The 144179-nt window shown below is 42.8% G+C and overlaps 1 protein-coding gene and 1 long non-coding RNA gene across 4 annotated transcripts; one reads left to right on the top strand and one right to left on the bottom strand.

Annotated features, from left to right (window-relative positions):
* Positions 1-37958: 37958 nt before the first annotated feature.
* LOC117357383 lies at positions 37959-90035 on the bottom strand. Its single transcript, XR_004538793.1, has 3 exons — positions 89937-90035; positions 40049-40141; positions 37959-38336 (listed from the first exon to the last, which is right to left on the bottom strand). It is a non-coding gene; the product is annotated as an uncharacterized LOC117357383 (long non-coding RNA).
* A 7614-nt stretch (positions 90036-97649) lies between these two features.
* On the top strand, positions 97650-108640 carry SGK1 (serum/glucocorticoid regulated kinase 1). Of its 3 annotated transcripts, none has more exons than XM_033937863.1 (12): positions 97650-97800; positions 101665-101740; positions 102202-102277; positions 103783-103887; positions 104115-104198; positions 104317-104448; positions 104667-104779; positions 105121-105244; positions 106844-106939; positions 107214-107369; positions 107465-107554; positions 107860-108640. In XM_033937863.1, exons 1-12 carry the CDS (start codon positions 97767-97769, stop codon positions 108025-108027), a joined length of 1254 nt encoding a protein of 417 aa, XP_033793754.1. In that variant the 5' UTR covers positions 97650-97766; the 3' UTR covers positions 108028-108640. The 3 variants fall into 3 exon arrangements, with proteins under 3 accessions (XP_033793754.1, XP_033793755.1, XP_033793753.1); XM_033937864.1 differs by lacking the exon at positions 97650-97800 and adding an exon at positions 100225-100357; XM_033937862.1 differs by lacking the exon at positions 97650-97800 and adding an exon at positions 101321-101477.
* The last annotated feature ends 35539 nt before the right edge of the window (positions 108641-144179 follow it).

The following is a 144179-nucleotide window of genomic DNA, read 5'->3' as shown; positions in this document are numbered from 1 at the left end:
CCCTAAGCAGTAGTTTAGCGCGGTTTCATGAGGCAGCCTCGGGGCCTTTGCTAGGCCGGCCCGCTTCGATGATGCGATGTGGGCCGGCCTAGCAAAGGCCCCGAGGCTGCCTCATGAAACCGCGCTAAACTACTGCTTAGGGGCAGCTCTGTGCCGAAGTTAAAAGTACACAGAGCTGCCGCTGTTGGTCTGGACTCTTGGTCCGCTGAAGGAGGGCAAAGAGCAGCTGTCCTGGAGGTTTCCCTTCCTCTCGCCTTTGCAGGTCACTTTTTTTTTTCCTTCAAACGGCAACGGGCCCCAGCATCGACATCAATCAAGTAAGTTCCACTGTTCCTTGCAAGCGATTCTACTCAGCCAAAGCTTCCCCTCTGACATGAGTCACCCTCAGGGGAAAGAAAGTGACCTGCAAAGGTGAGGGGAAGGGGGGAAGATGATGGAAGTTGGGGGGGGGAGAGAGAGAGAAGAGGCAGATGATGGAATGGAGGAGATGAGAGAGAGAAGGGGGACAGATGATGGAAGTGAGAAGAAGGGAGAGAGGGCAGAAGGTCCGTCAGGTCCGTGTTTTACCCCTTCCCCTCACCAGGTGCTGCTGCTGACTGGATGACTGAGATTTCCCTCAACTATTTCAAGGAAAAGATCATCCGTGCTTTGACAGTGAATGCTGAATTAAATGAAGGACACTGCAAGTTCTACACTCTCTGGTTTTTTTTTATGTTTCTGCAGGTGAGAAGATGGATTAGGAAACCAGTTCTAAGTGTGGAAAAACATCAGAACAGCAGCACCCTTAAATACACACCTGGGCACGCAGTAATGTACATGTGTCCATGGATGACAGACTTCAAATCAGTACTCTGCCAAGCATGCTTGGAAGACCACCATCATCAAAGGGGGTTTAGTCCACAAACTCACGGAGCATGCTCATGGGAAACCCACCAGATTTGCCAAGTAAGGTGGCTTCTTTTACTAGGGCATGTGATTGTTTAATGACCAGCGTGTGGCAATTTTTTTGCATTTACAGTGTAAAGTGATGAAGCAATGTTTAGCCTGCTGAGCCTTGAGGTAAATACACTGAAACAATTGCATTAATCTGTAGTTTAACATGTTAAATCGATTTAACAGCTCTGGCATTAAACTAATCTAATCTAATCTTCTATTTGTGTGTCGCACATACCTATTCAGGCTCTAGGCCAGGGGTAGGCAATTCTGGTCCTCAAGAGCCGGAGCCAGGTCAGGTTGTCAGGATATCCACAATAAATATTCATGAGATAGATTTGCATCTCAAGGAGGCAGTGCATGCAAATCCATCTCATACATATTCGTTGTGGATATCCTGAAAACCTGACTCGGCTCCGGCTCTCGAGGACCGGAACTGCCTAACCCTGCTCTAGGCGACATTCAGAGAGGGATTGAAAGGGATCAGGAGTAGGGACTAGAAGGGGCTTTGAAATGGGGGAGGGTAAGAGGGGGCAAGAAAATCATAGTTGCCTAGGAGCTCATCTAGCGAAAGAGGTGGAAAGATTCATTTCTGAGAAGTCAAGTAGGTTCAGCTGTCAAAGAGGAAGGTTTTCAGTTTTTTTCCGGAATGTTGTATGTTTAGTTTCTTTTCTGATCATTTCTGGAAGGTTATTCCATGTTTTTACTCCTATGAAGTAAGCATGGAGTGAAACAAACGTCTGTAATGGAGATTTTTCATGGAAGGTAGATTCAACTGTATTCTATTTATAAGTCTCCTGGAGGTAGACCAGGCCGTTGAGAATAGTTGGGCGAGAGGAGTGGCTGAGTTTCCGTGGATTATGTGGTGCAGGATGCATGATGTTTTGAAGAATATTTACGATGAAATTGGTAGCCAGTGTAATTGTTTGAGGTAGGCTGAGATCAAATCATATTTCTTTAGGTTGAAGATAAGTCTGACAGCTGTGTTCTGAATGAGCTGTAGTTTGTGAACTAGAGAGGAGTTGATCCCCAAGTATGCTGAGTTGCAGTAGTCTAGCAGGGGTAGTACCATCAGCTGGACAATCAGAGCAAAATGATGTTGGTGGAAATATGACTTAATAAGTCTTAGTTGGTGCATAGTGAAGATGACTGCGGCTGCCGGTCCACACCCCCCCCCCCCCCCGACGTCACTTACCTCTTCCGAAACAGAAGAGGGAAACGGCGCAGTCATCGCGGGACCTTCTTCACTTCAGCGGGGCTGCCAACTCTGCTCTAAGTACGGTAGCCGCGCTGAAGTGCCGGTTGAAGCAGAGCGGGAGGTTCCGGATCTGGCCGGCTGTGCACCCCCTTGGAGCGCGCACCCGGGGCGAACCTCCCCCCCCCTTAGTACGCCACTGATTGGTGGTTATCAGAGTCTAAATAACTAATAATAACTTTCTCATGTATGTATCTAAGGAGAGGGACATTAATTTCCAATGATGACATAAATGATTTGAAGTTGATAACATCTGTATTTCTGTCATCATCTAAATGAAAATTAATATCACCTATTACTACCAGTCTTGGGAATTTTAGTGTAAGACTCGTTATAAGCTCGTAAGAAGAGTACTACTGCACTATGTTGGCCTTAACTCAATCTGGTTTGTTATTGTGGGACAATAATTTAGGGCTCCTTTTACTAAGGTGCGCTAGGGTTTTAATGCGTGGAATAGCTCACGCTACATTGCCGTGTGTGCTAGACCTTAATGAGCTGGCGTTAGTTCTAGAAGCGTAGCATGTGGTGTAGCACGCAGTAATTTTCTGCGTGCGCTAAAAATGCTAGCGCACCTTAGTAAAAGGAGCCCTTAGTGTTCCACCTTCAGTTCTCATTCAACCAATTTCTTATGCAAAAGTTGATTTAAATGACTCTCAGAAACACCACCTGAGACTCCTATAATTCATTGTCTTAGGCTTTAAGTGTTACTTCCTCACCGGATCATATTTATGTAAACAATACTGTTTCAATGTTATAAATAAATGGTTTAGCTTTAATTTTTACTAACAGTGACTTATCTTATGTGTGGTCTTCCTTTCAGGGATAACTACCTTTAACAAATAATTTTACCATCATCTTCCTCCAATTTAATTTTGGCAGGGGACTTTAATGCAGTAATGGACCCTATTTTAGATAAAAAGCCTAGTAAAATTTTAAAATCTTTAGGATTAGATAATTTGATAAATTCTTGTGGTTTAAAAGATATTTGGAGGATTTTTCATTTCAATGATCAGGAATTTTCATTTTATTCCCATGTTCACAAATCATTTTCTAGAATTGATTATTTTTTCGTTTCAGATAATTTAGTACAGAAGGTTAAGAAGGCGAATATAGATTCAATTATACTTTCAGATCATGGGGGTATTTGGATTGATTTTGAGATAGATGAACAAGAAAATAATAGACCTGTTTGGAGGTTTAAAAATACATTGCTAGCAGATTCCAATTTTATAGAAAAATTTAAGTTAAAAATAAGTGAATTTTTTCAGTTTAATGAATCTGAAGAAATGTCTCAGGAAATTTTATGGGATGCCTTTAAAGCTACCATGAGAGGCCACATAATTTCGTACTCATCATATGTTAGGAAACAACTAAATAAAGATTTTTTTAATTTTAGAACAAAATATTAGAGAATTGGAAATTAAATTAAAGGAAAAATGGGAACAAAGTATTTATCAGACTTTGCTAAAAGTAAAATTTAGATACAATGAGATTTCTTCACAATTGGCTAGAAAGGAATTGGTGTCCTATAAGGCATTGTATTATGGAACCTCAAATAAGGCGGGAAGATTACTAGCTAATTATTTAAAAGCAAAAAAAAGAAAAGCTAATATAATGGCTATTTCAGAAGATAATGGAATAATTCATTCTCAAATTAAAAATATTTTACAACAATTTTTGAAATTTTATGAAAGCTTGTATTCTTCTGAGCATTATTTTAATAAAGAGAAAGATGGTTTTGAATTTTTAAAGTTGATTAATGGGCCTAAAGTTCCTGATCATATGAAAGAAAATCTCGAAGCACCTATAACACAAAAAGAAAATCAGAAGGCTTTAAAGTCCCTTAGAGTTGGATCCGCTCCAGGAAGTGATGGATATACGGTAGAATTTTTTAATTCTTTTCAAACTATCTTGTTACCCCATCTTTTCAAATTATATCAGTTTCAACTAAATAAAGGTTGTATTTCAGGTACTATGGCAGAAGCTTTAACAATAGTTTTGCCTAAGCCAAACAGAGATCCCATGTTGGTTTAAACTATAGGCCTATTTCTTTGATTAATGTTGATGGGAAATTGTTAGCTAAAATATTGGCTTTGCGTTTGAATAAGGCTCTCCCTTATATTATTGGTATGCATCAAACAGGATTTGTTGCTCAAAGACATTCTTCAAATAATACCAGATTAGCTTTTCATATTTTACATTTAACAAAGGATATGAAGGATCCGGCTTTCTCTGTTTCTTTAGATGCAGAGAAAGCATTTGATCGGGTAGAATAGACTTTATGTATCAAGCAATGGATTGGTTTGGTATTGGTTCTCGATTTATACAAATGATTCAATCCCTGTATAGCTCCCCATCTGCTAGATTATATATAAATAATACTTTTTCAGAAAGGTTCTTTTTAGAAAGGGGAGTTAGACAGGGTTGTCCATTATCTCCTTTGTTATTTGATATTGTTTTGGAACCTCTACTTTTAGCTATTCAACAATCAAAGGAGATAGAAGGTATTCCTTATGCAGGTTGGGAATATAAAATCTCTGCTTATGCAGATGATATTTTGATTCATTTCAGAAATCCGGAGTCAACCATTCCACATTTACTGGATTTGATTGATAAATTTGGAAAATTCTCAGGTTATAAAATAAATTGGAATAAATCAGAAATTCTTCCACTAAATGTACATTGTATAAAAGGTTTATTTGATTCATTTCAGTTTAGTTGGAAGAAAGATGGAATAAAATATTTAGGAATTTGGATAAAAAGTACATTGGAAGAAACAATGAAGGTAAATGAAAAATCCTTATTACTAAAAGTTACAGAATTGTGTGAGCAATGGAATCCTTTGCATATTTCTTGGTGGGGGAGAGTTCAAACAGTAAAGATGATGATTTTGCCTATAGTTTGTTACCAAATGAGTATGATACCAGTTTATTTTCAAGAGTCCTTCTATAAAAAATTAAATAATATTTTGACAAAATTTGTTTGGCTTGGGAAAAAACCAAGAATTGCTTTAGTATCGTTGCAAAAACCAATTGTGGAGGGTGGGGTAAATTTTCCAAACTTTTATAGGTACCATCAAGCCTATATATTGCGTCAAGGTATGTATTGGATCCTCCCTGAGCTTATTGATCATCAACCAGATTGGTTATATCTGGAACGGAATTTGGTGTCCCCTATGAGACTTCCACATGTATTAAGTATCAGATTTCATAAATATGCTAAGGACAATATAATTTTATTGGATACTTGGAAAACTATTAAATTTATTGATAAATTAACAGAGGTACCAATAGTGAACTCTACTTTACAGTCCTTATGGTTAAACTCCAAGATTCAAATAGGCGGTGCTGGGATCGCTTGGAAGAATTGGATGCAGGCAAATATTAGGACATTAGATGATCTTATTTCTAATGGTAATCTGCTTGAGTTTTCACAACTGCAGCATTCATTTGGTATTTCGAACACTCAACAATATAGGTGCTTGCAGTTGAAGCAGGCTATTCAGATGGGGTTCCCTGAATGGAAAAATTTGAAAACTTATTTTAGCTTGCAAATCCTTTGCTACCAAACAGATTTAATAGGACATCAGGCTGCCCAGTGGTATAAATTGATTTCTGGATTTTTAAATAAAAAACCAAAAAATAGTCTTAGAGACATTTGGAGTATCGAGTTAAAACAGCATATTTCTGTTTCTCGTTGGCCACGAATCTGGACTTGGAGATTAAGATGTACAATGTCAGCATCTATGAGACAAACATGGTTGTTTTTAATACATAGAATTTTTTGGACTCCAGTTCGGTTGAATAAAGTAGATAGTTCTAAATCTAATAGATGTTGGCACTGTCATATTGATATTGGGACTTTGGATCATCTTTTGTTTTTTTGTCCATTGATACTTGGCTTTTGGAAGTCGATTTGGGGCCAAATTAACAATATTCTTCAATCCTCTATTCCTTTGACATATGAAGCAATAATTTCTGGAACGATTCTTCATGATAAACCCACTTTGGATAGAAATAATAGTCGCCTTTTCATGATTTTATCAGGAATAGGGGTTCAAATGATCACGTCTAATTGGAAAAATCATGATAGGATTAATTTTAGTTTTTGGTGGGCAACTGTATGTGCAACATATAAATATGAAAAGATTATGGCAGAACGTTTAGGGTTTGTCAAATCCTTTAAGGGGATTTGGGGTCCATTAACTAATTTTGTCACATTATAATCAAAGTGATTCCTTTTTCTTTATGTTAGATTCCTTTGCACATCCAGGGTGGGTGGGGGGTGGGGGGGTGTATTATTTATTTAGAGGTATAAATTTCATAATATTTTATAATATTGAGAGTATAATATAATATCATTACTGTTATAGGTTAAGAAGGGATTTAAAATCTTTATTGTAATAATTCTGATGTAAATAGTGTATTTTCATATAGTTTTCTTTTGATTTTTCAAATGTATACATTGTCAAGTTCAAAATATCAATAAAGAAATTTAAAAGAAAAGGGATAACTTAGCCGACATGTTTCACCAAGAAGTTTTTTCAAGGCCGTTCATCCCTACAATCATACAGAAATAACCATTCAACATTTTACAGCCAAATCAAACAACTTCAGGCAACATCACTCTACGGAACACTCGTTGATTGGCATGTCTACCTTCATACTTTAATATCTGGATCATCATAAATCTATTCTCCTAATTTCTATTGATCTTTCATCTGCTTTTGACACAATTGACCGCAACCTTCTTTTAGATAGACTGCAGTCTATTGGCATCACAGATCAGGTCCTCTCTTGGTTTAGATCCTATTTCGCTAATCGATCCTCGATTGTGTCATTTAACAATACAACCTCCAAAAGTTTCTAAGCAACACATGGTATTCCCCAAAGGTCTATTCTTTCACCACTTTTGTTCAATATTTTTCTTGCACCCTTGATGACTCTTTGTCAAGCTATTGGTTTTATTTTTTTTTTTTTTATTATGAGTTTAATACATTTACAATATCATAAAGATATCAAGGAAAAAAAGGGTTTCCATACAAATTTTCAATACAACAAACAATACAAAAAAACAATCCTTTACAAGCCCACAAGAGAGGGGAGCATATTGCTTATTTATCAACTAAATTTAAGGAAAACAAAGAAATGGGTAAGCTATTGGTTTTAATGTATTTGCTTACGCAGATGATATTCAGCTTTTACATCTGCTAGACTCCAATAACCCTCTGGAAACAATAGCAATCAATAACAAACTCGAACAGATTCGCCAATGGCTCAATGCTAACAGATTAGCTCTCAGTGTTAATAAATCAAATGTTATGCTCTTTCCCTGGAAAGATGGTCCTAAGTTTAATTTTCCAATCACTATCAAGGGTTCCACTTTACATTCGATCAGTAGCATTAAGATTCTAGGGGTTATTTTTGATTATAAACTAACCTATCACGACCACATTAGTAGTATTGTTAAATCAACTTTTTTCAGACTACGTCAAATTTGTTCAGTTTCAAAATTCTTATGTCCAAAGTCACTTAACACATTAATTCATTCTTTGGTAATTTCAAAAATCGACTATTTGTAATGCTCTATTTAAGGGAATAGCCCAAAATGAAATCAGACGTTTACAAATTATACAAAATGCCTCAATTAAACTTATAATGAAAGCTAAGAAATTTGATCATGTGACACCTCTCCTTAAGAAAGCGCATTGGCTCCCAGTTGCTCACCGCATAACATATAAATTAAGTCTGTTAACTCTCAAATCTCTTCTTTACAAAACTCCCACTATTATTTATAAATTATTGATTCCTTACACTTCAACAAGAGTATTGAGGGCAAACGACCAATATCTATTAACAGTTCCCTCACTCAAAATCATTAATACACGGTGGCAATTCATCTTCTCTATTACAGCCCCCCACCCCCTCCCTATTTATTTAAGGGAAGAACGTAATCTAGACAGATTTAAGAACAAGTTAAAAAGCTTTCTGTTTAAAGACGCATTTGATAGCTAGAAAGCCTGACTAGGAGCCTCAATTGAATCTTATTTCATAACTTTTTTGAAGCACGTTGTTTTCTCCCTTCCTATTGTTTTTTTTCCCATACATGTCTTACTTATTATCAACAACTTGTATTTCTTTTCCCATCCTCGCTTTTTGTTTCAATATATTTTTGTTAGGTTAGTTCTAAGTGTTTGTTCTGTTTCCCCCTAAAATTTTGTAATTTTATTGATTTGTACATTGCTTAGAATTTTTGAATAAGCGATTAATCAAATTTATAATAAACTTGAAACTTGATTCATATCTTATATTCATACTATTATATTATCCCCACTAAAACCCTCCTCTGATAGTCAAGGGTACACTCTCTCCCTGTTATTAAAGTGAGATTTTACTTTACCTTAAGAAAGCTCCACGCTACTCTATCCAACCACAGCATGTAGTAACATGGCCGCCGTGTTCTTGTGCTCGATTTAAAGAGCCCTCCGACGGTCTAAAAAACATTTCCATAATGGTATATGGGTTTTATATTCCTCCGCTGGGAAAATTTCTTGTTTCTCAAATTGTCCCACATATAAAGTGGCAACTGAGGGGGCCAAAGTGGCAACTGAGGGGGCCAAAGTGGCCCCCATCGCTAATCCCTGTATTTGCTGGAAAAATGTTCCTTCATATTCAAAATAGTTTCGGGTAATCACCCATTCTGCCAGCTGTAATAAGAATTCAGTGGAAATTCTTTGTTGACCCTCTCTGGCTTTCAAAGTGTCCTCAATTATTTGTAAGGCCTCACTCTGGGGGTTGCGGGTGTGACAAACCAAGTATTATCTTGGAGCTGAATGCCATCCAATAACTGCCGAAGCAAATGAGAGGATTCCTTTAGATAAGAAGATACTTTTGCAGCTTCCTTCTTCAGAAAGATGTCTAGAAAGTTTGATAGTGGCTCCAATAGACTATCTCTGGTGTTCACAATGGATCTCCCTGGAGGGAGGCCTTGTGGGTCTGCCCCCCCCCCCCACACACACACACACACACATATACACACACATTTTGGGCTTGGGCCTCCTCCAGAACTTCAGCATCCCCTTTTACCTTGCCAGCCGCATGTCAAGCCCCACCAGCCAAATAACTACAGTGCTGTTGTTTCCTTCCTGCTTCCAGCATGCCGGGACTTCTCGTGCATGCAAACATTTTAGTTCGTGCTGCAAAATATCCTTAGACTAGAACAGGGGTAGGCAATTCCGGTCCTCAAGAGCCGTAGCCAGGTCAGGTTTTCAGGATATCCACCATGAATATATATGAGATGGATTTGCATGCACTGCTTCCTTGAGATGCAAATCTATCTCATGCATATTTATTGTGGATATCCTGCAAACCTGACCTGGCTCTGGCTCTCGAGGACCGGAATTGCCTAACTCTGGACTAGAAAAAGGGTTGTTCTAAACTGCTGAGGTAGAACCAATACTTTTTCTAGGAAAGTTGCAATGATACTCTTTCATAAGGTTAATATGTCTAATACCTAATCTCTGGTTGAGCAGATCTCCACACCATTACTGTTTACTGTTTAAAGGAAAATGAAATGAACTGAGCTGTAAGTCTGAACTTTAGTCTGATTTATTTAGAACGTGGTTCTTGAAGCTCACATTTCGCTGAACAACTGGGCCTTTTTATTGTATGCTTCTTGAAAAATACAAAGAGCTTTGCAAATTACCTGATTTCAACAGCACACGATGGCAGTCTGATGCGGGACCATGTGATAGCTAATGAGAGACTTGACCTCACAGTAAGTGGATAGGGCAGAGTGCTGATTAAGGTAACAGGTTGCAGAGTAGCAGTCCCATATGTAACTGTTTACATGCCACTGCCTGGAATGTAGGTTGACCCTTAGTCCCTGGTGTTATGAAAAATCATTAATATGGAAATATCAAGTGAGCTCACACAACAGAATGCAGTCAAAGACATATAGTAATGGTTATCAAACTACTCACACAGCTCAGCCAGACATTTCTTCTGATTATCGTATTCAAATAGCTTTAGCCAGAAGGTCTATGTTTTAAATTTACCCCTTGAGGGGCACTCAAAAATTCATGTTCAGAAGGCAGCCACTGGACTGAACACTAATAAAAAGGTGGATAGAAACACAGAGATGATTGGGGGTATAATATTTTACCCTGTAACACTTCTCTTTGATTATGTAGATTCATATTTCTGGTTAAGGTTTTATGAGATGTTACAGAAATGTAGAATTTCCAGCCGTAAGATTTTCTGGTTAATAGTCAAGCATCATGGGCAACATTTTTTAAAACTCTGGCTGTGGTATTTATGAGCACTGCTGTCTATAGTATGTCTTTGGCATACAGGAGGTACATTCTGGGTCCTTGCTCCAGAACAGAGCCACTCAAATGTAATGACGTCACCAAGTAAATGGTATTTATGTAATTTACTCATGTACTCCAGTTTTATCTGCCTGCACTGGAGACCTGGTTAGGCCTGAAGGCAAACTAGAGTGAGGTCTTTTTTCCCCACTGATGACCCTTATTTATTGAATATGGAACAAAACAGTGGAACCAGGCCCTGGACACCAGGAGTTAAAATATTAAAGTTTATTGGTGTTCAAAACAAATTGATATCGCAATAAAATAAAAATCCGACAAATGCCAACAGGATAAAAATATAAAACATCAAAATTGTACTGTGTTTGAGGTGAACAGACCCTACACGCTCCGTGTGTCGGCAAAGGATTGCCTTCCTCAGAGGTCCTAAAAAATAATAAATAAGAATGACAAACATACAAAGAAAACAGAAAAAGAAAACCAATCAGAATTTGAATATGAACAATCCAGTATAACAAAAACAAAGCGTGTTGGAAATGCAGTGAGCCAAAATATGTGACATCCAGAATCTTACATTGTATTTTAGTTATTCAAAACAACTAACTCCAGAACCTTTCATGCTTTAACTATATGTTCTAAATCATGGTGGCTATATCAATTGCTGATCAAGAAGACATCATAAAATACTTTACCATAATACTGCAACAAATACACAGAAGAACATGAGAAGAGCCACCGCTACATATAACATGGTCACTAACAGACAACCATAAAATCAAAATTTACATACAATGCTGCAATGAAGCCACAAGAAATTTGAAGAGACATAAAAATAGTAAAGACCCTCCCTCCCCCCCCCCCACTGACCTTAAAACAATGAACAGATAGACAGTGAGTAACGTATCAGAACAAACTTTAACACAGTGGGCTAGCGTTCAGACAGATGGTAGTATGCCGGAACAGGCCTACAGGCATCAGATTGTACAACCTTGTAATAAAATAAACAATGAAAATAAGAATATAAATATATGCTCACTGTATGCCAAAACAGATGACCTAAAAAACCTTGCGTGTGTAATGAGATTGAAAACAACCAAAAGAAGCTCGTACGCAACAGGTTGTGAGGAAATAGATTGTGTTCTTTTTTTCTTTAAATTATCTTTATTAGCAACTGCAAAGGAACATACAACCAAGATCAGAGTAATCATAAAACAGAGCAGGCAGAAAAACAGCACTGGAAACTATGACAGCAAATGTTGCTCAGTACAAAAACTCAATGGGTGAATTCCCATCGGGGAGGGGGGGGGGATCACTAATACATTCTTCCGGTGCCCCTTTCTTTATGTTATGATGATGGCGGATTTGCCTGCGGCCGACCCCCATAGAACACAATCTAACGAGTGCTTGGGGTTTGCGTGTGTTAGATTGTGTTCTATGGGGGTCAGCCGCAGGCAAACCTGCCATCATCACAACGTAAAGAAAGGGGCACCGAAAGAGTGTATTAGTGACCCCCCCCCCCGTATTCTTGTATAGAATGGTACAGCAGGGAGGAGTGTGTAAACTTCAGACTATGTAACATAACTCCTCATTACAGAAAAAAGTCCCGTTATCCAACTTAAAAAATGTAATAAATAAACTAAAGGACTAAAACATTGCTGTGTAACTTAAAAACGTTTGCCAACTCGATCAGCTCCAAAAATACAAAAAAAACATATATAAAAATAAAGACTAGATGAATAACTAAAAGCCAACTAAACCACAACCCCACAATGTGGCCATTAAAAATACTGCATTTAACACTAAAACCTTAGAGAATGTTACAGCATAATGAATTAGCTAGCAGATTTAAATGGTGTAACTGTAAAAGCTTACTGTTAATTGGATCCTCTCATAGCTGGGTTTGTGCAGGAATGAATACTAAGGGCTAGATTCACTAAGCAAACCGATCTTGTACTGATCGGTTTGCGACCCCTTTGCGACCCGATTTCCCTCTGACACGATTCACTAACCTATGTACCGATCCGATCGCGATCCGTGCGTGCAAATGAGGGGGAACGGCATTCAAATATAGGCAGGCAGCAATTCACTAAACAAAACGAGGGACACCAACTGGGCTGACCGATCCAAAAATAAGCGACTGCTGAGGACCAGTAGCTCAGGTCCTTTCCGACTTTCCTGCCGCCTACCACCCTGCTCTCTGACCTGCTTCTCTGCTCTATGCCCCGATCACCTGCTCTCAGCCCCTTACTTTCCAGCTCTGGTTCGCCGCTCTGCTCAACCCCGATCTCCTGCCCTGTTCAGCCCCGACTCGCCTGCCCTTCCCTGCAGTACGAGCCTGTGGTTTTCACTCACAGATTTAGGTTTAAACAATTTTTCTGATGTAAACAACATCAAATACAGTTGAAGACACAAATGTTTACAATAATGATGCATCAAATACAATAATATAACAAACACATATAAATACTTTCTACATCCCCTCCCCCAACCCCCCCTTCCCCTCATCACCCAATGGTACTCTCTACCCCATCTCATCAAAACACCAATCCTACTAAATAAATAAAAACCCAATTAGGATACCCAACTTAAAATCGCCCTTCAACTTTAGGATATAATGTTTGCAAATATGGATCCCAGATCTGCAAAAACAGCATTTTTCGCTTCCTAGCCCTTCCAGTATCTCTAGCTTCCCAGATGGCCAACTGATGTAACTGGTTTCTCCAATGCCAAAACTTTGGCGGATCAGGGATCGTCCAATATTGAAGAATACTCACAGATTTAAAGCGGGTTAAAAGCACAGCCTCGCAAAGTAGAAAAAACTGTCAGCTAAATAAGTAAAAATAAAAAGTAAAAAAGCTCTGCTGGGCATGAAGGGCCAGCGCATGCGCAGACCATCTACAGTCAAGGAAGATGGTCTGTACATGCTCAAGGATCACTCTCCAGAGATCCGTGCAGTTGGTGGGGGGCGTGCCAACGATCGTCCCCATTTGCATGCAGGCCTTTAGTGAATTCGTCAGCCTGCATGCAATCGCCCACGGATCAGGCACGGAGAGGCAGGTTAGTGAATCTAGCCCTATGAAACCTTTATGCTGCGTTAGATAGATTGTGAGCCCACTGGGACAGATAGGGAAAATGCTTGAGTACCTGATTGTAAAAAAAAACCGCTTAGAAAACCTTGATAGACGGTATATAAAATCCTAATAAACTTAAACTTAAACTAAGGGAAGGTAAATTTAAATGTGAACGTAATGAACATGAAAAAACCATAAGGCTTCACGTCGTCGGCTGCATGTGGTGATGGGAACGTAAGCATGTGACGTCATTCGTCTGTAAATGGTATGAATGAATGGAAAAGCCATGACCGCGGTGCTAGGGATTGTAAATGTAAGAACCAAATGGAAACTGGTGATGTCAATCAGTGGACATGAAAAATCTAAGAGGTGCAACATAATATATTGCTAAGATCTTTATTTATTTTATGTAAACGGGACATTGGAGATACTGGATAAGTCTCACTAATATGCAAAATTAATCTGTGCAATTAATAATAAAACTGATAAAAACAAAAATTATGGATGCCGGTAAAATAATTAAAAAGGAAATGAAGAGCTATATAAATGGCAATAAAATCAAAATAAATGAAAATATATGAAATATATATATGAAATATATATGAAAAATATATGAAATATATATATGAGAACATTAGAACCCATAGTGGAAACATGCGAAGAACCATAGAAATAAAAACATGTGTATGAGTTGAACAGAAGAAGGAAGTGCATATGATGTAACTACAGAGGCTTTAAAATTACTTATTTAGTCTCAGGTGCCACTCTCAGCCCGACTGAACAGACGACCCACAACATATGTAAACAGCAGAGAGCTCCACTGCTACATTGATAGCCAGCAATATAAAGCTACTATAAGTGGTTCTATATGACAGAGCCCCCTACAATTCAAAAGGACCTGGGATAGGCACGTGGTATCTCAGAGAGAGCGAATGAGATAATGGCTACTGGAGATGGGCAGACTAGATGGGCCATTTGGCCTTTATCTGCCTTTATTTGGCTTGCTACTGAAAATCATGTTTTTCGTATGGGGGGGGGGGTTTGCCAAAATATGATGGGCCCCGGGTGTCACATACGCTAGGTACGCCACTGAATCAGCATCCATTTTGCCCAGTGACATACTTGTTCCCACTTCATTAACTACTGGGAAGAATCCGCTCTCTGGGATATTTCTGCTTATATTTCTTCCATATGTCACAATATACCTTCCTCTCCAACTTGTCACTCCTTTCAGATTGCAGTTCCTATTCCATAGAAGCATGATGGCAGATAAAGGCTAAATGGCCCACCCAACCCAATCATTTTACCTACCTTTGTTTGGTGATATTATTTTTTAAATCATCTTTTCCCAAGCTCTGGCTGCACTTCCTTCTGTCAGTGATCTTAACTTTTTCCAGGATCTTCTTATCCGTTTGCTGTTTTTCTCTCCTTTGCTTTCTGCCCTACATCCTCACCAAACACTCTGTTTCTTTTCAAAATGCCCTCTGAAATCCTAATCGAGCAGCATTTGTAATTTCAGGACCTTTCTTCTAATACGTCTGAATCTCTAAACCAGGGGTGCCCACACTTTTTGGGCTTGCGAGCTACTTTTAAAATGACTAAGTCAAAATGATCTACCAACAATAAAATAAAATAAAAAAACACAAAACACACTGTACGCATAGAAAATGTTAATCATCATTCCTATTCCAGGGGTTTTCAAAGAGGTCAAAGCAGATGACTCTATGCACTATCACCTCAGTAACAACCATACAAAAATAGACAAATATACCCCCCTCCCTTTTTACTAAACCACGATAGCAGTTTTTAGAGCGCAGGGAGCTGCGCTGAATGCCCAGCGCTGCTCTCGACGCTCATAGGCTCCCTGCGCTAAAAAAACTCTATTGTGGTTTAGTAAAAGGGGACCTTAGTGTAAAATATAGACAGCAGATATAAATTCAGACACATTTTGATCACTAAATTTAAAATAAAATCATTTTTCCTACCTTGTCTGGTGATTTCATGAGTCTCTGGTTGCACTTTCTTCTTCTGACTGTGCATCCAATCTTTCTTCCCTTCTTTTAGCCTGTATGCTTCCTCTCCTCCAGACCTCGTTCTCTCCCCCAACTTTTCCTTCCTCTCTCCCTGCCCTTTCTTTCTCTCTGCCTCCCTTTCTTTTTTTTCTGTTTCTCTTCTTTCCTTCTGTCTCCCTGCCTGCCCTTTTTCTTTCTTTCTCCCTGCCCTCCCCCAAGCCACTGCCATCGGGGACCAGGACCCAAACCGCCACCAATAACAGGTCCCAAACCGCCAACAATAACAGACCCGAAAGCCGATGCCGCCCCAAGCTCTCCCTGCTTCGGTCGACCAGCATTCCTCTCCCCGACGTCAATTCTGTCGTCGGGGAGAGGAAGGCTGATTGGCCCAAGATCGCGATCGACCTATTGGGGGAAATGCTGCCGGGTCCTGCCTTCGCGGAAACAGAAAGTAGGCAGGACCCAGCAGCAAGAAGAGCAAATGCTTCACTAACTTGTCTCCCGCCTTAGCCCATAGCGAACGCTTGCTTCAGGGCTCTCAACATGTGCGTGCCGGCTTCCCTTCTCCCCCCCCCCCCCTGGACATAACTTCTGGTTTCGGAGGGAAGAGAAGGGAAACCGGCACGCACACGTTAGAGCCACAGAGCATAAGTTCGCTACGGGCTGAAATCTCCAAGCCGGTTTTTTTTTTAAATGTTCAGCAGCGGCGGCAGCAGCAGATGACAGCTGGGCGGACCGCCCAGCTAAAAGACCCTAGAGAGAACACTGGAGAGGAAGGCTGATCGGCCCGGTAGATCAGGACGGCAACACGAGTCTATCACGGAGCCCGGGATGGGCTCCGCGATCGACTCGCGTTGCCTTCCTGAGCAACTGGTCGATCGCGATCGACGTGTTGGGCACCCCTGCTCTAAACAAACTATATATTGTAATTTTCGCTGTTTTTTTGAATCTCTAAACAAACTGTATATTGTAATTTTCTCTTTTTTATTCTTAGCAAACAGTATATTTTGTCATTTCGATTTCTTAAAGTCTCTGTACTCTGTACTCCTTCTACATATTGTAAATCACTGAATGTCCAGCTCTCTTGAATGTAAATCACCTAGAAGTCACAAGATTGTGGCGGTATAGAAGAATAAAGTTATTATTATTATTATTATCATTATCATGTTTCTAACTTCCCAAAGGGTGCCTGGTAGGAGCCTGATTTCCTATGATCCAAATAATAACATAGTAGCATAGTAAAGATGGCAGACGGTCCATCCAGTCTGCCCATAAGTTATACCCATTAAAAAATACATGATTAAATTAACTTGTCTCTTCTTTGATATTTCTGGACCATAGACTGTAAAGTCCAGAATTGTCCTAAGTTCTTTTTTTTTTTATTTTTTTTTTTTAGTTCAATAAATTTTTATTCAGTATTTAAAAAAAAATACAAGGAGCAATTCAAATACATAAAAGTAGTATAACATTTTGCATTAATATACAGTTATTTATAAAGGCCCATATTATTAAGAAAAGCTCAGAGTATTGGATTTGTTTGTGGTGATGTATGACAATAGAAAGTGAAATAGGACAAAGTAAAAATTGAAAGAGAGAGGAAAAAAGAAGAGAAAGAAAAAAAAAAAAATTTAAAGAGAGGAGAAGACAGGAGTGTCTACATAGTAGAGTGTACATATGAATCTAAAAATGACCAGGGTGATTTTTTGTTTTTCCAATTCATGGATTTACGGAGTGAAACTTTATTTTCATATGCATATGATTCAAATCTGTGGTACATACATAGAGAGTTCCACCAAAAAGTATAATCTAATAACGAAGATGATTTCCAATTTTTCAGAATATGCATGAGAGCATGAGAGCAGAGTCCTAAGTTCTAAATGCTGAAGTTGTCGTCCAAACTCACTTCAGCCTATCCAACCATCCTGTTGTTTGCATGATATCTACCGTAAAAGTCTGGCCAGTATCATCCTCATGTTCCAAATTAGTGAAGTTCCCATTGATGCCCACTCCAGCCCATCCTACATGAATCACCATATATGGAACATAGACCATGCAGATCTAATTAGAGATCCTCTATTTTTATCCCAAGCATCTACCACTCTCTCCGTGAAGAAGAATTTCCTAACATTGCTCCTAAGTCTTCCTCCCTGTAACCTCAAATTAGGCCCTCTAGTTTTAGAATAGAAGTGGTAAGACCTATTCATAAGAGTTCTGTGGAATGATTTGGTCCGAAACCTGTTTGATGTGGGTGAGGTGCATTAGTTTGTTCAATAAAATTGGATAAATGAGAAAATACTATTTTTTCTGTGAGTTTCACTAAAAATGAGAGATTTGCTATTGGCCTATGGCCCTCTTTTACAAAGGTGTGCTAAGCGTTTTAGTGCATGATTAGCATGTGCTAAATCAATGCACATTCTAAACTCTAAGGTGTCCATAGGATAACATGCACATGTTAGCGTTTAGTGTGTGTTTAGCACGTGCTAATATTTAGCGCATGCTAAAAAGTATAGCACACCTTTGTAAAAGAGGGGGTATAACTTGAATATTCACCAGTTTGACTGCTTACGTTTAGGGCGAATTGAAGCAGATTTCCATAATGGCATAGTATTCCAGAAGACAAACTCTTAGTAATCATACTATGAATATATGGACCAAATATTGTAAAATGTTGCTTTAGAACTGTTGAAGGAATTGCATCAGAAGGTGCATTAGTAAATCTGATGGACTGCATCGTAGAGAAAATATCAGATAGAGTAGGAATCGGAAAAGAAGAGAGACTGCTAGTAGGTAGATGAGTACATTTTATTGAAGAGCTCAATATTTGGGGATTGTTTGTTATAGTAAATGTCTCATACTTGTTGAATTTTATCTTCAAAGAAAGTTGCCAATTCATGTGCTGATGCTATAGAAACTGAATCAGAACAAGATTTTGTTTGCATCTAACAATAGAGTAAAGACGAGAAGTATTAGTTGCTTTAGCTATACATTTCGAATAGTAAAGATTTTTTGCTTTTAGAATATTGGATTTGTAGAAGTAGCCATTTTGTTATTATGTTTTAGAGAGGATGATGAACAAAGGCGTCTTCAACGTCTTTCTGCTGAATGTAATTGGCGTCTAATTAACAGAAGTTCTAGGGTATACCAGGGATATATATATATATATTTTTTTTTTTTTTAAGAAATCACAATATGATCTTCCAAAGGTGCTATTTTGTCCATGAATGTTCTCAATGATTTGTCCCAAGAACTTGTTTATTCTTCTAAAGAAAGTGGAGCACGAGTGTCTATAGTTAAAGAGCATTAGTAATATTAGAGGCATTAATCTTGCTACGATCACAAAAATGTTGCTTAGTAAAAGAGGGAGTAAAGTTGACCAAAGAATTTAAGTAAGAAATTATTATTGTCCTTTGATACTTAATTTCTGGAAATCAATTTGGAGACAAATTAATCTTATTCTTGATTCAGCAATTCCCCTAACATATGAAGCCATAATCTGTGGTACGCTTTTACATGTCAAGCCTTCTTTGGATAAATATAAAAGTCAACTTTTTATGATAATGACGGGAATGGCTATCCAATTGATTACACATAATTGGAAGAGGTATGACAGACTAAATTATACGTTTTGGTGGACAAATGTTTGTACCATGTATAAATGTGAAAAAATGAATGCAGAGTGTTTGGGGTTTAGCAGTACATTTAATAGAGTGTGGAGACCATTGACTATATTTGTAACATCATAATAATTGTAATGTATTTATTTTTTTTTTTTAAGGTTGGTAGAATTCCTTACACATCCAGGGGAGGGAGGGAAAGATATTTTGTTTATTAAAATACTTAATTATAATATTATAATTACATAATTTATCTTTTTGTAGTAATTTGGTAAGGGGGAGAAAATGATTGTTCTAAGTATAAATTGTATGCTTAATAACGCGTTTTATGAAATATTTATGTTCAGATAATTGTATTGCATTGTCAAAGTTTAAAAATCAATAAAGATTTATAAAAAAAAGAAAAAGAAATTATAATCAAAAAATGATCAGCCCAAGGAAGAGAATTGTTGAATTTGACATTAATGAATGTCCTTAATCTCTTAGGAATAAAGATCGTGTCTATTGTATATCCTGCAGAATGTGTAGGGCTAGTGATTAATGGCATTAAATTAAGATCCGATGTAAAAGTAAGAAAATCTGATGTGAATGAATTATTATTATCGTCAAAATGTATATTAAAGTCTCCTAAGAGAACTCGGTTGTCAGGAGCAATACAGTGATCAAGTATAATGGTCTGGAGAGACATCGAAGAGTCTAGAAATTGGGGGAGGAAGTCTAATAATGGTGGTGATGTAGTTATCTTGAATTGAAGATATTCATGTTGAGATTGAGAAACTGTGTATTCAAAATCAAGTTTAATGGAGGTATGATAGATAACAGCAGTTCCACCACCCTTCCGACCTAGATGATTAGTGAAATAAAAAGAATAGCCGGAGGGACAGACCTGATTACTGTATTTTTAGCTTTATAAGACGCACTTTTTTCCACCTAAAATTGGGTGAAAATTTCAGTGCGTCTTATGAAGCGAAGGTAACTTTTTTAAAACATCCCCCACCTACTCCGGTGTACCTTTTTAAAATGACCCACTCGTTGGGGGTACGCAGGCTGACTGATCCCCGCCACCACTGCTCCTGCTCTCTGCTCACTGCCGCTGCTCCCTGCTAGCTGCCACTGCGCCGCAACTCAAAGAAGGGAAGGGCCAGCGTGCAGCAATTGCACGTTGCGGGACCACAAGCCTTTTCCCGATGTCAGAACTGACGTCAGTTCCTACATTGGGCGAAGGCTTGTGGGCCGGCAATGTGCAATCACTGCACGCTGGCCCTTCCCTTCCCTTCTTTGAGTTGCGGTGCAGCAGCGGCAAACCGGGGCCAGAGGAGGAGGAATCAGCAGAGGATAGGCAGGTTTCAGTGTGCAGGGGGGGAGGAAGGCAGTTTCCAGCGCAGCAGGGAGGATGAAGGACAAAGGCTGGAAGGCAGTAAGGGCAAGGAGGCACGAACTCGGGACATGGGAGGGAGGGAGAACAAAGGACAAAGGCTAGAAGGCAGTGAGGGGGCACAAACTCGGGACATGGGAGGGTGGTATGTCAAAGAACAAAGGCTAGAAAGCAGTGAGTGGGAGGGGGCACGAATTTGGGACATGGGAGGGAGGGAATAGAAAGGGACAATTCTTGGGCGTGAGTGAAGAAAGGAAGGAAGAAAGAAAGGAAGGAAGGAGACTCATGAAATCACCAGACAACAAAAGTAGAAAAAATTATTTTATTTTCAATTTAGTGATAAAAATGTGTCAATTTTAATAATTTATATCAGCTGTGTGTATATGAAAAATGAAATGAACAGCCTGACAGGGAAGGGGAGACAGGGTGCAGAGCCTGGTATATATTAGTACACAATTTGGTTCAGAATGGGGTTTTTTTCTGGTTTTCCTACTCTTAATCTAGAGTGCATCTTATGGTGCGAAAAATATGGTAATATAGGCTTCTTCTCCTTCAGATAGCCAAGTTTCTGTAAGGCAGAGTATATGAAGATTGTGCTGGATAATAAGATCTCTTACCAAATGATGTTTGTTTCTGAGTGAACGTACATTAATCAGGCTGAGTGATAGATTATTAATCCAGAACAACTTAACTAGACCCATCGTACTGTACCCTATTGCCTTAGTCTTCTGTTCCTTGTTGTTAATTGTTATGTGTCTTGTTTGCTAACTGTTATGTATGTTACCATGTAACCTGCTCTAGGCTCCTTGGGGAGGACAGGATAAAAATTGAACTAAACAAATAAGATAGAGTTATTCTGAGGGAACAAGGTAATAAAGGGATAGTATGAAGAAATTTTGGCCTAAAAGAATGAGTTGTGTGGTGTGTGTATGGGTGAGAATGATGTTTCCAAAGAATAGGGATTGGAGCTGAAGAATGCATTGGACCTGTTGTAGCAATACCAATATAGAGGGAAGTAAGCAAAGTTAAAACTAAATCTCTTATTAGCATTTTAAAAAAATATTCTTTATTAAATTTTCCAACTACAATTGTGCATAAAAATAATTCATGTACATATAATATTACAAGAAAAGCACAATAACCTTACATATAGTAATAAGCAATTATTTTTCCCCACCCTCCCACCTATTAATCAAGAAAATTAATACCCACAAGAAATTATCTAAAAATTCCCTAAAACAATTCCAGTACAAACCCCTCCCTCCTCCCTCCCACCATGGATGTGTATATTTAAGGTCAGTAAAATAAAGTCAGTTATCATTCCTTACAAAATTTAGGGCTCCTTTTACAAAGGTGCGTTAGGGCCTTAACGTGCGGAATAGCGCACGCTATAATGCCGCGTGCACTAGCCACTACTGCCTCCTCTTGAGCAGGCAGTAGTTTTTCAGGTAGCGCGCGCTATAGCGTGCACTAATCCGGTGCGTGCGCTAAAAATGCTAGTGCACCTTTGTAAAAGGAGCCCTTAGTCAACGGCTCCCAAACATCCATACATTTCCTGTACTTTTCCTGCTGTATAGCCATCAGACATTCCATTTTAAAAATATAACAAAGGGATTCCCACCAGAAAGTGTAATTAAACCTATCCCAATTCTTCCAATTCTTCCAAATAAGTTGTATGGCAACACCTGTTATTACAAAGAGAAGTTTGTTATTCCTAGAAGATACTTGACTTTTAGCTCTCATTAACGTACCAAATAGGATGGTATCGTACGTCAATGCCACTGGATTTTCCAATATATTGTTCACTTGATCCCAGATAGATCTCCAAAATTTAAGTATCAAGGGACAATAGTATAATAAATGATCCATAGCCCCAGCTTTGAGATGTGAGTGCAAGCATCTATTAGACTTTGAACTATCTAATTTCTGTAATCGAACTGCTCTATGTAATAAGAAAAACCATGTTTGTTTCATAGATGCAGACACCGTACATTTCATCCTCCAAGTCCAAATTCGTGGCCATTGAGAGCAGAAATTTGATTCTTTATCTCAATGCTCCAAATGTCACGAAGACCAGTTTTTGGTTTCTTATTCAAAAATCCAGATATTAATTTATGCCACTGAGCAGCCTGGTGCCCCAGGAAGTCCACTTGAAAACACAAAACCGGCAAGCTGTATTGATTTTTAAGATTTTTCCACTCAGGGAACCCTTCCTGAATGGCCTGCTTCAACTGCAACCATCTATAACTTTGAGAATTAGCAAGACCAAATGTATGTTGCAATCGTGAAAAGTCAAGCAGTTTATCATCTGATGTTACATCATTCAAAGTGCGTATGCCTGCCTTTATTCTATGACCTTAAACCCGCCTATTGGAATCTTGGAGTTCAGCCAAAGGGACTGACAGGTGGATTTATGAATTGGAATAGGTGTCAAATTATTAATACATTTTAATGTCTGCCATGTATCCAGCAAAATTCTATTGTCCTTATATAACCTCGAAACTTGATACTCAAAATGTGACTTAATCTCAGTGGAGACAGGAACTGCCATTCCAACCATAACCAATCAGGAAGATTTTCCATGAGCTCGGGGAAGATCCAATACATACCTTGATGTATTATATAGGCTTGATGGTACCTATAAAAGTTTGGGAAATTTACCCCTCCCTCCACAATTGGTTTTTGTAAAGATACTAAAGCAATTCTCACAGCTTTCCCCAGCCAAATAAATTTAGTAAGAATACTATTTAATTTTTTTGTAAAAAGACCCCTGAAAAAACACTGGTAACATGCCCATTTGGTAGCAAACCACAGGCAAAATTATCATCTTAACCATTTGAACTCTCCCCCCCCAAGGGTTCCATTGCTCACACATTTCTGTAACCTTCAGCAATAATGATTTTTCATTTACTTTCATCGTTTCTTCCAGTGTACTGTTTATCCAAATACCTAAATATTTTATACCTTCTTCCTTCCAAAGAAAGGGGAATGAATCAAATAATCCTTTTGGACAATGTACATTCAGTGGAAGAACCTCTGTTTTACTCCAATTTATTTTATATCCAGAAAATTTACCAAATCTATCAATCAAATCTAGTAAATGTGGAATGGTAGTTTCAGGATTCCTCAAATGAAGCGAAATATCATCTGCATAAGCAGAAACTTTATATTCCCGACCTGCATAAGGAATACCCTGTATCTCCTCTGCTTGCTGAATAGCCAATAACAAGGGTTCCAATACAATGTCAAAAAGCAAAGGAAATAACGGACACCCTTGTCTAACTCCAGACGAAAACATTCTGAAAAAGTATTATTTATATATATTCTGGCAGAAGGGGAACTATACAAGGTTTGAATCATTTGTACAAATCTGGAACCAATACCAAACCAATCCAAGGATACAGAGAAGGCCGGATCATCCATGGCTTTTGTTAAATTTAATATATGAAAAGCCAATCTGGTGTTATTTGAAGAATGACTTTGAGCAACAAAGCCCATTTGGTGCATACCAATGATATAAGGGAGAGCCTTGGCCAAGCGTAAAGCCAATAACTTAGCCAAAAGTTTGCCATCTACATTAATCAAAGAAATAGGCCTGTAATTTGAAACCAACGTAGGATCTTTATTTGGCTTCAGCAAAACTATAGTTAAAGATTCTGCCATAGTACCTGTAATGCAACCTTTAGTCAGTTGAGCCTGATATAAATTTAATAGATAAGGTAAGAGGGTAATTTCAAATGATTTATAAAACTCATCACCTCCTGGAGCGGATCCAACTCTAAGGGACTTCATGCTGTTTGTAGTTCTTTCAGTGAAATAGGCAATTCAAGAGATCCCTTTATATGCTCGGGAATTTTAGGTCCTTTAATTACTTTAAAAAATTCTAATCCATCAGGTTCTTTATTTGAATAGAGCTCAGAAGAATATAAAGCTTTATAATACTTCAAAAATTGTTTTAAAATACTTCCAATTTGAGAGTGGGTTTCCCCATTCTCATCTTTGATAGCCACAATTTTTATTTTCCTTTTTTTAGCTTTAAGATAGTTAGCTAATACTCTTCCCGCTTTATTTGAGTTTCCATAATACAGAGGCTGCTGTTCTAAGAGATAGAAAATGACACTGGGAAAAATTTTTCCCTGTCCCTGCAGGAACTCAATTTCCTCGTCCCGTCCCCGTGAGTTTTGTCACTGTCCTTGTCCCATTCCTGTAAGCTCTGCCTTAACTGCAGAAGCCTCGAACACTTATGGTTTTAGTATAAATCATGTTTTATTGGCACATCAGCAGTAAATACATAATACAGCACAACAATACAACAAGGTCGCGAACACCAAACGTACCATCAAACACATTTTCACCCCAACCAAAGAATCCCCCCAATCCCCACCTACTCCAAAGCCCAAACCCCCACCCCATCCCAAACCCACACCATGAGACCCAATCCATACCCAAAAACCCCCAGCAAGAAAGGAGTATGCTGAGCAAGCTGTTTGCTTATGCCGCTCAGCACATATCAAACAAAACAAGAGAACCAAATCCCATCCTCCCACCCACAATATGTAATCCCACCCTACCCACCGAACTCCACATACTTCCAACCACTCATACCCACCATTCACACTCACCCAAACATCCACCCACCAACCCGGGGAAAACAGCTGAGAGCATAAGGTATCAGCAACAGAGTGAATTTAAGACCAGACTTCTGGCCCTAGGGGAAAGCGAGGAAATGTAGGGGTCACTTATGGTTTTAAAGTGTTTGAGGCTTGTTCAGATGAGGACAGAACTTGCAGGAATGGGGCAGGGACAGGAAAAGAGCTCTCCGGGATGGGATGGGAAAATGAGTTCCCGCGGGGCGGGAAAAAATTTGTCCCTGTGTCATTCTCTACTAAGGGACTGTGTGGTTGGGCCAGCCCTGCTGATGCCATAGCAAGCCTTCTTATCTTGTACCATGGATTTAGGGTTTTCATGGCATACTCTTGATATCTTCACCCCACTGTGACAGGCCTCCCTTTCTTATGTCAGGGTTTGGGGTCCTCCCATACTGCTGACACTGCTATTTTGGGGTAGCACAGCCTGCTCCCCCCCACTTCCTCCTCTGCCCACGCCTTCCTGCTTTATGCGTAGATTTATTTGTGTATTTGCAAAAAGCCATATACATAAGGATGAACTGAATCAGATACACAGATGGACTCTCCCCAGTATGAAGGGGTGCTGAAAAGTTTTCAGCCCAACCCACCAGCTTCCTAAATTCCAAGCATCATTTTGCCACTGTAGCTGAAAAGAGTGTTATCTTATTTCGTTAAGTGTCAATTTACAGATACGAAATTCTATGTTTTGACATTGTTTCAGATCATTGAATGAACCATATCCACGTCATTTCTCTTCTTAGTTTGGTTAAGAACTTTTCAGCACCCCCTCATACATACCCTTGATAGAGTGACGTATGCCTAAAAACAGTAAAGGAATTAACAGCAAATAGAGAAAAAAAAAGAGACGATTTAACTTAGTGTAGGAACATATCAGCAAAGAAGACAGATCTTTGACACGTTTGGTATTAGATTGCAAACTAGAAAAAAAAAGAAGACAATGAAGGAAAGAAAACTCCAGTTCATTCAGAAACAGAGCATAATTCTCTATACCATTACCCAACATACCAGCATTACTCTGACAGTACTCCCGAAATCAGGATCTAGTACCCTGGAAATACATCAGGAGTCATAATGGCTCCTCTGTATCCATCTGCCCTAAAAGAGAAAACTTCAGGAAACTCAGAGCAAGCCTGCTATCCCCCTTCCATAAAAAACAATAGCCTTATCCTGCCTGAGGCTCCATCCATGCATCCAAATGCTTTATATCCAAACTAGATTTAAACTTGCTACCTCTCCTCCCATAAAACAAACAAATACCCCCCTCCGCCCCCAAAAAACAATCAAAGCTTGTCTACAGCAAACACTGGCTTTTGCATTGCCCGGGGCCCATATGTCTACTGTTTAGTCATTTAACTAGGAAATACAAAGGGCTAGATTCACCAATCGTGTCCCAACCGCTTTGCAGCCCGATTGTTCCCCGACCCGATTCACTAACCTTGGTGCCGATCAACCTCCGATCCGATCTGCACATGCAAATGAGGGGGAACGGCATGCAAATATAGGCAAGCAGCGATTCACAAAAAAAAAATGAAGGACACCAATCAAAAAATAAGCGACTGCTGAGGACCAGCGGCTCAGGTTCTTTCCGACTGCCCTGCCTTCTGTCATCCTGCTCTCTGCTCTTGCCGTCCTGCTCTCTGCCCCGATTCGCCGCCCTGCTCTCTGACCCGACTTTCCTGCCCTTCCCCGCAGAGCAAGCTCATGGTTTCATCCCGCAGGTTTAAAGCGGATTAAAACCACGGACCTGCAAAGTAAAATAACTCTCTATTCCTAGACCACTGAGTATTCGGCAAGTCTAAAATACAAAAGTATTTAGGGAAATGCCTTTCTTAGAAACATCTGTCAGCAGCCCTTTGGAATCCATTTGCCTAACTACTTTGCTCTTGGACTACAAATAATTTCTGTACGTTCCACCGAAGGGCTAGATTAGCACTAGTCTGAATATATTTTGCTGGCTTAATACAACATATATTGCATGAATATCTTTCCAAATATTAATGCTCTTATCTATGATGAGACCTATCAGATTATATCTCCGGCCAGATGTGTAAATTATAGATAAAGCTCAAGTAAAGTAAAAAAGTTTCCAGCTCTGCCAGGCACGGAGGGCCAGTGCATGTGCGGACCATCTACAGGCAAAGAAAATGGTCTTCAAATGTGTCGGGATCGCTGGAGAGCGATCTATGTGGTCAGTTGGGGGGTCTTGATTCCGATCGTCCTCATTTGCATGAGGGTGCTTCATGAATCAGCCCCCCCCGGCCACGGATTAGATCAGATCGCTCACGGATAGGATCGGATCCGTGGCCTTAGTGAATCTAGCCCAAAGTGTTACTCCAGGAACCATTCATTGATCAAAAGCAGACACATGAATAGTTAAGAAAGGATGAATTGAGACCTAAGGCTAAGTGACTAATAGTTGTAGCCCAGGACAGCACATTACAAATAAGAAGGTTCACAACAAACATCTTTAGGTTCTGGCTTTTAAATTTAATGGCTAAACATTTCTGTACAGAAAGGCTCAATAAAGTGGCACATCTCTTAAGAACATAAGAACATAAGCAATGCCTCCGCTGGGTCAGACCTGAGGTCCATCGTGTCCAGCAGTCTGCTCACGCGGCAGCCCAACAGGTCCAGGACCTGTGCAGTAATCCTCTATTTATACCCTTCTATCCCCTTTTCCAGCAGGAAATTGTCCAATCCTTTCTTAAACCCCAGTACCGTACTCTGCCCTATTACGTCCTCTGGAAGCGCATTCCAGGTGTCCACCACACGTTGGGTAAAGAAGAACTTCCTAGCATTTGTTTTGAATCTATCCCCTTTCAACTTTTCCAAATGTCCTCTTGTTCTTTTATTTTTTGAAAGTTTGAAGAATCTGTCTCTTTATGATCTTGTAAGTCTCTATCATATCCCCTCTAAGTCTCCTCTTCTCCAGGGAAAAGAGACCCAGTTTCTCCAATCTCTCAGCGTATGAAAGGTTTTCCATCCCTTTTATCAGAAGTGTCGCTCACCTCTGAACCCTCTCGAGTAATGCCATATCCTTCTTAAGGTATGGCGACCAATATTGGACGCAGTATTCCAGATGCAGGTGCACCATCACCCGATACAACGGCAGGATAACTTCTTTCGTTCTGGTTGTAATACCCTTCTTGATTATACCTAGCATTCTATTCGCTCTTTTAGCGGCCGCTGCGCACTGTGCCGTCGGCTTCATTGTTATGTCCACCATTACCCCCAAGTCCCTTTCTTGGGTACTCTCATTCAATAATATCCCTCCCATCGTATAGTTGTACCTCGGGTTTCTGCTTCCCACATGCAATACTTTACATTTCTCAACGTTTAACTTCATCTGCTATCTTGTCGCCCATTCCCCTAGTTTGTTGAAGTCCCTTTGCAATTCTTCGCAGTCCTCTTTAGTCCGAGCTCCACTAAATAGTTTGGTGTCATCTGCAAATTTTATTATCTCACACTTCATCCTTGTTTCTAGATCATTTATGAATATATTAAATAGCAGCGGCCCGAGCACCGAGTCCTGCGGAACACTACTCGTGACCCTCCTCCAGTCCGAGTAGTGGTCCTTCACCCCTACCCTCTGTTTCCTACCCACCAACCAGTTTCTGATCCATCTATGTACGTCTCAATCCACCCCATGATTCTTCAGTTTCCGGAGTAGACATTCATGAGGCACCTTGTCAAAGGCTTTTTGGAAATCTAGGTATATAATGTCTATGGGGTCTCCTCTGTCCATCCGTTTGTTAATTCCTTCAAAGAAGTGCAATAAGTTAGTTAGGCACGATCTCCCCCTGCAGAAACCATGTTGGCTGGTTATCAGAAATTCGTTTCTTTCAAAATGTTCATTGATGTTTTCTTTTATCAGTTCTTCCGCCATTTTCCCTGGAACCGAGGTCAGATTCACCGTAGAGAATGACACGGTGGTGGGTTACCCGCGGCTAGCCGCATTTAGCCGTGGGTAACCCGCCGAAACGGGGAAGAAAAAATAGTGGCATCTGCGGGACGGGGACAAGGCCATTCACCATCCCATGGAGTGGTGAATGGACTTGTCCCCGCAGTGAGGCAATCAAGGATCGCGCGGTCCCCACCATCTCCCTTCCTCCCTCATTACCACCGGTTGAATTTCTGCCGGTCGGCGCAAAAAAAAAAAAAAAGCCTCCTTCCTTCTTCCCTGCTCTTACCGCCATGCTCATGCTGCAGCTACTAAAGCCGACAGGAAGTCTTTCCGACGTCAATTCTGACGTTGGAGAGGACGTTCTGGGCCAGCCAATCGCTGCCTGGCTGGCCCAGAACGTCCTCTCTGACTTCAGAATTGAGTCGGAAAGACTTCCTGTTTTTAGTAGCTGCAGCATGAGCATGACGGTAAGAGCAGGGGAAAAGGAAGGAGGCTTTTTTTTTTTTTTTTTGAGCAGCAGGGAGGCAGCAGGCTGGCTTTGGCTAGGGAGGGAGAAAGGTAGGAAGGCAGGATTCGGGGGTGGGGGTGGGACAAAGTGTGGAAGGCAGTGAGAAAGACATAGGAAGGAGGCACTAGGGGCACTAAAGACATGGGAAGGAGGCACTGGGGGCACTAAAGACAGAAAGAGGCACTAAAGACATGGGAAGGAGGCACTGGGGGCACTAAAGACAGGAAAGGGCACTAAGGACATGGGAAGGAGGCACTGGGGCACTAAAGACAGGAAGGGGCACTAAGGACCTGCGAAGGAGGCACTGGGGCACTAAAGACATGGAAAGGAGGCACTGGGGGCACTAAAGACAGAAAGGGGCACTAAGGACACGGGAAGGAGGCACTGGGGCACTAAAGAAATGGGAAGGAGGCACTGAGGGCACTAAAGACAGGAAGGGGCACTAAGGACATGGGAAGGAGGCACTGGGGCACTAAAGACAGAAAGGGGCACTAAAGACATGGGAAGGAGGCACTGGGGGCACTAAAGACAGGAAGGGGCACTAAGGACATGGGAAGGAGGCACTGGGGCACTAAAGACATGGAAAGGAGGCACTGGGGGCACTAAAGACAGAAAGGGGCACTAAGGACACGGGAAGGAGGCACTGGGGCACTAAAGACATGGGAAGGAGGCACTGAGGGCACTAAAGACAGGAAGGGGCACTAAGAACATGGGAAGGAGGCACTGGGGGCACTAAAGACATGGGGAGGAGGCACTGGGGGTACTAAAGACAGGAAGGAGGCACTAAGGACATGGGAAGGAGGCACTGGGGCACTAAAGACATGGAAAGGAGGCCTGGGGGCACTAAAGACAGGAAGGGGCACTAAGGACATGGGAAGGAGGCACTGGGGGCACTAAAGACAGGAAGGGGCACTAAGGACATGGGAAGGAGGCACTGGGGACACTAAAGACAGGAAGGGGCACTAAGGACATGGGAAGGAGGCACCAGGGGCACTAAGGACATAGGAAGGAAAGAGGGAGGGAATAGAAAGGGACAATTTTTGGGCCTGAGTGCAGAAAGAAAGAAATAAAAGAAAGGATACACAGACAGAAGGAAACGCAACCAGAGACTCATGAAATCAATCACCAGACAGCAAAGGTATGAAAAATGATTTTATTTTCAATTTAGTGATCAAAATGTATCAGTTTTGAGAAGTTATATCTGCTGTCTATATTTTGCACTATATTTGTCTATTTTTCTATAGTTACTGAGGTGACCGAGCTTGCGGAGATGGGGCGGAAACAGGGTTTTAAAATTTTAGTCCTAGTAGTTTGCCGGTACACAAAATAATTCTTTTATTTCTGCCGGTTCACGGGTGTAAAAAGGTTGAAAAACACTGATGTAGAGTATGCCGGCTTTCTTTTTCGCCAAGCCGCACACGTTCAAAAAGCCGCGCTTGCGCGGCTGCTCGAGTTGATCAATCTTCTCCTCTCTTACAACTTCCTGTTTCCGGTTGCGTCAGAGGAGAATATTGAACAAATGAGCACTCACACGTGCGGCTGGGCGAAAAAGAAAGCCGGCATACTCTACATCTAAGGTGAGATGGAGGGAGAGAGATGGCGGAACACTGCAATCGGTCGGGTGTCTGCTGTTTTTGTATCAATGCCTGCCTGCGCTCACGTTCCAGATCCTCCTGCATTTTTAGTGTGCACAAATGACCTGATTCGAGCTATAGGTGAACATGGGGGACACATCATTGCAAGGGAGGACAAGTCAATTGATTTATTTTATGTTCTGTTTTTACTACAGAGCAGAGGCACTGAAACAGATTCTCAGTGCAGTAGTAGTAGTGGCAGGACTCTCTTCTGTCTTCATGGTGTTTCGCAGTACTGAGGCTTATATGGATGCTGCGAGGACGGTGACAGGGCGGTGAATGGGATGGCAGTGGCGGTGACGGGGCGGTGAAGGGAACAGTGGTGACGGGGCGGTGCAGAGGATGGTGGGCCGGGTACGGTGCAGTGACGGGGACAGATTTTTTCCCCCGTGTCATTCTCTAATTCACCGATCTGTAGTTTCCCGGGTCACATCTTCATCCCTTTTTAAAGATGGGCGTGACGTTGGCTATCTTCCAATCCTCCGGGATCACGCCTGTTTTTAGGGATAGGTTGCAAATTTGCTGCAGTAGTTCCACTATCTCCTCCTTTAATTCCTTCAGAACCCTTGGATGGATTCCATCCGGACCCGAGGATTTGTCAATTTTTAGTTTTTCTATCTGCCTTCGCACATCTTCAAGGCTCACTTCAAGTTAGTTTTCCTGCTTGATTTCCATTGAAGAATTGCTCAGGCTCTGGTATGTTGGTTGTGTCTTCGTTTGTAAATACAGACGAAAAGAACATGTTAAGTCTTTCCACGACTTCTTTTACCTCCTTCACCACTCCCTTCCTGTCTCCGTCGTCCAGCAGTCCCACCTCCTCCCTAGCCGGCTGCTTCCCTTTAACATATCTAAAGAACGGTTTGAAATTTCGTGCTTCCCTGGCTAGTCTCTCTTCATACTCTCTTTTGGCTTTTCGAACCACACGGTGACATTCTTTTTGATACTTCCTGTGCTCTTTCCAGTTCCCCTCAGTTTTGTCCTTTTTCCATTTCCTGAATGAATTTTTCTTATTGCCTATCGCTTCCTTCACTATTTTAGTTATCCACGCCGGGTCTTTTGTTCGACTCCTTTTGCACCCCTTTCTGAATCTGGGGATATACAGATTTTGCGCCTTGCTCACCATGTCCTTGAAAAAAGACCAGGTATGTTCTACCGTTTGCCAATTTTTGGAGGTGTTCCTAAGTTTCTTCCTTACCATTTCCCTCATTGCTTCGTAGGTGCCTTTCCTGAAGTTAAAAGTTGTCGCTACGGTTCTCTTTCCTTTCGGTTTTCCTACCTCAACCTTGAACTTGATCATATTATGATCGCTGTTTCCCAACAGTCCCACTACTTCCATTTCCTTTGCAGGTCTCCTTAACCCATTTAGGATTAGATCTCATCCATTGGAAACTTAGCAGAACAGCCAGAGGAGCAGAGTAACCGGATCCGTATTTAATTTAAGGTGAATAAGAATGTTTGCGTATCTGTTTACCTGAACTGAAGTAGCTGCAGTAAAAGTATTTTGGAATTCTATCTGAAAGATGGTTCTTGTAGGTGAATTTGTCAGTTCCACCTCATTCATTTACCGTATTTTCACGCATATAACGCGCGCGTTATACGTGTTTTTACAAACCGTGCATAACCTTGTGCGGTATACGTGTGAGCGCGTTGTACAAAATTTTTTTTACATAGTCCCCCCCCCCCGACGTCCGATTCACCTTCCCCCCGCAGGACCGCTCGCACCCCCACCCCGAAGGACTGCTCGCACGCACCCACCCCCCCCACCCCGAAGGACCGCTCGCACGCGCTCCCACCCGTACCCGCATCCCCACCCTGAAGGACCGCTCGCACGCACTCCCACCCGCACCCGTACCCCCACCCTGAAGGACCGCTCGCACGCACTCCCGCCCTCTTGCCCCAGCCAACCACGGCACCCCCGACACGATCGGGGCAAGAGGGAGCTCAAGCCCTCTTGCCCTCCCCCGACACGATCGGGGCAAAAGGGAGCCCAAGCCCTCTTGCCCCACTGACTCCCCAACTCCCCGACAATATCGGGCCAGGAGGGAGCCCAAACCCTCCTGGCCACGGCGACCCCCTACCCCCACCCCATACTACATTACGGGCAGGAGGGATCCCAGGCCCTCCTGCCCTCGATGCAAACCCCCTCCCCCCAACGACCGCCCCCCCAGCCGACCCGTGACCCCCCCTGGCCGACCCCCACGACACCCCCACCCCCCTTCCCCTTCCCTTTGTGTAGTTGGCCGGACAGACGGGAGCCAAACCCACTTGTCCGGCAGGCAGCCAACGACGGAATGAGGCCGGATTGGCCCATCCGTCCCAAAGCTCCGCCTACTGGTGGGGCCTAAGGCGCCTGGGCCAATCAGAATAGGCCCGGGAGCCTTAGGTCCCTCCTGGGAGCGGAACCTTGGGCACATGGTTGGGTTGGGCCCATGTGCCTCAGGCCCCGCCCCCAGGAGGGACCTAAGGCTCCCGGGCCTATTCTGATTGGCCCAGGTGCCTTAGGCCCCACCAGTAGGCGGAGCTTTGGGACGGATGGGCCAATCCGGCCTCATTCCGTCGTTGGCTGCCTGCCGGACAGGCGGGTTTGGCTCCCGTCTGTCCGGCCAACTACACAAAGGTACGGGGAAGGGGGGTGGGGGTGTCGTGGGGGTCGGCCAGGGGGATCACGGGTCGGCTGGGGGGCGGTCGGAGGTTCTTGAGGGGGGCGGTCGTTGGGGGGGAGGGGGGTTTGCGTCGAGGGCAGGAGGGCCTGGGATCCCTCCTGCCCGTAATGTAGTGCGGGGTGGGGGTCGCCGTGGCCAGGAGGGTTTGGGCTCCCTCCTGGCCCGTTATTGTCGGGGAGTTGGGGAGTCGGTGGGGTAAGAGGGCTTGGGCTCCCTTTTGCCCGATCGTGTCGGGGGGGGGGCAAGAGGGCTTGAGCTCCCTCTTGCCCCGATCGTGTCGGGTGTGCCGCGGTTGGCTGGGGCAAGAGGGCTTGAGCTCCCTCTTGCCCCGATCGTGTCGGGGAGTCGGGGAGTCGGCGGGGCAAGAGTGCTTGACGTTAGAAAAAGGGCGACCGCTAGAAGAGGAAGCAGCGCAGGCGCAGGGCTCACGGAAGGGCCGGGACCGCCAAGAGAAAGCAGCAGGACACCGGTAGGAGCTTCTACATGATGGGGGGGGGGTCGGGAGGCTGTGGGGGTGCGAGCGGTCCTTCAGGGTGGGGGTGCGGGTGCGGGTGGAAGTGCGTGCGAGCGGTCCTTCGGGGTGGGGGTGCGAGCGGTCCTGCGTTGGGGTGAATCGGACATCGGGGGGGGCATCAGGTTTTCAGGGTGGGGACAGGACTTCAAGGGGGAGAGGAGAGTCGGGGCGGGCGAAAGGAGAGTCGGGGTGGCCAGAGGAGAGTCGGGGCGGGCGAAAGGAGAGTCGGGCAGCGACGGGAGAGTCGGGCAGCATGCGCGATATACGGGTGTGCGCGGTATATAAAAATTTCTGTACATAAATTTGTGTTTTCCGCGCGCTATACCCGTGTGCGCGTTTTACACGGGTGCGCGTTATCTACGTGAAAATACGGTAGTTAAGCCCTTAGGAACAAAGAACAAACAGACTCCTGCTAGAACTGAATAAAGATTCCTAAAGCTCCTAACAGTGACATGTGGACTTGCCAATTTACTTCCTCTGAGAGCATTCAAAACCTGCCCTGAAAAGTAGAGCTATATACACTTACATCAGGCTCTGAGAGAATCACCCCTGCTGCAGAATACAGTTCAAACCAGTATGTCAGGATATTGAGAACCTTGCTGGACAGTGACCCCGGTGATCACCATAAGCTGGCCAACCACTGCTAAGTCCAAGGAGGTGTAAACCAGCCAGAACCAATTGCAGTTCTCCTTCTCATGAATCCAGACACTGCCCCTAGTCTGGCAGTTCATGCTAGCGGATACAGTAAAGCAGGAATGTCTTTGCTGGGAGGGGGAAGGGGTTGCTGATTGAAGTTCTGTAGGATGCATTAGACTCAGCATTATAGCTGAAATGCTAGATACCCTGACAAAGATTTATCACTCTAAGAAAAGCCTAATGTCTGGTCTCTGTTCTGCAGCCTGCCCATGACATGATACTGTAAGGTGCACACGCTAAAGACTGGTAATTGGAGCTGTTCTCCATAACAGGCAGAAGTGCTTTGCGTGCTGCCTTCAGCTTTCTGATCCACTGAGGAGTTCCTGTAATGAATTTACATCTTCTGGGTGTATTTATTTTTAAATATCTGTTGATTGTTTTAATAAAGACTTTCTGGCTGCAAATATCATAAGATCACTTTATTGTAGAAGGTATAGGAAAAGCGGCAGAAACTTCTGGTTTCTGCATTCTCTCCTGGTTTTATTTCTGCCAAGAGCTAGGCATCTTGTCAGCAACAGATAGGCAGTATTGGAGGCGGAGGATCACGTATGATGTGACAACGGCGACAACTTCGCATTTATACTGCACAGAAAAAAAGGCCCAGCAATCTACTTCTGTATTCTGCCACAAAAACTTGATTTTCATCGTGTCACTAGGACTCAAAGATGAGTCAACAACACCACCTAACAAACAAGAGCTAGCCCTGTACTGCTTCAAAGAAACAGCATTGTTAGGGTTACCAAATATCTCCCCAAACATGTCTTCTTTTTGACTGTGGTGGGAGTCCGGGCAACTTTTTAATTTTATAACTTTTGAACATTTGTCCGGGGAAATCAGACATCTAGTACCCCCTAAGCAGCTCATGCACCTATCCGGAGTCCTCCTTTACCCCCCCCCCCCTCTGCACCAATTCAGAGTCCTCTCTCCCCTCGCAGGATTCGGTGCTTGCTCACCTGCTGCTAGTATAAGCCTTTGGGCCTTCAGCAGCATGACTGAAATAAACACGATGCCAGGCAGCATGTTTACTTCAGTCATGCTGCCGATGGCCTGAAGACTTACAGCAGCGAAAGGTGAACGAGTGGCAGATCTCGAAGCGGAGATAGCATAGGGAGGGTAAGAGAGATGCTGGACTGTGGGGATGGGGAGAAAAGGGAAGGAAAGATGTCAGACCTCCAGAAGAGGGAATGGAAGGGGTAGATAAAGATGCCAGGCCATGGGGAAAGGGAAGGAGAGAGATGTCAGACTAGTGGATGGGGAAAAAGATGGCCAGGGAGGAAGGGGGGCAAGAAGAGAGAGATGTCAGACCAGGGAAAGGAAGGAGGAGGGAGGGATTCCAGACGAAGGCAGGGGGAGGGAAAGGGAAAGACAGAAAGATGCCAGAACACAAAGGGGGAAAGAGGGGAGAAAGATGCCAGACTGTGAGAAGGAGAGGATAAAGATCTCAGACCATAGGAGGGGAAAAGGGGAAAGACAGATGTCAGACCATAGGAGAGGGAAAGAGAGGGATGAGATGGTACACAGGGATAGAAGAGGAAGGGGAGAGAGAGGGAAGATGGTGCACTGGGATGGGAGGGATGGGGAAGGGAAGAGAGATGGAAGAAATGCTGTTTATGGATAGATGGGAGTAGGGGAGAAGAAAGAGGGAGGAGATGGCACACATGGATGGTGGGGAAGGGCAGAAAGGAAGGATATAGTGTGCATCATTAAATGGGAAAGGAAGACATGGAAAAGTAGATAGATCTGAGGAGAAAGCAGAAAAATGGAAGAAAGTTGAACATTAAAAGTTAATGCCAAAGATGGATGTAGGGCAGAAAGTGAAGGAGAGAAAACAGCAAATGTATAAGAAGACCTTGGAAACAGAGTTAAGAGCACAGACAGAAGGAAGTTCAACCAGACTGGGAAGAGATGAGTAGAAAAATAAAATCACCTGACAACAAAGATAGGAAAAGTGATTTTATTTTCAATTTAGTGATTGAAATGTGTCCGTTTTCAGAATTTACATCTGCTATCTATATTTTGCTTTGCTCAGGAAAAAATGTATTTCTGTTTCTCTGTTGTACTGCAAGCAGAGTCTAGCATCTTAGGGCTTCATTTGTGTATATTAGGACTTTTAGTTTGTGGTCCTGTATTTGCATAGGGTTTATCTGTGTTCTGCATGTGTGACCAAGGTCAGGTGTTCTGGCAGGAATGAATGTAGTGATGTGTTATTGGTGTCATAGCCCCAAGTAGGAAGATATTTGTTGGCAGTTTGTCCAGGTTTTGGAAGGCCCCGAGCTCAGGTCCGCATCTGGAAGGCCTCTGCACATGTGCGGATGTCAACATGATGACATCACACACATGCGTAGAGGCCTGCTAGACACGGGCTGGAGCTGGGGAAGAATGGGGTGGTGTGGGCTGGGGGTAGAACGAGGCAGGGGGCCACATGTCCTCTTTTTTTAAAGAGGAAATCTGGTAACCCTAAGTATTGTAGCTATTCATACAATAAATGTCATTTTCCTAAAAAGAAAGAAAGAAATTATCAATGACTGTAGCAATCTGGTAGCTTCATTAGTCGAGAATGAACTGTTTTCACTGAGGAAAATGCAAAGAATAATGGCTGCTCTTTATAACAACATCCAGTGAGGTACTAGTGGGAGCTGTCAGTGGATACCAAAAAAGCACTGTAGAGTGACGATGTTCCTTAATTAGACTTTATTAGGAATATCAAAGTTCCAAAGGTACAATAGAATCATCCACATAAAAATAAGATAATCCACATAAAAAACATAAAGGACCTAGTCCGCTAAGGGCACAGGACCCAATACGGTCCATGTTTCGACAAAAAGTCTTCTTCAGAGGTCCTATAAATAATGAGGGGGTACATTAAAATTGATAATATTATTATATTTAAAATTCTGAGTGATTTCATGCATACAAATATTGTGGGATAAAGACAACAGTGATATGGAGATGAAACTAATAATAATAAATTGGTGAGAGACCGTGATAAAAAAACAGTAAAAAGATAATGATAGTGAGAAACTACAAACAAGTATGAAAAAGGTTTTCTCAAAATAAAATGCAGAGTATAATAAATTAGTGAAAGACCGTGATAAATTTCAGCAAAAAGATGGTGTCAGTGGATCCCAGAAGTCTACTGTTATTTTCTGGAAGCAGAGAATATCTGAACAAGGGCAGCAGACCTGGTAAAATGGAAAACACTTAAATAACTACCTGGGCAATACAAACTGTGTTCAAGACCCCCAAATAAATCATATTCTGTGATCATTCTATCATTCCTCGATGCTCACTGGCTAGTTCTCCCATCTTCTAAACTGACATATTTTGAGTCAATTCACAACTCAGCTTTTTTCTTCTTATCTCCGTTCCTCTGGAACAATTTGCAATCTCACATCTGTTCAGAATTTTTTGCTTCCTAAGTTTAAAGTTCTTTTAAAATTCCACTGTACACGTTATTTAACAATTTAAGTGCAAGCATTTACAGCTGCTCTACGGCTGGGTACTTGCTCATAGAGAACGACACGGGGACATATTTTTCCCCGTCCCCACGGGAACTCATTTTCTCATCCCGTCCCCATGAGTTCTTTTCCTGTCCCTGCCCCATTCCTGCATGTTCTGTCTTCATCTCCAAAAGCCCCAAACACTATAAAATCATAAGTGTTCGAGGCTTGTGCGGTTAAGGCAGAGCTTACAGGAATGGGACAGGGACAATGACAAAACTCATGGAGACGGGACAGAGAAATTGAGTTCCTGCAGGGATGGGGACAAATTTTTCCCCTTATCATTCTCTACTTGTTCGTGCCTAAAATATAGGTGTGCCCTTAGTCTGTTACACTAGGATCCTATAAAGAAAAGTAGGTCCTTATTTTTCATTACAAAATTAGCATCAAATAGGTGTGCTTTTGATACCCTGTATAGAATTATCCTCCTTGTGTGTACTTCCCATTTGTACTTTTCAAAAATGTAATCCATTCACTGCCCTTCCTTCCCTGTAAGACATTTTTAGATCATCATTCTAGCTGAGAGAGAGAACTGCTTTTTGGCAGTGACCACCTCATTGTGGAGATATTCACAGTAAAGCTTTATACTACGCTGCTTAGTTCCATTCAAGAAAGAAAAGAGTATCTATAATGAGGTAACAAGGGCGCTTATGAGGCCATAGAATGAAGCTGGCCAGATTCAATTGGTGTCAGTCCCATGCGATTGGTTTTTGCTCTTTCCATTTGTCTGTTAATTCAATCACTTCGGACTCAATGGGCCTTATTCATTAAAGAATTTTGGGGCAGTGAATAGGATAAAGTTCTTTCTGAATTAGACCCAATGTGTACTCTAAGGGGAGACTTTGCAGGTTCCTTCTCCCCGCGCGTTCTAGCTTCCTTTACTCTGTCTCTCCTAATCTTCCACGATTCACACCCATTCACCACTCCCAATCCCTCTACAGTAGAGAGCTGCACAAGAACGGGGATGATGGGAATCCCGTGGGACCGCGGGGATCCTGCGGGTTGCTCCTTCGGGTCACGGGGAATCACGTGGGGACGCCCCCTCGGGTCACGGGGATCCTGTGAGGATGTCCCTTGTGGTCTTGGGATCCCATGGGGTTCGATGCAACTTGTGCCGCGAGGCTCATCTTCTATTTCCTGCCTGCCCTGCAGCAGCACATATAGCCGACCGGAAGTCTTCCCTGATGTCAGCGCTGACGTTGAAGGGAGGGGATTCTTCACGGGGACGGAGGGGGACGGAGGGGATTCCTCGTGGGGATGGATGGGGACAGAGGGATTTCTCACGGGACGGGTGGGATTTCTGTCCCCGTGCAACTCTCTACTCTAGTCTCTTCTCCACCTGCTCAAACATCTTCTCACCCACTTTGATTGTTTCTTATCATCATGCTTCTCACCTCAGAAATAGATTTATGGGTCATTCCACCAGTCAATTACTCCATAGACACCTGAGAAAATATTTCCAGTTGTGTAGTTGTTCATCCTTAAAACTGTGGACAAGAAAACACCATAGTGTATCATCAACACAGAAACACAGTCAAAATACCTTCACCCCATTATTTCACCTCACACAGAAGGAAAATCACCATTCTCCATACAGTTTCTCCAACACTACTTTATTCAAAGAAAGGTGTATTTATTAAAGTGCACAACAAGAATACAACTTTGACCCAGGAAAAATGATTATGAAATTCCAAGGTAATTACTAATCTGCAGTACCTGAATATCAAAGATTATTAGAACCTGTGGAAGGTTATTATTTGACCTGTGGTCATCTTTCCTTCATTCATGCATCTGGGAGCATCACACATTCCTGACCTAGAACAAGTTAATCTCAACTAAATCCTCAAGGCATGCCCAGCCAGTCAGGATTGCAGGATGTCAATGAATATGCATGGGACAGATTTGCATACCATGGAGACAGTGCAAGCAAATCTCATACATATTCATTGTGGATATCCTAAAAACCTGACTGGCTGGGTGTGCCTGAGTACTGGGTTGAGAAGCATTACAGTAAAATACATGGTGGCGGACCTGATCCCAGCCTGCCGTCTCTTAGAAAAGTTGTCCAAATAACAAACCAGCCCCTCCTGTGCCTCCTGGTGATTGGAAATTGAAATTCCAATCCCCTAACAGTGTGTACATAAGCCTCACAATTCACTCTTGAGACCCCCCAACTTCTCATTTCTAAGGAAATTTTAGAATAGAAGCAATGCCTGGTCATACCTGCTCCAACAGTACCAGCTCTCAAAATACAGTAGCCTCACCTGGCTTCTAGCAGTATTTCAGGATATACCACTAACACAGTCTGCCAAAACTAATGAGCTACCCTTTATCTGGCAGTCTTAGTAGTACGTCCCAACATAGCATTAGAGGTTAAATGGTACCATTTTGGGTACAAGGATACTAGACGTACTAGACAAACCTGCAGCCATGTGCCCCATCCTAATTACCTTTCATGCCCATAGCCCCCCCCCCATATGGTTTTCATAGTTAAACTCAACAATTGTGATTAACCCTTTACCCATCCCAGAAGATTCCTGTAAAACCTTATAGATAAACATCACACTTTTAAAATATTAAACTATATTTTGCTCGTACATACAAAATGAGGGCAATTGCTAAAAGCTATTTACTCCAGCTAAAGCCCACTTATTCAAGTAAGTGGGCTATTTGAAATTTACCCTCCCTCCCTGCAGTAAAAGTACATGTTCTGTCTGGTTGTCAAGATCTACTGCTTTACTTTGACTGCAACTGCTCTTTGACACCCCCTAGAAGCTGCTGACCTATGCCTCTGCCAAGTTTGTTTATGGGTTAAGCCAGCCGTGACTGGCACTGTTGAAGTAGAAGGACTGAGCCTTACTCCTGCTCCCTAAAGATTTCCTTAAGTAGGGGTAAGCTGGAGTCCTGGGAGCATTGGTTCACATTAGGCAGCCCATACTATGGTGGTGAAGTTAATTATACCAAAATTACAGAAAGATCCCACTGTTCAAAGCATAAGGTGCAAAAAAAAGGGAGGAAAAGGATCTCAGAAACCTGCTTGGTGACAGGGAATAAACCTCAGCCAAGTCTGACAAGGTTCCACGTTTCATTCATTGATCCTAAAAAACCTCCCCTTCCTTTTTTATTCTATTTCTTTTATATCTATCATGATTCTTTCTTCCTTTTAATATAAATTAAATAATATAAATATAAATTAATTCTACTCCTAAAGGGATAGTAAAATTTTGGCCAGAATGTGCAGCACAAGGGTAAATGTGATTCATGTTAACCCATTCACGCACTAATATTGTATGTATTTGTGACATAGGCCCTCTTTTACTAAGGTGTGCTAACCGATTTAGTGCGTGCTAAACGCTAACGTGTGCATGTTAGTCTATGGACGCATTAGCATTTAGCACATGCTAATTCGATTAGAGCACCTTAGTAAAAGAGGGGGATAGTTCATTTTTTTTGCTGTGCATTGGGCCTGATATTCTTTGATATTAAAAGCCACATCAGCTTTAACATATATTATAAATCTGATAACACACAATAATGCCTTGACCCAGCTTATCAAATAGAGCAGTGATTCTCAAATCTATCCTGGGGGAACCGCCAGCCAGTTGGGTTCTAGGATATCCCTAATGAATATGAATAAGAAAGATTTGCATAGAATGGAGATAACAGGCATATTCATTAGGGATATCCTGAAAACCGAACTGACTGGTGGTCCCCCAGGACTGGTTTGATAACCACTGTCTGAGAGCATGTCAGAATTATTATGAGAACCATCCATCTTCATTCCATGCAATATGCAGATTTCCTTACCACTGTTCCATATGAGTATGGAATTACTCCTTCTACATAGAACTGTAGGATTCACCACCAGGTTAGTGACCTCAAGATTTCTCCAGCAGACAAGAGAATGGAATAGTATAGCCATAACAAAGAAAAACAAATTCATATGCCCCATATCTCTTATAGACAAATATAAATCAGGAAGCCTTTAATTTGGAGAAATGATTATGATGTAACTATTGCAGGATTAATATACTGGGTAAGGACGTGGTCAGAGATATGCTGATGATATGAGTTATGATGTGAGTTTTATTTGTTCTTGTAATTTTATTGTGGATGTTCTAATTGTTCACTGCCTAGAATGCAAGATAGTGTGGTATACCAACTGTATGAATAAATGAGTTATTGTAACCTCTTTTCTGAGTATCCATTATAAATAAGGGGCTCGCTTAGTTTCAGGGTGCTCCACTGAAAGGGTAAAGGAAACACTTCAGACAAAATGCTGGTGTTTCAAAATAAATTTCTTTACTCCGTAATAAAATGTATTCTCAAAGGTTCACAGTCCTCTTCACTGCAGCGTGAATGCATTGACTTGACATTTTGGGTTCCTCTGGGCAGCTGGTTTAAACTTTCTCATACTCAGAACAGCTAGTAAATGCTTACTGCTGAGTGTACCTCCTCCAGCAAAATAAATCATGGCAGCATGTCCTATTAATACATACACTGTTAGCAAAGGTTGAGCCTGGAGTCCCTATATAAGTTCTGATCTCATGACAGTAAGACAGCTTTCTTCTTTTCCCAACTCAAAGGTCAGCTTTTCTCCCTGCCTCCAGACCTGGAGTACTGTAATTTACTGTACACAGATCTAAAGAGGTAAGGGGTCCTTTTACTAAGGCGCACTAATCGATTTAGCGCATGTTAAATGCTAAGGCGCTTATTATATTCTATGGGCGCCTTAGCATTTAGCGTGCGCTAATCTTTACTGTGTGCTAAATCGACTAGCGCGTACTAAATCGATTAGCACGCCTTAGTAAAAGGACCCCTAAATCACTATTAGCCTCCTTGAATAAAAAACAAAAAAAACACAAAACTTCTTGGTCTCTCTCCCTATGTGTCTGCCACTGCATCTTTGTCTCATGTTCTCTTTCATTGCCTTCCACTTCTGTTATGGTACCTTCCCCCCCTCCCCCTGCACACACACACACACACACACACACTAGGGTTGCCAGATTTCCTCTTTTCATTGATTCATAGTTCTATGTTCATACTGAGTCAATATCCGATGGTGAATTTCCACAGGTTTCACTCCTCTGCCCAAAGAAAGCCCACTACTGCACGTTGCTCTTCGATGGTGCAATCTTGCAATGGAACGTCCATGTTTACAAAATCCTGAGAGGAGTAGAATGGGTACAAGTAGATCAATATTTCACTCCATCAAAAATTACAAAGACTAGGGGACAGTCAATGAAATTACAGGGAAATACTTTTAAAACCAATAAGAGGAAATTTTTTTTAATTCAGAGAATAGTTAAGCACTGGAACGCGTTGCCAGAGGATGTGGTAAGAACGGATAGCGTAGCTGGTTTTAGGAAAGGTTTGGACAAGTTCCTGGAGGAAAAATCCATAGTCTGTTATTGAGAAAGACATGGGGGAGGCCATTGCTTGCCCTGTATTGGTAGCATGGAATATTGCTACACCTTGGGTTTTGGCCAGGACTAGTGACCTGGATTAGCCACCGTGAGAACAGGTTACTTGGCTTGATGGACCATTGGTCTGACCCAGTAAGGCTATTCTTATGTTCTTATGTTTTCCTGGACGTCTGGTAACCCTAGCCACAGAGCCTTTCAAGATTAGGGAAGTCACTCGTCAATAAGCATCTAAAAAGGGTAATTGTGCAGGCTGAAAAAAGATACATTCAATAGATCTCTACTTAACTATACATGTAGATAGAAATTTAAGAAAGAAGAGAGCTTCTGTCTGGAATGTACCAGGCCATAATAGCAGAAATTTTTTCCTATGCTAATGTTGTGTGTTCATTTATCCAAGCTGGAGAAGATCCAAAAGGAAGGTATTTGAAAATAAATATAGGCATGAAACTACAAGGTACTGTGGCTGGCTACAGCAGAAAGAATGATTGAGCAGCCTGAATGGATCAATTGTTTTAAATATGTCATCCTTTGCTTTGTTGTAATCAGTGATCTAGATGAGTAATGCAGATGGAGAAGAATAAGAAGAATGACTTGGCAGCAGTACAATGATCTCAGCCAAGTCCTACTTATAAAAGTGACTACAAATATTTTTTTTGACCACAACCATTTGGACAGAGACACTAGTGAGATAATGGTGGTATTTGGTATAATGTGAACACAGATAATTAATTGATGGGAGAAGTATTTAATGTCAGTGAGTGTCTCAGGCAGATGGGTAAAGAGGATGGGCAACTAGAATAAGAAGGACAAAGTAATGGGGCCAGATGGTACATCCAAGGGTACTGAAGGAACTTAGGGACGTTCTGGCAGCTCCACTGGCTGACCTTTCAATGATTCTCTAGAGTCAAGAATGGTATCGGAGGACTGGAGAAGAACAGATGTGATCCCTCTCCACAAAGTGTGAGTACGAAAAAAGTAGGGAACTACAGTCCAATAATTCTGACTTCTGTGGTAAGTAAATTAATGGAAACACTTTTAAAACAGAGAATAACATTGTTTCTGGAATCCGTTGGATTACAGGACCCAAGGTTACATGGATTCACTAGAGTCAGGTCTTGTCAGACAAATCTGTTCAATTTATTTGACTGGGTGACCAGAGAATTGGATAGAGAAAGAGTGCTAGATGTGGTGAATTTAGATTTTAGCAAAGCCTTTGACAGTGTTGCACACAGGCATCTAATAAATAAACTGAATGCCCTCAGTATGGGTCCCAAAGAGGAGGACTGGGTCAGGAACTGGTTGAGTGGAAGGTGACAGAGGCTAGAGGAAAGGGATATTAACAGTGGTGTGCCTCGAGGTTTGGTTCCTGGGCCTTTTCTTTTTAACATTTCTGTAAGTGATATTGCTGAAGGGCTGTCAGGTAAGATCTTTGCAGATGATACCAAAATATGTAATAGAGTAGACAAAGACTAGGCGACACTAGGGAAATACGTTTAAAACCAATAGGAGGGAATATTTTTTTCACCCAGAGAATAGTTAAGCTCTGGAACACATTGCCAGAGGTTGTGGTAAGAGTGGATAGTGTAGCTAGTTTTTAGAAGTGTTTGGACAATTTCCTGGAGGTAAAGTCCATAGTCTGTTATTGAGAAAGACATGGGGAAGCTACTGCTTGCCCTGGATCGGTAGCATGGAATATTGCTTCTCCTTGGGTTTTGGCCAGGTATTAGGGACCTGGTTTGGCCACTGTGAGATTGGGCGAGTAGGCTTTATGGACCATTGGTCTGACCCAGTAAGGCTAGTTTTATGTTCTTATGTTAATCTGGTGAGACCTCATTTAGAATATTATAAACAATTCTGGGGACCAAACCTTCAAAAAAATATACACAGGATGGAGTTGGTCCAGAGGAAGGCTACTAAAATGGTTGGTAATCTTCATCATAAGGTGTGACTTAAAGATCTCAATATGTATACTATGCAGGAAAGGTGGGAGAGGGGAAATATGATAGAGAAGTTTAAATACCTACATGGCATAAATGTACATGAAGCGAGTCTCTTTCATTTGAAAGGAAGCTCTTGAATGAGAAGGCATAGGATGAAGTTAAGAGGTGATAGGCTCAGGAGTAATTTAATGAAATACTTTTTTACAGAAAGGGTAGTAGATGCATGGAATAGTCTCCCGGTAGAGGTGGTGTGGACCAAAACTGTGTCCAAATTCAAGAAAGCATGGGATAGGAACACGGGATCTCTTAGGGAGACATGGAGATAGTGGATGCTGCGGATGAGCAGACTGGATGGGCCATTTGGCCTTTATCTGCTATCATGTTTCTATGGATATAGAACCAATGAGAGCTGAATAGATGTTTTCCAACTTCTTTTGGAAATGAGGATCAACAGTCAAGTTGTCGATGAAACCGTCTAATTGGACTAATTTAGGGCTAGATTCACTAAGCCCACCAATCAAGTCCCGACCACTTAGCGACCCCTTTGCGATCCCGACCCGATTCACTAACCTTCCTACCTCACCTGATCCAATCCATGCATGCAAATGAGGGGGAATGGCAGGCAATGATTCACAAAAAAAAAGAGGAATACCGACTAGGCTGGCCGATTCCAAAACAAGCGACTACTGAGGACCAGTCACACACATCCCTGCCGACTCTCCTGCTCCATTGCTGCCCTGAAATCCCAGCCAACTTCTACCAGCCCTGCTCTCTGCCCTGCTCCATTTAGCTCTCTGCTCCCTCCGTACTCTCTGCCTGGATCCTGCTCTGCCAACAGCTCTGCTCCCTGCTCAAAAAAACTCTCCTCCCTCCCTGCTTTCTGCCACAATTCTCCACAAAGCACCATCATAGGTAGCCCTGGCATCTGCTTGTGCGTTGTGCTCTCTGCCGTGATTCTCTCTCTCCTGCTCTCTGCTCCTAAAGCCCTATCATAGGTAGCCCTGGCATCTGCTTGTGCGCTGCGCTCTCTGCCACAATTCTCCCTCTCCTATTCTCTGCTCTTGCTTGCCGCCCTTCCCTGCAGCGTGAGCCCGTGGTTTTATCCCACTTTAAAGCCGCCGGTTAAAACTAAGCAGACCATCTACAGGCAAAGTAGATGGTCTGCGCATGTATCGGGATCGCTCTCCAGCAATCCGTCTCGTCGGTGAGGGGCATATCTCTGATCTCCCTCATTTACACGCAGAGGGTTGGAGAAGCAGTTGGCCTGCCTCGGATTGCCAACAGATCGAGCAAGATCGGTGGGCTTAGTGAATCTAGGCCTTAAACTGGGCTCCTTCCAATTATTCCGAAAACATCTGAAAACTTGGCTATTCTCAAAAATTTAAATCTCACTGCTCTCTTTATAATCACTAATCCTAGTTATTATTGTTTTTTCTTTTTCCTTATTTTAAAGTTCCTGTAAACCATGATGAGTTCTATCTTTATAGAGAGGATGCAGTATATAAACTTAAAGTTTAGTTTAGTTTAGTTTAATGTACCTCTGGCAAGCTTTTGAAAGCTACCTTTTTATCAGGTCAGTGGAGTACACCTCACAAAAGCTTTCCAAGTTTATGTTAATTTAGTCCAATAAAAAATTATCACCTACAGTTTGGTGGCTCACCCTTTTTCCCACATATCCAAGCAGACTAATGGCCATAACAATTTTCAGTTGTAATGTCTTATATGTAGGTTGCTTTGCTAAAGAGAGAAAATATTACAGATATTAAAAAATATAGTGGCTAGTATGATTTGTAGAGGAAATAAATATGATGGTGTCTCCACTTTAAAATCAAGTTGTATTGTATGCCTATAGAGGCCAATATCATATTTAAATTATGTACCGTGTTTCCCTGAAAATAAGACAGTGTCTTATATTAATTTTGGGCCCAAAAAACGCACTAGATCTTATTTTCAGAGTAGAGCTTATTTTTTTCATGTACATGATCATCTCTCCCTTCCTCTCCTTAACCCCAATTCTTCCTCTTCCATTTCTCTCCCATCATATGCAACATCTTTCCTCTCCTCTCACCCATCCACTTGTGCCTTCCCTCTGCAGCATCTTTCTATCCCTCCCTCTCTCCATCCCATCCCTTGTGCAACAGAGCCCTTGAGCACCCTCCCCCCCCCCCGTGCCACCAAACCCCTGCGGACCCTCCCATTCGAACCCCGCCAACTGCGAGCCATACCTCCCTCCAGAGCAGCATCTGGTCGGCATCACTCTATACAGGCTGCTTCGCAGCCTCTTCCGTTGGGGAATTAATCAGTAACGCAGCACATGGAAGGCCCCAATGAGAGAAGGCCGCGAAGCAGCCTGTTTAGAGTGATGCTGGCCCGACGCTGCTCTGGAGGGAGGTATGGCTCGTAGTCGGTGGGGTTCGGAAGGGAGGGTCAGTGGGGGTTCGGCTGTGCAGCAGAGGACAGCGGAGGGAAGGGCTGCTGCCGGTGACTAGGGCTTATTTTCAGGGTAGATCTTATTTTCAGGGAAACACGGTATGTATGTTTTTAGGGCTTATTATAATTTGGATCCATTATATCTTGTCGAGTTACTAAAATCTACACCTTTGAGTAATCTTACTTGTCAATGTAGATCCTCCTTCCTATACTACCAAAGAAAGGAATATTATCTTCTTCAATGACTTATCTTGTCGCCTATTGGTGGAACTCACTTCCATTAGCAAACTATGGAAAAGTCACCAAATAATTCCACAGTGGGAAGGAGACAACCAAAAACAAAAGAGAACTGTGGAAACGCTGATCTCAATAACCAGGTCCAAAATTAAAAGTCTTCACAAATAAAAATGATGCATATACCTGATATATCCAATCAGTACACAGTAAAATGTCTGTGGCACATAGACATAGAATGAGGCACTGATTTACAGATGAGGGTGGAAGATGGAAGTTCAAGGAGTAGGGGTTAAGGATGCTGGCTATTAAATATTTAATTGCCTTATGTTTGTTCAAAATATATGAGATACTGGGGCAGGAGAACATAGATTTTTAGCTCTGCATTGGATACAGGAATGTCTAGTTGCAATTCTGTACACTACAATTTTTTATACTGCGTAAACTTTATATAACACAGAAGCAACTCAGTTTTCTGACAAAATATTTTACCGTGTGATAAATCATGATATCTAAAACCAGTGAAAAGCAGAAAGTGATTTCATTGTTTATGGGACAGGGGAGATCATCAATGAATAGTGTGATATGCATTCTTAACACTCAAATCATCAATGTGATTAAAAAATTTAGGGCCCCTTTTACAAAGCCGCGCTAGGGCCTTGACGCGCGCTAAATTGCCACGCGTGCTAGCCGCTACTGCCTCCTTTTGAGCAGGTGGTAGATTTTCGGCTACTGCGCGCTAATCCAGTGCATGCGCTAAAACGACTAGCGCGGCTTTGTAAAAGGAGCCCTCAATGCATGCAAAATCAATCTACTGTATGTTAACCTATGAACTAACATGTATACAATTGATTTGCACATATTAGAAATATTCTACCCTGGGTAAGTCACTTACCGCCCCCTCCCCCCTTTACTAAGCTGCAGTAGAGGTTTCTACTAGAGAATGACACGGGGAGCGATCCCCGCAGCGAACCGCTGCGTGGCTGCGGTTTGGCTGCGGGTTATGGTGACCTCATTAGCAAATCGCCGCAGACGCGGGGACAAATCCTTTCACCGACCGCAAAAACGGTGAATAGATTTGTCCCCGCAGGCCAATGTCCCCCCTTCTAGGAACCGCTATTTACCTGTGTTTTCACCGTGCTCCTCATTTGTCAGATCAACCCTTCCTGCCAATAGAACCCGCCCCCCCCCCCGACGATCGCCCTCACTAGTAGGAGGGTGCCCAACCCCTCCTGCCGGCACCCCCAACGGCCCCCTATATCGCCAATAGGAGGGTGCCCAACCCCTCCTGCCGGTCCCTCCCCCAACAAACCCCGCCATCCCGAAACACCACCCTTAGTCTTACTTTCCAAGTTGGACCGGACAGCTCCTCGCTCGTCTGGCCAGCAGGCCTGCCTCCGTCCAAATGAGGCGGGCCCGCCCCTCCCCTCCCCTGCCTAACCCACAGGATCCTAGGGCCTGATTCGCCCAAGCACCTAAGGCCCCTCCTATAGCGGGAGTGGCTTTAGGTGCCTAGACCAATCAGGCCCTAGGATCCTGTGGGTTGGGCAGGGTAGGGGCGGGCCCGCCTCATTTGGACGGAGGCAAGCCTGCTGGCCATACGTGTGAGGAGCCGTCCGGTCCAACTTGGAAAGTAAGACTAAGGGGGTTCCGGGGTGGGAGGGTTCGTTGGGGGGGGTCCAGCAGGAGGGGTTGGGTACCCTCCTGCCGGCGATCTTAGGGGAGGCCATTGGGAGGACCGGCAGGAGGGGTTGGGTACCCTTCTGCTGCGATTGTCGGGAGGGCCGTTGGGGGGGTCTACAGGAGGGGTTGGGTGCCCTCCTGCCGTGATCGCTGGGGGGAGGGGAGACTTGCAGCCGTAGCCGCGGTCACTATGCTAATCACGGCAGGGAGATCTTTGCCGCGATTAGGTACAGCGGCCGCGTCTACTTACCATGTAGGCTAACATTGTAAGCATTTAAAGTACATGTCGTGTTTGTTTTTGCATTGCTAGCCCCAGGGATGGTGGAAGATTAGTGATTGAAAAACTGTATGAAAAATAACTATTTTAAATTTAGTGATCAAAATGTGTCAGTTTTGAGAATTTATATTAATTCATTTTTTCTCTGCGTGTTTTGTTTTTGTATAGTTATTAACTAATATTTAACTAAGTTTTAAAGTTTTAAAGTTTTAAAGAATGTTTCCTTTATACGTAAATAAAGAAAAGTGAATGGGATTGCAGTGGCGGTGACGGGGCGGTGAATGGGGTGGCAGTGGCGGTGGCGGGGCGGTGAAGAGGATGGTGAGACGGGGACGGGGCGGTGACGGGGATGGTGAGACGGGGACGGGGCGGTGACGGGGATGGTGAGACGGGGACGGGGCGGTGACGGGGACCAATTTTTTCACCGTGTCATTCTCTAGTTTCTACCATGACCCAGAGCACATCAGGCTCTGATGCTGCATCGATGCTCATAGGAATTCTATGTTTCTCAAGATTTTCCACTCTAAGTGCAATCCTTTTATAATACACTTCCCCCTCCCCATTCGCGGTTTCTGCACTCGCGATTTCACATAATCGCAATTTTTTTCTGAGGAGGGGGAAAATAAAAAACCCATATTTTTAACGTCCCTGCCGCTTTCCCGGCCTTACCTGATGGTCTAGAGGGCTTTCGGGGCAGGAGCAATCTTCCTACGCTCCTGCCCCGTGCATATCGCCATGAGGAAATGGCTGTAGGGAGTTCCCGTCGTAGTCTCGAGAGACTACGGGAACTCACAGCAGCCATTTCCTCAAGGCGATCTGCATGGGGGCAGGAGCATAGGAAGATCGCTCCTGCCCCGAAAGCCCTCTAGACCACCAGGTAAGGCCGGGAAGGCGGCAGGGAGGTGGAGGTGGGTCAGAGCCGGATAATCGTGGTTTTTTGCCATTCGCGGTCCGGCTCTGCCCATATCCCCCGCGAATAACGAGGGAGAAGTGTAACTCTTCAGTTCTTCTGTTTTTATTTTGTTCTTAATCATCCCATCTATAACCAAAGACCTCAGAAACACCACTCCTCTGCCCCATTCATCAATCTTTCTGCAGGGAGATTTATGTGCTGAATCCTCATAGGTCTAGGTTGAGATTTATATTTCAGCTATTCCCAATATATAAATTTTTATCCATATTTCTTTTCTTACTCATTTCATATTAATATTACTTATCTGTGTAGTAGTAGTTAGTCTTTAAGGCGTGTTAATGGACCCGACATGTTTCGCTATGGCTTCGTCATGGAACCGCCCATAACCGCTGTCATACGACTCTCATAAATGAGCATCAGAGCAGCGTTGACGCATTTAATGCTCCGTGCCGTGGTAGAAACCTCTACCATGGCTTAGTAAAAGAGGATTAATCCTCTGTTGCCCAGGTACTTTGCATAGATTGTGAGCCCGCCAGGACAGATAGGGGAAAATGCTTGAGTACCTGAATGTAAAACCACTTAGACAACCTCCATTGATAGGCAGTATATAAATGAATAATAATAATAGATTATGATCAAAAACAATTTTTAAAGTGACTGTGTGATTGGAACCTGAAAAAAAAAAACACCTGAAGAATAAAAAAGACACAAAAATTGTTGGCCTCTGCATGTCCCTAGTGCATATTCTATCAGTACAAATATTAAGGCAGATTGGGAATATTACATTTTTCAAAGTAGTTTTCACAACAAGGTTAATATCTGTAGAATTAAAAAAAAAGATACAGAACTCTCACAGCTGTGTGTATTGTGTATTGCAGCTAAGGGAATCCTACCGACCAGATGTGTTAACTATCCCTGATCCAAGAAACTTCTGGAAAAACAATGATTCAGGTAACCAGCAAAATACCCACGATATATATATGTAAAGATTCAGCATGTGTTCCCTTATCATCTGTTTCTTTCATTTTCATGTGAAGACCAATCCTAGAAATGGTGCACACATTAATGCATGCATTACATGTGTAGATGAATAGAATATTGCATATATACGTGATCTGCACACAGATAGGCACATATTTGCCAGTATGCCACCTATGCTATTTGTAAATACTAGGGATGGGAAATGGTTAAAAATTATAATTGTGTTTAATCGTGCAATTCAAATTTTTAATTGCACAATTAATTGTGCTTAATCACAGAATGCAAATGCAAAATAGGAAGTTGTGTTGGGGAGGGGCAAGACACAGCAGGGGGAAGGGTTCCTAGTCAGCCACAGACAGTATGAGGGAGTTGCTGCCTCTGCCAGGGACCCTATGAAGAGCCAGGCCTGTTAAGGTAAATGCAGGGAGATGGGAGAAGAGATACCGGACCATGGGATAAGCAGAATTCAATCCGAGGTACATTTTTTCAGAATAGCTTATTAGAATGGTAGATATGAGGGAAAAGGCCATCCCTGTAGGAAAATAAATCATGATAGACTGCTGAAAAGATTACTTCCTTCACTGTTTTTTTCAGTCAAATGTCCAAAATGACAGGACAACAAAGTTTTATTTTGGGGTTTTCTCATCCTATCCTCATCCCCACCCTGTCACCGTAAAAATACGACATCTCATTCAAGCAAAAATTGAGCAATGGTCTTTTATTGAAAATGATAGAACTATTTTGGTGGAGTCTGAGTTTGCATGGATGGGGGTTCAAAGTTTATAGGGCCAGGGGTGGGGTTGAGGATGGGGACAAGTTTTGCCCCCATGTCATTCTCTCAAATAACAATGAATACATTGAAAACAAAATTAATGTAAAATTTGCTGTATTAAGCAAAAAAACAGCAACCAGATCTATAGAGCAAGATAGTATAGAGCAAATCATACCATTAGATATCAATACAAATCGAAATACATAGTACTGACCAAAAAAATTAACAGAATCTACTTCTATCTGTCTCTTATCCAGAAGAAATCATTAACTGTATGAATTTCTTCTGTTTATGCTTTTCCAACCTGATAGAAACTCATCCAAATAATATTCTTTTCCATGGGAATCCTTATATTTATTATTATTATTATTTGTTCTTTATTTAAACACTGCGCACAAACAAGTAACAAAAATGCAACACTTTACAGGTATTCTGAAGTATTTTCCCTATCTGTCCCAGTAGGCTCTCAATATAACTGTGGTACCTGGGGCAAAGGAGGGTTAGTTGATTTTCCCAGAGTTACAAGTGGGGTTACCAGATTTTCATAAACAAAAATCCGGATCCATGGCCCCGCCCCCCAGACTCGCTCCATTCTGCCCAGCCAAACCCCATTCCACCTGAGTCACGCCCCGTTCTGTCCCAGCCCCGCCCCTCAACCTGTTTGCATATCTGAATGGCATCTGCACATGCACTAGTGTGACACAATGATGTCACGTCACCACACTGCATCCGCGCATGAGTAGATGCTGTCCCACCATCACTCTTCGCTAGTGCCGGATTTTGAAAAGCCGTCTGGAGAAATCCGGACATCTGGCAACCTAGTCACAAGGAACAGGCTGAGATTAAAAACTCACACCTCAGGGTTCTAAAACAGTAGCTCTAACCACGAGGCCACTCCTAGTCACCAATTAGCTTTTGAATGCAGTTTGGGGATTCAAGTTTTCTTTCTTTTTGATATACCGTTTATCAAACAGGTATCTAAACGGTTAACAATAAAATGAAATGTAAAAATAAAAATGTCTTAAAAGAAAAAGTAATATCATATCTATGGCTAAAAATAGGGGAGCATTTACGCACTGACGTACATGAGACGAAAGGAAAACTATCCTATTGGATTGGGTGGGTAACTCGGGTCACCAAGAATGGCTGTCACATGTAAATGAGCTAGGTTCTTGTGAACTCCAAGAAATAGGAGGCAAAAAACATGCCTGATTTGACGCATTAGAAACATCGATGGAGAAAATTCCAACAAATCTACAAAGAAGGATATGGAAAGTAGATGAATAGAGAGAAGGCAGTAAAATCACAGGCCACACAGATTAAAAGAACATAAGAATTGCCGCTGCTGGGTCAGACCAGTGGTCCATCGTGCCCAGCAGTCCACTCATGCGGCGGCTCTCTGGTCAAAGACCAGCGCCCTAACTGAGACTAGCCCTACCTGTGTACGTTCTGGTTCAGCAGGAACTTGTCTAACTTTGACTTGAATCCCTGGAGGGTGTTTTCCCCTATAACAGCCTCGGAAGAGCGTTCCAGTTTTCTACCACTCTCTCGGTGAAAAACGTCCTTACATTTGTACGGAATCTATCTACTCTCGTTCTCCCTAACTTGGAGAGGGTGAACAACCTGTCTTTATCTGCTAAGTCTATTCCCTTCATTATCTTGAATGTTTCGATCATGTCCCCTCTCAGTCTCCTCTTTTCAAGGAAGAAGAGGCCCAGTTTCTCCAATCTCTCACTGTACGGCAACTCCTCCAGCCCCTGAACCATTTTAATCGCTCTTCTCCGGACCCTTTCGAGTAGTAACACCAACTGCAGTTATAAGAAGTGAAAACATAGGACCTGTAGGCCTTTAATACTTTTCTGCCACAAGATTTCACTTTCTACAAGCACACACACACACACAAAAATCCAGTGATAAAACAGTGAGCAGCTCATGCGAGGCTGATGACAGATTCTTCCATATTAACCAGCATAAGCAGAAGTCTCCTTCCACCTCTGGCCCAAGTTCTTGCTTGCACAATTATTTCCTGTGGAATTTTTCTTCCCTAGCAGAAGTTTCAGGAAATTAAGTGATTGGGCAAAAACATCCTCTGTTTCAAATCTGTGCCAGGAAAATGACTGGTGGGTTTTCTGCACTTTCTTCTAAATCTACTCTTATCTAATCTTCATAGTAATATTGTGGATAAAAGAGAGAGAAAAAGGAAGCAAAATGCAGCATTTCCTCTTAAGAACATAATGATGTAAAAATAGCCATGCTGGATCAGACTAAAGGTCTCATCTAGCCCAATATCCTGTTTCCACAAGTACCTGGTATAATCCCAAATAGTAACAACATTCTATGCTACCGATCCCATGTCTGTCTCAAAAGCAGATTATGGACTTTTCCTCCAGGAACTTATCCAAACCTTTTTAAAACCCATCCTCTGGCAACACATTCTAGAGCTTAACTATTCTCTGGAAATATATTTCCTCCTATTGGTTTTAAAAGTATTTCCCTGTAACTTCATTTTTGATGGAGTGAAAAATCAATCCACTTGTACCCGTTTAATACCACTCAGGATTTTGTAGACTTCAGTTATATCTCCCCTCATCTCTTTTCCATACTAAAGAGCCCTAACCTCTTTAGTTCTTCCTCATAAAATAGGAGTTTTATTACCTTTATCATCTTGGTTTATTTATTTATGTTGACATTTCCTTCCCCGCTTAACACCTAAGCGGGTAACAGTAGAAAACATACATATTCAGGACATACTCAAACATATTATAATATATGCATCATATCCTAATCTTCCACATATAATTGCTAAAACTAGCATAATGCTCGTAAAAATGTTCATCCTCTATAAACCATAAAATGCTGTATTACACAGAGCTAACAAAAAGCTTTGGCATATAAAAAGGTTTTCAATTGCTTCTTAAATAACATTTTCTCTTCGCATAATCTAAAGCACCCTAAGTGCTCCATAAATGTGGACCAACTACCGAAATAGCTGTTACTTGTGTTCTATAATGTATTTTGCCTAATGCATCAGTTGATAATTTCATTGCTCTTTATTGAACTTTTACTAATTCCACTATATCTTTTTTGAGAGATGGTGACTAAGATGGTTAAGGGGCTGGAGGAGTTGCTGTACAGCTAAAGATTAGAGAAACTGGGCCTCTTCTTCCTCGAACAGAGGAGATTGAGAGGGAACATGATCGAAACATTCAAGGTACTGAAGGGAATAGACTTAGTAGATAAGGGCAGTTTGTTCACCCTCTCCAAGGTAGGGAGAACGAGAGGCACTCTCTAAAGTTGAAAGGGGATAGATTCCGTACGAACATAAGGAAGTTCTTCTTCACCCAGAGAGTGGTAGAAAACTAGAACGCTCTGCCGGAGTCTGTCATAGGGGAAAACACCCTCCAGGGATTCAAGACAAAGTTAGACAAGTTCCTGCTGGACCGGAACATACGCAAGTACGGCTAGTCTCAATTAGGGAGCTGGTCTTTGACCAGAGGGCCGCCGCGTGAGCACGATGAACCACTGGTCTGACCCATCAGTGGCAATTCTTATGTTCAGTATTCAAGGTGAGGTCATACCATGGAACTATACAGAGGCATTATAATATTCTTAGCCTTATTTACCATCCCTTTTCTAATAATTCATAGCAACTTGTTTGCTTTTTTTTGGTCACTTTTGCACATTGGGCATAACATATTGTCTACGATGATGCCTAGATCTTTTTCTTGGGTGCTGACCCCAAAGTGGACCCTAGCATCTGGTAACTATGATTTAGATTATTCTTCCCAATGTGCATTGCTTTGCAGTTTTCCACATTACATTTCATCTGCTACAGAGGCTGACGGCAGCCTGCTACATTCACTCTTCAGACTGCCGTAATTACTTTAAAGGTAAGACAGTGACCATGGGGGAATACACTAGGGAGAACACTGGCTCTGCGATCTACCAGCGTTGTCTTTGCGATTGACCGGTAGATCGTGATTGACATTTTGGGCACCCCTGATCTAGGTATACTACGTTAATCGTCACTCCTTTATCCACATATTTATTTGCACCTTCATAGAAATGCAGCAAATTGGTCAGGCAACACCTCCCTTGGCTGAACCCATGCTGATTCTGGCCTAGATGCACTAAATTCACAGTAACATCTAATGATCGTTGCTAAACTAGTTGAACTGGTTTAGTGTTGACCTTATTTTACCGACCGATGTACACAATGACTCACCACAGGCTTTTTTTTTTTTTTTATAAATTTAAATAATTACAATATCAGATGATACAAAAGAAAAAAAGGATCTTCCATAAACAATACATAATCAGTCATACAAAATTTCTTTTTAAGCCCACATAAATGGGGAGACATGATACAATTCACAAACAAATTACAGTGGAACCTTGGTTTACGAGCATAAATCGTTCCAGAAGCATGCTCGTAATCCAAAATACTCATATATCAAAGCGAGTTTCCCCATAGTAAATAATGGAAATTCACTTGAAACGTTCCCATCCCCCGAGGCCAGCGGCGCTGTTCCCCACCCCCCGTGCGAACCGGCACCCCCCACGTGATCCGGCACCCCCCGCCCGAACAACTTGAAACTTACCCCCGTCTGGCACCGGCACGCAGCCCACAGGATGTGCCAGTGCCGCTTGAAGAACTTCCTGCCTCTGCCGGGCCTTGGGAGGGGCCTGGAGCACCTGAGCCAATTAGGGATTTCCTTAGGGCTGAGCCTATGGACCACTGATTGGTCAACCTGTGTTGGTTCTGTGGCAATTTATATGGTGATTCACTTGTGTAGTTGGTGTTTATTCCCCCAGGCAAGTTCTGCCGTTTTTAAGGAAAATTGGAACTAGCAGCCCAAGCATGCGCACACCCTGACAGTAGTGACAGGAGAAGCAGTATTTGTAGTCCTTGGTTCTGCTGATAAAAATCAGTGCTACAAGTCTCATAATGCACAAAGATGAGGTGGTTGGATATCCAAGATTATCCCACAATCGCCATCCTGGAATTCGGTAAGTTGGCATCTCTGAAGTGCCTTTTACTGACTCCTTTGCATGTGCTACAAGTTTGGTCTGGGTGGGGTGGGGTTAAAAAAGCATAATTTTGCATACCATACTGCTACTATTACATTGCCAATAAATCCACGTTAGCTAAAATCCAGATATAGGCTTTGCGTCAAGAGACAGCAAAAGCTGATATTTCTGGCAGCTTGTATGGGCCTCGTAGAGCTTGGCTCCTATTATCTCCTGATTAGGATAATGGCACCAGCTGTCATTACTGACTTTTTTTCTCTCTCTCTTTTAAACAGGAGGTTTAAGCTTCATGCTTTTGTTAAGGTCATAATAACATTTGTCTCTTATAAAGGGATTGACTGATTTGACATTAGTATCTCCCTCCATATACACACTTAGGGGTAAATTCTCTATTAGTACGTCTAACATAGGCGTGCTTTAGACGTCCGGGAACCGCAAGTGTCAATCAAACGGTACTTAGGCGTGCGGTAGACGTCCCTACAACCTCTTCGCGCAAAATAGACGCAGGTTTCTGAAACGTCATTAAGACATCTCCAATGGACCCGTGATAGACGTGGTTACGTTTTTTTTTTTTTTTTTCTTAAGATTATACTTTTTTTATACTCTTTATTATCATTCATTCAGCATTGTAAGTATAGGATGATGAAAAAGATAACCAAAACACAGTATACCATTTTGTAAACTATATATTAGTTGATCTAGCAATATCAGTGAGGTAGGGAATGGCAGACAGAGAACACTGCTGTGTTGTATCTTTTTCCTCTAGGATATCAGAATTGTACAGTTTACCATTAATACAAGGAAAAAAAATATGTTATGTTTCAAAGGAGAACTAGAAGATGAAACGTACCAAGTGGGTGTTGAACTTACATTATCAGTATGGAAGGTGGGAACCGGTAGATGTATGCTACACAGAAAGCTGTACAGAAATGGCATACTCACCTCCTATTAGAAGTGGAAAGGATAGGACTTTGAACACCATATAAACTTCATTTAAGTTCCAGAAAGACTGGCAGGAAAGGCACCCTAAGTCATCCAATAAGCTTTCTCTTGATTTCCCAGAGACATTATTTCAGAGAGGATAGTTTAGAAGTGATATCTTGCTCGAAAGAATACTCTCCTGGTCTTAAAACATTGCAACAATCAGCTCATTCTTCAGAACAAAGGTAAATCCCATAACTTACACTGGCCCAACTTAGAAACAGAATCAAAACACAGATTAGACTTGAATGTGGCTTCTAGTTCACAGGAAGAGGAAGTAGCAAGCAGCACAATGCTGATCTCATTGTGACATCATCAAGGTGCACCTGGAAGGTAGATATGCCACAAGTAAAAGAAAAGCCGGGAGTTGAACTCACAACCTACAGATGATCGATATAGTGCTTTTACTCACTGACCTACACCTGTGTCTCTGGTTCCCCTGTCATAGCATACCTTAGTGATGTGCTAAAGTATACTCTACTTAGCTATCATATCACAGTCAGTTGAGGCAAAAGACTGGTAGCTCAATGGTGTAAAGCACCGTTGTCACGGATGCAACACCCATATTCTTAAGTATGGTTCAATAAATGTAATACAGAGTCAAAATTATGCTGTTTATTTTATCAAACCCAAGCTCAACTTTGTAATGTATTGTGTATAATCTCGCTAATGTGTTTGTGATGAAAATGAGATGCGATAGGTGTATATCCTATATAATAAAACCCTAACCGCGCATGCGCACATACCTGCGTGCTTCTGTGATCTCTGCTCTGTGATCAGTAGGTCTGTGGCCAGCAGGAGTGCAGATGCAGCAGCCAGGCGACTCCCCCCTCCCGCCCTCACTCACCACCAAAACCACCACCGCCAAAGCCTCCTCCTTCTGCCCAGCCGGGAGGAGGGCTCCGAGTCGCTGAAGACTGTCCCAGATCAGCTTACACGGTCCCTAAAAAATGAACCTTTTCATCTGAGGCGCGAGGCTGCGGTGACCTCCCTCCCCTGGCTCACTAAGGTTTCGTCTTAAGAAATTCAAATGCGTTGTTGAAAATGCAAGTGACTGTTCTCTGTCATCCTAGACACCCCTGCAACACCCCAACAACACACTCCTGCAGCATAAACCCCTCATGTTATAATCAAATAAAAGACAAGCCGGAAGTTGAACTCACAACCTATGGATGATTGGTACAGCGCGTTTTACTCACTGAGCTACTGAGCTACTTAACTCTAACCCTAACCCTAACCCTAACCATAAAGTAGCGTCTGACGTCATAGAAGCCGTTAGAATTTTGAAATCGTTTTGGATGTTCATTGGGTGTTCTCAGATCAAATACACCTGTAGATACTTGCAATGATTACCCCTTGTCAAAGCTTGTACGTAAAGCCATTTCTGGAGACTCCTATTCCCAAATCCCCAACATAGCTCAGTGCTTAAAAGCACTGCATGCATCTTCCAAAGGTCAGGGGTTCAAGTCCTGACTAAGGTTACCAAAGACATAATATTCTTTTTTTTTCCACCCACCCAAACATGCATAGCTAAGCTAAAATATGTGAACCTCACTTCCCAATCTTCATTTATTTAATTTATAACTTGTCATTGTGTTTGGGGGAGGTGAAATTTCATTAGGTTTACATGGTAAGCTTCTAAGCGTTCTGCTATACTTTTTTGTATAACAGCGATATCGGCGTGGTTTAGGGTGTAATCAACAGTGTTGATGTAGTGCGGATCGGCCGCTGTAAGCACGCCCAAGCGGCACAAAAACGTCATCGCGTTGTTTTGCGTTGTGACGTCATAGAATCGCCTATTCTTCATACGCAGTTATTTCTCATAAAATGGCTGCCAGGAGACAGCCCAACTTCAGCACTGCTGACAGTAAACTCCTGGCAAGGCTGTTTTTGGTGCGCGAGCACCATTATTTTGTGATGCCGGGACATCGCAGGACATACCTGCAATATAGAGAGTCCTGGACCCGCCTGACCCGGCGGTACAATCGAAGAGCCTCATGTCCCAGGGAAGTAAGTATTCCAAGTCAGGCCCTCACAAATAATCATGTCAAATGTAATGATGATGGAAACCTGTCTCAATCAAATTGTCATGTTTTTGTGGGTAAATCTTGATTCCTTTTAAAAACTACAATTGTGCATAATAAATCTTTTACATTGAATACTGAAATTAAAGCACATCCCAAAGGAGCAGTAGTAGGATTTCAAATGACAAATTCAGCTCCTAGAAGGCATCTATTCCATTCACAACATGCACACAACTAATTTTTGGGTCACGAGCTTCGCATTTGTAATAGAAACATCTTGAAATCAACTTTGCCAAAGGAAAACAAATATATTAAAGTGCTGCTATGTCATTTCAAATACCTTCACCTTTCCTGTATCAATCTGCTGGTCTAGGGAGATAGTAGCATGACGTTTAAAGTGACAGCGTCAGTACCCTGACGTCAGGGGTTTCAAGCCACGCTGCTCCTTCTGACCAAACTATTTTATTGCCCCTGCTGCATGATTGTAAGCTCACCAGGACATGCTGTAATGTGGGGCAGTGCTGATAGGCTACAGCCTCAGCACCCTGGGGTTGTGAGTTCAATCTCACACTCCTCCTTGTGATGCTGTCCATGTCACCTCACACCCCCCCCCCCCACTGTCCCAGGTACAGTAGAGAGATAGCGATGCCTCCAGCACAGAAAGGGGAAAATGCTTGAGTACGTGAATACATTCATGTAAAACATGTGGCAGAAGGGGGTGGAGGCAGGCAGCAAAGCAGATAGGGGCTCTTGGAGGGCAGCATACTCCATTTTTATGTGCTTATAGAGGTCAATACTTAAGTAAACATGTTATGCCACAGTGCTAGATGGCACTCATCATATCCCTCCCTCTCCGTTCTTTCTCTCTCTCTCTCTATTATCCAGGTTGAGGATCTCAGGAAACGGGGTCGGCTGCTGAGGCGCCAGGAGCGGGCCTTCCTTGAGGGGGTGAGGGAGGAATTGCGCGCTGAAGCCGGTGAGTAATGAGTCCAGCGTGTTTCTTTGTGATCAGCCTACCAGAATAAATAGATGAAAATGCTTGAGTAGCTGTAAACCATTCTTAATCATAAAATCTGCAGTAAAGCTGCTATTGTGATATCATGTCACAATGGCTTTATGGTGTTCTACTTGCCTCACTTACTTATGCTACATTTTGATGTTTACAGTGGAGTAGGTGCTTTGCATCCTGTTATTAGCATTTGAAGAAAATAACGTAGTAAAGAATGTAATGTTCAAAAGTGTTGTGGACATATCTGACTGGATCCTGTTTCCCTCTTGTCAAGCAGCAGCGCAGGCACCCCCTCAGGAGGCACCGCAGGTGATGGAGGGAGCCCCACCCTGGTCCTCGGCGGAGGAGGAGGAAGAGGAGGAGAGGGAAGAAGGGGAGGAAGAAGAGGAGGAGGGGGATTATTCTCCCTGGGAGCCCTCACGACCACCCACACCGCCTGCCCCACCACTGCCCCCTGGACCTCCACCGCCTGCCCCACTACTGCCCCCTGGACCCCCACCGCCTGCCCCACCATTACCTCCAGGACCCCCCACCACCATCCCCTGTTGGAACTTCCCCTTCCCCCACCCATAGCCCTTCCCATCACTCTCCTGCCCTTCCTGTTCCTGATCCCATCCCACCCCCTTTCCTTTCTGTTCCCCCCCAGGAGCAGCCCGACCAGCCTCAGGAGGGGGCGGGCAGGGAGATGGAGGCCTACTCTGCCATCTTGGAGGAGGTGCAGGTATTGAGAGGGTGTGTGGAGAGGATGGAACATGCCCTCTTGCGGCTGGTAGCCGAAAGAGGGCATGGTGCCAGCAGCCATACACCCTCTCAATGATTGCACCTCTTCCACCCCCCTCGCCTGAGGTAGCTCAAGCTGCTCTTGGGGGGCACCCACCCTCTTTCCCTGCGTTATATGTTATATATGTAAATAGTTTTTTAAAAAGAAGTTTATGTTTTTAAAAGTTTTATATTTTAATAAAAAAATTGTTTATAGTTTAAACATGCCTGTGTGGTTTTAACCTTGTAGCATCATCAGTTTAGTGGACAGAGTCCAAGGTAGATAGGGGTTCAGGAGGGACTGCTGAATGGGCCCTTTTCAATATAACAACAAGGTGACATATAGAAAGTTTGACAATCTTTATTGGGGTCTGTCATTCATTCTAGTACCTGCTAGCCACTCTGATGTCAAATCATTGCAGAATCTAGGAAAAAAGCAAGTGAATGCAAGGGTATATGCAACTGTAGGTAGATGACGACATCTCAGCTATGATGTGCAAAGTAAGCCAGTCCCTGTTCTAAAGTAAATGGCTACATAAGGAAGAGAATATAAGTCACTGTGGTAGATTTGTTGTTAAGGAATAGGGTTACTGCTAGTAAGAGTTGGCTCCACACCAAGAGAATCCAAATGAGACATGTGGGTTTTTCTTCCTTTCACGGAAGGTGATGGAAGTAAAGGCCAGATACCTCAATCTATCCTCCTGGTTCTTGAGCTGCACTATTTTGGTTAAGCAGGTGTGGAAACCACAAAGATGCTCACAGCTGCACTGCTCTCAGTAATACAAAACTCCATCTGACAATACTGCAGTTGCCTGTCTAAGACACCTGAAAACAGAAAAGAGGAGAAGCTGGTTTACACAAGGTTCACAAACAGGGGGTTCAACCCCCAAGGTCCATATCTGTCCTCCCTTCCCTGAAGCAATGTGTTAACCTCATTTATGTTGAGCTGCTTAGATGTCACCGTGGTATAGTTGTTAAAGCAATAGCCTTAACTCGCTGATAGTGTGGGTTAATATCACCCATAATCCTCCACTGCTACTGTTTAGAACTCATGTGAGGGAATAGACTAACTGAAAACAAAAAGTTTGTGTGCATATAACAGAAGGAATGCGTGCCATGGTGTTCTATGAGGCCAACATTATCAATTTACTATTGTTCCTGAAAGTCATCAAGGATACCTGTGTGAAGAGAACAATAGAAGTGTGAAACATTTATTTCACTCATCAGAAGAGTGACTCAAGTGTAGAATAGTAGAGTAAGCAAATAAAGGTTACCATATATCATTCTCACCTACAACTGTTTGGCTAGGTGCAAGCTGGTGTGCTGAGCTGCTTGTCTGGTCTCTCTCTGGCAAACACATAGGTGATGAGCAGAGTTAACCTGAAATGAAGAATAGAGAGAAACTGTTAACAAAGACCTATGTCTCCAAAATTAAACACTGAAGTTGTACCTAGAAGTAACAGAGGTGCTAACATACCTTTAGACTCCTTATTAAAAATGGCAGCCATTAGGCACTCATTAGGAGTTTTCCACCTGAACCATGTACACTGATTGGATGTCCACTGAATGGCAGTGTTTCCCCCCCCCCCAACACACCCAACCTATTCTTATCAATGAGTTAGTACACAGAACCATTCCTCACCTGATTTTAACTTGCCTGTAATTTGATTCTACAAAGAATTAACTTTAGCTCTATGAGTAAACCCTCTCAGATGTATGAACACATCCATTTTACTTACATATCCATATTTCTACCAGCAAAATTTCTACCAGCATGGTCTTTATCAGTCTTCTCAGTCGAGTAAGAGATATCAGAAATAAAATAACTATTATAAACAATAGCACACAATGAAAGCCCATAAAGAGAAGTCAGTTTTTGCTGGTTGGTTTCTTTAGTTCTATCATAAGGACACCTAAGTAGCTTACAAAATATCATTCTCACCTGGACTTACTATCTGAGCTGCTTCTAGAAAAGATAAAACAACATATTAGAATGACATGTAGCTTGTTAATGGCTCTGTGGAATAGAGAGAAATGGGAGGCAGAGATAGGAAAAAAAATGTAAAAGACTAAGACAGAGTAAAGTCTCAAACATCTGCATAAGCAATAGGACAGAATAGAAAGGAAACACTGCTCACCTGGACCTTCTTATACCCATGCACACCTATGTAGCGTCTGACGTCAGTAGGGCGGGAAAACTTTCTCAATGCCTATTGGGCGCCATTCGGGTGCGGTTCCTTGGCCCGCTTCCTAACCACGCCCATCACACCTCATTGGCTGTCCTATGGGGGTGTGTTTGAACGTGTTGTACAAGTAGCCTGAAAAGATGTCTTCACTTTACAACATGGCTCCAAAACGGAAATCGAATTTCTTGCATGGAGAGTTGCAGATATGGAAAATGGAGGTGGGGCAGACCATGACATTATGAAAGCAGGGAGAGTGGTGGGTGTGGGCATCTATGTGTAACCTGACCTGGCCCCTTCTTTTCCCTAACAATTGATTCCCCTCCACACTTAACACAAAACCTAAGTCCTCAACAATCCCTCACACCAACACCCAGAAAAATCCATAAACTAAAGAAATACAGATAATAGGGGTGGGGAGGAGTGTCAAAGGCAGAAGGGAGTATAAAGGAGAACAGGCAAGTCATAGCACAAAGTTTCATCATTGAGGAAACGGAACACCACAAACACCAACTCACATGAGGGGGTCTTACATAGGAAAAATGGCTGTGCCAAAGCTTTCTATATACTAAAGCACGCCTAATTAGCGTCTGACATCATAGGAACCGTTAGGATTCAAATCTAATTGGATGTGCATTGGATGTCGTTTTGCAATATACAGCTGTAGTGACGTTGTAGTCATTTCCTTCACATCTCTAAGCTTTGATACGAAGCTCTATGTTCTAAACAAAGTTACCTCTATAGCTCTATGCCTTAAGGCATTGATTTTCATCTTCCATACATCAGGGGGTTCAAGTCTTGAGTAAGGTTAGCAAATAGGTTATATTCATTTCTCAGCCAGGACACCTGGTAACTCTTTAGCCTTGCCTTTACATATCAATATTTTGCTTCAGCTTTTATTATGTGCAGCCCATTGTCTAATATTTAATGCAACCTGTTCTCTCTCATGCTGAACACCCTCCCCCACCAAAAACACCCCCCCCTAACTGGATCATTCTTCAACACCTGTCCAAGCCCTCTGAAGTTTGATTTAACTCATAGCTGTTGGCCAATGCCTATATTGCATCAAAAGAAACACATTCCTACTAGAATGGCTTGTAGTTAGGAGTAAATGAAAGTATCTCATGCACCTGTGGCTGCAGAATGCTGAGGAGAAACAGCAAATTCCACCACTTCTGAGAACTGTTAGGATGCAAGGAAACAAAAGTGAACAACAAACAGCACTGCAATCGGCTCTCTTTTGAAAGCAAAGAAAAAACAGCACACATTCTCAGCACTGAAAAAGAGAATAAACAGATACACACCTTAACATTCAAGCTTCCCTCATTGCAAAATGGAGGTCTTCAGTTGCACAAAACTGACCTCATTGTGACCTCATCAATCTGCACCTTCAAAGTAGTATGCCACAATTAAAAGATGTGCTGGGTGTAGAACTCACAACCTCTGGCTGTTAGGAGCACAGGCTGGTGCCTAACACATAGAGCTACAGCTGTTTCTACTAAGGTCTATCTCACCACCCGTTCATATCATACTTGACTGAGCTGTCTATGCTCATTAGCTATCATATCAGGATGAACTCAAATAAGTTTAAGCAAAGGAATGCCTAAAGATTTGGAAGGTTTTCAAGTAGAAAACAAATATCAACTATGTATTAAAGAATTGCAGCACAAATGACGCTGATCGGTAAGGGCAAAAAAAACACCACTTTTCCGGTATGACGCCTAAACGGAACAGATTACTTACAGTCATATATGCATTAGTACAGTGCTTAGAATGAAGATTAGCGTGTGAGAAAAATGGAGCTTCACCTCACATGCATTCAAGCACACTTGGGAATATGGGTTTGGGGCTCAATGAAAGCAGCGCTTTTAACCATTGAGCTACCACTGTTTTGTCTCAGCCTACTATGACATTATAGCTAAACTCCTTTCCCCTTAGCACTTCACTAAGATATGATATGACAAGGGAGCCAGAGACATTGGAACAAAAGTTGCTGTAGCTCAGTGAGGAAAGGCACTCTCTACCAATCTTCCAGGTTTTGAGGGTTCAAATCCCAGCCTGTATTTTACTTGTGGCATATTTACCTTCCAGGTGCACTTTGATGATGCTTTCCACTTCTTATAGGAGTTGAATATAACATTACTGTACAACTTTGCTGTGTAGCAGAAAAATAAACTTTTCCCCCTTCCATGCTAAGAATTTGAGTTCAACTCATCTTATATTTCTCCTTTTAAACATGGCATACTTTGTTAGTTTTTATCATGGTAAAGTATACATTTCTGAAATGGTGAGCACATTAACCAGGCGATCCACAAATGTCATCTTGCTGTCAGAGGAAAGGTTTCCTCTCATCACTGCTTAGGATGTCCGAGCCATGGTAAGTTGAAAATAGGTTTGCCTGGAAAGGGAAATGTGCACCTTACAAATGGCAAAGTCCACCATGTAGACCCTGTTATAAGAGCTAATAGGAAAAAACTAGGACCTTATTAAAATGAGCAAAGGTGGGAGTCGAACCGGGGAGTTTCAGAGGTCAGAGCTCGGAACAGGAGCATTACCGTGTTGAGCTACAAATGCTTTCTTGTACTTATAGCAGTTTGGTGAGACAAAACACTGCAGTTGTATATTATTGTTTCTTCACCATTTCAGAAATGTATACTTTACCGTGATAAAAACTAACAAAGTATGCCATGTTTAAAAGGAGAAATATAAGATGAGTTGAACTCAAATTCTTAGCATGGAAGGGGGAAAAGTTTATTTTTCTGCTACACCGCAAAGTTGTACAGTAATGTTATATTCAACTCCTATAAGAAGTGGAAAGCATCATCAAAGTGCACCTGGAAAGTAGATATGCCACAAGTAAAATACAGGCTGGGATTTGAACCCTCAAAGATTGGTAGAGAGTGCCTTTCCTCACTGAGCTACAGCTCCAATGCCTCTGGCTCCCTTGTCATATCATATCTTAGTGAAGTGCTAAGGAAAAAGGAGTTTAGCTATAATGTCATAGTAGGCTGAGATAAAAGAGTGGTAGCTCAATGGTTAAAAGCGCTGCTTTCACTGAGCCCCAAACCCATATTCCCAAGTGTGCTTGAATGCATGTGAGGTGGAGCTCCATTTTTCTCACACGCTAATCTTCATTCTAAGCACTGTACTAATGCATATATGACTGTAAGTAATCTGTTCCGTTTAGGCGTCATACCGGAAAAGTGGTGTTTTCTTTGCCCTTACCGATCAGCGTCATTTGTGCTGCAATTCTTTAATACATAGTTGATATTTGTTTTCTACTTAAAAACCTTCCAAATCTTTAGGCATTCCTTTGCTTAAACTTATTTGAGTTCATCCTGATATGATCGTTAATGAGCATAGACAGCTCAGTCAAGTATGATATGGAAGGGTGGTGAGATGGACCTAAGTAGAAGCAGCTGTAGCTCTATGTGTTAGGAGCCTATGTGTTAGGAGCCTGTGCTCCTAACATCCAGAGGTTGTGAGTTCTACACCCAGCACATCTTTTAATTGTGGCATACTACTTTGAAGGTGCAGATTGATGAGGTCACAATGAGGTCAGTTTTGTGCAACTGAAGACCTCCATTTTGCAATGAGGGAAGCTGAATGTTAAGGTGTGTATCTGTTTATTCTCTTTTTAAGTGCTGATAATGTGTGCTGTTTTTTCTTTGCTTTCAAAAGAGAGCCGATTGCAGTGCTGTTTGTTGAGAAAAAAAAGGGGGTTGTAAAAGCCATGTGTAAATTATATTATTGTTTGGGCAGAAATGTGGTTTGTTATCCATGCAATATAATGTGTTCCATTGTTATAGTGTCATTATATTTATTAGGACAGAGAAAAGATGAAAATTACCTATTCAAACTCACTATTGGAATTATTGATGAAAAAACACAGCGGACGTCTGCCTCGCGTCTAACAAAGAGCCGCAATTACGATAGTTGAAACGGCATTGAAATCCAAGTTAGGCCAGGGTTTCTTACGTCTACATAATACATGATATTTAGACGCAGTTGCTCGCTCAGGTAGCGCTCATCTAGCGTCCCCATTTGGCACGCCCATGGAACGCCCACGTCCAGAGCTGAAGACGGGACTATGCTTTCTATAGACGTCAGTCCGTCAATTACCTCATAGGGACGTCTATGTGTCGTTAATTTCCCAATTAACATTAATTAAGACCCTTAACTCCGTAATTATTCACTTACATCTGACATCCAAAGCACGCCTAAGTTAAACGCAGTAATAGAGAATTTACCCCTTATTATACAGTTTCTGAAATTTTAGTTTTGTGTTTAGGGAAGTCAAGATTTATATGACATCCATACCAAATCAATACACAGCATCTTACTCTAAAACCACATCCATCTCATCCCAGAAATTATTCTGTATGTCTAGGCCTGAGAGCTCTAGAGGATCCCAAAACCTGTGTGGGTGCATCAATATTTTTCACAGTTTTATTTGGCTGTAATCATGAAGTCACAGCCACAAAACAAAAGGTTCCCTTAGGGCAGGGTTATGGAACTCCGGTCCTCAAGAGCCGTATTCCAGTCAGGTTTTCAGGATTTCTCCAATGAATATGCATTGAAAGCAGTGCATACAAATAGATCTCATGCATATTCATTGGGGAAATCCCGAAAACCCGACTGGAATTTGGCTCTCGAGGACTGGAGTTCCCTATCCCTGCCTTAGAGAGTGGTTGAATCTTGTTGGGAGGAGATTCACATAGCATTCAGTGAAAGAAAGGACTTAATTTGTAGTAATGATGAGCTAATTACTGGCCAGCAACAATTCTGATCTTTGCACAAAGGGCTAGATTCACTAACCCTCCAATCCGCGTGCGATCCGTTTCCATTTGCATGCAGGCCGACGAATTCACTAAAGGCCTGCATGCAAATGGGGACGATCGTTAACACGCCCCTTACCCACGGCCAAGATTACTAGAGATCGATCCCCGCTCATGCGCACACCCTGACAGTAGTAACAAGAGAAGCAGCCGCCTGTCACTGCTGTCAGGGCTCAGCCCCGATCTCTCCTGCCTGCCCTGCTCTGTCCCGATCTCTCTTGCCTACTTGCCGGACTCTCCTGCTCTCTGCCACCATTCCCTGCAGTGCAAGCCCGTGGTTTTAAAGTGGGCCTGCACTGCGGGGAATGGCGACAGAGAGCAGGAGAGAGATCGATGAGCAGGCAAGAGAGATCAGGGCAGAGCAGAGCAGGCAGGAGAGCATACATAACGTGACCATTTATTTTTTTCATCAAAAGGGGACATCTATTAATTGTCAGTCCCGCCCCCAATCCTGCTCTAGTCCCGCCCCAATCCCGCCCTAGCCCAGCCTCAACCCTGCCCTAGCCACGCCCCCAATCCCCAAATTTCTTCCATTCATTTTTCATGTACACATAATATCTTCATATTAATTCATAATGGTAACCTCAAAATTAAAAAAAACTACAAAGCACACTATACGCAGAGAAAATGTTAATTATCATTTGGGGTTTTCAAAGATGTCAAGGCAAATGACTTTCAAATATGCAATGTCACCTCAGTAACTATAGAAAAATAGACAAATATAGTGCAAAATATAGACAGCAGATATAAATTCTCAAAACTGACAGGTTTTTATCACTAAATTGAAAATAAAATCATTTTTCCTACCTTTGCTGTCTGGTGATTTCATGAGTCTCTGGTTGTGTTTCCTTCTTACTGAGTATCCTTTCTTTCATTTCTTTCTTTCTTTCTGCACTCAGGCCCAACAATTGTCCCTTTCTATTCTCTCCCTCCTTCCTATGTCCTTAGTGCACCCAGTGCCTCCTTCCCATGTCCATAGTGCCCCCCCAGTGCCTCTGTCCTGTGTCCTTAGAGCCCCATTGCCTCTGTCCTGTGCCCTCCAGTGCCTCCTTCCCATGTCCATAGTACCCCCAGTGCCTCTGTCCTGTGTCCTTAGTGCACAGTGCCTCCTTCCAATGTGCATATTGCCCTCAGTGCCTGTCCTGTGTCCTTAATGCCCCCAGTGCCTCCTTCCCATGACTAGTGCCCTCAATGTCTCCTTCCCATGTCCATAGTGTCCCCAGTGCCTGTCCTGTGTCCTTAGTGCCCCCAGTGCCTCCTTCCCATGTCCATAGTGCCCCCAGTGCCTACTTCCCATGTCCATAGTGCCCCCAGTGCCTGTCCTGTGTCCCTAGTGTCCCCAGTGCCTCCTTCCTATGTCTTCTCTTGCCTTTGTCCCTCCCCTTGAAGCCAGCCTGGCTGCCTACTTCCTTCCCTCTCTCCAGTGCCTGATTCAATACCCCCCCTGCAGATTCAACCCCCCCGCGGATTCAAACCCCCTGCCTGCCCGCCCATGTACCGCAGCTGCCTTCCAGACTGCCTCCCTGCCGTTCCGATTGAAATGCTGGACCGCCGCCGCTGCTTCTTGACTTCTTCCCGACGTCAAGTTTGACGTCGGAGAGGAAGTTCGGGGCCAGCCAATCGCTGCCTGACTGGCCCGAACTTCCTCTCCAACGTCAAAATTGACGTCGGGAAGAAGCCAAGAAGCAGCGGCTGCCCAGCGTTTCAATTGGCGCGGCAGGGAGGGAAAGTGATCTGCTGTCCTGGTACCCCGCGCACAGCTTCGGGACGCTGTCCCTGAAAACGGGACATTTTTGGTGTCCCGAAGCGGTGGGTCGGGACAACGGGACGGTCAGCTCGAAAACGGGACTGTCCCATTGAAAACGGGACGTATGGTCACCTTAAGCATACACTAGCTCCACCCTCTAGCCCGACACACCGGCCCTGCCCGACACCCCCCCTCCCCACCGTCTCACCCACGAACAGCCCACCGGCCCCACCGCCTCATCCATGACCGGCCCACCCCAGGTCAGCCCAGGCGATCGGGCCCAGCCCACCCACCCCACGTACCTCTTGAACGGTTGGGAGCAGGAGAGGTGCCTGGTCCCTCCTGCTCCTTGGGAAAAGGCTCCCTCCATCTTCGAGAGCAGGAGGGGTGCCCGGACCCTCCTGCTCCTAGGCCAATCTTCGGGAGCAGGAGGAAAGTCCTCCTGCTCCTCCGGCCGCCACCCAATAGCGGCCTTAGGCCCTACCCTGGCGTAACACCTGATGCACGGGGAGGGGCATAAGGTACTTATTGGCTGAGGTGCCTCAGGCTCCTCCCAGGCTCCTCCCAGGGAGGAGCCTAAGGCGTCTCAGCCAATCATTGACTTAGGTCCCTTCTCGTGCATCAGATGATGCGCTGGGGCAGGGCCTAAGGCCGCTATTGGGCGGCGGCTGGAGGAGAAGGAGCGGGAGGACTTTCCTCCTGCTCCCGAATATTGGCCTAGGAGCAGGAGCGTCCGGGCACCCCTCCTGTTCCCGATGATGGAGGGAGGGAGCCTTGTCCCAAAAAGCAGGAGGGACCGGGCACCCCTCCTGTTCCCAACTATTTTAAAGGTATAGGGAGGGTGGTGGGTGCAGGCAGACCGTCCGGCCCGATCAGGGGTGGGCCGGTCGGGGTGGGCTGGGAGGTGGGAGGTCTAGGAGCAGGAGGGACTGAGCACCCCTCCTGCTCCCAACTTTTTAGTGCCGGGGTGGGTGGGCCGTGCCAGGAGTTGGGCGAGGGCCATGCCAGTCTCGGGGAGGGAGAGCCGTGCCGGTCGGGGTGGGCAGCCATGCTGTAGCATCGGCAATGTGGCTTTTTTTTTTGTAGTTTTTTAAGTGCTTATGGCAGGAGGGAGTTGGCATCCCTCCTGCTTGGGGGGTGCATTTTCTTCAGGGAGGAGTGCGTTTGTGTGGGGGGATACATATTTTTGACAGTCCTGCCTGTCTTTTATTAATTTTTTTTTTTAATGGGACAGATATTTTGCGTGTGTACTGACAGGTCTGCAGCATTCGGGTTTGCTAATAGTAAAACCTGATTCAAAATAGCCAAGCAATTGTTAGTGAATCAATTGCTTGGCTATTTTGCATGGGGTTTTGCTAATTTGCATGGGAGGGTCGGGATCGGATCACTACAGGTGTTAGTGAATGGGGTTGGAGGGAAATTTGGTCGCAAAAGGCTCACAAACCGATCGGTACATGATCGGTTTGCTTAGTGAATCTAACCCAAAGTAGTGAAAAGTCACAGGTGTGATTGTAGTATATGATAAATTGAATATGGTAAAGAGGGCAGCCGCAGAACTGAATAGAAGGGAGAATTAATGAAGTGAAAAGAGTGAGTGGATAAGATGTGGAAGCCAGACAGTAATCAAGAAACAAGAGAAGCATTTAGGAAACAGTAGGGTGGGACCTACAATTAGAAGGTGGGTTGCTCTTTCCCCCCACTGTACCAATGTTCTCCTGTTTTGCGAGTAGTCATGGAACTGTGTGCAAGGAGTAAAATTGTGGGAACTTTTGCCTGCTTTTCAAAATAATGCATGCACAAAACTCCACTTTGGAAATTACACCAGCCAGGAAAACTCTGTGCCAAGAGCATACAGTAAGTATTTCAATATAAAATTGCCCTTGGAAACATCAGGCTATACACTAGTAAGTCAGAGATTCCAAGTTATCTAATTCCAGTAGAGAGATTTAAGGCCATTCCTAGATTTCTGACAACCCCATCTTTTTACTGGGGAGAACAACGGGGAGAACCCCATTAATAGGTTTGCCAACTGGTTCCAGATGTGCCTGACTGGATTGAGCCAATCCTGGGTTTACCCTATTCCATGCAGGGATTTGCAGACTTGTTTTTCTTAAGGCATTCAGTTCTGAAAAAAACAGCATACAAAGGGATAATGCCTGGACTGGATCAAATCTGTCAGGTGAATCTAGAGCCAGCTAGCAACCCTATCCATTAATAATCTGTCAAGAAGCCACCAAGCAAGGCGCAGACCTCATATGTTCTTTTTAATTTAGTACTCACATTACATTTATCTACCATCCTGTTGCATTATGGGACTTACAGCACTAATTTCAATGGATAGCAATCAAGGACTACAAATCCCACACTGCTTTTGGAATGTAAATTCAAAACCATGTCTAGCCAAAAAGTCTTCTAATTTGGCAGTTCTATCCAGTTTAGCCACATACTGGGTAGGTAACTATTTCTACACGCAAAAGCACCACTTTATGGGTATTAAAAAAAAAAAAAAAGTCACTTGAAAATGATTCTTCCTTTCTGTGTGGAAAAAGCTTAGTATGTCTCACTCTTTGTCTTTTGAAAGAGTTCGTGATGAGTAAAGTCCTAAGCGGTGAAAATTACAGAGCAGATGACAAAGAACAATGATGATTGCAGGCTTTGAATGATATTCAGTATCTGCCCAAATTATATTTCAGGCCTGCTGGCTGCCGTTTCTCCTCAGGACTAAATGGCATTTTTTTGTGTTCATTTTTTGTGGGCATTCTATGATTTTTCTCTGTTAGTTTTGGGAAGTGTACATCTCTTGATAACTTTATGTTTTGCATAGTACAGGAGGCAATGCATTTCTGTTTCTATTTCTCAAGAGGTTTGGCTTCTCGTGGTTAACATTAGCTGTAGCTGTTTCTAATTTGTGGTTGCTTATTTTAAATTGGATGAGGACCTGTCTAGGTTTTGTACAGGGGATCAAAGGCCTAGATTCACTAAGGGCACGGATTGGATTCGATCTGTGAGGGATCCATTCCAATCTGTGTCCAGGGGGCTGATTCACGAATCGCCTTCATGCAAATGAAGGCGATCGGAATCACGCCCCCAACCGACTACCTGGATCGCTCTGTAGCGATCCCGATGCATGTGCAGACCGTCTGTAGATGGTCTGCACATGCTTAAAGAGCAGCAACCTTTTTTTTTTTTTTTTACTTTTTTAAACTTTTTAGCCAGCCCAGCGGTTTTAACCCGCTTTAAACCCGCGGGTTAAAACCACTGGCTTGCACTGCGAGGGAAGGCCGGGGCAGAGAGCAGGAGAGTCTGGGGCACAGAGCTGCAAAGTTGGGGCAGAGAGAGCAGGAGAGTCTGGGGCACAGAGCTGCAAAGTTGGGGCAGAGAGAGCAGGAGAGTCTGGGGCACAGAGCTGCAAAGTCGGGGCAGAGAGCAGGAGATGCAGTCGGAAAGCAGTGAACTACTAGTCCCCAGCAGTCTCTTATTTGATGATCGGCCAGCCCAGATGGTGTTCCAGTTTTTGGTTAGTGAATCACTGCCTGCCTACATTTGAATGCCGTTCACCCTCATTTGCATGCACAGATCGGAGGATGATCAGGACAGAAATTAGTGAATCAGGTTGGAGGGAAATCGGGTCGCAAAGGATTTGCATACCGATCAGTACACGATTGGTTTGCTTAGTGAATCTAGCCTAAAGTGAAATATTCCACTAGGGCAAGGGCAGCAACGACTTTTGGCCATAATCACATACAATCTCCTATAGAAATGGTAGCTTGCTGACCCTAGTCTCCAAAAGAGGAAGAGCTGCAGAGAATCCCTTAGTATTGATGTCTGTTTTATCATTCCCTCTTGTGAGAAATTCCCTAACCCCTATTTGTCTGCTTTGATTAGATTGTAAGCTCTATCGAGCAGGGATTGTCTTTTATATGTTTTATATACAGTGCTGCATATATCTGACAACACTACAGAAATAAGCAGTGGTGAAGCGAGGGTAGGAGGCACCAGGGCAGTGATGCCCCCTCCCATGTTCCTTCCACGCCAAGCCCCATTCCTCTCCACCCCACAAACACACTCGTGCCCTCCCTTCCCACCCCATACCTTATTAAATCTTCGCCTGCAAGAACAGCTTCTCTGGCCTGCTGCTTGTGCTGGTGTTCCCTCTGATGTCACTTCCTGGCCCCGCGACCTGTAAGTAATTTCAGAGGGAGCCAGGCCTGTAGTTATCGACAGGTACCAGTCGGTTTTTTTCTGATAGCTAAAACCCCTGTTATTTTTGTTGGGTTGTTTTTTGTTGCATGACCAAGTGATGTCACTGCATCAATCGCTTGACTACTTTGCATGGGGTTTTAGCTCATTTGCATGGCCAGATTGGAAAATGGGCAATCGAGGGGAAAATGCACGGTGAGCCATTTTGTGCATCGGGTCGGTAAAAGCGATCATTGCTATAGCTGTGAAAACAGGTTTAGCAACGATCGCTGACTTTAGTGCATCTAGCCCAATGTTCAGGGTCTTTGAAGGCTACAACCCACAGGAAACGCAGATCTACATGTTCTCCAAGAACAACAATTTGTCACAGATTCCACAGATGATAAAGTCAGTCTAGCATCAGACCTGGATCCAAAATATGAGACAAAAACAGTCATAATGAGCCAGAGGACAAGAGACCAAAAATATTCTCCACTGTTCACATCCAAACTCTAAACTAAAAATAATCCATCCAATTAGGACCTGAACCAAGAAATCTTATCACTATGAGAAGGCAAAACAAGGAGATGTATGAACATCTCGTCAGTTTAGTATGGGAACATGCGTAGGCTGTGACTGCTGACAGCTTTCAAAATCCTCAATGACACTGGTGTCTTCTGACGTTCCTGAAATTTCAGTTTAACATTTCTCTCCAGAGAGTTGATTTGCATGACATTCTACCACAGAATATTTCAAACTGTAGAATAAATGAAGTAAAAGGCTTTTCCCATGTGTCTGTAGGAAAAATACTTAATTCATCTGTTCCCATTTGATCAGGGAGCTGTAGACATCGATCAAAGGCAAAATACCTCAGATTAAATTAGAACTTTAATTTGTAGCCAAATAACTTTACTGTAAATGCAGCCATGAATATCATTGCACAGTGCTGGGATTGATGAACCTTCGATCCATCGCAATTCTTATGTTCATATGTCCCCTCTCCTGCATTTCTTCCAAAGTATAAATATTGAGATCTTTAAGTTGGTCCCCATATTTTTTTTATGACACAGCACTGACCATTTTCGTAGCTACCATCTGTACTGATTCCATTCTGTATATGACTTTTTGAAGGATCAGTCTCCAGAATTGTACACAACACACTCTAAATGAGGTTTCACCAGAGTCTTATCCAGAGGCATCATCACCTATTTTTTTTCCTGCTGGCCATTCCTCTTCCTATGCGCCCAAATATCCTTTTGACTTATGTTTTTGCCTCCTCTTCCTGTTTGGCCACTTTAAGATCATCACATACAATTCCTCCAGTCCCTCTCCTTTTTTTGTGCACTGTACTGTAATTCTTTACCCCCCTACACTGTATCATTCCCTTGAGGTTTTATAGCCCAAATGCATGATCTTGAATTTTTAGCATTAAATCTTAGCTGCCAAATTATGGACCCTTCTTCAAGCTGTGCTGTCCTTCCTCGTATTATCCACATCTTCAGGAATGCATGCTCTATTGTAGATTTTGGTATTATCCACAAAGAAGCAAACCTTATCGGACAACACTTCCTCAAAATCACTTACAAAAATGTTAGAATCAGACCACGAGTTGACCCTTTCAACATACCACTTGTAACCACTTTTTCCTCAAAGTGAGTTCGATTTACCACTGCCCTCTGTCACCTTCCAATCAACCAGTTCCTAACCCAGTCAATCATTTTAGAGCCCATAGTGAGGTCACTCAGTTTATTTATATGTTACCTATTTGAAACTGTGTGGGAGTTGGTGAGAATTTTCCTAGTAAAGATGGGTAGGATGTGATGGATTTTAGCTATTTGATGGAAGCAGAGGTGATGGAATTTAGTGCCTGAAAAGAGCCAAGAGTTCTATAGCGCCTTTTCCAGAATTTACTGACTATTCACCCAATTAAGGAGCTCTTCTATACTCGCAATACCATATTTTCCGCTACAGCCCCTGCACTCTGAAATGCTCTCCCATCTGACATTCGACTTGAAGAATCCATTGATAAATTTAAGAGCAAACTGAAACATTTTTATTCTGAGGTGCATATCAAATATGAACTAAGATCATATCTCCTGCTAACTCTACCTAAGATGAATGATGAAAGAGAACTGCTTTTAAGAAGTGACTCCCCCCCCCTTTACCTTCCTCTTAAACTTTATTTTTACTTTGCTATTTTTTCATTGCCCCAACCCCAGTACGTACCAAATTTGTCTATGTCTCATCAGTCACTTATGTTATATTTATAAAATGACCCCTTTTCTTTTAAAATTGTACCTTAATTATAGTATTGTAAACCAACCAGATATTTGTTGATGGTCGGTATATCTAATATAGAATAAACTTTGAAATTAGATTTATATTAAGTGGGAGAGAATAAGAAATCAAAAGACAGAGAGGGCAGCTAAGAAAAGAATGAGCTGAATAGAGGACAGAAAGATATCAAGCTAGACAAAGAAAAGTGGAAAGAAGAAAGGGAGGAATGGAACTGGAATAATAGGAGTTGTAGGTCATTCCTTTTTATTGGATTTAATACATCTGTGATGATAGTCCAGGATCCTATCCATTTGTTGACCCCCTACTTCCACATAAGTAACAAAGCAACCACAATACTCCAAATATCTTAAGAGATGCACAGGCTTAATTTCTAGGGGGAAAGCCTGGATCCCAATTCTACCCCTTCGTTTAAGGCTGCAAGGTAGCAGGAGTGTTTGCGTTCCAGTTAGAGAATGACATGGGGAGCGATCCCCGCAGGGAGCTGCGGCGTGGCTGCGGTTTGGCTGCGGGTTATGGAGACTCCAAAGCCAAATCGCCGCAGACACGGGGACAAAAGTTTTCACCGCCCGCAAAAACGGTGAAAAGATTTGTCCCCGCAGGCCAATGTACCCCCTTCTAGGAACCGCTATTTACCTGTGTTTCACCGTGTTCGTAACCGGGTGTTTGATGTCTCCGCCATGTTGTCTGTCTCCTCCAACTCTCGATCCAACTTGCACGTTGCCGCATTGACTCCGCCCCCCAATATACTGGCTCCTCATTTGTCAGATCAACCCTTCCTGCCAATAGAACCCGCCCCCCCCGACGATCGCCGGCAGGAAGGTGCTCAGCCCTTCATGCCGACAGAACCAGCCCTCCCCAACGATCGCGGCAGGAGGGTACCCATCCCCTCCTGCCTACCCCAACAGCCCCCCCGACGATCGCAGCAGGAGGATATCCAACCCCTCCTGCCAGCTCCCCAACAGCCCCCCTATGATCACTGGTAGGAGGGTGCCCAACCCCTCCTGCCGGCCCCCCCAACGGCCCCCTATATCGCCAATAGGAGGGTGCCCAACCCCTCCTGCCGGACCCTCCCCCAACAAACCCCGCCATCCCGAAACACCACCCTTAGTCTTACTTTCCAAGTTGGACCGGACAGCTCCTCGCTCGTCTGGCCAGCAGGCCTGCCTCCGTCCAAATGAGGCGGGCCTGCCCCTCCCCTCCCCTGCCTAACCCACAGGATCCTAGGGCCTGATTGGCCCAAGCACCTAAGGCCCCTCCTATAGCGGGAGTGGCTTTAGGTGCCTAGACCAATCAGGCCCTAGGATCCTGTGGGTTGGGCAGGGTAGGGGCGGGCCCGCCTCATTTGGACGGAGGCAAGCCTGCTGGCCATACGTGTGAGGAGCCGTCCGGTCCAACTTGGAAAGTAAGACTAAGGGGGTTCCGGGGTGGGAGGGTTCGTTGGGGGGGGGTCCAGCAGGAGGGGTTGGGTACCCTCCTGCCGGCGATCTTAGGGGAGGCCATTGGGAGGACCGGCAGGAGGGGTTGGGTACCCTTCTGCTGCGATTGTCGGGAGGGCCGTTGGGGGGGGTCTACAGGAGGGGTTGGGTGCCCTCCTGCCGTGATCGCTGGGGGGAGGGGAGACTTGCAGCCGTAGCCGCGGTCACTATGCTAATCACGGCAGGGAGATCTTTGCCGCGATTAGGTACAGCGGCCGCGTCTACTTACCATGTAGGCTAACATTGTAAGCATTAAAAGTACATGTCGTGTTTGTTTTTGTATAGTTATTAACTAATATTTAACTAAGTTTTAAAGTTTTAAAGAATGTTTCCTTTATACGTAAATAAAGAAAAGTATTTAAAATCGTACCCGTTTGAGGCTTTTATGTATGCAGCGGTGACGGTGACGGGGCGGTGAATGGGGTTGCAGTGGCGGTGACGGGGCGGTGAATGGGGTGGCAGTGGCGGTGACGGGGCGGTGAAGGGAATGGCGGTGACGGGGCGGTGCAGAGGATGGTGAGACGGGGACGGGGCGGTGACGGGGACCAATTTTTTCACCGTGTCATTCTCTAGTTCCAGTCCCTTTCTAGCAGGTATGCTACAGGGAAGAGGAAGGGAAGGGGGCAAGCTTGGAGTGGAGCAAAGAAGAGTCACTCCAATCCCTGATCTAGCCCCTCTTCTGGCGTTGCTCACCATCTCTTATAAGCTCCATAGTTCTTGGTCCACTTCTCCTTTGTCTACAAATTGAGACTTGGAGCTGCACCTATTTATGTGGACAATAAGAACTGTGTTCCAGAGATGCTTTTATTATGGTAAACCAGGGCTGCCCAACTCCAGTCCTTGAGATCTACTGGCAGGCCAGGTTTTCTGGATATCCACAATGAATATGCATGAGAGAGATTTGCCTGTGCTGCCTTCTTGGTATGCAAATCTCTCTCATGCATGTTCATTATGGATATCCACAAAACCTGGCCTGACAGTAGATCTCGATTGACCAGACTTTGGCAGCCCTGCCGAGTAAACTGTAGCCTTTCAGTGAGGATGCAGCCTTGTGCCAGACGGGGGTAAGTTTCAAGATGTTTGGACTGGGGGGGTGCCGGTTCACGTGGGGGGGGGTGCCGGTTCACGCGGGGGGGGGGGGGAGCAGCGCTGCTGGCCTCGGGGGGGGGGGGGTGGGAACGTATCAAGCGAATTTCCATTATTTCCTATGGGGAAACTCGCTTTGATATACGAGTATTTTGGATTATGAGCATGCTTCTGGAACGATTTATGCTCGTAAACCAAGGTTCCACTATAATGCAATTGATTAAAAGTAAACGAGAAAGGGCTAGCCAGATGATGTAAGACAAACCATTAAAGTGCCAATTCTATAATTTTGATGTTATAATGACACTGTAGATTATTATTTGTTTTTAATTTAAAAAATTCATATGTTTATTGATTTTGTTTTTGGTTTTTATTCTCCCTGAGTGATTTTAACCTGTGGTGGGCATATCATCTCATACAGACATCAATCTTCAGAACCTCTTATGATGTATATATCATTTCAAGTTTTTTGTTGGGTTTTTTTTTTACCTATTTGATTTAAAAGTAGTAAAAAGGGCTTATCTACTGTAGATAGCAGCACCTGCTACCTGGATAAATGTATCCATGACAGATATGCAGCAACAGTCTCTGGACCAATGTTCCCTCTAAGGATTGATGAGGTGTGTGCAAAAAAAAATATGCATGAGCGACAAGTTACATACTCCACAAATTTATGAGCAGGTGCGGAGGATGCATTTTTAAACAAATGTAGTTTATTCTTGTACTCCTTATGCATTTTTAATCATCTATGGATATGTTTGTATGTTTATTGTTCAAATGGTTTTATTTATTTTCCCAAATTTATTTTTGTTATACGCATTGAAAATATTTGATATTGCGTTTAAATCAAAATCTTAATAAACTTGAAACTTGAAACGAGTGCCCATGAGATTGTGGGAGGGTTAAATACTCAAAGCTTAGAAGAATAACAATTTACTTAAAGTTTTTGCTACACCAGCTTTCTGGTATCTTTACATACAGTGGCGTACCTAGCATATGTAACACCCAGGGCCCAACATTTTTTGGCACCCCCCCCCCATCTGTACGAAAAACATGATTTTTAGTAACAAGCCACACGTCACACATGAGTACCTAGGAAAAGGCAGCATCTTACATATTGCAGTGAGCAGTACATCAATACACCCATTGTAAAACTAAACAAGCCAGACCAGCACAGATCAATCCTACAACGTCAATCCTAACAGAAAACCATGTCTATCGAACACACAGAACACAGAAAACACCTTTGCCCAGTATGGAATATGTCATCACAAACTAACCCCTCCCCCTTTTACAAAACTGTAGTGTGGATTTTAGCCACGGTGGTAACAGCTCTGATGCTCATAGAATTCTACTTTAAAATGACCAAGTCAAAATGATCTACCAACAATAAAATTAAAAAACACAAAGCACACTATACGCTGAGAAAATGTTAATTATCATTCCTATTCTGGGTTTTTTTCAAAGAGGTCAAGGCAGATGACTCTATGCATTGTCATCTCAGTAGCAACCATACAAAAATAGACAAATATACCCCCCTCCCTTTTTATTAAACTGCAATAGCACTTTTTAGCGCAGGGAACTGCGCTAAATGCCCAGCGCTGCTCTCGACGCTCATAGGCTCCCTGCGCTAAAAAACACTATTGCAGTTTAGTAAAAGGGGGCCATAGTGCAAAATATAGACAGCATATATAAATTCAGACACATTTTGATCACTAAATTTAAAATAAAATCATTTTTCCTACCTTGTCTGGTGATTTCATGAGTCTTTGGTTGCACTTTCATCTTCTGACTGTGCATCCAATCTTTCTTCCCTTCTTTCAGCCTGTATGCTTCTTTTCCTCCAGACCTCATTCCCTCCCCCAACTTTTTCTTCCTCTCTCCCTGCCCTTTCTTTTTTTTTTCTCTCTTGGTGCCCCCTTTCTTTTTTTCTGTTTCCCTTCTGTCTCCCTGCCTGCCCCTTCTTTCTCCCTACCCTCCACAAAGCTACTGCTGTCACCATCGGAGGAAACAGGCCCCAAAGCCACCACCGCAAACATCGGGGGAAACAGGCCCCAAAGCCACCGCTGCAACCATCGGGGGAAACAGGCCCCAAAGCCACTGCCGCGGCTGCCCCAAGCTCTCTTTAAAATACAGGCCGCCGCTGCTTCCTCTCACCTCGCCCTCGAGTGAGCGACAGGAGAAAGCGCATGAGCGACGCCACTGAAAATAGAGGGAACCTTAGAGGGAACAATGCTCTGGACACTGCCCCTGAATATCTCCATAGACTGCCTAGGCCAGGGGTGTCAAAGTCCCTCCTCGAGGGCCGCAATCCAGTTGGGTTTTCAGGATTTCCCCAATGAATATGCATGAGATCTATTAGCATACAATGAAAGCACCACTTGCAAATAGATCTCATGCATATTCATTGGGGAAATCCTGAAAACCTGACTGGAATGCGGCCCTTGAGGAGGGACTTTGACACCCCTGGCCTAGGCACTTCCCGTAGATTCTTTATAGGTCATCCAAAAAGTTGAACATTGATCCCAGATCCGCACATAAACTAGTTAATGAGCCATTAACAATGAATAATTGGTGTTAATTGGCAGTCATTTGGGTTTATGCATTGATCTGCCCTGCATCCTATTCTATAAAATGTGCACCTAAAATTTATAGTGCATCTCAAACGGGGGTGTGGCCATAGGAGTTTCCAGAAATTAGGCATGATGTTTATTTATTTGGTGCCTTTTTCATGAAGAGATTCACCCAAAGCCGTTTACAATACTTTGAATAGTAATAAGATAAGTATTTTACCTATCTGTCTCAGCAGGTTCACAATCTAACTATGGTACCTGGGGCAATGGAAGGATTACGAGGGGGTGCCTGACAGGCTTGATCCAGTCCTGGATTTACCCCACTAAATGTAGGGATTTGGAGCCTTGCTTTTTTTTTTTCATGGAAGGGAGTTGGGAAATCGGAGCTACAAGTCCCTGAATGTAGCAGGGTAAACCCAGGACTGGATCAAGCCTGCTTGGAAAATACTCTATTTGGCTTGCTATGGAGATTCCATCTGCTTGAGTTCTGTTCTGTTATGCCGTACACCCTGACGCTTTGGAATCATTGTCATAAAAGAAGCGTGTTGACTGTTCTTCTTTACTTGCTGCCATGTACAGTATGTTTCTGTGCAGAACCTTCTCTTGCTGGTTATCACGTCAGCTCTCTAGTAAGATGCTGTATTTTTGAATTACATAAGAGACCATTACAATAAGCTGAGGCCTAGAAAACCAGAATAAAATGGAACTGAATGGAGGACTGAGCTTTCATGGCCAGGGCTGAACCAAGGGTATCTAATACCCTAGCTCAGGGGTAGGCAATTCCGGTCCTCGAGAGCCACAGGCAGGTCAGGTTTTCAGGATAGCCACAATAAATATGCATGAGATAGATTTGCATCTCAAGGAAGCACTGCATGCAAATCCATCTCATACATATTCATTGTGGATATCCTGAAAACCTGGCCTGCCTGTGGCTCTCGAGGACCGGAATTGCCTACCCCTGCCCTAGCTAAACCTGTAACTTTGCACTCTCTGGGGCACTGCATTGCCCTACCCCCTCCAATAGTCCAATATCTCTCCTTCCCTTCCTGGCCTGCCCTTCCAGGTATCCTTAAGGTGACCATACGTCCCATTTTGAACGGGACGGTCCCGTTTTCAGACCTCCTGTCCCGTTGTCCCCACAGAAAGCTTCGAGACGCCGAAATGTCCCGTTTTCATGGACAGCGTCCCGAAGCTGTGCTCGGGGACAACGGGACAGGCGATCATTTCCTGTCCCTCCCTGCCGCAAAAAAAAAAAAAAAGCCTCCCCATCTTTCCCCCTGTCTGCTGATCTTACTGCCCTGCCGCTACAGCTGCTAAACCCGACAGGAAGTCTTCTTTCCGCCGTCAATTCTGACATCAGAGAGGACGTTCTGGGCCAGCCAATTGCTGCCTGGCTGGCCCAGAACATCCTCTCTGACATCAGAAATTGACGTCGGAAAGAAGACTTCCTGTCAGGTTTAGCAGCTGTAGCGGCAGGGCAGTAAGAGCAGCAGACAGGGGGAAAGATGGGGAGGCTTTTTTTTTTTTTTTTTGCGGCATGGAGGGAAGGAGATAGGTAGGCAGGCAAGCAGGCTGGCTTTGGCCAGGGAGGGAGTGAGGGAGAGAGGTAGAAAGGCAGGCAGCCTGGCTTTGGCCAGGGAGGGAGGGAGAGAGGTAGACAGGCAGACAGGCTGGCTTGGGGGGTGGGGGTGGGACAAAGTGTGGAAGGCAGTGAAAGGGACATAGGAAGGGGGCACTAAAGACTTGGGAAGGGGCACTAAGGACTTGGGAAGGAGGCACTGGGGGCACTAAAGACATGGGAAGGGGCACTGGGGGCACTAAAGACATGGGAAAGAAGTACTGGGGGCACTAAGGACAGGAAGGGGTACTAAGGACATGGGAAGGAGGCACTGGGGGCACTAAAGAAATAGGAAGGGGCACTAAGGACACAGGACGGAGGCACTGGGGGCACTAATGACACAGGATGGAGGCACTGGGGGCACTAAGGACATGGGAAGAAGACTCTGGGGGCACTAAGGACATGGGAAGGAAGGAGGGAGGGAATAGAAAGGGACAATTGTTGGGCCTGAGTGCAGAAAGAAAGAAACAAAAGAAAGGATACACAGACAGAAGGAAATGCAACCAGAGACTCATGAAATCACAAGACAACAAAGGTAGGAAAAATGATTTTATTTTTAATTTAGTGATCAAAACGTGTCAGTTTTGAGAATTTATATCTGTTGTCTATATTTTGCACTATATTTGTCTATTTTTCTTTAGTTACTGAGGTGACATTGCATATTTGAAAGTCATTTGCCTTGACATCTTTGAAAACCCCCCCAAATATAAATGATAATTAACATTTTATCTGCGTATAGTGTGCTTTGTAGTTTTTAAAAATTGTATGGTTACCATTATGAATTAATAAGATATGTGTACATGAAAAATGAATGGAAGAAATTGGGGGCGGGATTGGGGGGTGGGGCTAGGGCAGGGTTGGGGTGGGGCTTGGGTGGGATTGGGGCAGGGCTAGGGTGGGACTGACAATTAATAGATGTCCCCTTTTGATGAAAAAAATAAATGGTCACGTTAGGTATCCTGCATCTCATCTCTCTCTCTTTCCTCGCTTCTCTGCTGCCATTGATACTGCTGCAGCCACCCTACTTCCTACCTCCATCCTTGGCTGGATGAACATGAATTAGAACATGGTGTGGAGGCTGGAGCACAGGCCAACGTTCAAGCACTGCTGGGTCTTATCCTTTCAGACACAACTAGGGTTACTATATGGCGCCAGAAAAAGGAGGACGGATGGAGACATCCAGATTTTACTTTCTTCCATTGAAACATCCAGATTTTACTTACTTCCATTGAAAACAATGGAAGTAAGGAGGACAGATTGAGAGTGGCGTAGTAAGGGGGGGAAGCTGTCTAGGTGGAGATGCTGGCACCTCTCAGCCCCCACCCCAAGCCACACTCATGCCTTCCCATCCTTCCCTGTACCGCTTTAAATTTTCACCAATGCAAGCAACTTCTCCGGCCTGTTGCTCACGCCGACCTGGCTCCCCTCTGAAATCACTTCCTGGTCGCGGGGCCAGGAAGTGTGTCTGAGGGAAAGCCAACGCTGGTGCGAACAGAAGGCTGGAGAAGCTGCTTGCGCTGTCGAAGATTTAAAGAGGTATTGGAGGAAAGGGAGAGCATGAGTGTGGCGGGGGTGCAGAGAGGAGAGTGCAGGGGGCACCACCGCCCCGGTAACATCTGGGTTTTAAAATCCGGATGTCTCAATCCATCTTCCTTATTTTGGAGCTATATGGGTAACCCTAGATACAACTTCCTTGACTATGGGCCTGCATCTAAATACCTGTACCTACTGAGAGCACTTTAAAATACTGCATTCCTGCTGTGCAGGTGCCTTACCGCCACCCCTCAAAATCTGCCACCCTAGGGAGATGTCTAGTCCACTTAGCAGCAGGGTCAGCCCTGTCTCTGACAAATAGTTTCATTATTGCTTCAGAGTTACCATATTTGCTAAATCAAAAAAGAGGACACCTGACCCCGCCCTAGCCTCACCCTAAGTAGACATAAGCAGGGGATATTTAACCCTTTGATGAACCTTAAGCACACAGGCATATGTTAGGCTCTCCACTCTAATACAGATATAAATTTAAGCCTTTTAACTCCTGTCCTTCCAGCATAATCACCGTCACTATCCTAACCCGCTCTGGCTCTCCTCTATGCCAAATAGTAGCTGAGAGCTGAGCTGCCAGCAGGGCAGGACTAATTCTTTGGTGGGCCCTAGGCACACAAGTACACTGGACCCCCTTGCCCTGCCCATCCATGGCCCTGCCACCTCCTCACCCCTGGCCCCACCTACACCTCCATTTATTTATTTACCTGCTTCTTTACTTCTTTGTTTACCTCCACTTGATTTCTTTTTTCTCTTTGAGAATTCAAAACAAGCGACAAATATCACCATACCAGTGTAGTATTTCTTCCATACAACAATAAGGCAACACCAAACATCTCTGAACAAATCCACCACCCACGTTCCTTCCTGCCTACTTATATCTAGGACCTAAACTCTACACCAGGGGTGTCCAACCTTTTGGCTTCCCTGGGCCGCATTGGCCAAAAAACAATTTTCTGGTGCCGCACAAACACTAACACCAGCCAATGAGCAAAAAAAAAAGGTTGAGCAGGTCCCAAATATGAAATCACTAATATAGAAGATGTATGTACCTAATAATAAACCTTCATTAAAGGGACACTGTGGAGAGGAACCCAAAAAAGCAGTAATACTTACCCTTACTGAGTGATCCTCCACATGCACCGCGGACAGTGGGAGAAGCCACAGGCTTCCGCATCCCCACTCTGAAGAGCAGGGATGTGCGCTCCTGGTTCTCCCATTCACTTCTATTACAGCTACGGTGAGCCTTTTCAGAGGTGAGCCTCATCAGAGCGGGGATGCTGGATCAGCTGTCAGCAGCACAGGTGGAGGATTGTTTAATCAGGGTAAATATTACTGATTTTTTGGGCCTCCCACTTTGAGCTTAGACTCCCTCAAAATGAATATCTCCCCTGCTGTAGCTAGTAGGGATCCCCAAGTCTCACCAATGGATGGCCATCTCCTCCCCCTCCAACTTCCCAAGTTCTGCAGCTGGCAGCAATATTGCAGAGCTGCTACCTTCCTTCCACCCCCCTTGGCTTTCATGCATGCATGAAAGCAGGGGCAGCTTGAGGATATTGCCATTGGCTGCAAAGCTTGGAGATTTTGAGTTGCCAGACTGGAGAAAGATGTCTTCCGTTGGCAGGGCTTGGGAATCCCCACTAGCTCAAACATTTATAAATTGCACTCAGGTGGGGAGAAACTTTGGTGTCCATCCACTAATTTTGGGCTCCAGTCCCTCCCCCAAATCAGCTGTATATGACTACACCACTGAATACAAAAATAATTGTGATGCACTTATCCCAAAGCTAACATATTCCAGTTATTAAATTCAAAATAAAACAATTTTTTCTACCTTGTTGTCTGGATGTTTTGTTTTTCCATCATCTTGGTCCCAGTTTCTCTTTCTGCTTTTTCTCTAACTTCAACTTATTCTCTTTCCAATGTCTGCTGTCCATTTTTTTCTCCTCTTCTGTCGTTCCATTTCCTTCTTATGCCTATCTCCAAAGTATTGATTTTTCCCTTTCAGCTTTCTTAACTTTTTCTTTTCTTTTTTGCCTCTGCCCACTCAAATCTTGCCTTCTTTCTCACCCTTCTTCTTTTTAAATGTTCAGCTACCTCTCAATTCTACATCTTCTCTCAGTCCCTAGCTCTCCCATTTCTCATCTCATTCCTTTCCCAGCCTCCTATTCCCTTCTATCTACTCCCCATTACCACATTTCTACCACTGTATTCACTATTCTCTCACTCATCTTGTCATCTCCCTTTTGACCTCATCCACATGGCTCACCACTTTCAGAATCCCCCTCCCTCTCCACTGGTCAGGCTATAATTCCCTGTTCCTTTCCTTCCATTCCCTAGCATCATCTTATCCCAGCTCTCTTTCCTCCTGCCCTCCCATGGTTCCATCTCTCCTCCTCTATCTCCATGGTCCAACATTTTGCTCCCTCTCTTTTCTGTTTTTCTTCTTCTCTTCCCCCCTTGATGCTGAACAATGAAATGGAGAAAAAAAGAGAGAAGCTGCATCTCTCTGCCTTCCATCCACAGGCCTAACATTTCTCCCTCTCTCCCATCCCTAGATCCAACTTCTCTCCCTTTCTCTTCATAACTGCCACCATCCCATCACTCTACCTGCCTGCCTGCCTCCCTTCCCCAGGTCCACAATTTCTTCTTTTAATACCCTCCCTCCACCCCCCCCCCCCAAAAAAAATAAAAAAAAACCATCCAGGAGGCTTCCTCGGCCCAGCATGTTCTCCCCCTTCTCTCTGTACCCATGCATCTCTACTCACTCTTCTCCCACCACCATGTCCAATAATTCTCTCTCTGTCTCCGTCCCTCCTCTTTCTACCCAACAGTTCTCTGCTTTCTTTATCTCCCCAATTGCACCATCTCTTTCCCTCTCTCAGACACCCAATTCTCCCTTTCTATTATTTCCCTCACCTTTGCATCTCTTTCCCTCACTCCCTTCATTCTTCCATCTTATGGCTCATGCTTCCCTCTATCTTTCCCTTCATTCTGTGTTCTAAGTTCATGCCCCTCCCTCCTTCCTTCCATTATTTTTCCTAAGCTTGTGCTCCCTGCCTGTCAAATCTTCTCAAGTCTCAAGCCCTCACCCACTGCCAAACATTAACTGTCTCCCTCAACACACTGCTCACACCTACCAGGCCTCTACCTCCCACCCCCCTCACAGGCAGACAGAGAACAAAAAAGATCACTGAGCAACTCCAGAGTCCAGAGCAATTCACCTTCTACTCCCAAAAGTTATCCAACTTTCACTCTGCAAAAGCATCTCTTATCTTACTGGCTCCCTGCCTCTCTGCCTTCATCTTTCTCCTCCTGGGTAAGAGTTTTCCTTAATTCTTTTTTGAAGGCTCCAGTGGCTGCAGACACTCTCTCATCCCAAGGCTCCTCCCATGGAGACTTCACTGATTAAATTCCAGTTCTCTTATTATGTTCAGCCTGTCATTTCACAAGTCAAATTACTTCTCTCTCTCCCTTTATTTTTCTTTCTTTCTTCATTTTTTTTTCCTTTTAAGAAAAGCAGTAACATGCAGGCCTGAAGGAGAGAATACAAGAGTTTAAGCACTGGTATTGCAGTGGGCTGCGATGAGCTGATCCAGCACTGCGCCGGGCCCGTAGACCCTGCGAGGTTTCCCAAATCTGCATTCACAGCATATTAACGGGGCCCATTTGCTCCGGCTGGATCCAAGCCACGCGAGGATCCATGTGTCCCAGGAAGGAGAGAGAAAAGAAATGGGGGTGGGCAAGACCCCCACACTCCCTCCGTTAGAACTCACACCCTAAGTGGCAGCCAGAGTATCTTTTCTTTTCACGTGCTCTCAGTAAGAGCCATAACCGGCAGACACCACTTACGGGGAACGAAGAATAATGCCAGACTATATTTTCAGGGAAGTGGGCAAAGGAACAAGAGAAAGGGGTAGTGCTGGACAAGAATGATGGACTAGACTAGGGAAAGTGCTGGATCGGGGAGAGGACAGGAGAAAGAGAAGGAAACTAATGCTGTCAGCAGATAGATTAAGAGAGAGTCTGATGTTATAGATGGGAAAAGGGGGCTGATACTGAGGCTGGATGTTGAGTCGGGAGAAAAATCTCATGACTTGGCTAGAAGAAGGATGAGAGAAGGGGGCTGATTCTGGCAGATGGAGAAGGAGGAGATGGGAGAAGAGGGCTGGTGGCAGTGCTGGGTCATGGAGAAGAGGGTCTGATGGTGGCAGATGCTGGGACTGGTGGTTGAGTTGGAGGAAGGGTCTAATCAGGGCAGGATTAATTAGTTGAGGGCTCCTAGGCACAAGTCCACTGGGTCCCCTGCCATATGGTGGTTCTGGGCTGCGGATGTTCACCATCTTGCCGATTCCCTCATCTGCTTCTGGGTCATCCGCAGGAGGCACGTAGGAGCCGCCGCCCACGGTTTTGAGTTGAGGGCTGCAGCAAGACAGAGGAGGGAGCCAGCAAGACAGGAAACAGCTGGGAGAGCGGCAGAGGAAAATACCGAATTGTCTTTGAGCGTGAGTGGTGCCGCACAAAATTCCTCACGGAGCCGCATGCGGCTCATGGGCCATGGGTTGGACACCCCTGTTCTATACCCAATCCATACATAAACAAAAGCACCCCCTAAAATCATTGTTGTCTGCACCAACCCAGGTTTGGCACCCCCTCCAGATCACTCCAGCCAGCCTCCCAAGCTCAAATTATTTCTTCTTCCAAGATTCATTCCCCCTCCCCATACCCCTCCCAGATCACTACAGGCACCCTCCCAAGTTCAATTTTTTTCTGTTTCCTGACTTTCAAAGATTCCCCCCCCAACTCCAAATCAAGCTACCCTCCAGTTTACTTTTGTTTGCCCCAGGTTTTAACACTCTTTGGCCTAGATTCACTAAGCCCACCAATCTTACCTGATCTGTGGGCAATCCGAGGCAGGACGACCAATTCACCAACCATCTTCATGCAAATGGAGGTGATTGGAGGCACGCCCCTCACCGACAACACGGATCATTGGAGAGCAATCCCGACGAATGCACAGACCATCTACTTTGGGAGCTGTGTCTGGAAAGGAAAGAAGGGGTCATGGACGGCAGCAAGGTGACTTTGCCCAGCAAGCAATGGAAATCCAATCCTAACGCCAACTCTGAACTGGTGTTAAGGCTTCAAATGGTAAGGGCAGATTTTGTGCGTGTGCTTTTTCTGAACATGCCTTGTTTATGTTTGTTAACTCCTATTTGCATTTTAGTTGCTCTGATCTTCAGCACCCACACTGTACCCTGTGCTAATGGCCTTTGAACATGTGCGCAGCCTAACAATGGCACTAGACTGGCGCCAAATTGCCTCTAGCGTCGGCGTTTGGTTCTGTGAGTTAGCCATGCTGGAAACAGTTGCAGTTTCCATGGTTTTCTGATCAAAGTTTTAGGAGGAGTGGAAACCAAACTTGACATGGGCCAAAGACGTGCTTTGAGAATCACTTTGCCCCGGCCTTGGCGAAGTTTGAATAGAGTTTTCCCTATGAGAGGAACTGGAGGATATGCGTAGAGGAACATGGTCCGCCAGTGAAGTCAAAAGGCATCCAACGCTATGTGATTGAGGGCAAAGAGTCTGGAGCAGAACTGAGGAAGTTTGCTGTTCTGAGGAGAAGCGAAGAGATTTATGTCTGGTGTTCTCCATTAAGAGAAAATCATATACAAAACTGTCATGCTAAGAGACCATTCGTGAGGCTGAAGAAGTCTACTCAACTTGTCTACCAACACATTCCATTTCCCTGCCAAATATGTTGCCCTGAGAAGTATCCTAAGAGCAGTGGCCCAATCCCAAATCTTGATTGCCTCCATGCAAAGGGGATAAGATCCTGTGCCTCTGATAGTGAGAATGAGAGGTAGAATGAAGGGAGCTCTGTGACATGCACACGTGTTACTTTCCATCTGCCTTTAAACCTTGCAGGGGGTTCCTTCCACTTGCAAAACAAGACAAAACCAGCAGTTAAATTTTGAAAAAAACTGACAGGCAAGAAATCCTCCACACAAAACCTTCTTTGCCCCCCCCCCCGACCCTAGCAGAAAAATTCTTGCATTGTGTGTGCGTCAAAAGTGAGCGGTGCCCTCTCTGCATTTCATGGAATACCTAAATTAACACATTAGCATACATGTTAACACACCTGGGGTTGTCTAACACTAGTGCAAAAGTCCTCTCTACATTGCGTGGCGCATTTCTGGGTCAGCCCCCTACCTAGGTGGTATTAGAAGGGACAGATTAGAAGCTCCCCTCCCCCCCACAGATCTCCCCCCCCCCTCTACTGAAAGAGGGAGTGGGTGGATTTCCACACTCTCACTGCAGACAGGAGTTGACACACCAACATCTTCTTTCATTTCAACACACTCTTTCCCCCATCCATTGCCAAAGAAATGTAAATCTCAAGGGCATACAACCACTTGATGGTTTAGGAAACCTTTTTATACAGAGCAGAGGTGAAACCCAACGTCTTTTGTGTGCTTTCATTAAAAAAAAAAACAAAAAAAAAACAACAACTGCACAACTCGGGTGAGAAAGTGTTCATATACCCAGCACTTTCTGTTTAGCTTATTTTATCTCAGTAGACTGTTAGGAATATTTCACAGATCTAGGGCAAACTTTAGCCCAGTTTGTTTCCTGGCATCTGACTGTTCCTCTGACAAAGACAGGTTGCAGAGAAAGTAATGATTCAGCAATGTCTTTTGTTTAAGTTCTTACTCGGGCAGTGTGTGCAGAAGTATTTCAGAGGTCACTCTGCAACGACACTAGCCCCAGGGCCTGAAATAGTGAAGATTGGCTCTGGGCTGAGCAGGATTAAGACACAGGCATGCAGGGCATATGCTGAGATCCCTGTCAGAAGTGCTCATTTTCTCACACACATATCATGTATTATCCTATATGAAGTGATTGGAGGTGATGATGCTGTTACCTGTCTTGAACTAGAATGGATTATGTAGGATAAAAATACCATAAGGAGATTAAAATCAAATGCTGCCATTCCCAACTGTTGTTCTCAAGTGGGCCTTCAGATTTTTGCCCTGGCAGCCAGGACCGGATTAAATGATAGGCAAAGTAGGCACGCGCATGGGGCCAGAACAGTTCGGAGGGGGTTGGGGGGGGGCGGTGCATTGCTCCGATGACATAACATAAATGATTGTTTATATGTCACATTAGCCTTTCAGTTCAGTTCTTTACAAAAGAAGTGGACTGACTTTTGTCAGTGAGCTACAATAAAACATTGAAATCGACCAGATGACAGTAGTTTTGCATCAGTATGTTTCTTAGGAGGGATTATAAGAATTTTGAGAACAGGTGTGTTTTTGCTTTCTAAAATGCATCTATAAGACTGATATTCTAACCATTTGGCCCACTTCAGGATCGCTTGAAGTGGCTTGGTATGATAAGAGTCAGTTAATGAATCTTTTCTGAGTACAGCCTTTGACTGAAGGGAAAGTAAAGAATGATTGATAAGGTGTGGAGTGGCTTGGAGACAAGAACAGGAACAGAGCAGTTAGGTAGTTAGGCCATAGACCACGTAGTGCTTTGTAGAAGAGGAATCCAAACTTGAAGAGAGCTCTTTCGTCGATAGGAAGCCAATGTAATGTTTGGTAGAATGGAATTAAGTGGTCAAATTGTTTTAGGTCAATGAAGATGGTCACAAAGGGCTAGATTCACTAAGGATGCCGATCGTGTCCCGACCACTTTGTGATCCCAACCCGATTCACCTACCTTCCTCCCGCACCTGATCCAATCTGTGCATGCAAATGAGGGGGAATGGCATGCAAATGTAGGCAGGCAGCGATTCACTGAAAAAAAAAAAAAAAGAGGAACACCGACTGGGCTGGCCGATCCCAAAACAAGCGGCTGCTGAGGGCCAGTTGCACACATCCCTGCCGACTCTCCTGCTCCTTGCCGCCCTGAAATCCCAGCCAACTTCCACCAGCCTTGCTCTCTGCCCTGCTCCATTTAGCTCTCTGCTTCTTCCCTGCTCTCTGCCATGATTCTCCTGCCGAAAAAAGCTTTCTACTCCTGCTTGCCACCCTTCCCTGCAGTGCGAGCCAGTGGTTTTTACCCGCTTTAAACCTGCGCGTTAAAACCACAGGCTCGCACTGCAGGGGAGGGCGGCAGAGAGCAGGAGAGTTGGGGTGAGTAAAAAAAAGTAAAAAAAAAAAAAAGCTCCCAGTGGCGGGAAGAGGAGAAAAACACATAGTGTATTTTGAGGGTTGGCACTAGGCATGCAAGCTTCTTGGCTGGACCTCGGGAAATACACGCCAATGCCGAATAAACAAAGTGGTCAAAATGGTTATTTTATTCTTTGTGCTGGAGAAGTTGCAGGAGTTGTGAGGCCACAGATTGCCAGTGAAAGGGGTGTAGGATGCTGTGCCACGTTGCTCTGCTGATTGGCAGGTAGGAGTCACGCGGTGCCATGTGGTTGTGGAAACAGATAGTCGGGTGTTTTTTTTATGTAGACGTTAAGCATGAGCAAGGTAGGTTCTGAAAAATAACTTCCCAACATTCAGAATTGATAGCGTGTATAATATGATTTGTATGCTATAAATGTTGAACACTAGGAAGTGTTGTTGTTTTTTTTCGTTGTTCCCATGGTGCTCTCCTGCGCTGTACAGAACAGTGCAGGTGTTCGCATCTGCCTGTCAGAATGAAGGGCCCTTGCTTTATCCCACCCCGTTGGTTAGCACTGACAGTATGGTTTCTTTCACCGAACAGGCAAATGCTTACTGCCTCTCAGCTGCAGTAACTGTTGCTGTAGAGGTGCGGCACATAGCTTTCGCGGGATCTTATTGTGGGTGTCCTCACACCTGCTGTCAGGGTTGGCACCTCCTCAAGGGGGCCTAGCTTAATTGGAGGCAGGGTGGAGGTTCAGCAATGGGCTCGTGGTGAGAGTGCTGTGTGGGTTGCTGATTCTCTTCTTTGCTGTGATTTAAAACAGGTACCGGGGGATATGATCATAAGCAAAGTGGCTATGGTGGTCAAACGAAGCTTCTTTTCCGTAAGAAGGCTCAGATCACCAAAAAGATTGACTTGAGGCTCGAGTGTGTGGAGCTAAACTGCAGGTCTAAAAGGCTATTAAGAGATGCAAGCATTTTGAGCTAGAAGGTGACAAGAAAAGAAAGGGCCAGGTCATTCAGTTCTAAGCTTCTCCATCCATTGCTTTGTTGCATATTGAAATAAAGATATTTGAAACTTTCCTCAAACCCCCCTCCCCCCCTCCCAACAGGTACGGGGGCCCCAGTTTGCCTGCCCTGTGCCCTGTCCTGGCCTACCACTAGACCACCAGATGGGGTACAGGGTACAGAGCCTGGCAGAGAGAGGGGTCAGGGTGCAGAGCTTGGCAAGGGAGAATTTGGTTCAGAATGGGGTTTTTTTTTCTCATGTTTTCCTCCTCTAAATCTAGGGTGCGTTTTATGGTCAGATAAGTCTTATGGAGCGAAAAATATGGTACTTCCCTGTAACAACTGCTCTCCAAGAACAGCAGGCATATATTCTCAGAACCTGCCACCTCTCCATGTTGGTTTCTTAGGATGGTCCTGCGAGCTGATGTCAGGCAGAAAGGCGTTGGCACATGCAAGATATGGGCACATTCAAAAGATTTAAAGTGACAGTGCACTTAACAAAGTCTGTACCAAGTTCCATGGATGGCATCACCCACATGTGAGAATATATGTTTGCTGTCTTCGGAGAACACCTGCTACTGGTAAGTATCTTTGCTTCTCCCATAAACACAAAATAGGGGAAACAGATTATTAGATGAACCAATATTTTTTTAATTGTCAAACATGCAACAGGGGTTGTTTTTGGTAGAAGAGGGGTACACTACAGCTATGAAACGTAGAGCTATATAAACTGATGGAAATAGATAATATATTAATATAACATTTGACATTTTATGCCTGCTATTAATTCTTGCACCATAAAACATGAGACACACTGCTGAAAAGCAGACAAGAGGTCCAGTTACAGGCATTGTAACAATGAAAACTGGAATCCGTCCTAGAATTGCTCCATAGACTGGTGAACCTGAGAAGGCCAGGAAAGGAACTTCAGCTATTTCCTGGCTTGGTGGAGGGGGGTGAATGAACTCTGTACCTGTGTCTATGAGCCAATATTATTACAAGAGATAAGGGCAAAAGCTGAGTCTGAACTCATGTTCAAGGAACATGTTCCAAACTTTTGAAACAAAAAAGTGGACAGGAACGCCCCTGGTGGCAATAAAAGCTAAATGTGTTATTACAGAGAAGAAAAATTCCTAAGGAAGGGGGAGTTAACCGCTGCTGCAAAAACAGGACTGAGCAGAGAGGGGAGAGCCAGGATCTGAGGCAAGGCAGCAGAAGGGTTAACCAGTGGGGGAGGGGGATGTGTCCTTATCCGCTTAGGAAATGCCAAGGAGGGACCGAGACAGACCAGGAGGCGTCCGGAAACCCCGAGTCAGCAACTCCACAGCTCAGAGAAGTGATCAGAGAACAGAAGCTGTAAGGACCAGTGTGCCTCATGTATCAAACATCAGAAATATTGAGAAAAAAGCTCTTCTTAGTATTTCTGATATTTGAATGATTTTTTTTTTTAAGCTCAAAAATATAGTAGCTTTTAATTAGTATAGTTTATCATGTATTAAAACAAGCATACAAAAAAAAATTAATAAAACTTCTGATTAAAAAACAATGAATGACATCTTTCTGTGTTGCCAGCCTTCCTCTTCCTGTCCAAGCGCCTGTGAGGTTGCTGGATTTACTTATTATAAGTCATGTCTTTTGCTTATGGGTAAGGCAGGATCTTAAGGTCCGGGGGCTGATGGCTTTGGAAGAGTTGTGCATCTCTAGGGCACGGGATGAAGGTCACTGCTGAGGCGACATTTTCAATTCTCACAATGGGCGGAGTGGGGCCGGTTATTTGGCGGACAACCTATCACTTGTATGCAAATCGCCTCTGTCGGGAGTTAAACTGGGTGGCAGCTGGTGATCTGGCCTTTCTCCTGCACTTTTTTTTTTTAACTGATAGCAGCAGGGTCGGTGCATTTGGGGGATGTGATGAAAGCAAGGATTAAAGGGTGGATAAAATACAAGCGTCTCCCAAAAGGACTGGAGTCCCGCGCAGAAGGATGAGAAATAAAGTCCAAAAGTCTTCCCTGAAAGGTGGGTCTGCGTCTAGCCGGCTTAACTTCCCCAATTGCACATGTGTTTATTTTACCATGCATCGCTCACGGAATGAGTATTAAAGGAGGGTCTTGTACGGTTAGTTCGATTGTTTGCGGAAGTGGGGATGGGGATTTTAGATCCGGCCAGGGGCGGCGGGATACCTCCCATTGTGCTGCTTACATTTGGAACGCCGGCCAGGGGCGGCTGGATACCTCTCATTGTGCTTCTTACATTTGAAACGTTCGACCGAGAAGTGAAAGTGCATTCCTGGGGGGGGGGGGGGCTGGTTCCAGAAAAAGCCGGTCATTTCTGAGCTGATCCTTCTCTATTTGTTTTGGCTTGGAACCGGTTTATCTGCTGCTTGGATGTCCGCTTGCATTTGATGGGAGGATGCCTGAGTTAGCCGCAGGGCTAAGGGTGGCTTGACGGCCGTGCCACGTTGTTACATAACTTTGGGGGAGTTACAGTGTGATAATAAAAGCTTGTTTACTTGGGGGGGGGGGGGGTTAAAGAAGGCAGAGATTTGTTGCATTTTGAACTTTTGCTTCATGCTAGCTTGGTTCTGTGGATGCTCAGTCCCAACGGAGAAGCGCATAATTTATAATAAATAGCAGCAGGAAAGTCGAAACTTTCAGCACTCGTACGTTCCTTCCTCTCCGAATGGATTTTTGCAAATAAAGCTCAGGTCTGTGGTTTTTGGGGAAAACCCAGAAGCCTGCTGAGCAGGAAACGGTGGAGGTTGCAAGATCACACGTTATTATTTCAGCAGAAAGTGAGGGCGGAATCGTCATCAAGTCTCTGCCAGATAGTATATTTCCACATTCACAGTGCCCCAAAAGCTGAAAAAATTAGCTTATTCATTTTGATGTTTTGATAAGTGATAGGAAGATGTAACCGTATTTATGGTGAAACTGAAAAGTACTTTACTGGAACTAGGGGAAAGTTTGCTGTAGCCCAAGGATAGCACGAGTGCCCTCTCTGGGTAGCCCTCAGTATTGCACCACGGATAGTTGGGAATTTAGAAACTTTTTTAGTCTAGTGCTTGTTATTTATTAATCGCCTTATGAAGAGATTCATGCAAGATCGTGTACAGCAGATGTAGTTTTCACATAAAACTTAGTTTTGTTAAACAGCATAACAATAATGAAATTACCATAAAATCCAACCGGTTGGATTTTTACCACTGTATTTTTTATCATTGTACTTTTTTCATTGGATTTTCATGTTTTTATTTGTCAGTATATAATAAATTATCTCCAGAACATCTGTATCCACAGTTTTTTGTTTTCATCAGACGATTGTTTTCACTGTGGATCATTGGGTCTCCCCATGTTTCTTTGTTGTGCTGAGTTCATAGTCACTACATGTAAGGCAGGGGTGTCCAACCTTTTGGCTTCCCTGGGCCGCATTGTCCGAAAAAAAATGTTTCTGGGGCCGCGCAAACGCTGCAGCAAGACAGAGGAGGGAGCTGGCAAGATGGTAAACACCCGGAGGCAGCAGAGGAAAACACTGCATTGCCCTCGACCGGGGCTGCACATAATACTTCACGGGGCCGCATGTGGCCCTTGGGCCGCAGGTTGGACACCCCTGACTGTAAGGCTTAGGACAAGAGCCAAGCTTTCACCTGTTGGAAAACTGCTCAGGTGCACGACGTTTTAGCAGTCTCAGCATGTCTGAAGCCACACGTGGAAGGATGCCTTTATGTAAGGATCTGCCATATGTGTGCCAACACCCTGCATAAAAATATGTATGTAAACTTGTAACCCGTTCTGAGCTCCCCTGGGAGGACGGGATATAAACCCAAATAAATAAATGGAATAAACAGTTGAGGTGTTTGAAAATCTGAAGTATTTCCTGGGCATAGGCTGAAGTATTTGTGGGCATAAGCTGAATGGTACACATACTGTGAACCCCCCACCCCCCAAACCACTGGTTATTTATTTATTATGAGAGGGCACAGTGGGTGTTTTTGTTATTACAGTACTTTGAATTATAGGATCCCTGGTTTCTGTCCACACCTACCACACTGCTGGTGCTCTTCAATTCCACACATTGCTCAGAAGTTGGCAGGTTTTGCTAAACAAAGTCACATGTTCCCTGCTGCCAAAGCCACCCATGGCATATAAAAATGTCTATAATTAAAAGAAAAACACACTTTTATAGAGACTCGTCTGTTTTATTAGAAGATATTAGCACATCTTGTTCAAACACTCAAACGGCTTCATTTATCCCTTCTGCTTAGCTTATGTCCTGCCAAAAAAGGGGCCTAAAGGAGATTCAGGTGGAAAGAAACAGAAGTTCATTTTATGTTCAAAGAGCAGGAAGCCTCCAAGTTACTGAGTCACTGTTCATTAGAAGAAGAGGGGGGGGGGATCAAAACAACTTATGATACAGTCTGGGCGTGGGATGGAAGGTTTGAGTTAGAGAGTGTGGTCTAGACCCGGAAGGGAAGCCTTGCATTTGAAAAATCATCTGAAGAATAACAGGACAAGTAAAAACACTGCGACAGCGGCAGAGGCTTTTTCGATGGGGAGACGTTTGCAGTCGGGGGTTGGTAAGAATTCATAGCCAAAATAGCTTTTTCATTTTTTGATGAGATTTTTGCGTTGCGGTTCCCTTGTTGATGTTGATCTTCCCCCCCCCCCCTCTAAATCTTACAATTTTGAGATTTTTGAAGGATATATAGGTTTAGTGAGGCACAGGATCAAGAGTGGAACATGCAAAACGATGTAGATTTAAAAAAATACTAACCTGTAGATTTTTAAAAAAAATATACGGTATATACTTTGAGTAAGAAAAACAACTGCGCTCAGGTCACTAGAGCAGACAGAGGTAGTTTCTAGAGACAATGAATGAACTGGCATTTATTAATTTAAACATGTACAGCATAATCCGCTTGATGTATCATTCTTGGCGGGGGAACAGCTACTACCGTACGTTTCTGCCCATCTGAAACCGAACAAGGCATTTTTAAGACAGTGGATGCGGGTTTTCCCGTGTTGTCCAAATCGTATTTAAACGTTTTGGGGTGTTTTTTTTTTTTTTTCCTTATTAGGCACTGAATGGACCGCGCTGTAATATTTGAACAGATCGGCTTTCGTAAACCTCAAAAGAAAATGTATTGACACAAAACAACCCATGCTTTTCACCCTTTTATTGATAGTAAGTTCAAATCAGGCTTTGAGAAATCGGAGAGTAGGAAAGTTTATTTTATCGTTTCGCCTTCGAGGAAAGGTTCATAACAGAGCCGTCCCACCCGCTCAATGCGGGATCCGTTTGCTCTTAGAGCGACGCTCCTGCGCCGACTCCGATCCTAGGAGCAGTCGAGCTCGAGAACACAAGACCGGCAAGCTGGAATGTCCCGGGCTCCCCTTTCCGCCTTCTGTGACGTTCGGAGGGAGGCGGGGCTTCCGTGGGCCTGGCGCCTGCCGGCCGACCAGAAGCAGTGAAATCCGGTCTGGGTCGATGACTGGGGCTTGCTTTGACTCCGCCCCCTTTCGGCGTACCATGCACATAAAAAGAGTGCGGCTCGACATTCCTCTCCTCATTTGGTCCGTGGGTTCTGCTTTCACTGCGTTCGGTTTTTGAGGTGCCTGTTATGACGGTCAAAACTCAGGCTCCAGCGCCGGTGCTCACCTACTCTAAAATGCGGGGCATGGTGGCGATCCTCATCGGTGAGTGAGCTGTGCCAACATGCCGGGGCACACTTTAGATTTCTGTAGTGGATGGATGCTTCCCCCCCCCCCCCCCCGGAATATTGTTTTCCATTCTGTAGTGTGATCAAAGTTTCAAGTGATTTTTCTCTTTTAAAATGTCATTACCGTTGCTTACACTTTTTTTCCCCCTCTGCTTGTTTTACAGCTTTTATGAAACAAAGAAGAATGGGGTTGAATGATTTAATTCAAAAAATAGCCACTAATTCCTATGCATGCAAACAGTAAGTATCTGCATTTTTAAAGAAATCAAACCCCCTCTGGCTAGTACATTTAACAGATCGGGTTTTTTTTTAAGTTATTAATATTCTAAAGAAGAAAAAAAAAATCCACTCATTTATTTTGAGCTCTTCGATTTCATTGCGATGCCCAAGATCTTTCAAGACTGTAGGCGAAATTATGTGTCCAGATTGCAGTTACCCCCTAAATAAAAGCTAATAAAAGTTTTTAAATACAGTAATAAGATTAAGATCAACTTTTAGAAATCTTAATCTTGCAAAAGGCCCTGTATCTAGTGCTTTGTTCCCAGGAGTATGGTTATAACAGTCTAGATAGGGGCAGCCCTATTTTAAGCGTAGCAATTTAATTACAGAAACATATCGTTTGCATGCTACCCCTAGCGATAGGATCCTGTTACTTGCCAACTACTATGCAGGTCTAACACTTGTGATTCTATTCTTTGCAGCTCTGATGTTCAGTCTATCTTGAATATCTCCCAACCTTCAGAGCCTGAGCTTAACAACTCTAATCCTTCCCCTCCTGTAAGTATCTCTCAAGTAATGGCATGATCAATAAAAGGCTTAATCTGCCTTGTAGGCTTGCACATTTAATGGGAATAATACTTTTTAAAACCAATAGGAGGAAATATTTTTTTCACTCAGAGAATAGTTAAGCTCTGGAATGTGTTGCTAGGGGATGGGATCTCTCAGAAAGAGAAAGTGAAAGAGATAATGGTTACTGTGGATGGGCAGACTACATGGGCCATTTGGCCTTTATCTGCCGTCATGTTTCTATATTTCTAGTGGTGAGAGCGGTTAATATAGCTGGTTTAAAAAAAGGTTTGGGCAAGTTCCTGGAGGAAAAGCCCATAGTCTGCTGTTGAGACAGACATGGGGGGAAGCCACTGCTTGCCCTGGATTGGTGGCATGGAATGCTGCTACTATTTGGGTTTTTGCCAGGTACTTGTGACTTGTATTGGCCTCCGTGAAGACAGGATACTGGGCTAGATGGACCACTGGTCTGACCCAGTAAGGCTTTTCGTATGATGTGGCTTTCAGTGCAAGTAATACTGTCAGGAAGTCTTGTTTTCTTTTCTTAAAAAACACTTTTTTTTTTTAAAAGTGCCTGTAAGTAGTTACATGCTGCAGATTTCATTTGTATAGGTCAATTTGGCTTGTCTTAGAAGCAACCAAAGCAATAAATACCAGTTTATATATTGTTAAGATACTACCAGTAATTGAGTAATATATACTCCTTTAAATTCGTAAGTTGTGTTAGAAGCATTCATTTTTGTATTTCTTAGAAGGAAGGCATAATATTAAAGTACTCTGCATCTAATATGTTGGTCAGATAGACCTTAAGAACATGAGCTGTCCTATTGTCAGACCAAAGGGTCTGTCTACCCAACACCCTGTTTCCAAGAATGACCAATCCAAGTCCCACTAACTGTCAGGATCCCCAAAAGTAGCAAGATTTCATGCTACTTGTCCACAGGGTAAACTGTAGCTTTCCCCCAGGTCTGCTTTAATAACTGTTTGCAGACACTTCCTCCAGGAACTTGTCCAAACCTTTTAAAAATTCTGCTATCCTAATTGGTTTTACCACATCCTCTGGCAGCAAGTTCCAAAGCTGAACTGTTTTTCTGTTTTTAAATGTACTACTTTGTAAGTACTACCTGGGAACTGATATTTAGTTTGTGAAACCATAGAGCTTCCCCCCCCCCCCCTATTTTAAATGTAGCACTCAATGACATTAACATATCATTTGCACCTAACGGTAGGATCTTGCTACTTGCCACACAACTGTGCTGGTCTAACACTCATGATTCTATTCTTTGCAACCCTGAAGTTCTTAATTATCGGCCAGTGGTAATATGGCCACATTGCTCCAGACAAGAGTATCTAAACAGCTAAAGCAGCATAGGGTTCAGTCTTGCTGGTTGAGATAGATGAGTCAGCATTTTTCTTGCAACCTTCTAGTGTGATTTTTATTAGCATACTATATCAGCCAGGAAACTCTTTAACTTTGGCTTATTTTCTCATTCCAGGCCAGCCCGTCTCAGCAGATCAACCTCGGCCCATCCTCCAACCCCCATGCTAAACCTTTAGACTTCCAGTTCTTGAAGGTGATTGGCAAAGGCAGCTTTGGAAAGGTGAGTGCTGCTGCCAGACTGACACAAACGGTGCTGATGGTATGAGTCGTGTATTCTGGATGTCTTAATTGCTGACTGCTGCAGGGTTTAGTGCGTCTCTGGGCTATGTAGCTAAATGCAGGGAACTTAGCTATCACATTACAAGCAGTCGGTCATATTTCATGCGTGCAAAGGGACGATGTGTCACTCTTCAGCATAGCCAACGTGCTGTTTGTTTTGGCTTGTAGGTTCTCTTGGCAAGGCATAAAACAGAAGAACATTTCTATGCAGTTAAAGTACTACAGAAGAAAGCTATTCTTAAGAAAAAAGAGGTAAGTCCGTTTGTAGCGTGCTTCCTGTTCTGTTGTACAGAGGAACGACTACACTGGGGCAAGTTGCACTTCTTACAGAACTGTCATCTTAAAAGGGTCTTTTTTTGTTGTTGCTCAGGAGAAGCATATCATGTCGGAGCGCAATGTCCTGTTGAAAAACGTGAAACACCCTTTCCTGGTTGGCCTCCACTATTCCTTCCAGACAGCAGACAAGCTATACTTTGTCCTAGACTACATCAACGGTGGAGAGGTGAGTAGAAAGAGTGGGGGTATTAGAATTAGCTTCTGTCTGGGATGGTTGGTTAGAGGGGGGGGGGATAAATCATTGGAAATTGCTGTTCCTGGCTTGTTTATTTTTTTCCAATTGCTCAGCCATTTCCTGCTATTGTTTGAAATGTATCTCTTGCTTGGCTACCTCTGGCGCAGTGGAGTTTTTTTTCTCAACTTTGTTCTCTCTGTCCTCTGCAGCTATTCTATCATCTCCAGAGGGAGCGGTGCTTCCTGGAGCCCCGGGCTCGGTTTTATGCTGCTGAAATTGCCAGTGCACTGGGCTATTTGCACTCGCTGAACATTGTTTATAGGTAAGGGGTGATCTCTTCACTACATCCCATGGGTTAAGGCTCTAGTGAGTTTGGAAGGCCAGGCATGACCTCTTTAAGTTCAAGCTATTCAATCGCATTCTGAAGTGACCTCAACCAGCTATTCTGCTATTGCCATAATTTTAGTAGCGACTTGTCAGCAATAGAATATTACCAACGCATTAGTGCCGGATAGAACGGGAGCCTCTATCTTGCAGTAGCCAGTGACTCAGTGCTTTGGCAATATTGCCTTAGTTACTATCAGGAAGCTTGTATATTGATTTGGGCTGTGTTATGAGAGAGGATTGATGTGGGAATGCCTTTTGGTTTTTTTTTTTGTACAGAGACCTAAAGCCAGAGAACATTTTGCTGGATTCTCAGGGCCATATTGTCTTGACCGACTTTGGACTGTGCAAAGAGAACATTGAACCCAATGGCACAACCTCTACGTTTTGTGGCACACCAGAGGTGAGAAGACTTTTTTTTTTTTTCTTTTCTGCTCTTGCATATAATGCTTATTCCTCTTAATTTCTTAATTATTGGCCAGTGGTGATATGGTACAGAAGTAAAGGCAAGGGAGACGTCCTTCCAATCAAGCAAAATCTTTAATTCTTTTAGAAGTATAGTCCCAACAAGGATCTGAGTTTCGGCACATCTAAATGCCCTTCCTCAGGGGACAAGCATTTCTTCTCCTGTGGTTAGCTGCTTTGTGCCCTGGGACATGGCTACTGCAGTCCAGAGGATCCGCTCCCACTTGTTGAAAGCCTCCTACGTCCTAGAGGCATCACAAGTCACTGCATCAGGTTTCTTCAATAAACGCTTTTAGACTCCCATCTCTGCTGCCCTCCTGCAGCAACTAGCCGGCCCTTTGGTTGTCCATCAAGAAGACTTAGGAGCCACAGTTGCACAAGCGCTAGAGACGACAGATCGAGACTCCCAATGAGATGATATTCAGGAAAAGGCAGTCACTATCCATCTCATAGGGAGTTTTGTGATCTGTTGTCTCTAGCGCTGGTGCAACTGTGGCTCCTAAGTCTTCTTGATGGACAACCAAAGGGCCGGCTAGTTGCTGCAGGAGGGCAGCAGAGATGGGAGTCTAAAAGCGTTTATTGAAGAAGCCTGATGCAGTGACTTGTGCTGCCTCTAGGACGTAGGAAACTGTTTGCTTTCAACAAGTGGGAGCGGATCCTCTGGACTGCAGCAGCCATGTCCTAGGGCACAAAGCAGCTAACCACAGGAGAAGAAATGCTTGTCCCCTGAGGGAAAGCATTTAGATGTGCCGAAACGCAGATCCTTGCTGGGACTATACTTCTAAAAGAATAAAGATTTTGCTTGATTGGAAGGACGTCTCCCTTGCCTTTATTTCTGTACCATTCCCATTGCAAGGCAAGGTTTTCTCTATTTGCCAGTGGTAATATAGCCCAATTTCTCCAGCTAAAGCAGCAGGCTGTAAACCTGAGAAGCTAGGGTTCAAATCCCACTGTCCCTCATGATCTTGGGCAAATCGCTTAACCTTCCATCACCTCAAGTGGAAAGTTAGATTTCAAAGTCCATTGTAAGCAGGAAAATGCCTGCTGCACATGAATGCTGCATAGAAACCAGCTCATTGGTATTGAGCCAGCTCATGTATTTGTGTCCAGGGAGGGGTAATTTGGATTGTCCTTGGCACCCATCATTTTGAGATAATGGCGATGTGAATGTGACTCATCTTGCACAGCTGAGAAAGATGTGAGCTGAAACCAAATCCTTTTACTTTGTATGTAATAACACGGCATCTCATCTTGAAGCTCCCTTGTGTTACATGAGGCCTATTTCCAGATGCCTGTGCAGTAGCCGATGTAGTTTGTTCATTCATACTTGCCATCCAGAAGTTTTAAATTAGATCATTTTAATTGATATGATATTAAAACTTTACTAGTGCTTAATTGTGATCTGCAGGCAACTGCAAAATATAAGTGTTTAATGTAACAAGCCATAATTGTGGCCTTGATGGTAAGCTTGCCTTGCACAGGAAGAATCGCATATGCACATAGTTTCAATAAGTGTTTTTGTTCTTCTTTTCAACAGTACCTTGCCCCTGAAGTTCTGCACAAGCAGCCGTATGACCGGACTGTGGACTGGTGGTGTCTTGGAGCAGTGTTGTACGAGATGCTTTATGGCTTGGTGAGTTGTCTTGATTTATTTCGCTAAAGCACACGTCTAACCTGCCACTGGTGCTTGGGAGTCTGAGAATATGAAACATGACATACAGATAAATATCTAATATATTTGTATTGCATGAGTCATAGATGTTTACTCAGTTACTAGACAGCACTTGGCCTAAAGGCATTTTTGACTTTTCTGGCAATCTAGTATGTTGCAGTATATTCTAAACCTGACTATCTTTTAATCAGTGTAACTAATCCTTCTTTTTTTGTTGTTTTCGCTGTTCCTCCAGCCCCCCTTCTACAGCAGGAACACAGCAGAAATGTATGACAACATTTTGAACAAGCCCTTGCAACTGAAGCCAAATATAACCAACTCTGCCAGACACCTTCTGGAGGGCCTTCTGCAGAAGGACAGAACAAAGCGCCTGGGGGCCAAGAATGACTTTGTAAGTAAAGGCTTTTAAATGGGAAACAGCCCGTACAACTTAATTTGCAGTTTAATCAAAACAAGAGCTTACATAATTTGCTTATTTTTGGACAGGTGGAGATCAAGCACCACATTTTCTTCTCTCCAATTAACTGGGATGATCTAATAAGCAAGAAGCTGACACCCCCTTTTAATCCAAATGTGGTGAGTATTCTAATTATAGGTGGTGATCAAAGTTATGGGTTTCTTTTTGGAAGGGGAGGGGGCAGGGGAGAGGGAATAGCAAATACAATTCCCACTTTATGGATGGTACAGAAATTGCAGTGCTCTAAATCATTTCTTTAATATTGAATGTATGTATTTTGGGAGGGGTTTAATTTTCAAACTGCAATATTCTGGATTTACGTGGATAGACGGGTGGGGGAGGGGACTCGGCAATCACCAACCATAATACTGGGGCTTTTACACATGTGACTCTTAAGCTGACGTTGCCTCTTGGTTTTCTGCAGAGTGGCCCAAATGACCTACAGCACTTTGATCCTGAATTCACGGAAGAGCCAGTCCCGAACTCCATTGGCCAGTCTCCCGACAGCATCCTCATTACTGCCAGTGTAAAAGAAGCTGCCGAGGCCTTTTTGGGGTTCTCCTACGCGCCGCCTGTGGATTCCTTTCTTTGAACTAACCGGGCTGTTTTCTGTGGCCTAGTCACCAGCTGAACTGTCAACTTTTTTTTATTATTTGCAAAGACTTTTGCACATCCTCCATGGCAGCTTTTCAGCCTTAATTTCAGCCTCACGTTTATTTTTCTGCTGGAATCATGTTGAAGAGCACATTAGCTCAGTGTCGACAACATGGGACTCCTTGGTCATGGTCCTTCTTCCTTAAACTGGTGCTACGATGTTGGAAATCAGGACGACCTGCCAGTGGTTTATAGGAATCTTAACACTGTTGAAGAAAAGTTGCCAGGAGGACTCTTGAGCGTGTTACCTAAGGATTTTGTGCCTTTCGTCCTTGAAGAGATCCAGGTTAGCTTGGAAGCGGATATCTGTGCCAGCAGCTCAGCTTCCCTCTTCCCAGCTTCTGGGTTTACTGTGTGAATGGTGGTGTCACGGTGCACGTGCTTACCACAGTTGGATTTCTGGAGTGCATCATACAGCGAGCGATGTGACGTGCGAGCCGAGTGCTACAATTTGCGGGGCATTGTTTGTTTTTTTTTCAATTTCATTTCTTCCATATTTGGAAGATAGTTTTGTAAATGTATATTTAAAAAAAATAAAAATAAAAAAACAATTTTGTTTAGTAATTTAGTAGCTAAGAAAATTGAGACAGGCTTGCGACTGTCTGAATGCTTGAGGGCATTTGCTGCTATGATTTCTATTTTTTAGAAAGGGTTTTATGGACCAAAATGCCCCTGAAATAGCTGACTTGATTTGTTTTTCTGTCCCTTTTTTTGTGGACATTGGTATGTACTTTAGCATTCCTGAAATGTATGTAATTTTGTACATATCTGTACAAGATGTCACATTAATGTCTCTAAGCTCTCAGACTTGTGTGGTCTGTTAAGCATTGTACTGTAGTAATTAATGTGGTTCCAATATGTATCTTTTTTTTTTTTTTTTCCTGACCAAACTAATTGTTTGCAGTAAAATTTTTGAAGAAAAGACTTGTTTTCATCCTGTCTTGCTATATTTAATGAAAACTGCACCAAACACACCACATAACCTCAACTCTCTATTGAGGGGAAATACTTGTTTTCATTAGAAATGGGTAATCCTCAGCTTTCTGAAGGCTTCCTTATTTTTTTTTTTTTTTTTTAAATTAAAACAAAATAACTCTTTTTTTTTTTTTTTTTTTTTTTTTTTAAATCTTTATTAAATTTCCAAACTACCATTGTGCAAAACAAACAATTTCAATATACATAATATTACACAAAATGCATATTAAACTTATAGACATTAATGCACAACTATTCTCCCCCCAAATAATCAGAAAAAGTACATACCTACAGGAAAACTTCTATATATTCCCCGAATGAAATTCCAATGCAAAACCCTCCCCCATCCCACCCACCCTGGATGTGTATGCTTAAGGGTCGATAAAATAAAATCAGTTATCACTCCTTACAGCTCTTAGTCAATGGTTCCCAAACATCCATAAATTTCTTATACTGTCCCTGTTGTACGGCCATCGAACGTTCCATTTTAAAAGTATAACAAGAGAGATTCCCACCAGAAAGTGTAATTTAACCTATCCCAGTTCTTCCAATTCTTCAAAATGAGTTGAATGGCAACCCCTGTCATTATAAAGAGAAATTTATTCTTTTGAGCTGATATTTGACTTTTAGCTCTCATTAATGTACCGAATAAGATGGTATCGTACATCAATGCCACTGGATTTTCTAATATTTTGTTCACTTGATCCCAAATGGATCTCCAAAATTTAAGTTTCAAGGGACAATAATATAGTAAATGATCCAAAGTCCCAGCTTCAAGATGACAATGCCAGCATCTATTAGGTTTTGAACTATCTAATTTCTTTAAACCAACGGGGGTCCAAAATGCTCTATGTAATTAAAAAACCCATGTTTGTCTCATAGATGCTGACCACTGTACACCTCATCCTCCAAGTCCAGATTTGTGGCCATTGAGACGCAGTAATCTGATACTTTATCTCAATGCTCCAAATGTCACGAAGACCAGTCTTTGGTTTCTTATTTAAAAATCCAGATATTAATTTATACCACTGAGCGGCCTGGTGTCCCAGGAAGTCCGCCTGAAAACATAAGACAAAATAACTCTTTAAAAAAACAACAAAATTCAGTTTTAGGATTGCTAGCTTACACACAAAGGGGCAGGGAAAGAATGAATAGAGCTACTTCTGACCTGCTCTTTCAATAACCCATCCTTAATTTAGTGTAGGAAGATGGTCTATGCTTGTGGGCAGATAACCTTTAAAACCTTTCAAACTTTGCGCCTAGTTCTAGATTTCCTTTCCTGCCCCTGGCCACAGCTCCTTGATGCTTCAGTCCATGAGTCAGTGAGGACAACTGCTCTTATCCACACACCATGAAAAATATACAGAAATCATTAATGTGCTGTAGCTAGCACATAGAAATAGAGGAAAAAATGCTTGAGTACCTGAATACATTCATGTAAACCGTTCTGAGCATAGAAAGATAGATAAATAAATAGAGCTTCCACTTCACAGCAGATATCTAACTTAACCCCCCCTTTTTTTTTAAACAAAGGCACAGTAGCGGCTGCCATGTAGCAAATGGTCTGATGCCCATTGAATCCCTATGGGCATCGGAATGATTACTGCGGCCCACATTGCCCTTGTAAAAAAGGGGCCTAGGTGTGAGTGATCCTAAGAAGACAAGAAAGGTAAGTTATTTACACACGAGTGATGGCTCTGTTAACTGTATTGGTGCTGCCCAGAAAACACCAGCTTTGAGAGAGATTTTAATGTACACTTCTCCCTCCGTATTCGCTGTGATAGGGGATTAACAGAACCGCAAATACTGAAAAACCGTGAATAACTTTTTTATGTTATTTGCTGTTTTCTATTAAAAACCATCGTAAATATGGTGGAACCGCGAATAGCACGCCTAACAGCTGCATTCAAAATTACCGTGGAATTGTAAAAGGCAAAAAAAAAAAAAAAAAAAGGCTTCTGAACTCTGCCCTAGCAAAAGCAGCTTCAGCTGCAACTGGAAGTTTTTTATTTTGTTTTTTTGCCTTTGCTGCTGCTTGCCTCTTGTACAGACTTCTGATAATGACAGCCCAACACAAGAGCTGTACCTACCACTCAGCTCTTGTGCGCAGGTGCCAAACAGATTCTTCCCCCTTTTACCACCGATACTCAACACAAACAGCGTGTACACTTCTCCCTCCGTATTTCTGGTTTCAGCATTCGCGGTTTTGATTATTCATGGTTTTTAGCTTGCTGGCTCCTCCCCCCAAATTGCATCAGCTTGCATAGAGAAATCGCTGATTTCAAGCATTTACAGAGAAACTTGCTGATTCCCGGCACTTCACACTGTGTTTTGCCTCTCCTTCAGAAAAAGGCCAGGGTGAGGCAAAACACAGTGTGAAGAAAGTGCCGGGAATCAGCAAGTTTCTCTGTAAATGCTTGAAATCAGCGATTTCTCTATGCAAGCTGATGCAATTTGGGGGGAGGAGCCAGCAAGCTAAAAACCGTGAATAATCAAAACCGCAAATGCGAAAACCAGAAATACGGAGGGAGAAGTGTACATGTTTGTGTTGAGTATCGGTGGTAAAAGGGGGAAGAATCTGTTTGGCACCTGCGCACAAGAGCTGAGTGGTAGGTACAGCTCTTGTGTTGGGCTGTCATTATCAGAAGTCTATACAAGAGGCAAGCAGCAGCAAAGGCAAAAAAACAAAATAAAAAACTTCCAGTTGCAGCTGAAGCTGCTTTTGTTAGGGCAGAGTTCAGAAGCCTTTTTTTTTTTTTTGCCTTTTACAATTCCACGGTAATTTTGAATGCAGCTGTTAGGCGTGGGACACATACACACACAAAACACAAACATGGCTACTCTTGCACTCTTTTTAAATTTACTGTTCATACCCGCTGGAAACTTTTGCTGAATGGTGGGTGTTCCTTGCTGTGCATTACACAAAAGTGCTCATTTTAATACTCTTGAGATCTTTTTTTTACACTTCAAGGAGATATTTTATTGTATTTTTTTATAGATCTTTATTAATTTTCAAAACTTAATACAAAGTGCCATAAATTATACACACATTTGTTACAAAATAAGCACTTAAATTCCATCAATAACAAAGAAGATAATAAATATTCCTCCCCTCCCATCCAATAATTTGATCAAGAAATGAACCAAAAAATATATCACGCCCCCACCCCGTCCTGGACATGTATAAAAATAAAGAAAAGATTTGAAAACCAAGAAACTATGTTGAATTAACAAAGGATGTCAACGGGCCCCAGATCAAATTAAACACTTTGCTATGCTCTTGAGATCTTTTTAATCCATTTGCAGAGGCTACTCGGTGGCTGCTACTGCAATTGTTAAAAGCCTCCCCTGAACCCTTTTGTGCATCTGAGGCTTAGGGCCTGTTTTACAAAGCCTCTCTAGCGGCTGCATAGAGATTTAAAGGCTTCGGGACTGTTGCCGTGCGGCTTTGTAAAACAGGCCCTTAATATCTATAATAATAAAACGCTAAGCGCGCATGCGCACTCTCACCGCATGTTCCCTGAGATCTGATCTGTCGGGATGTGGCCGGCAAGAGTGTGCATGCGCGCTTACTACATAACCAGGACTCCAGGACGGGCGGAGTGGCGGCTGCCGGTAGGAGGGCTGTCGGTGGAGGGCAGACGCCGAAAAGGGCTAAGAAGCTGGTGGGAGCGGCGAAAGCGCGCATGGCATCGGGTCCTCCTACTCTCCACCTCGCGCCACTGCGACTGAGGATAGCCGCCATGGCAACTTCAAAATTAAAAAAAGCCCGGGCTCCACACCGATCTGTCCACTACTGCTGCCAGATCAAGGACCCAGGGATGAGCAGAAGACTCTCCATCAGCAATTGCATTGGCCAACCCACTCCGGAGCAGGCCAGCGTGCCTCCACTGCAGCACCTGATCCCCTGATACATGAGCCAGGCCAACGATCTGCTGCCGAAACAAACTCCACCCCAGCATGAAGGGAAGGGTCCGATTTCAATCATCTGACAAGCATCCACCACCAGCAGCAGCAGCAGGAGAGAAGCATTGGAAATCAGAAGAAACTCCCGACCACACTGTATTGCCTGCCAAATATTGTACAACGCTCATCCATACTGCCAGACAGAGACAGAAACCACCACAGAAGGCGAGTAAGATGGAATAACTTGACCGTTAATAGCAAGGCAAAGGCGATCCAGCCAGAAATGAAAAAAAATGATTGATTTCTCAATTGGACCAAGTCAAAAAGAGAACAAAACAAACCAAGATAGCAAAAAAAGATCAAAAGGATGCAAGAATAGCAACCCCCCCCCCAAAAAAAAAAAAAAAAAAGGGTGGGAGGCACCACAACCCAAAACCTAACCAGGTACCATCTTGGAAAAAAAATAAACTCCAAACTGCACAGGGAAATGGAGGGGGAGGGAATGCTGCTGCTGCTGCTTCATAGGGGGCAAGGAGAGAGACAGATATAAAGAAAGGCAAACAGCGGGAGGGAGAGAGAAAGAAAGAAGGATAGACAACGGAAGGGAGACAGAAAGAAAGGAAGAGATACACAGCAGCAGGGAGAGAGACAGTCAGAAAGAAAGACAGTAGGAGGGAGAGAAACAAAAATAAAAGGATAGGGAGAGAGACAGAAATAAAGATAGACAGACATATATTCTAGTACCCATTAATGTAACAGGCTAAAGACTAGTATAGAAATAAAATTTTAAAAAAAACACCCCCCCCCCTCTTTTACTAAACCACCATAAGAACATAAGAGCTGCCTCCACTGGGTCAGACCAGAGGTTCATCCCGCCCAGCGGTCCGCTCCCGCGGTGGCCCATCAGGTCCGCGACCTATGAAGTGGTTTCTGACCACTTCTATAACCTACCTCAAGTTCTATCTGTACCCCCCTATCCCCTTATCCTCCAGGAACCTATCCAAACCTTCCTTGAACCCCTGTACAGTGTTCTGGCTTATCACCTCCTCCGGAAGCTTGTTCCATGTGTCCACCACCCTCTGGGTAAAAAAGAACTTCCTAGCATTTGTTCTAAACCTGTCCCCTTTCAATTTCTCCGAGTGACCCCTAGTGCTTGTGGCCCCCCACAGTTTGAAGAATCTGTCCTTATTCACTTTCTCTATGCCCTTTAGGATTTTGAAGGTTTCTATCATGTCCCCTCTAAGTCTCCTCTTCTCCAGGGAGAACAGCCCCAGCATCTTTAACCTGTCAACGTATGAGAAATTTTCCATACCTTTTATCAGTTTAGTCGCCCTCCTCTGCACTCCCTCGAGTACCGCCATGTCCTTCTTGAGGTACGGCGACCAGTATTGAACACAGTACTCCAGGTGCGGGCGCACCATTGCGCGATACAGCGGCATGATGACTTCCTTTGTCCTGGTTGTGATACCCTTTTTGATGATGCCCAGCATTCTGTTTGCTTTCTTTGATGCTGTCACACACTGCGCCGATGATTTTAGTGATGTGTCGACCATCACCCCCAGGTCCCTTTCAAGGTTACTCACCCCTAGCAGTGTTCCCCCCATTTTGTAGCTGAACATCGGGTTCTTTTTCCCTACATGCATGACTTTGCATTTCTCTACGTTAAAACTCATTTGCCACTTTTTTGCCCAGTCTTCCAGTCTCGTTAGGTCCCTTTGCAGGGCTTCACAGTCTTCCGTGTTTCTAACCCTGCTGCAGAGTTTGGTGTCATCAGCAAATTTGATAACCTCACATTTTGTCCCCGCAATAGCGGTTATTAGCACAGGGAGCCACGCTGAATGCTCCATGCTGCTCTCTAAAGGGTATGATAAAATAGCAGTTGGTGCCAACTCTCAGTGCCAGACTTACATCTGCTAAAACCTTGTGTAAATCCCGGCATCCAAGTTGGGTGCAGAAACCCAATATTCTGTAACACTGCACACAACGTTTTGGAATGCTTATGACCCATAAGAACATAAGCAATGCCTCTCCTGGGTCAGACCTGAGGTCCATCATGCCCAGAAGTCCGCTCATGCGGCGGCCCAACAGGTCCAGGACCTGTGCAGTAATCCTCTATTTATACCCTTCTATCCCCTTTTCCAGCAGGAAATTGTCCAATCCTTTCTTAAACCCCAGTACTGTACTCTGCCCTATTACGCCCTCTGGAAGCGCATTCCAGTTGTTCACCACTCGTTGGGTAAAGAAGAACTTCCTAGCATTCGTTTTGAATCTGTCCCCTTTCAACTTTTCCGAGTGCCCTCTTGTTCTTTTATTTTTAGAAAGTTTGAAGAATCTGTCCCTCTCTACTCTCTATGCCTTTCATGATCTTGTAGGTCTCTATCATATCCCCTCTAAGTCTCCTCTTCTCCAGGGAAAAGAGACCCAGTTTCTCCAATCTCTCAGCGTATGAAAGGTTTTCCATCCCTTTTATCAGACGTGTCGCTCTCCTCTGAACCCTCTCGAGTAACGCCATATCCTTCTTGAGGTACGGCGACCAATATTGGACGCAGTATTCCAGATGCGGGCGCACCATCGCCCGATACAACGGCAGGATAACTTCTTTTGACCCACCCATGCTCCTCACATGGCTACACCCCTTTTTGGGTGGCACGCTATGGGATTTAGGTTGCCGGTGTTATAGAATAGCGCACAGCCAATTATCCATGCAAATCCTGATTGGTGCTAATTAATTTCAATAATTAGTTGTCAGCATCCAATTATTTTATTTTTTTTTATAAATCATTATTGATTTTTCAAGCTACAATTGTGCAACAAATGAATCACAAATATGGGTATTACAAACCAAGCACAACAAATGTATAACATTAATGCTCTATTATTTTTATCCCCTCCCTCCCACCCAATACAAATATATTAAAATCTTCATGAAACTATGCATAAATTCCTATATCAATACCATTTCCATTCCCCCCCATGTTTACATGTCCACAAAATGAAAAATTATTCCTCTTTATAATATTTAGCCAATGGCTCCCAAACTGCGCATGCGGAGGCACCTTAACCACGGAGGCGGTGACCATGGCGGTGACTCCCCCCCTCCCGCCTTCACTCCATCTAACACAGGTCCCCCAGGTCTGGCCATGGCCCGCGGTCTGGCTGGCTCCCTTACTGAAATTATTCAGTCCGTTGCTGCCACAGTGGCTCCTCTCACGAGCTGCACCTGCGTCGGAAGCCTCCCTAACGTCACGTCAGAGGGAAGGCTTCCGACGCAGGAGCGGATTGTGAGAGGAGCCGCGGCGGTGGCTTTGAACTCAAAAATAACTTCAGCAAGGGAGCCAGCCAGGAATGAGGAAGAGAAATGCTGCTTCCCTACAGCACAAGGAAGGGTGGAATTGCTGCTGCTGCACAGGGAAATGGGGGGGGGGGGAATGCTGCTGCTGCTGCTGGTGCACAGCGAAGTGGGGTGGGGAATGCTGCTGCTGGCACAGGGAAGGGAGAAATGCTGCAACTGCACAGGGAATGAGGGAATGCTGCTGCTGCACAGGGAAGTGGGGGGGGAATGGTGTTGCTGCACAGGGAAGTGGGGGAATGCTGCTGCTGCACAGGGAAGGAGGGGGGGGTGAAATGTTGCTACTGCTGCTGCTGCACAGGGAAGTGGTAGGGGGGAGAGGGATAGGGGGCCAGGGAACAATCTTGGTTTGCTTTGGGGGGAGACGGAAGGGGGCCATGGAGAGAGACAGAAAGATAGGCAGGCGGCAGCACATGAGAACGAAAGACAGACACACAGAAAGACAGCAGGCAGGGAGAGAGACAGAAAGAAAGAAAGACATACAAAGGGGGCCAGGGAGAGAGACAGATAGAAAGAAAGACACAGACAGCAGGAGGGAGAGAGATAGAAAGAAAGAAAGAGACAGGGGCAGGGAGAGACACAGAAAGAAAGAAAGAAAGACAGACCGACATATATTCTAGCACCCGTTAATGTAACGGCTTAAACACTAGTATAGTATAATGCAGCTGATGATGGTGAAGCAGTGCCACCTTCTGTCAGAAATTAATTCAACAATTTTATTTTAGAAATGTTTTATCGTCTGCTTGCAAAACAAACCAGAATAAAACAGATTTACAGAAAAACATGGAAACAAATTACACATACACTTCCAGACCCATTCAAGGGAAACTCCTGAATTACCTCTCTATTGGACCGGTCTATAGTGAGATCCCACTTTGAGATTAAAGGACATCAATATGATAGAGACAGTTCAAAAGAGGGTCATCTACCAAAAGGATATGTGGCTTGCAGTATAAGGCCCTACATACAGAGGCTGAAGCAGCCACAGAGGTATTCACTATGATAAATGAAACATGTTTATTACAGGAAGAAATGGGTTTTTTTTTCTGCTGGGACATTGGTAGACATCTGCACCAGAGTCATCACTACCCACAGAGGTCTGTCTCAGTGACATAGCCATTGGGGGGGGGAGGGATGTCCTGGGCCTACCCACTTTGGGCTAGATAAGGCAGTCATATCTTCCCCATCACTAGCTGTCCTCCCCATTCTCTATTCCAGTGTATTTCAACTCTAAAAATACATGCATGGGTTTCATAGCATGTGAACTTGTATGTAAAGAGGGGGGGGGGGGAGGAAGAGGGCAAAGTATCATTTGGGAAGTATGAACTCCTAAAATCACAGGTCAGGAAACTCTGGATACTGTTAGACCCATCAATTACTATGATCTCACAAATTCAAACATTTTAAAACTGCTTCTATCACCTGCAGCAATTATTAAATCTCCCTCCATATATTGAGAAGACAAGTCTGGCCATGGTAGTTTATGTTGTGATAATGTCAGTTAGTCAAACCAAAAATGAGTTTGTGCCAGCTCCAGCTAATTCGAAAAATTGCAGTCCCACTATTAGATCACTTTTTCCATATCTGCCATCCCCAGGGCCAACTCAAAACATATTTTTTTATTTATTCAATTTTCTATACTGTTCTCCCAGGAGAGCCCAGAACAGTTTACATGAGATCATCCAGGTACTCAAGCATTTTTCCCTGTCTGTCCTGGGGCAAATGGGGGGATTAAGTGACTTGCCCAGGGTCACAAGAAGCAGCATGGGTTCGAACCCACAACCCCAGGGTGCTGAGGCTGTAGCTTTAACCACTGCGCCACACTCTCCTCACATAGTGGCACACTGAGCCAACTTGCTTTGGTAGTACCCCCGAGGTCAGCATCTTTCCCTCCCGTAGGCTGGGTTTCCTCGTCTCCCTTCCCACAGGTTTGGCACTGCTCCTTCACCTCGCTCACTCCCCCACAGTCTTGAGAAATGTGAGGGAGTAGTGCCAGACCTGCAGGGAGGGGGAAGATAGAAGGGGAGAAACCAGGCTGAAGCAGAGGAGAGGGAAAGAAAAGGCTTAACCTGTAGTCCAGGTGAGGTCAGAAGCTGGGTATTTTGGTGCCCTGGTCCACAGTTTCACTTGGTCCAGTGGTTAAACTGGCACTGGCCGCCCCTTAATACCAGCCCTGTTCACAAATATGGAGTGAACTAACTTATTCTTTAAGTACTCTGGCTCATTTTATTTGATGGCCTTGCAGTGGCCTAGCAAGGGGAGTGGGGGAGGTGGACCACCCTGGGCATTGTCTTGGCGGGGGCACCAGAAGCTCTTCTCCTCTCCACCCACCCACCTCTTCAAATCTTTTTCGGCAGCGAGCAGCATCTCCTACCTGCTACTCACACTGGCCTCAGCTCTACATCTGATGCCATCAGGGTCTTCAGAGGGGCTGATGAAGCCGTGCTTTTCTTTGCTTACTTTCTGATGATGGAGTTTGTTGAGCAAGCAGCCTGTTCAGCCAATCAAACTGCATCATGCAAAAAGTAAAAAAAAACAACAGCAGCAACAACAAAAAAAAGCATAGCTTTGGGGCTGCAGGGCTAGAAGCTAGACCTGTTTCAGTAATGAATAAGTGCCAAAAAGGTGGCCAAACTGACCAGATGACCACTGGAGGCATGAAGACATTGCCCTCTTAGTCCCCAAGTGGTTACTGACCCTTTCCCACCCCCAAAAGTGTGAATAAACAATACATACCAGGCTATTTGACAGCTTTCAGATGGTCAGTCCTATTAGAGCAGCAAGCAAGTCTCTGGAGTAGCCTAATGATCAGTGCAGTGGACTAAAGAGATGGGGACCCAGGCACATAGAAACATAGAAAGATGACGGCAGATAAGGGCTACAGCCCATCAAGTCTGCCCACACTATTGACCCTCCCTATTAAGTCTAATGACCCCCTTAAGTATAATTGTAATTATACTGCCACTCTACTGATCCGCTCTTTCAAGTCTATACCCTAGTGACCCTATCCCTTGGCATGACCCTCGTAGGGATCCCACATAGGTATCCCATTTATTCTTGAAGTCTGAGATGCTGCGTGCCTCGATCACCTGCACTGGAAGCTTGTTCCAATGCTCAATCACTCTCTCCGTGAAGAAGTACTTCCTGGCGTCTCCACGAAACTTCCCTCCCCTGAGTTTGAGCGGATGACCTCTTGTGGTCGAGGGGTCCTTCAGAAGAAAGATATCATCTTCCACCTCGACCCGTCCCGTGATGTACTTAAAAGTCTCAATCATGTCTCCCCTCTCCCTACGCTCTTCGAGAGTGTAGAGCTGCAATTTGCTCAGTCTTTCTTCGTACCACATTCTAACTAGTATACTTGTGGTGGAAAGTGTGAACCCTCCAAAACCCACTTCAAACCTACTGTACAAACATATAGGTGACACTTGGTAAACAGTTGGGTACAATAGGTTTTAGATGAGTTTTAGAAGACTCACCATACAATTTACCTGGGACCTCTTATTTGAAGTTCATTGCAGTGTCCCCTAGGATGCCTCACTGCTCTGCTGGGATGTTTGTATGGACAGTCTGCTAAGAATGCTGGCCCCTCCTACACCTCAAACACTGTTTTTTATATGTTTTTTTATTTGACCTTTTTTTTAAATCTTTATTAATTTTCAAATTTTGTCAGTGCCATACAATTAATTTACTTCGTTAGAAAAACATACAGGGACTCATATGTGAATACTAGTCAGTAAATTGAATGAAATAATAAATAGGAGACTGACTATGTAGATACTATGTACCAGTGGGAAGAGAGCAAATGACTCCTAAAAACGCTCAGAGAAGTGAAACTCTGAAGGGGAGGTGGATACCTTCCCTTGGGGCAAGAGTTTACCGTCCAGTCATTGCATTTTACTTTACAGAACTTCACTTTCTAGCCACTGGTAAAATTGTGAACAGTTTAAATAATTTATAAATTGACAAAAAATTGTTCAAAAAATTATACAAAAAGACTCTTGCTCATTGGAAACTATACACTTATCTGTGTAGTGTATAGTTTCCAATGAGCAAGAGTCTTTTTGTATAATTTTTTGAACAATTTTTTGTCAATTTATAAATTATTTAAACTGTTCACAATTTTACCAGTGGCTAGAAAGTGAAGTTCTGTAAAATAAAATGCAATGACTGGACGGTAAACTCTTGCCCCAAGGGAAGGTATCCACCTCCCCTTCAGAGTTTCACTTCTCTGAGCGTTTTTAGGAGTCATTTGCTCTCTTCCCACTGGTACATAGTATCTACATAGTCAGTCTCCTATTTATTATACAATTAATTTAGACATAACCACTATGAAGAAGGCACTTTAAATACACAATTAATACTAAAACAATCATCCCCCCCAACTAATAGATGAAGACATATTAAGGAATTAAAATATTATAATTAAGTAATTTTAGTAATCAGAATACCTTTCCCTCCCCCCACCCACCCACCCTGGATGTGCAAAGAAATCTAATACAAGGAGAGATACATGATGGTTAGTGCGATTCAACAAATGCAGTCAATGGGCATCACACCTTATTAAATGTATTACTAAACCCCAAACACTCCACATTCATTCTCTTATACTTATAAGTGGTACAAACATTTGCCCACCAAAATGTGTAATTAAGTCTGTTTCCAGTTTCATATAGTCATTTGGATAGCTATTCCCGTCATAATCAAGAAAAGACGGCTTTTATATTTATCCAAAGGCTTAAGATGTAATATCATACCACAAATTATGGCTTCATAAGTTAATGGAATTGTTGATTCAAGAATAAAATTAATTTGTCCCCAAATTGATTTCCAGAAATTAAGTATCAATTGTCAAAAATATAACAGATGATCCAAAGTCCCCATATCACTATGACAATGCCAGCATCTATTAGACTTAGAACTGTCTAGTTTTTGTAAACGAACTGGGGTCCAAAAAATCCTATGTAATAAAAATAACCAAGTTTGTCTCATAGATGCTGATGCTGTACATTTCAGCCTCCAAGTCCAAATTCGTGGCCAATGAGATACAGAAATGTGGAGGGGCATAATAAAAAAAAACGTCTTAAGTCCCCTTTTGGCCTAAAGCCTTAAACGTTGAAAGTAGAAGCAGGGAAAATGTCCATTATCAAAAAAAACATCCAAAAGGAGGTTTTTTTTTTATAATGGCCTGCTTCTACATTCATCTGTTTAAACGCCCAGACCACCACTACGTCTACACTAACACCATATAATCAACTTAAAAAAGGCCTAACTCCCAAACGCCCAAAACAAAAGCTTTTAGGCGAAGGAGGAACCAGTCCTTCGCCTAAAAGCTGGATTCTGTAACCGGTGTTTGTCAAAAACAACACCGGTTACAGAATCCCCCCCTACAACAATCCGGGCAGGAGGGAGTCCAAGCCCTCCTGCCCCGGCACCCCCGAAACCCCTGACACTATCATGGCAGGAGGGAGCCCAAGCCCTCCTGCCCTCGACGCAAGGGCCCCCCCAAACTCCCAGTTGCCCCCCGCTGACCCGCGACCCCCCCACTGACCCCACAACTCCCCCACCCCCCCACCCCCTCCCCGTACCTTCAAAATTGTTGGTCGGACAGACGGGTGCCAAGCCGTCCGTCCGACAGGCCAGCCATCGTTGATTGGCCAAGGTGGCTCAAATCCCGCCCACAGGTGGGGCCTGAGACACCTGGGCCAACCGGAATAGGCCCAGTAGGCTTAGGCCCTTCCTGTGGGCGGGGCCTTAGAAACATGGGCCCAACCCGGCCCATATGCCTAAGGCCCGCCCACAGGAGGGGCCTAAGCCTACTGGGCCTATTCCGGTTGGCCTAGGCATCTAAGGCTGGCCTGTCGGATGATGCAGGGAGAAGGGTGGGGGTGGGGAGGTTGTGGGGTTGGAGGGGGTCGCGGGTCAGCGGGGGGGGGGGCGATCGGGGGTTCGGGATGGGCCCTTGCGTCGAGGGCAGGAGGGCTTGGGCTCCCTCTTGCCCGATAGTGTCGGGGGGTTTGGGGTTCACCTGGGCAGGAGGGTTTGGGCTCCCTCCTGCCCCGATAGTGTCAGGGGGTTCAGGATTCGCCTGGGCAGGAGGGCTTGGGCTCCCTCCTGCCCCTATAGTGTCGGGGGGTTTGGCGTTCGCCTGGGCAGTAGGGCTTGGGCTCCCTCTTTCCTGATAGTGTCAGGGGGTTCGGGGGTGCCGGGGCAGGAGGGCTTGGGCTCCCTCCTGCCCAATCGTAGTGGGGGAGGACTGATCGCTGCAGGAGAGATGGCTCATCTCTCCTGCCGCGATGGTGATCGCCCACCCCCCTCCGAACCGCGGCACTTTAGGGTGAGGATCGCTGGCAAGAGAGATGCCCTGCCGCGATGTTCACCCCGAAGTGCCGCAGTTCGGAGGGGGTGGGCGATCACCATCGCGGCAGGAGAGATGAGCCATTTCTCCTGCAGCGATAGGCATGTTTCTGGGGCCGCTGAGCTGCAGCGATCAGCTCAGCGGCCCCTTTTTCAGTACTAATACCTGTTTTCACTTGTCAAAATGTATAAGTCAAAATGTATAAGTGCCGACCATCCTAAAGTTTTGGTTATACCTGCTGTACGCCTAGGTCTAGGTCGGCCCACCTCCCGCCCACTGCCTGCCCTTTCCCCTCCTCTAAAAACGCCTCTTTTGGCTCTTTGCGTTTAGAAGCAGGGGAAAGGCCTAAGCTGGTTTTAGATACGTCTAAAACCAGCTTTGATTATGGGTACTTGGACGATCAAGCTTTTTGATCGTCCAAGTACCCATTTAGGCCACTTTTTAAACGTTTTTGTTTTTTTATTATTAAGAGCCCCATACTGTTTTATCTCGATGCTCCAAATATCTCTTAAGACTATTTTTTGGCTTCTTATTTAAAAATTCAGAAATTAATTTGTACCTGATGTCCTACTAAATCTGTCTGGTAGCAAAGGATCTGCAAGCTATAATAAGTTTCTAAATTTTTCCATTCAGGGAACCCAATCTGAATAGCCTGCTTCAACTTCAACCACCTATAATGTTGAGACTTTAAAATACCAAATTATTGTTGCAGCCGTGAAAAATCAAGCAGTTTCCCATTAGATATAACATCCGAATACCTGCCTGCATCCAATTCTTCCAGGAGATCCCAGCACCGCCTACTTGAACATTGGAGTTTAACCATAAAGACTGAAAATTAGATTTCATTATAGGAATATCTGTTAATTTATCAATAAATTTAATTGTTTTCCATTTGTCCAATATTATAATATTGTCCTTAGCATATCTAAGTAGTCTGATACTTAATACATTAGATAGTCGCATAAGGGACATAATTTTCCATTCTAGGTGTAGCCAATCTGGGAGATGCTCCATGAGCTCGGGGAGGATCCAATACATTCCCTGGCGCAATATATAGGCCTGATTGTACCTATAAAAGTTGGGGAAATTTACCTTACCCTACGCAATCGGCTTTTGTAAAGATACTAAAGCAATTCTAGCATTTTTACCCAGCCAAATAAATTTAGTAAGAATACTATTCAGTTTCTTATAGAAAGACCCCTGAAAATAAACCAGTAACAAACCACAGGCAAAATCATCATTTTATTTGAACTTAAAAAAAAAAAAATGGTTCAAAAAGAAAGACACACTGAGGACAAACTCAGCTAGGAAATAGCCATTTTCTCTAAAGGATATTTTAATGTTTTTCCTAAAATATCTATATAGATGTCATAGTGAAAATGCCCCTCCAAACATCAATTAATAACTAGCATAGATTTGAGAAGAAAGTAAAACTATAGAGCCATCTAGTGGCAGAACTAATCATACTCTGCCAGGTTTCTCACAAAAAATTATTTTCACAGATTAGGTCAGTGGTGCAGTACAGGGCGGTCTGCCCTGGGCATGGTCTTGATAGGGGTGCCGATACCTGTCTGCCCCTCTGCTTCTTCCTGACTCCCCCTGCCATGCGTGTGTGCCCCTTCCCTTGTCGCTCTTTAATTTTCCCTGCGGATGCGTCAAAATCACGCGAGACAATTGCCCGCGGACAAAGCCAGGCTGACAATCGCGCCCAGGACATCAGCGTGCTGGATTTAAACTGAATTTTATAGAGCTCTGAGGGTGTGTGTGTGGGGGGGGGGAACCATCACACTTATCTTAGTAGTATTGGCGCTGCCATTGGGGATGTGGGAGGGGAACCCCCCATTACAGAGGAAACTAAACTTTTTCCCTAAAAATAGGGAAAAAGCCTGTTTCCTCTATAATGGAGGTTTCCCCCCAACACCCCCTCCATCAACAGCAGCGCCAACACTACTAAGTTAAGAGTGGTGGATCCCCCCACACCCCCTCTCGGAGCGCTTTAAAATTCAGTTTAAATCCGGTGCACCGATGTCCTGCGCGTGATTGTCGGCCAGGCTTTGTCTGCACGCGATTCTCTCACGCAGTTTAGTCTATGAACCTTATCAACTTCAAGTTTCAAGTTTATTATTTTTCTTGATTAATCGCTTAATCAAATTCTAAGCGATGAACATGTTGAATATAGTCAAATAAGGACAATACAATACAAAACAAACTTTAAATAATAACATTGGGTAAAAACTAATACATAATATTTTATACTTATGACATAGGGAAAGATAAGGGTTAGAAATACAATTGATAAAAAAAGTAAAACAAAGGAAAAATACATTAGGGGAATCAATTAACACATAACATAACACAGTAAACATCACCAAATTAAGAACTATTTAATTAAATATTAAAAGCATCTTTAAAAAGAAATGTTTTCAAATTGCTTTTAAATTTTCCTAAATCCTGCTCATTCCGCAGGTAAATGGGAAGATCGTTCCAAGTTTGAGGAGCAGTTACAGAAAAAATAAATTTACGTCTAGTGTTAATAATTTTAAGTGATGGAATGGTTAATAGGTTTTGCTCATTAGACCTCAAGGTTCTATTTGAATGATAAGGAATTAAATGTTTAAATATGAATGCTGGGGTCTTATGAAGAAGAGATTTAAAAACAAGCAGACAGAGTTTGTACGTTATCCGATAATTAACTGGAAGCCAATGTGCATCTATCAAAAGGGGTGTAACATGGTCATATTTTCTAGATTTAGTGATGAGTTTAATGGATATGTTCTGAATAATTTGAAGTCGCTTAATTTCGTTTAGCGATATCCCCTTAAATAGGGCATTACAATAGTCCAATTTAGAAATCACTAAAGAATGGATAAGAATGTTTATTGATTTAGGACATAGGAATTTTGCAATAGATCGTATCCTACGTAATCTGTAAAATGTAGATTTAATTATAGTGCTAATATGATCATGGAAATTAAGTTTTGAATCAAAAGTTACCCCTAAGATTTTTATATTGTTAACTATTTGCAATGGTGTGTTTTTTATTGTAATGGGAGCTATAAGAGTAGGATTGTCTTTCCAAGGAAAGAGCATCACGTTGGTTTTTTTAATATTAAGAGAAAGTTTATTTCTATTTAACCAGTGGTGAATTTGGTCGAGTTTTTCACTAATTTTTTGAATATCAGTTGTTTTGTTTAAATCCATTGGATGCAGAAGCTGAATGTCGTCTGCGTAAGCGAACACCTGAAAACCCACGGACTGACATAGAGTGATCAGAGAAGCCAGGAAGATATTAAATAGTAACGGAGAGAGGATAGATCCTTGGGGAATCCCATAAGTAGTTGATAAAGAGGTAGATATTGAGTCATTGAAGAAAACAGTAGAAGTGCGGTTAGTTAAATATGACACGAACCAGGAAAGAATTTGGTCAGAGATACCGATAGAATGAAGTCTGTTAAGAAGAAGCTGATGGTCAATCATGTCAAAAGCCGCAGAAAGGTCAAGAGAAATTAACAGAGTCGTTTGATGGTGATCCAGATAATATTGAATTGAGGTGGTCAGACCTACCAATGAAAGTTCGGTATTATGATGTTGCCTAAAACCAGTTTGGTTGGGATGCAGAACATTGGTCTTTTCCACAAAATCAGAGAGTTGGTTGAAAACTATTTTTTCTGTTAATTTTGCCAAAAAAGGAATATTGGCTATTGGTCTATAATTTGATGGATCTATGGAACTTGCATTTTTATCTTTAATGATGGGACGGATAATTGATTTTTTCCACATAGTTGGAACAGCACTTTGGTTTAAACTCTCGGAAATTAAAGTGTGAATAAATGGTCCAAAAATATGAAAATAATGCTTTAAAAGAAAAGGAGGAAATGGATCAGCTTTTGAGCCTCTAATATTAATGGTTTTTATAATAAGTTCAATATTTTTTTGAGTAGGTAATTTAAATCTTGAACACTTTGAGATTAAAGATTCCAGGTTTATTTGATCATAATCATTTATTATTTGTTGGGATGTAGTGAAAGTTTTCCTAATGTTATTGATTTTCTCAGTAAAGTAATCTTCAAATTTTTGAGCTGAGAGAGTATTTCCAATTTCATCTATTGTTTCTTTGCAATTTGTTATTGTTATTCTATTTAATATTTTATATAGTATGGATGAGTTTTTAGCTTTGAGTATTTTATCGGAGTAGTATTTCATTTTTACTTGATTTATTTTTGTTTTATAATATGTAGATTGTTCATTAAATAATACTAGATTAGTTTGAGTTTTGTTTTTTCTCCATTTACGCTCTGAAGATCTTACTTGTTGTTTAATGAGAGAAAGTTCGGCCGTAAACCATGGATTTTGAATTTTTTGAGCGGATATTACCTTGGATTGTACGGGTGCTATTTCGTCTAAGAATGATTTTAAAGCCATATTCCATAAATCAGATAATTCATCTAGAGAGTTAGTACTAGATTTAGAAAAATCTAGTTTAAATGAAGAAAGAATTGAATCGACAGAGATATTATCATAGTTTCGAAAATTAATTGTTTGTTGTTTTTTGTGATTTGAATTATGTGCAGATAAATATGTTAAGGAAATTAGAAAATGATCAGACCACGGAACTGGTAAGCAGTGATTTAATAGTAAATTTTTCTTTGTAGTAGATGTTATTAGGGCCATATCTATAGTATGGCCCGCCTGATGAGTCGGAAGGGTTATGAATGGATATAAGTCTAGTTGCTTTATGTATGAAAGAAAATTTTTTGTATAATTATTACTCAGATCATCAAAGTGAATATTGAAATCACCTAGAATTAGGGGATTTAAAGTAGAGCTACCAAAGTCAAAAATTAAAGAATGTAATTGTGTAATAATATCAGAGGAAATTGGTGGAGGTATATATATCACGAGTATATCAGTTTTCGGTTTGGTTAATAATGAAAATTGCAGAAATTCAATAGGAAAATTTGATGAAGAGTTATCAGTATGTATTAATAGAGGTTCTCGGAAAATCACTGCTAATCCGCCTCCTCTCTTATTAGTACGGTGGTTATAGAAATATGAAAATCCTTGAGGACAAATGTAGGAAAGATAGGCCTCTTCACCATTAGAAAGCCATGTTTCAGATAAACATAAGATATCAAATGATTGTTGAATAATTACATCTTTAATTAAATGATATTTAGATTTAATAGAGCGAGCATTAATGAGTCCTATGTTAATATGAGTATTTGAAGAAGCATGAGATGTCAATAAGGGTTTAATATTCAATCGTTCAGAGGAGCGCAAAAAATTATGGTTATAATCAGATTTGGGTGGCCTATTTCCCCATATAACCAAAATAGGTGAAGAAGAGTTGTCCATAATTAAAGAATAATCAATTGAAATAAGTATTGAGTTTAAACTGAATTTAACTGATGTGGTATCATTCAAAAAGAATAATAAGCAAAAAGAGATAACTTTGATATGATAGGATTTTAAACCCTTGTAATAACTGGATATCAATATTTTAAAAACGCACTGCAGGATCGCACAAAGGAGCGCATTAAGGAGCAGGACATGCTCCTTAAGTGCGCTCCTTTGGCCGCAAAGTGCCCAACTTTAAATAGCATGTACCGGATGGGGCAGAGCCTTGAACGTGCCGCCGCATCGGTGTCACCGCTCTCTGACGTCACTTCCGAACCCTGCACCTAGGAAGAGACGTCAAAGGGATAGCAGACATGACATGGGCAGCAAGTTTGTAATGTTTCTCGCGTCTGGAAAATTAAAAGGTACGCATGCACACAACAGGGGGGGGGGCAGGAAGGAGCGGGGTGGAGGGGAGAATAGGACAGGGAAGGGGCGTCACCACCCCAGCCGCTACTCACCCTCGCTACGCCTCTGCTTCAGATTCACCACTCATAGGTATGATATTGTAAAAGAGACTTCAAGATTGTCTACTTTAAAGTTTCCCAGTCCTCACTTACTCATTAGAGAAACAGATATCATTCAATATCCAAATTCAGACCAGAGGGCGCCGAAAAGTTCAAATATTCAACATTTGTTTACTTTGCTAGTAGTAGAAGCTGGGACGTTGGATCATTTATTATACTATTATCCCTTGATACTGACATTTTGGAGATCTATTTGGGATCAAGTTAATAATTTATTAGAGAATCCAGTGGCATTATCGTATGATACCATTTTATTTGCTCTCTCGTTTTCCCGCAGCGTTCTTTTTTGCTCTAGCATCCATTTTGCGCTGCATTGTCGGTTCATAGTAAATACAGGCTGTTGGTGAGTATTGCCTTGACTTCTTATCTTTAGTCTTTCTTTTATATCGATCGAGTTAAACTTTGGGACCATGGATGTTTGGTATTCATATAGTTTTTGACTCCTAGGAGTCACAATGATGTTTTTTACATTTACATCTGCATGATGTTTTTAACTTCCCCATAGTTGCCTTAATATATCCTCCACATTACATCATTTTGTATAGTTCACCATACTCTTATAATTGGTCCGCATCATTTGTTTATCGTTTCTTATCTTTTGGTTGTCATAGCTTAGTAGTGCTGGTCATTCTGTCTCTCACATGTCATTTTTTTACCAAACATTTTTTTATAAAAGGATAATTTTTAATAAAGGATGATATTATTCATGAACTTTTAATTGTTCACATATACTTTTACAAATATTTCTGTTTTATGTATGTTTTATTCTTATTTTTATCCTTGTTTTTATCTTTGATTTTAGCTTTTTATCCATTTCAATTGCGGTTTGATGTTAACCTTACTTACCATGGTAGGTTGTTCACATCTGTGTTTTTTTGCACAGCATGTTGCACTTTATTTATATGAATTTCAAATTTGCTGATTTGCACTTTGAATGGTCTCTATGAACATTTGGTCTCTGCTTTTACACTCTTACTTCTTATTCATTTTCCATTTTCTATTCTGTTCCATTTGTTTATCCTTTTATCTTTGTATCTTTTTATATGCTTCATGTTCTTAAAACTTTTTTAGCCTTGTACTCCTCCACTACACTTTTCTTTATTATTATTAGTCCTGTTCATGTATTTCACGTCACTTTGATCATATCTCTATTTGATGTATTTTGCAAGACTTTGAGCACTAACATTCACTCAAGGATTATACAACTGAATTTTCACGATCACTTATGCACACCATATATATATTTTTTATTATTATTTTGAATTGCATTTATTGTATGTCTTAGGTTTGTCATTTATTTTCTTAGGACCCCTGAAGAAGGTGTGTTTTCCGAAACACGAACCGTATTGGGTCTGTTGGTTTGTAAAAAGGTGGTATTAGTTACCGCATTTAATATTAGGTCAAATAAATATAGCCTGCATCTTGTACATACTGTCTGCATTTTCTGTTTTTGTTTGCTGCTTCTGTATTGCAGACTCCGTTGAATTCTTTTTTGTTTGTTTATCATTTTATTTGGTACATTTATGAGAGCAAAGAGTCAAATATCTTTGAGAAATAACAAACTTATTTTTATAATGACAGCTTATTTTAAAAAATTGGAAAAATTGGGATAGATTATGAGCCCCATACTGTTTTATCTCGATGCTCCAAATATCTCTAAGACTATTTTTTGGCTTCTTATTTAAAAATTCAGAAATTAATTTGTACCACTGGGCGGCCTGATGTCACATTCTGGTGGGAGTCCCTCTGTTATATTTTTAAAATACGGTTCATGGCCATTAAGCAGGGAAGTTACAAGAAATTTATGGATGTTTGGGAACCATTAACTAAATACCTTAGTAAAAGGAGCCCTTAGTGTTTTGAGCAGCCCACACATTCAAGTATATTCAGTGCTTTATCTGCCCCCTAACAAATGAATGCACCAGGCAGCTTACAGGCTAAATCAAAGAGAAAAGTGCTCCATAAATTTGTTATAAGGTGGTATTTTCAACTGCATAAAATATTTGGTATAATAAACATTGCCTGTATCTGGTACATAGGAGTCTGCAGTTTGTTTTTTGTTTTTACACATGTAGATCTGTGCCATTAAAAAAAAGAAAACGCCCCAACAGCTGAGTGGCAGGAGTCTACGTTGGGGCTTTCCCTGCCACTCAGTTGTTTGGGCTTCCCCAAATCGGCTCTGTGCATGTGTTAAAGTCACTCTAACAGCAAATGATTGGACGGGATTATGGCGAACCTCTGTGCAAATTATGTGCATGCAAACTTGATGGAACATCAATCGCTGTTCCAGAATCGATCAAAAATTGGCCCACAGTGACCTGCACTGTCTTAGCGACCATATTTTGTGCATCTAGCCCTGAGTTGTGGCCCCCAAGGACTGTGGTTTTCCTATTCTGGCGTATGTGAATCCCAGAAAACAGGCAGCATTAATTCTGGGTGTTTGAAGGGTCTTCTATGAAATAGAAGAAGCTTCCTAAATTGGTAATTGGCAATGGGAAGGATGCTTGAGTCACCAATACAGGGAGCTAAAGTTCAGCTAGATGTGAATAACAAAACAGAAGATAAACACTGGATTTTCCCATACAGCACAAAAGTGAAGGCTTTTTGTAAACACATTATATAATAGATAGTATTTATATGTCAGACCCAATTTTAACAAATCAGAAATGTCTTTCCCATAGAATGCATTAACAGTCAGGCTTAGCTGACAGAATATGTACAGGGATTAGAAAGGATTAATGAACTGACTGCGACATCATGCACATGCCAGTTAAGCTCATATCTTGATTCAAGTCATTGAATTAGTGGTAAGCAAGCTTGGCTGCAAAACCAAATTTACACTACATCTTGCTCTCCCTTCACTTTGCTCAAGAGGGTGGAAAGGGAAATAGGTAAAATTTTAACTTGAAATTTTATTGAGTTTTAGTGAAATACAAAAAGGAAGAAGGTGTACAAGGGTCATAAGAACAATCAAGGACAATCGTATAAAGGCAATATCAAAGAAATCAGGGATTAATGATAATAGATAATGTAATACAATACCATGGTCAAGCATGTCCAATTATGTTACACAAAAAAGGAAGGTAAAAGTGGTAGTTAGAGAAGACAAGGGGGGTGAGGGAAAGAAAAGTAAAAGAAGGGAGAGAAAAGAGTAAAAAGGGAGGGGAGGAGAGGCTAAACGAAGGAAAGGAAGGGGAAGGAAAGGGTAGAAAAGAAGAAAGAAAATCCCTCAGAGGTCAAGGAAAGAAAGGAGAAGAAGGAAAGAAAGGAGAAGAAGGAGAGAAAGAGAAGAGAGAATCAAAGAAAGTTAAGATAATCTATGAAGGCAGACCATTTTAGACGAGCCTTGGAAGACATGGGTGTATAAGTGGAAATCAACATTTCGGGGTAAATTCTCTATTAGTACGTCTAACTTAGGCGTGCTTTAGACGTCCGGGAAACGGAAGTGCCAATCAAACGGTACTTAGGCGTGCGGTAGACGTCCCTGCGACCTCTTCGCGCAAAATAGACGCAGGTTTCTGAAACGTCATTAAGACGTCTCCAATGGACCCGTGATAAACGTGGGTACGGTTTTTTTTTTAATTTTATTTTTTTTACATTATACTTTATTTATACTCTTTATTATCACACATTCAGCATTGTAAGTATAGGATGATGAAAAAGATAACTAAAACACAGTATACCATTTTGTAAACTATATATTAGTTAATCTAGCAGAGAACACTTCTGTATTGTATCTTTTTCCTCTAGGATATCAGAATTGTACAGTTTACCATTAATACAAGGAAAAAAAATATGTTATGTTTCAAAGGAGAACTAGAAGATGAAACATACCGAGTGGGTTTTGAACTTACATTATCAGTATGGAAAGTGGGAACCGGTAGATGTGTGCTACACAGAAAGCTGTACAGGAATGTCATACTCACCTCCTATTAGAAGTGGAAAGGATAGGACTTTGAACACCATATAGACTTTTTATAAACTTCGTTTAACTTCCACAAAGACTGGCAGGAAAGGCACCCTAAGTCATCCAATAAGCTTTCTCTCGATTTCACAGAGACATTATTTCAGAGAAGATAGTTTAGAAGTGATATCTTGCTCGAAAGAACACTCTCCTGGTCTTAAAACATTGCAACAATCAGCTCATTCTTCACAACAAAGGTAAATCCCATAACTTACACTGGCCCAACTTAGAAATAGAATCAAAACACAGATTAGACCTGAATGTGGCTTCCAGTTCACAGGAAGAGGAAGTAGCAAGCAGCACAATGCTGATCTCATTGTGACATCATCAAGGTGCACCTGGAAGGTAGATATGCCACAAGTAAAAGACAAGCCGGGAGTTGAACTCACAACCTACAGATGATCGATATAGTGCTTTTACTCACTGACCTACACCTGTGTCTCTGGTTCCCCTGTCATAGCATACCTTAGTGATGTGCTAAAGTATACTCTACTTAGCTATCATATCACAGTCAGTTGAGGCAAAAGACTGGTAGCTCAATGGTGTAAAGCACCGTTGTCACGGATGCAACACCCATATGAGGAGAGACTGGAAGCCCTGAATATGTATACCCTAGAGGAAAGGAGAGACAGGGGAGATATGATTCAGACGTTCAAATACTTAAAGGGTATTAACGTAGAACAAAATCTTTTCCAGAGAAAGGAAAATGGTAAAACCAGAGGACATAATTTGAGGTTGAGGGGTGGTAGATTCAGGGGCAATATTAGGAAATTCTACTTTACGGAGAGGGTAGTGGATGCCTGGAATGCGCTCCCGAGAGAGGTGGTGGAGAGTAAAACTGTGACTGAGTTCAAAGAAGCGTGGGATGAACACAGAAGATTTAGAATCAGAAAATAATATTAAATATTGAACTAGGCCAGTTACTGGGCAGACTTGTACGGTCTGTGTCTGTGTATGGCCGTTTGGTGGAGGATGGGCAGGGGAGGGCTTCAATGGCTGGGAGGGTGTAGATGGGCTGGAGCAAGTCTTAACAGAGATTTCGGCAGGTGGAACCCAAGCATAGTACCGGGTAAAGCTTTGGATTCTTGCCCAGAAATAGCTAAGAAGAAAAAAAAAAAAAAAAAAAATTTTTAAATTGAATCAGGTTGGGCAGACTGGATGGACCATTCGGGTCTTTTTCTGCCGTCATCTACTATGTTACTATGTATTCTTAAGTATGGTTCAATAAATGTAATACAGAGTCAAAATTATGCTGTTTATTTTATCAAACCCAAGCTCAACTTTGTAATGTATTATGTATAGTCTCGCTAATGTGTTTGTGATGAAAATGAGATGCGATAGGTGTATATATATAAAACCCTAGCCGCGCATGCGCACATACCTGCGTGCTTCTGTGATCTCTGCTCTGTGATCAGTAGGTCTGTGGCCAGCAGGAGTGCAGATGCAGCAGCCAGGCGACTCCCCCCTCCCGCCCTCACTCACCACCAAAACCACCACCGCCAAAGCCTCCTCCTTCTGCCCAGCCGGGAGGAGGGCTCCGAGTCGCTGAAGACTGTCCCAGATCAGCTTACACGGTCCCTAAAAAATTAACCTTTTCATCTGAGGCGCGAGGCTGCAGTGACCTTCCTCCCCCGGCTCACTAAGGTTTCATCTTAAGAAATTCAAATGCATTGTTGAAAATGCAAGTGACTATTCTCTGTCATCCTAGACACCCCTGCAACACCCCAACAACACACTCCTGCAGCATAAACCCCTCATGTTATAATCAAGTAAAAGACAAGCTGGGAGTTGAACTCACAACCTATGGATAATTGGTACAGCATGTTTACTCACTGAGCTACCGAGCTACTTAACTGTAGCCCTAACCCTAACCATAAAGTAGCATCTGACATCATAGAAGCTGTTAGAATTTTGAAATTGTTTTGGACGTTCATTGGGTGTTCTTAGATCAAATACACCTGTAGATACTTGCAATGATTACCCCTTGTCAAAGCTTGTACCTAAAGCCATTTCTGGAGACTCCCATTCCCAAGTCCCCAACATAGCTCAGTGCTTAAAAGCACTGCATGTATCTTCCAAAGGTCAGGGGTTCAAGTCCTGACTAAGGTTACCAAATCACAATATAATGGCTCCCAGTCTCATAAATCTGGATGCAGACAAAAAGATATAGGCTGGTATGTCAAATGTTTATACCCGTGGAGCTCTCAGATACCTACACCGTCAAATCATAAACGATTGTTCAAACGGCTCATGTAGGTATAAGTATCAATCATTGAGCTCCACTTGTTTTTCTTTTATAAAGTGCAATAATAATCAAATTTCAATAAAGCACTTATCTTTTAAGTAGTGGTTTTTTCAATCATGCCAAACTCGCACTGTATGTTATTCACTCTGTGCCCAACGGGACCCGTTTCGCCCAAATAATGGCTTCTTCAGGGGTCTAAGGCTTCTATAAACACAGAGAATAATAATTACTTCTACTTAATTCTATAAACATTTATAAAAACGTTTTTGAAAATGAGTTTACTCACTGCTATTCATGCAGCGTCTTTGACAAAATGGCGTTAGCAAATGTAAGACGCCACGCATGCGCTATAAAGATGCTTCAATTAAGTAGCATCTGTGAAACTTAAAGGGACATACATCAAATCAACATAAGATTACTATTATCAAAAAGATCTAAAAGAAGGCACTCCAATCCATATTGGCATTCAGACCTCCCGGTTTTAATGTTCCTAAATTGAAAATCCAGCGGGATTCTTTTTGTAATAGATTCCTATGTCTATCACCACCGCGTGGATTTGGGATTACACGATCTATTGCAAAACATTTCAGTTCCCTGAAGCTGTGTTGTAACTGATTGCAATGTTCTACTAGGGGTGCTGTGTTCCTCATGCATTTAATGTTGGATTTATGTTCAATAATTCTTGTCCTTAATGATCTAATCGATTTTCCAACGTACCATTTTTTGCATGGACATATTATTACATAGACTATGTATTCCGAAGAACAGGTAAGGAAATGATTTATAGAATAAACTTTCCCATCTTTTGGGCTGGTGAATTCCTTAAGTTGAATCATGTTCTCACAGACGATACATTTACCACATTTATAGAAACCTTTTGGTAACAGATTGTCATCTATGGTTTTTGCTTTTTGAAAATCTGCTGGTGAAAGTATTTCTTTCAGGTTTCTATCTCGGGCAAAAGCAATCCGTAATTCAGTCTCTTGAAAGGTGGCACTAGTTCTCATAATTTTCCAATTGTTCTTAAGGATACTGGCAATGTTATTGCCGTATGCTGAGAATTTTAATACACAGGTCATCTTGTCTTCTTCTCTAGTTAGTTTTTTCATAGTACATTTATTTACGAGCCAATCCCTATGATAATATTTTGCCCTTTTGTATGCTCTTTTCAGGATATTATTAGGATATCCTCGACACTTAAGTTTTTGCATCAATGTTTTAGATCGTTGGTTGAATTTTTTCATAGTGGAGCAATTTCTTTTTAGGCGCAAAAATTGTGAGAATGGCAAGTTCTTCTTTAAATTTTCAGGATGACAACTGTGATAAGATAGAAATGTATTTCTATCTGTTTCTTTTATGAAAACATCAAATTCAAAAAACCCATCTTTTTGAATGATCATTACATCTAAATAATTCAGACTTTGCCGCGAATATTGCATCGTGAAACAAATATTAGAGTCACAGCTGTTAAGCCAAGAGAGGAATAGTGAAAGTTCTCTTTCATCACCTGTCCATAACATCAAAATATCGTCTATGTATCTAAACCAACTGTAGATTTTAGATGAAAACGGCGAGTGATCAATCCATGTAGATTCAAAGTTCGCCATATACAGGTTGGCCACCAAACAAACCAGACATATAACATATAACAAGCACTATCAGACCAGGCTGGAAAAGGCCAGACAAAAAAATCATACAATGATTTATAAATATAGCTGTGTTCAAAAGTTCATAAATCACTTAGCTTGAAAATTCGAAGTCTTCCTGGAACAATGTCCATGAGGAATAAAGTAAGCAAGATGATTGTGGGCCATCCAGAAAGGAAAAAATCAAAAAACCAACATCCCAAACAGATTAGAGTTCAAATCCAACCTCCAGTGCAGGTGCAAGTGCAAACGTGCTGTCAGTAAACAGTATAATAAGTTAGATAATCAAAAAAGTCTCAAACCAAGAGGGCAGAGAGCATTTTCAAAGTCTTCACAAGCAGAGGTGAAATGCCATAACAGGCAACCAATCTTCTAACATCTCCTCACACTTCCTGATAGTGCTTGTTATATGTTATATGTTGTTATATCTTGTCTGGTTTGTTTGTAGTGTTTGTATGGTGTTTAGTGTATGCTATTCTATGAAAGTTTTGTGATATTTTTTCAAATTTTAAATTAATAAATATGTACAATATTTCTAATTTTGTAAATTGAGTACATTGCTCTGATATTATAGTATTTTTCTGTGGTATATACCCTTTAGGGATTTCTTTTTCTTATCTTTGAGATTTACCCTCTGCAATTATGCCATGTACTTAGTATCAAAATGCCCAGATAATTGCAACTGCCTATGAAGACCTTACGAAGGGGTAAGAGATGGGGTAAGGTGGACTTTTTGTTTGGTTTGGTATTTTTTTTTTAAAGGAATAGGTTTTTAAAACAAATAAAACCAATGAAATTTAATTTTCTGTTAATATTTTACCTTCCATTCCAAATAAAAGAACATCCACAGATTTAAAATGAATTATGTAACGTATTTTTCAGGCACCAGGTAATTACTCTAGATTTTACTGGCAGAGAATGTACTCACAACTAGTTGAGTACCTTGCAAAAGTTTTATTTATTTATTCCAATTTCTATACTGTTCTCCCAGGGGAGCTCAGAATGGTTTCTATGAATTTATTCAGGTACTCAAGCATTTTCCCTGTCTGTCCCTGTGGGCTCACAATCTATCTAATGTACCTGGGGCAATGGGGGGTTAAGTGACTTGCCCATACACATTTTTTTAATATGCTGCTGTCTAAAGTATAGAATTCAGAATGCATTAAAGCAGGAGTTTGTTTCACTGATCTATATAATATACTTTAATACTTTCAACATAAAAGAACAATTAATGTAATATTCAATAAATAGTTAAGAATAAGAACCCCCCCAAATTCTCAATTGCAGAAATCTTCACACCCTTTGCTATATCAAACCCAAATTATCTCTGCCTCAAAAAAATGAAATGAAGGAAAACGTATCAAGAACAGTGTGGAATAATTTGTAAGTTTCATGGCTTCACGTCATTCTCTTCTTGGGCTGAGAACTTTTCAGTGGCCCCCTCATACAGCCTGGGTGAAAGTTTTTAGAATTCTTACTTTCTTCCTTTCTTTCTCAAATGAGCATTACTCACATAAGCATAATCAAGTCCACATTAATCCCCCCCCCCCCCAATTTACAAAACTGCAGAAGCGGTTTTTAGCACAGGCCAGTGTGTTGAATGCTCTGTACTGCTCCAGACACTCTTAGGAAATCTATGCTTGTTGGGAGCAGTTCAGAGCTTTCAGTACGCCAGCCTGCACTAAAAACTGCTTTTGTGGTTTTGTAAAAGTGTGTGTGTGTGTGTGGGGGGGGGGGGGGTGTAAGGAAGAAAGAGAAAAAATGAACATTATATTTTATGCAACAGCAGCAACAAATAGAAATCTATCTGTACTCTTATTGGACTAATACTACATCATTCCACCTACTTTTTATCAGTACTATCTAACAATTGGGCTTCCCTATCCAATAGGAATCTTTCCAGCTTATCAAATTAAAAACAAAACATAATGAACATTTAGGGCCCCTTTTATCAAACCATGGTAGAGCTTTTTATCGTGGGTCAGTGAGATAAATGCTTCAATGCTCATTCAATTCCTATGAGCGCCCGAGCATTTACCTTGTTAGCCCGCGGTAAAAAGCTCTACTGTGATTTAATAAATAGGTACCGGTAATCATATATTTGGCAGGAAATGTCAAGAAAACAATTAGCTCCAAGAGCCAAAATTCTAGATTTAAACTGAAGAAGCTGTTTATATCTGACTTAAGTAGCTTCAGAAACATCAGGAAACATTTGTAATTTTCCACCACAAAATAAGAAATCTTTTCTCTGAAAATAATTTCTCAGAATCATGGGTTATTAGAAATTTCAGGCCATGTTTTACTTAGGTGCACTAACCGATTAGCGCGTGCTAATCAAATTGGCATGCGCTAAACGCTAATGTGTGCATGTTAGTCTATGGTTAGCGCACCTTAGTAAAACAGGGGGTCAATGTATTTGAAAAGTCCTTGGGGCACTGTCAGTTCCATCATTGTAAAGTGGACACATTTTGGCATCACCAAGGTACTGCCTTGATCAGGTTGTTTCTCCAAAGGAAACTGTTAAGGAAGGTTACTGTGAAATGTAAGTTTAATGGATTTATTTTACTACCTTTCTATAGTACAACCAAAGCAGTTTACATATTACTGTACAGTATATGTAGGTACTTTTTCTGAGGGGGGTGCTGAAAAGTTCTCTGCCCAACCAAGAAGAGAATGACCTGGATACGGTTCAATGAATGAGCCGAAACAATGTGAAAAACATAGAATTTCGTTTCTGCAAATTGGCGCTTAATGAAATAAGATAACGCTCTTTTCAGCTACAGTGGTGCAATAACACTCAGAATTTAGGAAGTTGGTTGGTTGGGCTGGGACTTTTCAGCACCTCCTCGTACTTGAGCAATGGAGAGTTAAGGGATGCAGTGAGGGTCACAAGCAACTGCAGGTGGTATTAAAACCTGGTTCTCAGCCCACTGCACTAACCATTAGGTCTCTTCTCTACACATTTAAAACAAAATTATTTCAAATGAATAGCTACGGGTTCTGGCTGAAACTGGGGGTGATTACTCCACAAACATAGCACCCAGGCATTTATCTACTGTTCTCGGTGAGATGCATATCTACATATATAATACAGACTACAAACTAAAACAATAATAATCAATACAATTTGTTTGGACATATTGTCACACTTATTGTAAGTTTGTACTCACAAATTTTTTGTATTTGTAATACAAATACTTTTAATCACTGTAGTTAAGTCATCCCTCCTTATGTTTTTTCCTTGAATGTTCCCTTTCTTCTCAAAACATCTATTATGTAACTTTTCCCATTTTATCATTATGTGTTCTTGTGTTTGTCTGTTCGTGAGTCTGTTTTTTATCTTTTACTTAATATTATTAGTATGTTTTTTAAAATGCTTATGTATCTTATTGTAAATCGCTTAGAAAATTATGAATAGGCGATTAATCAAATTAATAAAATAAATATAAACATAATACATGGGTCTAAATGACATAAGAACATAAGAAACGCCTTTACCGGATCAGACCAAGGTCCATCTAGTCCTGCGATCCGCACATGCGGAGGCCCATTTAGGTGCTCCTTTTTGGAGATCCGGTTTTCCCGTATCCCTCAATATGATCTGCAAGAAGGTGTGCATATCTAGAACACCTCAAAGGCTCACAGCAAAGTCATCAATGCTTTCTTCAAAAGTGTCAGATTTCCTCAATGATATTAATAAGAGGGGCAATGTGGTTTCTTTATAGTCGTGGTCCAGCAATATGAAAAATAGAAGACCTATATTCTTCTAGATCAGGGGTAGGCAATTCCGGTCCTTGAGAACCGGAGCCAGGTCAGGTTTTCAGGATATCCACAATGAATATGTATGAGATGGATTGGTATGCACTGTCTCTTTGAGATGCAAATCTATCTCATGCATATTTATTGTGGAGATCCTGAAAACCTGACCTGGAACCGGCTCTCGAGGACCGGAATTTCCTACCCCTGTTCTAGATGAACAAAGTGAAAGGAAGGAACATGTAGAACAGTGGTTCCCAACCCTGTCCTGGAGGACCACTAGGCCAGTCGGGTTTTCAGGAAAGCCCTAATGAATATGCATGGAGCAGATTTGCATGCCTGGCACCTCCATTATATGCAGATCTCTCTCATGCATATTCATTAGGGTTATCCTGAAAACCCGACTAGCCTGGTGGTCCTCCAGGACACAGGGTTGGGAACCACTGATGTAGAATATTTGATGAAGCAGACCTAATGGTTTAGAAGATTGATATAAATGCAAACTGGACAAAACTTTAAAATCCAGCACCAAAAATTTTGTATTGAATTCTTGATCCTATTGGAAGGCAATGATGATTAAAGAGAGCTGGAGATGTAAGTGGTGCCGCTGAAAAGTTCTCAGCCCAACCAAGGAGAGAGTGATGTGGAATCATGAAACTTACAAGTTATTCCACACTTTTTTTGACACTTTTCATTTCCTTTCATATCATTGAAATGAAAAGTGTCAAGAAAAGTGTGGAATAACTTGTAAGTTTCATGATTCCACATCACTCTCTCCTTGGTTGGGCTGAGAACTTTTCAGCAGCCCCTCATATTGTGATGTCATAATGCCTCATCCCAGCAATGTCTAAGAGCCAATCTCATCAGTGATGTCACAATGGCTTTCTTTTCCTATACTTGAGCCCATTTACTAGATGCATTTGACTCATTGAAATGAAATGTGTCAAGAAAAGTGTGGAATAACTCGTAAGTTTCATGGCTCCACATCATTCTCTTCTTGGTGGGGCTGAGAACTTTTCAGCAGCCTTTTGTATGTTCATATTTTGAAAGGCCTGTAAGAATATGAAGAATTGTATTTTGTGCTATTTGAAATCATCTTAAAATTCTCTTTGGTAACCCAAGAAACACAATATTACACTAGTCAAAGTGAGAGATAGTGATACTTTATATCACGGTCCAAAATTTTGCCACCATCAGATAATCTTTCAAACATCTTAACAATCTGAATTTAGAAAAAAACTAACGGCTCCTTTTACTAAGGTGCGCTAGCGTTTTTAGCGCACGCACAAAATTACCGCACGCTAAACCGCGCGGTACGCTTCTAGAATAACGCTAGCTCAATGCTGGCATTAAGGTCTAGTGCGCGTGGCAGTTTAGCACGCGCTATTCCGTGCGTTAAGGCCCTAACACACCATTATGTAGTCTTCCACTCCCTGCTCAGCCCCTGCCTCCCCTGGCCCTGAATATACTATTTAATTGTAAGGAACTGCTATCACTGAATTAATTACACTAACAAGCTGCATACTGGGCTTCCTGCTGCTGGGAGAAGGCTTGCGAGCATGGACTTTCTCAGGCCCCATGTTTACTTGCAACCTGCTGCTGATGCCATACCCAGAACCAGCACCTTCATTCACCCCAAACCACTTCAGGAAAGCTGATCTGAGGAAGGACAGCCTAGGAAAGGAGGGAGGATTGATCATGAATGGAGATCGCCAAGAAGTCATATACACTTCCCCCTCCATATTCGTGGGTTCAGCACTTGCGACTTCAGTTATTCGTGAGTCTCTCCTCCCATACTTCTCCACACCTTTCTATTAAATCCTGGTGCTCTAGCGATGAAGCAGGGCAGGAGTGATCTTCCTACGCTCCTGACCTGTGCAGAGACGCGATCAAAAATGGCTGCCATGAGTCTCGTGAGCCTAGAGTGGGAATTCATGACAGCCATCTTTGATCATGGCTATGTATGGGGCAGGAGCATAGGAAGATCGCTCCCGCCCTGCTTCATCGCTAGACCACCAGGATTTAAAAGTAAGATGTACTGTAGAGAGGGATGTGGAGAGGTTCAGGAGGCAGGGGTGGTTAGGAGTCAGCACTAAAAAGTTTTTTGCAATTTTTTCTTATTTGTGAGGGGGCTGTGAACCTAACCCCTGTGAATATGGAGGGGAGAGTGGTATAGTAAATGGAGATCGAGAAATATATGTTTATCTAGGTTGAGTTAATCTGGTCCTGCATAGTCCTGAGACTGGGAAGAAGATTCTCCTTTCAGTAGGATAATAATAATAATTTCAAACAACTTACGACTGTTATAGCCAAAAAGGGGGCTTCTGTTAAATGCTGAGTCAAAGGGTGTGAAGACATATGTAAGGAAGAAATTTTTGGGAGGGTTTATTATTTGTAATCAATTTTTGAATATTTATACAACCTTTCTTATTGAAAGTGTAGATTTTGTTGCATAGATCAGTTAAATAAAGTCTGATACATTTTGAGTTATACTTTATAAACAGCAGAATGTGAAATTTATAAAAAGGTGTGTATACTTTTCAAGGCACTGTCACCGAATTCAAAAAAGATTTGGACAAGTGTCTAGAGGACAGCTCCATTACCCATTATTTAGCTGGCTAGCTTTAGGTGTCTCCACCACCTACGGTGGAAACATGGCTATGGCTTCTCTATTTGGGATCTGATTGTTATTTCTAAATGTCCAGAAACAGGATGCTAAGCTCGATGACCTGAGCCAGCAGGGGACGTCATACATTCTGATGCTATAGAAAAATATAAACAACCCCAGCCTCCATTTGTCTCTTTTATTTATTAATGTACCAAGTCTCAGCAGATCAAGTACTGACTGTACTATCTGTTCTTTGCAAGTTTGCCTTTCTAATACATGCAGGCTTGTGGGTATGCCAATAAACTCCCTGTATATACAGGTTTCATTTAGCCCCACTCAAAAAATCAGGTTGTCCCTTGTATCTTTTCCAGGAACTGCAACTTAATAAGTGTTTCTATTGTATTTACAAGATGATAATGTGTTGGATTAATTCTTGTTACTTAGCTCTTGCCAGAAAATCCTTTCTCAGTTAGTTGCCTAGTGCCAGCGCACACATATCAACTTGATCTGACAGTTTCAGGTTGCAGTTTTGTATCAGAAGAGAAGCCTCTTGGCACTGAAAGAGTATGGCAGGAATCCGAAGAGTAATTCACTGGAAACTATTTAAGCTTTACAATATCACTGTCCTAGACAAGCACTGGGATTATCACCCTAAAAAAATTGTGGAAAATGAAGAAGTTATGATCACCTAGGACAGGAGTAGGCAATTCCGGTCCTCGAGAGCCGGAGCAAGGTCAGGTTGTCAGGCTATCCACAATGAATATGTATGAGATGGATTTGCATGCACTGCCTCCTTGAGATGCAAATTTATCTCATGCATATTTATTGTGGATATCCTGAAAACCTGACCAAAAGATAAAAAGATGAATGAAAGAAAACCAGACCTTGTGGTAAAAAAGAAAAACAGCAGAACGTCATTGATTACAGAGATGTCTGTCCCAAGCAATTACTCTGTGAACTGAGTAGAAAGAGAGAAGATCCTGCAGTACTGAGAAGAGCAGCCCGAGACCAAGAAAATGTAGCAGAAAATACAGAAATATATCCTATCATTTTTGGCACCACAGGCTTGATCAAAAAAATTCCAAGCACACCTGAATAACTTGCCTATCCAAGTTACATGTTATAAACTCCAGAAGGAAGCTCTCTGTGGCACAATAAAAGAACGGTTCATAGACAAAATCGCGTGAGACAACGGCGCGCCGACAACTGAGCGCAGACCACTGAGCGCAAGGTTGACGGCGCGCTGAAGAAAAGCACTATTTTAAAGGGTTCCGACAGGGGGTGTTGGTGGGGAACCCCCCTATTTTACTTAACAGACATCGCGCTGGCGTTGTGGAGGGTTTGGGGGGGTTGTAACCCCCC

This window comes from Geotrypetes seraphini, chromosome 3 (assembly GCF_902459505.1).
Source record: "Geotrypetes seraphini chromosome 3, aGeoSer1.1, whole genome shotgun sequence".
NCBI lineage: Eukaryota > Metazoa > Chordata > Amphibia > Gymnophiona > Dermophiidae > Geotrypetes > Geotrypetes seraphini.
The sequence above is the reverse complement of the archived record's forward strand: the minus strand, read 5'-3'. Positions and strand labels throughout refer to the sequence as shown.

What these genes read in the sequence shown, in the direction of transcription:
- SGK1 (XM_033937862.1), top strand. Translation starts at nt 101,402, where the DNA reads ATGACGGTCAAAACTCAGGCTCCAGCGCCGGTGCTCACCTACTCTAAA. An exon ending in CATGGTGGCGATCCTCATCG is followed by an intron (nt 101,478 to 101,664) that starts GTGAGTGAGCTG and finishes CTTGTTTTACAG; the next exon opens with CTTTTATGAAACAAAGAAGA. An exon ending in ACTACATCAACGGTGGAGAG is followed by an intron (nt 104,449 to 104,666) that starts GTGAGTAGAAAG and finishes TGTCCTCTGCAG; the next exon opens with CTATTCTATCATCTCCAGAG.